This window comes from Limanda limanda, chromosome 6, assembly GCF_963576545.1.
Source record: "Limanda limanda chromosome 6, fLimLim1.1, whole genome shotgun sequence".
NCBI classification, from domain to species: Eukaryota; Metazoa; Chordata; class Actinopteri; order Pleuronectiformes; family Pleuronectidae; genus Limanda; species Limanda limanda.
In genome coordinates this window covers 14,924,455-15,068,633 of record NC_083641.1, presented here as the reverse complement: position 1 = coordinate 15,068,633, position 144,179 = coordinate 14,924,455, and the positions used below count along the sequence as shown (strand labels likewise).

At 42.8% G+C, this 144,179-nt stretch overlaps 2 protein-coding genes, 1 long non-coding RNA gene and 4 other non-coding genes across 7 annotated transcripts; 1 reads left to right on the top strand and 6 right to left on the bottom strand.

Annotated features, from left to right (window-relative positions):
- Nucleotides 1–17,323: 17,323 nt before the first annotated feature.
- On the top strand, nucleotides 17,324–21,014 carry LOC133003385 (uncharacterized). The gene is made up of 5 exons (XR_009678281.1): nucleotides 17,324–17,581; nucleotides 18,190–18,289; nucleotides 18,894–19,046; nucleotides 19,239–19,311; nucleotides 19,620–21,014. It is a non-coding gene; the product is annotated as an uncharacterized LOC133003385 (long non-coding RNA).
- Nucleotides 21,015–54,813: 33,799 nt separating this feature from the next.
- scn4ba (sodium channel, voltage-gated, type IV, beta a) lies at nucleotides 54,814–69,911 on the bottom strand. Its single transcript, XM_061073280.1, has 5 exons — nucleotides 69,737–69,911; nucleotides 63,689–63,852; nucleotides 61,702–61,924; nucleotides 61,418–61,547; nucleotides 54,814–60,835 (listed from the first exon to the last, which is right to left on the bottom strand). Exons 1-5 carry the CDS (start codon nucleotides 69,798–69,800, stop codon nucleotides 60,745–60,747), a joined length of 672 nt encoding a protein of 223 aa, XP_060929263.1. The 5' UTR covers nucleotides 69,801–69,911; the 3' UTR covers nucleotides 54,814–60,744.
- A 13,077-nt stretch (nucleotides 69,912–82,988) lies between these two features.
- Nucleotides 82,989–93,705, bottom strand: scn2b (sodium channel, voltage-gated, type II, beta). Its single transcript, XM_061073739.1, has 4 exons — nucleotides 93,630–93,705; nucleotides 85,862–86,022; nucleotides 85,545–85,761; nucleotides 82,989–83,185 (listed from the first exon to the last, which is right to left on the bottom strand). The coding sequence occupies exons 1-4, from the start codon at nucleotides 93,703–93,705 to the stop codon at nucleotides 82,989–82,991; spliced, it is 651 nt and encodes a 216-aa protein (XP_060929722.1).
- Nucleotides 85,080–85,152, bottom strand: trnat-agu (transfer RNA threonine (anticodon AGU)). Its single transcript has one exon. It is a non-coding gene; the product is annotated as a tRNA-Thr (tRNA).
- Nucleotides 86,860–86,932, bottom strand: trnat-agu (transfer RNA threonine (anticodon AGU)). The gene has a single exon. It is a non-coding gene; the product is annotated as a tRNA-Thr (tRNA).
- trnat-agu (transfer RNA threonine (anticodon AGU)) lies at nucleotides 89,846–89,918 on the bottom strand. Its single transcript has one exon. It is a non-coding gene; the product is annotated as a tRNA-Thr (tRNA).
- trnat-agu (transfer RNA threonine (anticodon AGU)) lies at nucleotides 91,188–91,260 on the bottom strand. Its single transcript has one exon. It is a non-coding gene; the product is annotated as a tRNA-Thr (tRNA).
- Nucleotides 93,706–144,179: the final 50,474 nt, after the last annotated feature.

The window sequence follows — 144,179 nt, the reverse complement described above, 5'->3', positions numbered from 1 at the left end:
CATTGTCAAGAACTGCTTATATTTTACATTTAATGATAAAACCTGGTGATTCAAGACTGTATTACAATTACAGTTCATGGTATGAAATGCGTATCATGAAATTGTAAAAAAAAGCAAAAGTATGCAGACTAATGACTTATTGCGTTTACAATCTTTTTCGGATGACAAACGCACTTTATCTAAAATCGTTCTTTGATTTTGCATTATTCACACTGATCTCTCGTATAGGATACAGTGAAAACCAGTAGGCCTTTTTTTTATTCCAGTGTGTGTGTGTGTCTGTGTGTCTGTGTGTCTGTGTGTGTAGGGACTGGACACAAATTGAGAGTGACAACTGCAAAATGACAGTGAGATTGAGGTGGGAATGCCGAAGGACAATGAGAGACAGAAAGGAACATGACAGTAACTGCGACTCAGATTAGATTAGAGATCGCACACACGTGCACACATGCACATATGTTCACGTGCACGGGCACACACACACCATACGAAGCGTATCACAGATCCTACTCTGCGCTCAGTGGGGTAGATGGGAAATGTGGTCCTGTAAGGAGTGCTCAGTGTCACTCAGACGGATGAGAGGGATCACAGGAACCCCCCCCTTGTTTCTTCTTCTTAATTCAAACAAACAGGGTCTTTAAGCAGAGCCACATGGCTTCCCCTAATGACTGACATCTTGTTTAAGAACCGTCCATAATGACCTGGTTTGAATTTAAATAGTTGGTGTTTATTTCACAATTTGCTGCCAATATTCACCGATGCAAAATTCCAAAGTGCTTGAGTGACTTGAGACTGTTGACTTCATGCATTTTCTCTCTCTTTGGTTTTCCTGTTTTGGACATATTTGGAGTGGCATGGCTGCTGAATTAATGACAGATTTCCTGAACATGAACACGTTGTGCTTAAAGTAAAACAGATCATCGGGAAACTGGTGCTGGCGCATTTGATCTGACATTATTTCTACAAGTGGATTACAATCATTGGTCGGTCTAATTATGGTTTGTTTATTTCTGAAACTGCATTTCTTTATGTTTGACAACTTCATTGATGGAAAGCTAGCGTTTGATTATCTCGGACATCTCATCAGATCTGTGTGACTTCATTTCAGAATGGTGATGTCTGACAATGTATAAAGTTTCAACACATTTTTTAAACGTTACATCAAATCCTAAAGAGGTAACAATAGGCACGTGGCTAAGTGTGATGCAAGTGCACCCTCCATTGTAGAAGAAGAAAAAACTTTTTTTCCATAAGAACTGTATTGACTAGGGAAATAAAGCAATTACAAATCACAACAGCACAAAGATTAAACTTCTTTGGAGCCACTTGATACATCGACAATCCAGTATAAGGAGCCAGAATGGAAAGCATCCCCCAAAGACATTAAAGCATTGCAGCCAATTAATAACTGGCTCATTTTAACCTGCTGCATGCACTCCTGCAGCCAAAAAATCAATCAAGGTCCACTTTTTTTCTTCATATTGATGGACTGCAAAGAGTGGAGGAACGCTAACTCTAAACTAACAATGCCACAGCCATGTACATAGATGGAAATCAATTGTAATTAAAACTGAACAAGTGTTCCGCTTTATACACTCAAAGAGTGTATTGGTCATTAAATACATTTTCATCAGTTATCAGTTAAAGTCCACAGCTTCTGCCTCCTCTGGGACGCCGCTCAATGCCTCCACACGCGCGTTGCAAATCCAGCCGCGCTCGCTTTGCAATCAAACGGCGGCGAAATCATGTATCAAACAATTTAATGTTATGCGTCACTCTCCGAAATGATCCGTATTAGAAGCACTTAATTAAACTTTCAAATTCAAATGTACTAATCAGTTTGCGGCAGAGCGGGCGCTTGTTTTTCCCACATGAAACGCCTCGGCTGGCCAGCCCCGGCCCGCTGCCTGCTCATTAACATGAAGGTGTGATTTGCATTTCCTGATGGACTGTTCCAGTTTTTAATATCCCTCTTTCTGCTCCGACATCAATCACGGAGGAGGGAGGCCACCATAGGCCACTATTAACCCTCCAAATCTGCCACAAAACAAATATTACAAGAGTTCACTAATTTGGAGATCAAACGGCCACTTGTCCATTATATAATTGAAATGAAGGTGGAGTGTTGCACTTCTGAAGAGCGCCATAATTACCAGCTGTTAATTGCACACTTGTGGTGTCTCACTTTTAATTAAAAAGAGCGGCTGGCTCGTCGCTGGACGATAAGCAACGGTGGCGCGGCTGCGGTTTAATCAACAAAGCGAGAGGAATTTGTTTCTGCTGCGGCCAGCAGCGGGCTGCAGAAATCTTCAAATAACCCAGGGAGATTAAAATGTGTCCATTAGGAGCAGTCAGGTTTTATTTGGGGTGGCAGGAGCGAGGTGCATTTGAAGTCGCCCCGCTGCAGAGTCCTCAGCGCAGCGCGGCTGGGGGTGCGGCTCTAATCAGCCCACTGCTGGCCCTGGGCGCTCAAGTGAAGGAATTGGACCCCGCTGGTGCTGAGCGGAGGAGAGGAGGGAAGGAGAGAGAGAAAAATGGAGGGAGGGAGGGAGGGTGCAGATGAGGGAGCAGGGGAGGAAAAGCAACCCCCCCATCACTCTGCCTTTCCTCTTCTCTCACTTTCTCTTTTCCTGAGCCTGTTACTCGACTTTTTTCTTCGTGACCGGTGCGACAACGAGCCAAAGAAACGTCCTTAAACTATACGTCTCTCTCGCCTCTCAAATCGGCCATTTTCTCTGCACATTAGTCAGAGAAAAACCGCCGCGCAATCTGCACAAGCGTGAGAGATCTCCCTCCAGGATGTGTCAGCGCCCTTAGACAATACACAAACAACCTCAGGTCCTTTCTGGACAGACCGGAGAAAGCCCTTCCACCTCTTTCACGACCTTTTGAACCGCGGCAGCACAGTATAAACTAAAGGAGAAAAGAACACATCTTATGTACTTGATAGTCCCAGCGTGTGGCTATAACTCACACACATGTTTATATGAAAGAGACAGTTACCTTGGTCAGCAGCTCTGGGCCGCTGCCAGGCCTCCAGCAGCTCTGCACCACTCACATATACAGTACACGGCTATGGCAGAGTGCGATAACCTCATCCACCCTTACTCTGACCCCTCCGCTCCCTCGCTGATAAAACTGTCTGCCAGGAAGTGTCCTTCACTCCACTTCCTCCCTCTCATGCTCAATCAACACCTGTCACCGCAGCAATGTGAACGCACCGCGTGAAGAGCCTCTCCTGCACATCCCGGAGAAACTCAGAGATCCCTCGTGATTGCCGCGGCTTCTTGGATAAACAGAAAAAAACGACAGAGGACAATGCCATTTTGTCCAGTTCCCAACGTGTAGAAATTTAGATCCGATATGTAATAACAGAATCGCCAGGGGGCTTCCCAGATCCCCCCCACCCCAAGCGTCGCAACTGTTATAGATAAAGGGCTCCGGGTTTATCTAAGGAAACAGTCGCTGGGGCGAGGATGGTCTGGCCTCACTGACAGATTAGTCCAGCCTAGGCCCACTTCCTGCCTGCTGAGGACACTAATTAGAAGGAAGGACTGACACCACAATAAGAGCTGACAGTTGAGTGCACTTAGCTCGGCTTCACACAATCTCACCACTGTATGAGTACATCACATCAGCCGCCGCTTATCTGATGTGACTAAAGTTAACCTGGATGTTGTTTGCACCGAAAGAGTGCGAGGGCAGTTCTGAGAAAACTGTGAGGGCGCTGATTTATCAGTGGAAGTATGTGAAGTGTTTTATTTGAAATTTTATCAACCTCTCCCCCCCCCCTCCTCTCCCTCCTCTCCTCACCCTCTTTCTCTCTTTGCCCGGCTCTAGAAACACACACACACACACACACACACACACACACACACACACACACACACACACACACACACACACACACACACATACACCGAGGGAGACAAAAGTCATTGTGAGCCCGGCCATTTCCCAGTGTTAATGACATCCTGTTTACAAACACGTCGAGCGGTGTCGCAGGGGTCACGGCCGCTCACACCCTCACGATCTGTCGGTCTGAGTCTTATATCTTATCCTTCTATTCAAATGACCTTTGACCTAATGGAGCATTGGACAGGACTAACCCTTGGGAAAGAGAATACGAACACTCGGAAAGGATGTAGCTCACTTGGCAACGCGGAGCTACAACAAACTGCAAACAGAGGCATGTACGTGCATAACACACAATGCAAGAATAAGGGGGAAAACACTTTGCACACTCACAGACACACACACCTGGACTAACCTGGAACACACACACACAAACGCACACATGCACACACTCACAAGCATGACGATTGCTCCAAACCCCTAAAATCGCCAAATGAAGGAAAAAATGTGCTTTTACCCAAAGGGCAAATTTACAGTGTAGTTACACATACTTGCATGTAATAGGCTGAGCCGTTTTTACAACACCAGCATGAGCTGAGCCATTGTTTTATTTTGAGAGGTGCGGGCTGTTATTGGATTGTTTTACACTAGCCTGGAGAGTTTTATTCCATAGGCGCTCTGTGTGGCGAGAAGTGTGTTGGGCTGAGTCACAGGGAGAGAGGGACGGAGAGGCAGAGAGAGAGAGAGAGACACATGTGTGGTACTGTAATCTTGTAAAACAACATCAGGAGAGTGTGTGTGTGTGTGTGTTTGTGTGTTTTTGTGTGTGTGTGTTGTGGCTACTGAGCTTCTGTTGGTGTTTACTCATCAGGAAGCTAATGTCTCCCCCCGCTGAGGTCCAGCAGGGGTCCTCAGGTACCTCACGCTGTAAAGTTACACAATGAAACCAGTGCTGCTAGATATTTAACATTGTCTTTGTAAATATCGCAAGAAGTTCAACTTTTCAAACGTGTATTATTTAAGTTAATCAAATGCAGCACAATTTCCAGCATTAATACCTAATTTAAGCTGTTTACAGATGTGAATTCAACACAGAACAGCGTCATGATTTTTTCTCCAGAGTTTGCCTCTCGCACACAAACAACGCAGGAGTAGATTCTCTGCTTAGATGAGTTCACAAAATCTCTCGACATCTGTCTCGGTGTCTTCTACGTTTATATGGCACCACAGAGATATTTGTCTTCTTTTTGTTTTGCATCTGTCACACGTTTCAAAGCGTCATCAGTCATCGCACTCTCGACTCCGCTGAATCCTCCGGAGGATCTCCTGCTGTTTTCTCACATGGTCTCACTCAGACAGTGAGCGGAGATTTTACTAGGGGTCTGGTGGGAGAAACTCCTGAGAATGTCTGGAGATTCACATTCAGTGCATGTCTGAAAGCAGCATTAGTGAAGCAATGTTATGAGGGTTGCAAAGGGGCGGACACTTTCCGGTAAATTTCCGGAAACTTTCCGGAAACTTTCCATGGGAAGTTAAGCTCGGGAATTTTGAAAAAAATAAATAAATACGCAAATTATACGCTGAGCAATAAAAACATCATTCAAAACTCTATTTTAAAGATGTATGGAATGCAGCACACACTGCACGTTGAATTTCAACCCTCCACTGTGCATTCTTCCATCACATGCACAGATAATTCCCAGCATCCTGCAAACTACAGCAGGGCTGATTGAGGCAAACTTTTTTCTCACCTTATTCTACAGAACAATGCCACATGTACTATCTCATGTGTGGAGACATTTCACCCCATCCAATGTAGAAGGAGAGGCTGTGTACATTTGCAAATACTGTGCAAAGACCTATGTTAAGAATGACACAATGATGCAGAAGCGTATAGTCAAGTGCCCAAAGCTTCCTCAGGGCTCAAATCAGCCTATAACAAAACAAAATGTTTATATTTATGTCTGTATATGACAAGGTAAATACAGTTAGTATAAATTACCCACAACATTTCCAGTTTATTCCCGTTAATTCCAGTAAATTCCCGTTAATTCCCATGGAAAGTTTCCAACTTTGAATATTCCCGGAATTTTGCAACCCTAAAAGTTATACATAAAATTGGATAATATGGATTCTCCTGCAACACACTTTACACTGTTGAGCAGAGAGCAATTAAATCCTTCCCAGTCACATTGTGTCTCATGCACTTGCACACTCCTCCGTGCACGGCTCCGTGTGAGGCGAGCGAAACACGGCGATGTGAAAGTGGAAAAGTGGGCATTTTCTAGAGTGGGGGGGGGCTCTCTGTGGCCGTGCCAGTGGGCGGAGCAATACGTCAGCACGGGTCATATGCCACAATGTGCCTGTCAGTCCACGGGACATCCCAGAGGAGAAGGGTAAGAGGCAACCCCCCCCCCACCCACCAACCTTGCCCCATCCATCATCGTGACACCGCAAGCTGTGGTCCTGGGAAACCCACCGCTGGCCAGTCGCTCCGGACCCGAGCTGGAAGGGGAGAAGGGGAGACGGGACTGGCCATCCATTAAAAACACATTGTTTTGTTTATTATAACTAGTTAATGAGGTTGAAGTAAAGACTGGCTTTGTTTTTCAAACACTTCCAGCGGAGGATTTGGAGGCAGGCGGCCCGGTTGCTGGGCTCGAGCAAAGCATCTCATAAGGGCTTGGGTGTTTTATAATGGATGTCTATAGATTTTATGAGAGTGGGGTTGGCCATGTTCGGAGTCAGATCCTTGGTTCTTGTAAAATGAATCATTATTAGGGCTTTTTTTTTTTCATATGCTGAGCTCAGACTTTTTTTTTCATTCTATTCTTCTGCTTGCCACCATGTCTTTCTTTTCTCCAAAAACACATTTTCTACCAGCCCCCAGTTCACGGATCCAACAGAAGTCCTGTTTTTGACTCTACAGCCAACATCAACAACAGACATGATTGTTCAACGGTGGTCGGGTAGAGAATGGGTACCCCTGTGTCAATCTTTTGAACCAATCAGAGAGCTAGGATAAATGTTTTAAAACTAAAAGAAAACAAAAGACATATTGCATCATTCGTCAGTGGGAACTTCTGATCCAGGGGGTGATGTGTTTTTAAAAAGGTTAAAAAAAACAGAAGAAAAGAAAGCAAAAAGTCTATTTCTCTGAAGGTCGGGAATGAAAAGTAGCGTGCGTGAGCAGCATCGGTGGTTTGTGGAGCCGGAGGCCCTCCTGTCTCCCTGTCTGCTGGAGATATGAGAGAGGGCCCACTCCCTGTCCGGCCGCAGCAGGGGCCCGGGCTGCCGCTGACATGCCTACTTTAATTGTTAGTATTAAATCATTTCCACTTAAAATCAAGATGCTATCTGCCGGGCGTTAAAATACGCAACAGTAGCAAGTGTGCGCTACTTCCAATGTGAAACACCCTCAAAGTTATTCCCCGTATGTCTCACCCACAGCGAGATGCAGTCCGATTAAACAAACACTCACACATGGGCACACACACAAAAACAATGGAGTCCTGTATTGCACTGATTGTCGGCGGAGTGGACAGACAGGCGATCGACCCCGCCCCCCCCCGACTCGGGCCACACGTCAGTTACCGAGCGCACCGCACCACCAGCTCCACCACGGGCTGTTTGCTTTAGGAAGGCAGCTCCAAGCCAATTAAAATACACTTAGAGTCGTGTCCGACTTGTGTTTGGAAAGATAATATATGTCCAGTCAACACGGTGTGAGCGAGCGAGCGAAGGGAGAGGGAGGCGCTCTCTCCGTCATTGTCTCAGAACTTATCTCGACTTGAAGCCGAAGCAGAAAAACGGGCCTTGCACCTGATTGCATTTTTTAATCCCCTCCAGACAATAATATTATCTTTGATTTCTCGTGGTTTACCAGATGTATACGCTGCCTTAAAAAACCCATCTGCGTGTCCATTAGTTAATATATGGAGATCAGTTCAGGATTTCAGAGGCGCTCCCTGGATGTTATATCCTCTGTAGTCTGCAATAACGAGGCTGAAAGGGTGACTGAAAACATTTATCATCAGAAATTAGTAGCCTAATACACAAATGTGAAACATATGGGCCCCGCCGTTAAATGTGGAAAAGCATAAAGAGGCGGCGGGAGAATATGCAGGCAGTGAGAGAGTAATGACACACAGACACACACACACACACACACACACACACACACACACACACACACACACACACACACACACACACACACACATGTGCAGGGACGCAGGGGGGCAGAGGGTGCTGATATGAGTGGTGGTGAGTGGTGAGCAGAGACGGGAGCTCCATGTCTGTTCAGTGTGTTTTAAGAGTGTTTAAATGAGTGAAAAGTCAGTTATGGCTTCCAGATGGGGGCCGGCTTGATCCGGATCATTTTGACAGGCCCCGGACTTTGATGTGCTCCTGCCTATTACTGACATTACAGGGAGACAGGCGTATTTCTCCCTAATCACTTCCAACTCCTCCACACCAGTCCCTGCGTATATGGCCTGCACCGGCATGGCCACACCAGCACTATACAGCATGGAGTCTGTGTCTGCTTGAGCATGTAGAAGTGGCCGTGGGTTGTTTCTTGTGAAATCTACCGACCAATTCCACAAACCTCTGTCTGTGTGTATGTGGAAGGCATATCTCGCAAACCTTTAATCTAATCGGCCTACGCTTGACATGTCCATTGTAGATTGCCCAAAGGAAGTGCAGTGCGGAGTTTGGTGGGATTGGGACACGCGATATATTCAGTATCAATAAAAGTGGAATAAACAGGCAGGTCTACGTCCTCAGATAAAACAGTGGTCCGACACAGCAGGTCAAAATCATCGTTTATATGAACATATTCACAGTTATTGTTTTGTTGCTGCAATGCTTTTTATCGAGCTGAATTACAGAAGTTTTTATTTTTACAAGTTGTGAACTTGAGTAAGTTTAGTAAACTGTTTAAACTCACACAAGTCACACAAGTGAACAGTTACAAAGCAAATTCAGTTTTACTTCATGAAAAACATTTGACTCTAAAATCTTCATTGCAGATAAACCAGGTAGGATGAACGCAAACTTCATAAAAGTAACAGTATACAATAGTTTGAGGAGGACTCACTTATGACAAGGAATCATTCCCCAGTAGCTCTGGAGCATTAACCCAGGCCAAATTATGTTTCCCATCCCAGTCCACTGCACTGGTATGAAAAAACTTTGTGGCCAACCTAACATCTCCTATATCAGTCTGGGTGTATGAGTGTGAGATATTCACTTGCCTCAGGTAAAATAAGCAGTCAAATTAGCAGCGCTAATGTAAACAGTCCTGCCAGAGCCCGCGGTGACCCAGCACGTCTGCGTTTGTGCTCAGGTTTTATTTCAGTCCCGTTTTTAACATTTAACATTAACATTTTTAAAATGAACTTTTGAAAAACTTCAGAGAGGACAAGAGAGGAGAGTATAATGGCTTCATTTATGCTGAGGGGAACCGTCCCTTGGAAACATCCATCTTGTCAAGGCAGCAGTTTAAATATAGTCCAGACAGACAGACGGACGGACGGACGGACGGACGGACGGACGGACGGACGGACGGACGGACGGACGGACGGACGGACGGACGGACGGACGGACGGACGGACGGACGGACGGACGGACGGACGGACGGACGGACGACGGACAGACAGACAGACAGACAGACAGACAGACAGACAGACAGACAGACAGACAGACAGACAGACAGACAGACAGACAGACAGACAGACAGACAGAATGGAATAAATCCTCCACTTCCCTCTCCACCCACACTCCCCAGTAAGCCCAGTGGAAGTCATTTATCAGGGACCGCAGAGAAGAGGACCAAAGGGGAAAGGCAGCACAACACTAGCGCCCACTAATAACTCAGGCACCCCCCCTCCACCTAAAAGACCACCCCACTGCTAGTCCTCCCGAGTCTCCCGTTCTCCTCTTCTTCCTCATCCCCTGGTTTTGTGGAGAGGGATGAAGAGCAGAGGAGTGAATCAGGCCGATGTTCCCCGGCTTTATCTCCCAGAGGCAGGGGAATGCCAAGGGGCCAGCGCTTTGGTATCCGCTGTTTTGTCTGTCTCTCGGGGAGAGCTGGGCCGAGTCCACTTGGGGAAGCACAGGGAGGTATTCAGAGTGAAGTCTGGAGGGCCCTTCAGCTGACAATGGTGCAGCCGGGGGACAAAGTTGGCCCTCGATGGGGGGCTCTGTGGAGAGGTGCAGGTGTCTGAGGTGAAGAACGCTCTCTCAGGCCTGACCCACTTATCTCCAGGAGTCTTCTCTTCTCTTCTGCATACATAAGTCTGTGTAACTTACATGTGGAATCGGGCGCAGAGACGTTGGTCGTCTGATTCCAGGGAGGGAGACAGGAAAAGGCCTTTGACCCCAAGGGCTTCGTTCTCCATTCCTGGTAATTGCACTCCATCATAGTTTGTGCCGGAAAAAGCAAACATCTAAATAAACCCTGTCAAAACCATGTTGTCCATCTGCCGGCAGATAAGATGAGGAAAAATAAGCCATGTTCCATAAACACAAACATAGGGGCTCACAAATCAGCGGTCGCAGTTGCCACAAACCATAAATTAGCCTCGGGAACCATTTTTAGCATTTGAGTCGGACAGGGAGAAGAAGACAGTGAAGGACGAGGACAAACCCGCTCTTTAAAATCCCATCATCGCTGTCACTGTGGGCTCCGCACCGTGAAACAACACTGGGATAACATGGACTGGACATGAGCTGGAGAGGGAGAACAACAAAGAAGCGACCACTGAAATGCTGGCAGGGCCCGGGATGGCAGGGCTGGGTTCAGACTTCAGTGGAGCGGGCAGAGAGAGAACAAACAAAGTCACAGCCCTCTAGTGGAAAAGTAGTTCTCTCATTCAGGGGAAATTGAATTCCACTATTTTAAGATCTGATCAAAGAGTTGTAGGCTAAATGTTTTAAATGCGTTTTCTTTCCAAATTGTGAAGAGCTGCACACTTTGCTCGGGAGTTTAACAGAAAAAAAAATGTAGAATATATGAATACATTTGTTTGCAGTGTTGTCTTTTTAAATTGCACTTAAACTGTCCTGACGTGTGGTGGAATATCTTATGCAGGACAGCAAATGAATCAGACATTCATTCCACTATGTTTTTCCTTTTTTTATTACATGGGTAAGAGCCTGTGGGAGGACATTACCTTTGTACAGGAGCTCCTGCAACATGAAATGACAAATAGCGTCACACTGGGCTCTCAGGAGCCGTGTGTATGTGCGTTATGTTCCTCTAACTCTCCTGGCTGGGACATGCACGGCCTCTGAAATTTCACATACCAGATTTATCTTGTTTTCCTCAACTTATTTTCATATCTATTTCCTTCTCTTTGTGAATTAGGCAGCAAATAAGAGGCATGGGGCCCCATGCGCAGCAGAAATCAGCTGGAATTGCAACATTAAAGAAGGCGGCCGAGGTGCAGCCGGAGCCATCCTCCTGGATTTGGGCAAATTCAGCTGATGCAAAACAAGGAATTAATTTGAGGGGAGCGGCTTGCGTGCTGAGCTTGGCGCTCTGACAAAGATGAATGGCATCATTCCAAGCGAATGGTAATTTCACTTTTTGTGACAGTGCTTTAGAGCAAAAGCGACTCGGGACGCACAAAGCATTTGCAATCCCATTGAGGGCCCTTGGTACCTGCCTATCAGACACTGCACATTGTTTACCAATCATCTGATATTGATTGGTTTCAGACTAAAGTTTGAAGATGAATTAGAGTGGGAGAAGGTTAAGTCCTAACCTTGAAAGATTTAGTGTCTATTCAGCCCGCGTGTAGGACTCTCCTCAGCTCACTCGGAGAATAGAGAACTTTTAAATTCAATGGGGGGTAGGAGACACAAAACGTGTCACATTCACCAAGTGAATCCACTGGAAGAAACGCAGAAGAACACCCAAAAAGCATAATCTTCCTGCCCAGTTGATAGAAATGGTAATTGCATGGGTGGGATAATACTTTGAAGCCAAGGCCTCGGTCGGACAGACCGCCTATTTAGGTTAAAAAAGGGGCAACAAAACAGCTCCTTCTTAAAGCTTTTGTTCACTTCTCCACTCTTTTAAATGTTTACTGAAAAAGAACCTTCAAATCCACTCTCCGTCTCCTGCACAATGTGGCACCTATCACTCTTGGGTACGTGGACACATTGTAATATGTGAATCATTGATATGTAGCGATCATTCCCATGAATCATTTTCTACTTAACATTCAGATTCTCAGGAATCCGATTTTCATCCTCTCGAGATGGACAAAAACATTTTGTGAGATAAAGGACGGTATTTGAATACTGTTACTGTTACACGGCAGATTGCATTTTGTTTTCCAAGGGGACATCTGCAGCATTGTGAGACTGAAACAGCTCTTTAAATTCAAACCTTGGTTTTCCTGCCTCTGCTTTAGCTCTTGAAGCCACAAATGAAAGACAGAGCTCCACAGGACGCCGGGAGCTTCCATCTGAACATGCTGCAGAAGTGATGTTCCTACAATTTGACATTCATATTTTGACATTTGGACAGAGTCAAGAGCCCGCTGGTACCACGGAGTCCCCCCTCGGCTCGTCGGGAAGTACCATCTCCCAGCATGGGGTGGACACTCTAAATGGACCGTTGGGCCACCCATCACAGCTGGGCCACACCACTTAACGTCCCCCTCCCGTCCTCGTCCGGGCCGACAACCCCTCTGGTCCATGATGAGGCTTTCCAGCCCACTTGACCTCCCGACACAGCGCAGAATAGGCGCAGGCAGAGCTAACCCCGCAAGATGCCCAGGTCAGAGGTCACATTAGGAGAGTGCATGCGCGGCTCGTGGTTTGATGAGGAGATGAGAGAGCGAGCATCATCCCTGTGCTCGTGAAGTGAATCATTGTGTCATCTTGTCTCTAACTCAGACAGCACTCAAGAAAAAGGAAAAATCTCATAGATGATTGGGCAAACTAGTTAGGAATGTAAATAGAGGTACAGAATATTATGTGAGGGCTTTATCTTTTTAATGGATTTCACTTATTAAATCATTTCATTCAAACATAAATCTATTCAGTGGTTACGCAAGGAGTCTCACTGTGATCCTGTATTGTACAGGTATATATTCAATTTGTATTGTATAGTTTTCATACTTATTGCTCTTAATCTTTCACCTCGAACTACAGCACTTGCTCCTTGATTTGTTCCTTCTCTCCTCCTATTTCTCTACTTAATAAGTTTGTGATGACCTAAATCCCAAAACAAATTCCTTAAAGGTGAAAATCTGCTCTGCAATAATTGTGATTCTGATATGAGTACGTGATGACACAAGCAGAGAAGAATCATAAATCGCCACATATGACTCAAACGATGCTGAAAAGGAAATGTAGAGGTTTTCTTAATACAGGTTAAGATAATGTAAGCACACACGCACACACACACGCACACACACACACACACACACACACACACACACACACACACACACACACACACACACACACACACACACACACACACACACACACACACACACACACACACACACACACACACACACACACACACACACACACACACACACACACACACAGAGGCCTTGGAGCTTAGCTAACCCTCCCTGTCTTGCCGGCCCTCAGCCCTGAATGCGAGCAGCACTTAAACTTTCCCCTTTTCAAACAGAGGAGCACAAAGAGGGGACCACATCAGCGGCCTGCTGATCATCCCCACAGACGGCTGAGCGCGGACAACGGGGCCGGTCCCTCGGCACGTCCCCACATAATGTCCCCACGTCCCCCCCCCCCCGATCCTGCCTGCCTGCACCGGGCATATAAACAGCGCTCCCTCTCATGTGAGACTAGATAAATGACAATTCTCTCGAGAGGGGCAGTTAGAAGCCTGGGCCTGGTGCTGCAGCTGTCCCACTGGCCACATCCACCCCCTGAATCCCCTAACACCCCCCCACCACCACCCCTACCCACACACCACCCAGCAGCAGGTTTCTCCCTACAGAGGGGAGGAAAAAAAAAAAAAACACGCTTCATTACGTCCTCTCTCCCCGGAGCAGCTAGGGGCCTTTCAGTGCAGATAAGCCTCTTAGACATGAAGTAGCGCTCAGAGCAGCGTTTGAGTGACAGCAGGAAGGTTTAGCCATTCAGTGGACAATGCTCACATTCTCTGGCTTTAATCTAGAAGGCGGACAATGATCTGTTTTTTAAGGCCTCATCTCCTCTGCTTTTCCCACAGCAGTAGGTGACTGGCACAGGGAGGAGAGAAAGAGACAGAGCCGGCCCGAGGTTCCGGCCGGGAGAGAGCGCCGCTATCTCCCGAGGCCGCGCGTTTCCCCGACAGTCCAGACTGAGGTGGGACAAGAGAGAGAGAGAGAGAGAGAGAGAGGCGGGATCACGGTGGTGGTAGGGGGGGTAAAGTTGACGGAAGGCAAAGCGCATCAATCACACACACACACACACACACACACACACACACACACACACACACACACACACACACACACACACACATGCATGGGCACAAACAATCAGTCGGTGATGGTTGAGTGCCTCTGTGTGACAGACAGGCAGGTGAGAGGCCTGCTGGTGACGTGGCTTAGTGTAGAGCTTTGTCATTCTTATCTGCTCTGACCACTGACATCCATCCCTCCTTGGCCATTGTGTGTGTGTTTCTATGATGTATTTATACAAACGCTAATACGCCGGCTTCTGGAGGGAAGAAAAAAAAATAAAAGAAGCGAGAGTGCGAAAAGACATCTACACAAAAATCATTTGTTTTGATTTCATGATACACTGTTGCCTCTGTGACCTCCGGGGCCGTGATGTGCTGCGAGGACACAAAGCGCTGAAAGAGCTTTTATGAAATTGAGAACAACTAATTGTCACTTAAAGGCGAATAGAAGTATTTATTTTATTATTATTATACTTTATTGTGGTGACATACAACAATAGATATTATCATAGACCTCAACAGCGGGGTTGTGGAATCATTACTGAATAGAACTTTTGATTCTCAGCCATTGTAACCATCCAAGGTAGACTTACCACAAGCTACGTGACTGTGAAACGATGGTATATGTTCAGGAAAAGCCACAAGTTTGTATGATATCAACTTTGTATTTGCAGTGTTAAGAAGTACGACAATACCAACAATTCTCAGGTGTAATAGCGACGTCTCTAATACCATGGTAGATGGGATCATTCAGCGTATTAGGTTCAATTATGTATAACCGTCATTTCTTTTTACAACATGCTTCAGTTTTTTCAGATGTTTGATGAAAGTCCAAAGGAGTGAAAATAAGTACAAAGTTAAATTCAAGAAGAAGCACTGGTAGTCGTTGCAGAGGTATCATTTGCAATGATTTATGGGATGTGTGGTTCCTTCACTCTTAAAATAGTTATGTACAGTCTTGAAACTTTACCTTTTTTCCATTTTCCAATTTATTTTGGTTGTATTTATTGCTCAAAATCAAATGTTTTATGGTCACGATTCAACTTGTAGCTGGTCGAACTGTTTCCAGACTTTTTAAAAAAAATTATCTGAACAGTTAATGGAGAAAACAAATGGGAAATTTACTTCCACAACCAGTGCCCATCTAAAAGTGGGAGGTCAATGCTCAATATGCATAAAAAATAAAAAAAAAGATATAAACCATACATCTATTTTACTGCATCTTTTATACTGGCTCTGAATTTACTATGCATATTTAAACAGGAGGAGAAAAAGGAGAAAACTAGTGAATATAGAGATCAAGGTCAAGATTCCTTCAAGATACTAACTTTATTATATTAGTCAGGTATCCAGATGTGTAAGCTATTTAGACTCTCTCTCTCTCTCTCTCTCTCTGCGGGAGTGAGTAAACTGACGGGGCCAAAATGAACAAATAACACAAGTAGGGACGACACGGTGCGGATGTGCCAGAGAACGAGGAGGATTATTTGAGAATCACCTCACACTTCGGACTGGTTTGCTTTGCTCCGCAGAGTGTATAAACATCCACACCTCATCTACAATAAACAGACACTGTGTGCGGACTATACGGACAGAGAGAGAGAGAGAGAGAAGCCACTGAAGTAGACATCTGTGTGAGTTTGTGTGTGTGTGTGTGTGTGTGTGTGTGTGTGTGTGTGTGTGTGTGTGTGTGTGTGTGTGTGTGTGTGTGTGTGTGTGTGTGTGTGTGTGTGTGTGTGTGTGTGTTCATGTGTGCAAACAGGAGGCCAGCATACGGAAGCATGTCCTTCAAGAGACATGGCCGTAAAAGCCCCTTCAGTGTTTGACTGAAGTGCCAATCACAGGGCTACTTATTATTCTAATTGGATTATTACTACAGTTCAGCCCTCTGTATGCGCCTCTGTTTCTAAACATGGCAGTGCCAGTAACTGGAGCTGGTGGCTGGGTGAAGAAAAGAAAACGAAAAAGAAGGAGAAAGAAAAATGAGCTCGGGCAAAAGTATGTGTGTGTGTGTGTGTGTGTTTTTCGCTGAAAAAGCACCTGGAAGCATTTGAAAGTGTACAGAACATAAACAGAGCTATATATATACTTTTCAAGGGATGTGGTCACTTTTAAACCTGTTAAAAATTGCTTAAAAATGTTAATTATCAACGCCCCTACACGCTTTAAATAAAGACTTTAAATATAGACTTTTAAATACATACTTTAATAAAGTGTGGTTAGCCGAATTTTCTATTAAAAAACCTATTTAACTGGGAGAAGACAGAAGGTGAAAGCTGTTCGGCGTGGAGATGCAGAGTGGCAGCAGACACATAAAACAGCCCCGAGACATGGATGAACTTTGGCCTCCTCTAAACACCTCCATACTTGCGAACCGCTGGATTCGAGAAGTTCTAATACTTTCTGTCTCTGCGTCCCTCTCCTTTGTCTGACACACGTTTCGGCTGCTGAGGGGAAACCTTACTGGGGAATGAATAAAACAGTCTGGCTTTGAGTTGATCTTGCAGGACGTCGGGGTTAAGGATCTGAAATCCAGGAGAGAACGCGACTGGGAAATTTGAGCGCAGCCAGTACAAATGTGGGTAGGTTCCTACACACACACACACGCTCACACACACTCACACACAGAGAAACACAGATGCGAATCCCTAACAACCGTTCGACATGTCCTCAGCACCTCACCCCTTATTCTTGCCCCCCCTCTCTCACTCCCATTAATCTCATACACCTCATCACAGTCCCTGCACCTCGACCCCAAACATCTCATATCCTCCACACACCTTTGCCTCCTTTCTGAGCTCTCAGCTGCGGCTCCGACATCCCACAGCTAATAACTCCCCGGCTCGCTCCGTACCACCGGACTCGCTAACAGTTCCACCTGCCGCTAACAAGGCCCATGATAAAAAAACACAAAAGTTTTGTCAATTTTGAGAAACAGAAAAACCCAACGTGCGATGCCTACACTCTTAACCCGGATTTTATTTGAACTAAACTTGTTTAGTGGTCATAACTTATAATGTCTAGTTTCGTGAAAACAGTATGTCATTACTTAATCAAATGAGTTGTTTGCACTATTCACCTGAAACACACAACGTTACTAATGATGTTAAGCAGAGCTGACTTAGAATGTTGCTTTTCTGTAAGAAAGGGGAGGGGCCTATTTGAATTTCTGCTCGGTGGCATGTTGGGACATGCCTGCAGGGCCCGGTGTGAGGAGTCTGGCTGCTGCTGCTTCACGAGTGATATTCGACGGTGTCAAAGCCTAAACCAAGTGGAACGGTAAATATAATTTTCAGTAGCTTTCCTGGATATGTTACTACAAAAGAAAAACGGTCCAGTGACCATACAAGCTAAAGTTAACTTGTGTCAATGTGATTTTCTGTCGGCTCATAGATAGCTGCCGACCACAAAGCTTCAGCATTCATTTGAAAACCTTTTTTTTTCTTCTTTTGTATTAAGCAGCGTTTATTAATCCTACACCAAGTGGAATGGCGAGTGTTTAATTGAACAATCTGTGGATATCTCTGGGAACAGTGACCTAAAGGCTTTGTGTTAGTGAGGGGCATTATGATTGCACGTGCTTGTGGCTAACGCTAGCTATTTTCTGTTCATAACCATATCTATTCAAAATGCGTTTATGTTACTGCAACTAAGATGTTAGGCTGACGTTTTTTAATTTTCTCTTTGTTGTGAAAATGCAGTGGAACTGTAAGTACTGTGATTTTATATCTGAGAAAAGGGGTCACCTTTTAAAACATTACAGGTTAAAACATGGGAGCTACACCAGAACTGTAGCATTCCCTTGCTTACACCAATAATGTTTGTGCTAATTGAATTCCATAAATGCTCTTAAGGTATACTTATCTAAGATTCACCCAAATGCACAGGAGGCACACATGTGTGAAACTGCCCAACTGACCTTTCGACTCTGAACCTGCCATAAGCACGATAATGGAACGCTGGCCTGCTCTATTCACAGAAGACCAGGTATGTTCACCCATTATCTTCTCACCACTACGTCGAATGGAGGGGTGGGTGAAGTGTTTGAGTCTACAAAATACTAAAAAGCAACCAAAACCAATACAAGTGAAGTAACTTGTGACCACTTCTTCAGAAGTAATAAAACGGCAGAAAAAACATAACATGCCTCCATTCTGCTTCCATCAGTGGTGTCATCTGAGTGTCACCAAGCCCTGACATTCATATTCGTCTCGAAATGGCATCATTTACACCAAGTTTTTAGCCTAAATGTCCTCTGATATCCTCCTCTGGAGTCTGTTCACCCTAGCACACTCCACACAAGCTCTCACCCTAGGCTGCGCAGTAACATAGCTTCTTCAGGTAGTGGACATTTAGGGCAAAAACTTGGTGTAAATTACGCCGTTTCGAGTTGAATTTGAATGTGACAGTGGGAGTGGGCTTGGCGACACTCAGATGACTCCACACAAGCAGTATGGAGGCATGTTATGTTTTTCTGTTTAATTACATCTGAAGAAGTGGTCACAAGTTACTTCACTTGCATTGTTTTTGTCTGAAAGCTTGTAAAAACTTTAAATGATACATTTTTTTAATGTAACTTTGTATTTTTCAGATCTACATGAAGTACAGTAGGATTGTGGGCAAGAACCTCAAAAAAGAATTCTTTGAGGGCATCGATCGGCACAGTCCTTGTCTCGTTGAAATATTTTGATGTAAGAGAGGGATCATTGGGCAGCAGTTGACTCAGCTATCACAAGAGACCAAGGTTGGTCCATACCCATCCTGTATTTGCATTGTTTTCACAGCTTATGTAATTTTCCAAAAAAGTTGTACTTTATTAATTGTGCAGTACAATCCAAATTGTGCTTGGTTATTTGGGCACTCCCATACAAACCATTAATTTCCTGTCATTGTATCCACAGTATCTAACTCTTGTTGTCCTATTACTCTCCAAAAGACTACAGATCCAACAGATATTCGTACAATGATGCTCAGAGGCCTTCTCCAATGACTTTTTCAAAGCTTGCTTTGTAAGTAACCTCTTTCTTTATCAAAGAGTATATAACATTGTGAATGTGTCATGTTGATCTTTTATCAATTATTTGTTAAAGGGACTCATTATCTACTCACCACTATACCGTAGGGGTGGGTGAAGTATTTGAGCCCAAAAAACTGCTTTTTTTTTGTGACGTGTTTGTTAATTTACTCCTTTAATCATGACCAATTCAGCCCTCCCTCATGTTTCGCAATATCCCATGACTAGGCTACATTGCTAAACGTTACTAATGCTTATTTAATGACAGAGATGTCTTTGTGCTCTTATGTTTGTCTCCTTAAGGACTCAGATGATGATGATTCCTACCAACACATCGACATTAGGATCCTTCTTGTTGAGCTGTCAACAAGAAGATGCTGCATCTCTATCCAGCATCTTTGAAGATAATCATTGAGGAAAAAGTGGTGATGGTTAACATTGAAGACCTGCTGAGGGCTGTTTGTCTTCTATTGGGACTTGCATACGCACTTAACCTCAACTACCCCAAGTCGATGAAGCACAGATTTCAGTTCATTCAACAGGTACTTCTATCGTTGGGCCAGAGTGCGCTAAAACCAAGGTTGCAAACACTGAAAAATGTAATGATCTTAAGTGAAGGTCAATGTGGTTTTAGGTCAGTTAATACAAGATGGTTTAAAAAAGGCCATGCACCCACAAAAACTCCAAATCCACAATTTGCTTTGCCCTTTCTACATGACTGTATCTGTAAAAATAATTCTGTGGGTATATTTCTGACTAGTTTTCTTACGAACACAAATGAATTTGTTAGCACTCGATGTATAACATGTATACATGAATATAAAGTTTTGGTCTCATATGGACAAATCCACAAGCTTGGTGTCTGGCTACACGGGAATAGCACATAACAAAACGTTTTTTGTTTATTTGTATTATGCAAGAATTTATCTAAGTTTAATGAAAGACAGGAATTTCCAGCCATGTGTGTTCCATGGTACAATATGTGTTGTGGTGTATGCTCAGGACTGAATATTGTGTTCACCAGATTTGAAAATTGACACGGTTTATCTGTCCTTCTCCAGTCAGTTTAAGTTTTAGAGGCTTGTAGCCAGTTTATATGTCCAGTTTTTTATACATACATCAGATATTGTTATATGCTGTGTGTTATAATCCCTTTCCAAACTAATTTTTATTTAGTTTATTCAAGCTATTTGAGTGATTGTCATGAGTGGTTTATTTGCCTTAGTTTCTAACAGTACTACTAGCAACAGTGGAAGAGGCCGATTACGTTTTATTTGTGGTTGTTCTAAAAGGTAGACAAAAGTCAAAAATGTCAACACTGAATCAGTGTTTATTACTTTGTATTATGTTAAAACTGATATAAGTAAAAAAAAAGAGAGGGGAAAGGAATTTTCAGCCACTTGTATTGTACGGTGCAAGATATAGAGGCATATGTTTGACTGCATTTTCTACTCAGTTGATTTTATACAATCTCTTAAACAGTGTTAAATTGTTGTTTCCAGTTTAAATTCACTGATGTATGGGTCATAATGTTTACAAGGATTTAGCAGATATTGTTATACAGTACGTCTGTGTTCCTTCACCAAACAAAGTGTTACAGGCAGTTTTTTTTGTGTCTGTTTATACTTGTCTTAAAAGTATTACTGTTATATAACATTTTAAATGTTTTTTCAAGAATAAAATACATTGGAGCATTTATATGTATTGTTTAATGTCTTACTTTTCATTTGATTTTGTTTAAACAATGCATTTTGCAAACTCAAAATATGATTACATTAAACTTAAAGACATCTCTTACATTAACAAATGATTTTAAGTAGAGTTAAATAATGTTGTAGTTGTTATTACTTAAACAAGTTAGTTTGTTTAACTTAAAATTATAATTTCAATTCACTTAGACTTTCTAGTAGAATTAATTTATGTTAACTAATGATTTTGAGTTCAGATTACTAATGTATACTCAAATATGTGGACTAAATCAACTAAGGTTTTTATGTTAATACAACTTAACTTGTTTAGTTTTTACCTTATGTAAAAACTTAAACGGTTTAAGGCAACGGGTTTCCTCACCTTTTTCAAGTAATGTCAACTTATTCGGGTTAAGAGTGTATTGTTGTGTTTCGTTTTTGGGCGTTTCAGAATTCTCTTTTAATTTAAGAAGTGCTGAGATATGCAGTTGGATTACTGACTGGACAAGGAGAAGCAGAAAAAAACACAGGTTGGCTTGCAGGAGAAAAAACAGAAACAGTGACCCGAGAGCCGGCAGATCATCCAGCGGCCATGCCTCACATGTGTGGGCAGAAAATGAAGCAGTGTGTAAAGGGGGGGACAAAAAAGGCCCAGTCAAACAGTGAGATAGACATATCAGAAGACAGACAGACAGGCGGTGGGACAGAGAGACAGATTGGGCAATTAGACAAACATACAGAGAGCGATCGTTCCATTACACAGAGAGCCTGGCATGGCGGCGATTGAGACAATGGGCCCCTTCAGCGTACGACTGAGTGTTTATGTCCCCCGTCAGTCTGCATCACCAGTGTCCCCCTGACTGGTCCCAGCTGACACTCTCCCACCCCCCATACTCCCTCTGGCACACACACACACACACACACACACACACACACACATTGAAGCACACACAGACACCTCTCTGACCTCTCTGAACTTGAACATGCACACATACTCCTGGTTTGCTTTCTGTCACATGTCAGCGTATCATATGCCACGCAGGCTCCAATTCTATGTACTGTGTGTGTGTGTGTGTGTGTGTGTGTGTGTGTGTGTGTGTGTGTCAATCAATCAATCCTACCCTCAACCCTAAACAAAGACTTTACCTTCTTGTGGCTGCACTGATCGGTACAACAGGTGATACCGAGACCGAAAAGGTTGTTTTTTTTCCACGTAAACGTCTCCTTCTCTCTTCTCTTAAAATCACATCAGTCCTCTTCATTATCTTGCTCTCTCTCTATTCCCCATGTCACCCCCCCCCCCTCTCTCTCTTCCTCCCCCTCATTTCCCTCCTCCTGCTTTCTGATACCAGTGCAAAAAACACACCAAGTTTTCACTGGAGCTGGGTAATGAGGCAGACCTCTGACCTTGCCTTGATGACTTCCATACCTGTGCATGTGCAAGAATGTGTGCGGTTGTGCGGTTTGGTCTGTGTGTGTGTGTGTGTGTGCGTGTGTGTACGTCTGCAGCTGGCGGTTGACAGGGACATGACTAATGAGGGCCCCGGACAGAAATAATAGGTGGGAATTATAACACAAAAAGGGTACAAGCCAAAGGAAAAGGAAGAACAAATGACAGAGCAAATGGGCAGAAGGAGAGAAAGATGCAGGGATGGAAACAAAGGGAGAAAGAAAGACCAAGATTTAGAGAAGGGCTTAAATACTTAGCAGAGTGTTGCCGTACAGCTGTATTTCACACAGAGTCAACAAATAGAGAGGGCTTCACCGTGTGAGCCCAAGTTAGCTTAAGACTTACTGTAGGGTTACTGTAATAAACCGATAGTAACACAACTAGAGACAAGTACAACCTCTCCTGCAGTGAAGCATTTCTCCGTGGTAAAGATACTTAGAAAATAGTTCTCAAGCCAAATCCTTTTTTATTCTTATAACTTTATAACAATCTTATAAAATGCTAAGAAATATATTCAGTTCTATATGACATTGTTTATACTCATTGGAGCACAAAACTCTGCCAAGGCCCAACTGGCCCCTTATCACTTCTTATCACAACTATCTTAGATCTGTGGCAAAACAAATGATGGACTAATTCTTGCCACATGTCCCACCCCCACACAAAGTTTCAATAAAGTTGGGTTTGACGTTTTTTGTTCTATAGTCCACCACCCAGGTGTGAATGGTCAAATATGAATAGACCAAAACTTTGTCAAGTTATAAAAATCTGGCAAAGGATCAGCCTAATGTAGGTCTGGATAAAATGTAATTTTGATATGAAAGATTCGTCTGAAATTCTGATACGACTGAGACATCACAGAGGAGCTTCTGGACGCCATGTTTGGGTGTCTGGCAACACCACTCAAGGTCAAAGGTCGTCACGTGTAGACAGAGCAGAACTTCCTAATTATATATGATAAATGTAATTACACGCAGGAAGCATTTCTCTCCACAATTTAATGGCTAAACCCTGTCACACGTGCCGAGCTGGCAGGGAAATTGGAGGGATAATGGTGATGAAAAGTCATAGATGAAAAAGAAGGTTTGGTAGACTTGGAAAAAATGGGTAAGAATTGATTATAGTTCAAACTGAAGCGAATACTTTTTTATGGAGGGAACTTTATTTGAACAATTAGAGGTCCAGAGAAACCAGAGAAAACTTTTCAATTATCTATGTGTTGTGAAAGTGATGCTATCTGGCCAATAAGAGATCCCCCTCCGTGAACCCTGTGCTCCTGCTGGATCAGATCAGTGCCCATAATGGCCGACTGCAGCCAGAGGGTCTCGACCCACTGACACAAAACATGGCGCCGGGGAGAGAAGCGAGACAGATGGACAAATAGACAGATAGACCTTCAGACCCACATCCTGTCTGCAAACTGCAAATAGATACAACAATTAAGTCAGGTCTGGTCATTTTCATTTTGCTGACCTTTGGCCTTCGCCTCCTACACATGTAAGGAGACAAATTACTGCTGCAGTTGGGTTTGACCACCAGCTCCAGTGCAGGAGAACATGCAGTGTGAAGGCTGAGACAGCGGACATAAATCATACCTGTATTTGATTTGTGGGGCCCTGGGCTGGCTGACGGTGTGACAGGTAGCATGGGGCCTGTGTCTCTGAACCCTGAGGGGCTGAAATGGGTCACTCGTTTTGCGAGTCAGTCGTATTTTCAGTGATATATAAATGTGGGGTCAGCTGTGGCGAGGTTTCCCTTTAATGTGCATTAGAACTATCAAACGGTAAAACCAAGTTTACGCAATTGTCTAATGTTAGGCTTGAAATAAATAGATGTTATACTGAGTGCACGACCTATTAATCCATTGGCTGATGAAAAGGACAGATATGAGCCTTTCACATATCAGCATTTTTCAAGATTATTGTAAATAATAAACCATGCAGAAAGATGTGCATTTCCATTTTTTGATAAAAATGTTGCTTGTTTATTTAATTCAAGTTCTGTGTATTTGGTCGTACTTGTGATTTATTTTTATTCATAGTTTTTACCTCCGCCAATGAGGTTATGTTTTCTTTATCTTGTTTGTCGGCAGCGTTACACAAAAACCACAGGATGGATTAACATGAAATTAATGGAAGGATGCAACATGGGTCAGGAAAGAACCCGTTAAATTTCCCTGCAGATCTGAATCAAGGGGCGAATCCAGGACTTCAATTTTTAATTCTCTAACAATTGGAGATAGGACCTTTTTGACATTTTCACAGATTTCTTAGTGAAAATATTCCTGGATATTATATTATATATAGAATAGAAATAAAGCATGTTTAGGGAACTGTGTGTGCAAATTGATTGATTTTTATTACATAGACCTTTTTTAAGTGTATTTCAGTTAATACACATTATGACCCAGATATTACACTGGTTATAACCTCAGCTTTGCAGTTTTGAAAAGCATTGGTTTGATATTGCTTATATTCTGTGTGCACAGTAACTCTGGTGTATGCTGTGGGATGAAGTCATGGTTTTGTAACTGGTGAGTTTTCTCAGCATCCACTGTAAAAGTTACAAGTAGTTGTGATTTTAAAGACAAAGACCTGCAAATGTAAAGTATCTTACCTCAGAATTACGTTTTCCTTTTTTTCCATCAGCTGTCACCAGAGCTAAAGCCTGCCTGCAGTAAATTCTCTGTCAAAGGCATACCATATATCACTGGCTGTGTACAGTACCACTTTAGTCGCATGCTCCGTGCATACATATAACAAAGCTTATTCCACAAAAACATCACCAAAATTATACAGCATCATTCTCTGGTGTCCCAAAGGAGATTACTATGCTGCATCAGGAAGTGCCCTTCAAAGTTTCCACCATTGTAATTACACAGTTCAGATCCAGACTTTGTTTTCTGCCTTTCAGAGCCAGTTTTAAAACCCCAGAGGTGGCTTGTCTCCAGACTAGGCGAAATCAGAATTGCATTAACACCCAAAGAGCATTTCATCAGAGACAGCAGGGCCCCGCGGTCCAGGACACCTGTAATAGAGTTTCCTCTCTCGTAGATGCACAAAAAAAAGTAGAAAAAAAAAAGACATGGTAACTCCTTTTGAATGGAGGGTTTACATGCTCCCGCCTGCACTGAAATATGTTGCTGTAGCTGATCAAATCAAGACAAGCAAATTGCATTTGTCGAGAGAAGGATCAAATGCTGGCGCCCACAACAAACATATTAGCGGCCTGATCCGCACAGAATACCCTTTGGCATAGTGGTAGTATTGGATTAACAAAGTAACGTCGAATAAGAGAAGAGGCCGTGCAGAAATCCAAACTGACTCCTTTCCTCCGCTTTCCCCTTTGCTGCGCTGCATGAATTACCATGATCGCATGCGAGAGAGGAAAATAGATTTGAAGAAAACACTTACATGCAAAGACGTGGATTGGATTACTGTGAATTCAACTGCAGTGATGGTGCATGCCAATCTCAACACGGCAGTACATGGTAAGTTAGGGTGAATACATGCAACTCATCTGAACTACACCGCAACGCTGGATAAATAACAGACAACTTTCGAAGCCTGTTCTCGAGTTCATCTAAAAATGATCTTGGAACAAATCAACACTTGCGCCCATTATTCTCACCACGGACTACAGGAAAACGATCACGTTCAAACATTTGGTAATGGGAAAAGGAGATATTTTTCCTGTTTGTTATTCAAATAAACAGAGACGGAGATGTCTGGGATGAACTGGTGTGTGAAACTCAGGGGAGAGAGAGTATGCGAGAAAGAGACGGAGAGAGACTTAGGGGCCTGACCGTCTGACAGACAGGCCGGCAGATGGACAGCAACTTGGCATTAGGGAAAATGATTCTGCCAGAGAGTGATCCATAAAGACTGCGGGAGGTCGAAGGGCACCCGCTCTATAATGACTCATCATCACTCAGTGGTGTCTACACGGGATGGCCTGTGTGTGTGTGCATGCGTGTGTGTGTCTGTGTGTCTGTGTGTGTGTGTGTGTGTGAGAATCTGTGTCCTGGAGAGAGGGCCAGTGGATCTGCTGAGAGATAGAGCAGGATAAACGACCAGTTGTGCTATTCTAGGCCTCTGGGGAGAAAACGAGAGATCTCCCTGTTGTTTTACCGGAGCCCTGGCCAAACACTGTCACCCACAACGTCAATTAATCCCATCGTCATGGTCTCTTTTCTTTGAGAAAGTCTGAGGAAAAACATGGGTGAGAAGGTGAAAATGACATTCGCTGGGTAATGAAATTTGATAAATGTCGTAAAGCGTTTGGAATTCCCTCCGTCGGAGGGAGGGCTGTGTTTGACTTCTTGGTAAACACCGCCGTACGGTCCTCGCCATGGCAGCTGTTCCCGTGGTAACGCGGTGGGCAGTAGAGGCGGAGCCACAGGGGAGTTGTGGCGTTTTCATGAACTGAATTTTTTTTTTTATTCGGTCAGTCATTACTTTTACCACAGCGCAGCCCAAACCGACCACTAAAAGGGCAACGCAGACTGCCAACACCTTGTATATGGAATTCATAAAACAATGGCCCACACTAAATTCCCCTGCTGCATTCTCAATCAAGCTGCTATGGCAATGACTGTGTCTGTGCACATTTAAGTGTGTGCACGTGCGAGAGGCCCATATTTTAAGTTGTGCAGCATCGGATGAATATCTCCATTTCTTGGCGGCTGACATCCTGTTTGTCATCCGCTCCACAACCAGGAACTGACCTTCAGCAGCACAACTGCCTTCATCCTGCCATACCTCTCCTCTCCCTTCATTCTTACATCTCCATCGCCTCGCTCACCTTTCTCCACTTCTCCCTCACTTTTTGCTCTCCTCTCCTCTGCTGCCTTTGTCATTGATCGCTGATGCGATTGGCTGCCTCCATGCTCAGTAATGACCTGCCCTGGTAACCAGCCGGCTGCTCCGCTCCGTCCCTCCGTAGATTGAACTGTCAGATGGCAGCGATTAATGGCCGGGCAGAGAGACACAGGCTCACACCTGCAATGTCCCAGCATGCACTGCCCGGCCAATCTTCGGTCCCGTCTCCGCTCGCCCTTTGTACAGGTACATGTCCGCATTTGTATCCGGGTATCAGAATCGATAAAGATTCAAGCCTAGGTGTGTTGCGGTAACAGAATTTGTGCATGTACAAACTGTCTTGCTGCAGTGGCTGATGGGAAGTGTATAGTGAAAGGGTTTGTAAGTACACAACTTACAATGCCTTTTTAGGCCCAAACTAGAAGAAGAAAAAACTGTCCTTAACCGCAGTTTGTTCCATTACTTAAATGGTAGCATGTGATCATTATTTGTCTGCAGCACTCAAACACTGTGGCCCCCTGCTCCTCTTTATTACTTTACTAGTTATGATTGCCCCCATAATCAGTCACTTATTCTACTGTTCGCACTTGAGTCGCTCCGACAAAGAGAATCAGAATAAATGCCTAAAATGCTAACATATGTTATTTCCTGGAGCAGAGATGAGTGGGGTGTTTGGTCTGGTCTTGCTCTGTCTGTCTGTGGAGCCGAGCGCTGCGGGCCCACGCGGCGGTCCCGTGTTGTACTTGGCCGGCCGTCTGCTAACTGTCAGCGCAGTATCTCCTTACACTGATGAATGGGAAGTTTCCAGACCTTTCCCAAAGCTTTCATTCCCTTGTTCCGACGCTTCATCCAGAGGAATGGCCGAGAAAACAAGGGCTCCTCCGCCCTCCCACCAGCCTCCCTCGAGGGGGGAGCGCCAACATGGAGACGGGCACGGAGGCTATATTTAAAATGCTCCCTCCAAAAGTAAAAAAAAATAAGGGGGTGGGGGGGTAGAGATAAAACACAAGAGAGGATGTAGACAAAACATAACGAATAAAAGACAAATTAGAAGCGGTACAAAATGTGGTGGGAGAAATAAGAAAAGAACTGAAAGAGAGAAAAAGAAAAAAAAAGATAGACAGAAGACGGAAGGAGCATAATCCTCTGAGCATTGAACATGTGAATATCAGGCCAGTAGGGGTTTGTCGTGGTGTGTGAAACGGAGATAAAATCGATTAGCTTGTCCACTGACCCATTGAGCAGCGGGGGGGCCCCATTGCCCCACTCCTGCCACAGGCCTGACAGAGACATCCAGGCCCAGAGGCCCCCAGGGGTCCCCTCTGGACACTGAGGTGAACAAAGTGGTGCCCTCCTGTAAAACTAAAGCCCTCAAGCAACAGCAGAACAACAAACCATGCTGCAATGCTTCACTGCTCTCTGATTCCACAGGAGACAGGAGAGATGTAGTGTGGGGCTGTGGAAAGAGGACACTGCTTCTCAAATACACTGCTACAGCACTTACTTTCAGGCTACCCTCAGTTAATCTAGCAACTAGGGTTGCAAAATTCCGGGAATATTCAAAGTTGGAAACTTTCCATGGGAATTAACGGGAATTAACGGGAATATACAGGAATTAACCGGAACGGGAATAAACTGGAAATTGTGTGGATAATTTATACAAACTGTATTTACCTTGTCATATACAGACATAAATAAAAACATTTTGTTTTGTTATAGGCTGATTTGAGCCCTGAGGAAACTTTGGGCACTTGACTATAAGCTTCTGCATCGTTGTGTCATTCTTAACATAGGTCTTTGCACAGTATTTGCAAATGTACACAGCCTTTCCTTCGACATTGGATGGAGTGAAATGTCTCCACACAAGAGATGAGTGCACGTGGCATTGTTCTGTAGAATAAGATGAGAAAAAAGTTTGTAAAAAAACACTAATGCAATGCCAGAGATATAAATAGTTAGCCAGACAATTGGAATCGTCTGTGAAAATATTTTACAATTGATGGATTATAAATATAAACTAGGGCTACGTTGTAGCACTAACGGGCCCGAGCACACGCGCGTTCCAAGTCTGTTGCGGTCGGGGAAGAGAGAACGTTGGAGGAGCAAGCGCTCGTCTCCGCGTTGCATGTGTTTACGCGCTGTGGCAAGGATAAACGCTTCACTTCCTGTAGCCAGCAGGTGGCGCTGTGATTTTAAGTCATGTTGTCTCTGCAGATGTCTTCAGGTCGCGACTCTTGTCTTACATGTCTAGTTTGGACTTGATTGAACCAAATATGCCTGAGATACAGTAGCTCGTGTTTCGATGGCGTGTAATCAAACTTTGACGCCAGGCCACGGTCACATGGTATGAAGAAACGTTAAAATTCCAATAACTTTAGATCTCCATCTTGTTGTGAAGACACTCGTCTTAATTTGAAGTTGATCCGATGAAAGCTCTACGACAAGTACATCAAAGTAAAAATGGATATGGATTATGGCCAAAATGGCCACTAAATCATAAATGGCGGACTTCCTGTTTGGTTTAGCATATGTATCCAAGAGACTTATTTCTTTGTCATGACAAGGCACAAGTCCCTGTTGAATTTTGTAGATGTAGGCCAATCGTAGTGCCGGGGCTGCCCTTTAGGGGGCGCTAGTCAGTTATTTTGCCACGCCCATCTCTAAAAAACTTTACATCTCCATCTTGTTGTGAAGACACTCATCGAAATTTTCAGTTGATCTGATGAAAGACCTATGACAAGTATATCAAAGTAAATATGCAGAATATGGCCAAAATGGCCACCAAATCCAAAATGGCGGGCTTCCTGTTTATTCTAGCATATCTATCCAAGAGACTTATTTCTTTGTCATGAAAAGACACATGTCCCCGTCGATTTTCATAGCTGTAGGCCAATCATTGTGCCGGGGCTGGCCTTTAGGGGGCGCTAGTCAGTTATTTTGCCACGCCCATTTCTTAAACCCATCTGACAGTCTTCGGGGGGGGGCTGTTGATACACACATGTAGTTTGAGGGAGATGGAACCTTGTACACCGAAGTTATAACAATTTCGTGTGTCATGGCGAGTTGATGAACTTTGATGCTAGGCCATTAATATGGCGTTTGACGAAAAGTCACAGTTATCTTATATCTTCATTATCAATCCCTTAAGACCCATTCGCCACAGTTTGACATGGTTCCGCAAAGTGGATGAGGAGAAATACTTCCAAGTGTATGACGTACCAAAAACAAGACATTTCCTGCTGCCACCAGGGGGCGCTGTAATTTTAAGTCAGGATTTCTGTGTTGTTGTCATCAGGTCGCGACTCTTGTCTTATGTGTGTAGTTTGGACTCAATTGGACCAAATATGTCCGAGATACAGACGCCCGTGTTTTGATGGCGTTTAATCAAACTTTGACGCAACGCCACGGTCACACGCTCTGACGAAAAGTTGATTTTTTTGATAACTTTAGATCTCCATATTGTTTTGATGACACTCGTCTAAATTTTAAGTTGATCCGATGAAAGCTCTACGACAAGTACATCAAAGTAAAAACGTGGAATATTGCCAAAATGGCGACTAAATTCAAAATGGCGGACTTCCTGTTACGTTTTTCATAATACTCCAAGAGGCTTTTTTGTGCGTCTGGTGACGATACACAACTGGGTATTTTTTTTGTGAGGATCGGTGAATGCTAAATGAGGGGCTTATCCGTAGGTGGCGCTATTGAGCTATTTTGCCACGCCTATTTCCAAATCCTACAGAATATGGCCATTTTCACACATTTCTAACTTCCTGCAAAGTTTAACAACTTTTTGAGCATGGGAAAGCCCTCAAAAAGCCAATTCATTTGTTCCTTTCAATTTCAATAGGGCCTCCCACCGGAGGTGCTCGGGCACTAATGAATGGAAATAGGATAGATAAACAGATGAACAATCCTCAATCAGCATGCTAATATATTTTCCCCAGTAATATCATCGAAACTTACCTGACTAGTCCTTCACACTACGGCAGGCCTCAATAGCCCTGCTGTAGTGTGCAGGATGCTGGGAGTTATCTGTGCATGTGATGGAAGAATGCACAGTGGAGGGTTGAAATTCTACGTGCAGTGTGTGCATTCCATACATCTTTAAAATAGAGTTTTGAATGATGTTTTTATTGCTTTTTTTTTTTTTCAAAATTCCCAAAATTCCCAAGCTTAACTTCCCATGGAAAGTTTCTGGAAAGTTTCCGAAAATTTACCGGAAACTTTCCGCCCCTTCGCAACCCTACTAGCAACTGATACCAGGCTGCTTTAGAATAAAAGTTATTTTAATGTCTAACATAACTTGAGAATAACAGCTCGGGTTTGGATAAGGGTTAAGCCTTACTATGTTAGCAGAGGTTAGTCGTTGTAATTAAGTTTAATGAAATATCTCACAGGCTAATAAGAACTAAATTAATTTAGAACTTATAATAATTTACATCAGTGTTTGAGCCACTTCAATATTTTAGTCTCCTAAAAGTCACACTTCTCATTCGATGAGGAATATCTGCTCATTCTTGGATAGACAGGCATTTCTATAAACCTTTTCCATCTCTACTAAAAAACACCCTTGCAATTTTTAAAGATGCCACCATTTTTTTCATATTTAAATAATCACTTTAGAAATTGTCAGGTGTTTCTTGAAAAGTGTCTAAAAGCATCGGCCTCAAAACATCCACCTGTTGACAGGCCTTGAAATCTCTCCCTATCGTTGCATCAGCGTGTTTCCCTCACATGATTTCCTCAGTCATATAACTTGGGTGAGGAGCACCTCTTTGATTCCTGGCTCATTGTAGTGGATCTGACCCTGGGGGTCAGAGAGTGGAAAGAAGTGGATGTGTCACCACTGAGCGCTTCTCCGTGTTAGAATAATATTTCTATGGTGCTTTTAGGATGATAACGCTAATCAAAACAGGACATCCTGAGGAGGGCCGTGCTCTCTCTCTCCCCTGGCCCCTGCTCGCGTACCGCTTCATGTTTTTGTGTTTGTGGAGGAGCGACAATCCCAGGAAGCTGCGAGAAGGGTTCATCAAAGCTCTGAGCGGGGGGCCCTGTCCGCAGGATCGCTGGAATGCGGCGTGGAAAGGAATCTCTACTGTCCTATTGTTCCCTCGTTTCCTCGGTCTCATCACACGCCGGCACGTCCAGTTCACTTACAGGTAAGCGGCGCTAATCAGCCCTGCATTCCTCTCCACGGCCACATTCTTTCCTCTGCTGCGACCCTGGCTGACCAACAACACACGTGCACACACACAAGGTGCACGGCTTACACGGGCCCACGCCACGCACGGAGGGGAATTCATCAAGAGCTGATCTCTGCAGGACAGGGACGGGATGTTTCCTTTTCTCAGACAGGGGATTGGGAGCGGGACAGCAAGGTGAACATTGATGATTCACGCCTCACTAAGGGTGGAAACCTAGATCTAGATCTCTATCCGGCCATAAAAAAGCTCAAGAACTGTGCGATGCTCATATCAGTGGAGTGTCAATGGGCAAATGATAATAAATAAAACACCACCTGCAATATATGTAGACCTTGCTAGTTTGGCTTTACTGTCCCTATGACTCTCTAATCTTCAATAATTCAGAATTCAGATCTTGTCATGGCTTTTCACTAGGGTTGCAAAGGGGCGGAAAGTTTCCGGTAAATTTCCATGGGAAGTTAAGCTCGGGAATTTTGTGAATTTTGAAAAAAAAAAAAAAAAACTACGCAAATTAAACGCTGAGCATTAAAAACATCATTCAAAACTCTATTTTAAAGATGTATGGAATGCAGCACACGGTACACGTTGAATTTCAACCCTCCACTGTGCATTCTTCCATCACATGCACAGATAATTCCCAGCATCCTTCACTCTACAGCAGGGCTACTGAGGCCTGCTGTAGTGTGCAGGACTAGTCAGGTAAGTTTCTATGATATTACTGGGGAAAATATATTAGCATGCTGATTGAGGATCGTTCATCCGCCCATCTAGCCTATTTCCATTCATTCATCCATCAATTGTAAAATATTTTCACAGACAATTCCAATTGTTTGGCTAACAATTTATATATCTTGCATTGCATTAGTGTTTTTTTACAATCTTTTTTTCTCATCTTATTCTACAGATCAATGCCACGTGCACTATCTTATCTGTGGAGACATTTCACCCCATCCAATGTAGAAGGAAAGGCTGTGTACATTAGCAAATACTGTGCAAAGACCTATGTTAAGAATGACACAACGATGCAGAAGCATATAGTCAAGTGCCAAAAGTTTCCTCAGGGCTCAAATCAGCCTATAACAAAACAAAATGTTTATATTTATGTCTGTATATGACAAGGTAAATACAGTTAGTATAAATGATCCACACAATTTCCAGTTTATTCCTGTTAATTCCCTTATATTCCCGTATATTCCCGTTAATTCCCAATAATTCCCATGGAAAGTTTCCAACTTTGAATATTCCCGGAATTTTGCAACCCTACTTTTCACCTCTGTTTTGTTTCCCCCTGTAATTCACAACCTGGGCAATACAGCTGCTATCAGATCCAATCAGGCGGGTGTGGTGGACCTCATCTGGAAAGCCCCACCTCGCATCTCCTCAAGAGGTCACCACTCGATGAGCTTCGGGGTGGGAGGTGGGATGTGGTTGTTTCAGCAGAGATAAAAAGGTGTCCAGGAATACTGGCAGTACATAAAAACATAAATGCTCGCAGACTATAAACGCCCTGTTCTGTCCGGCCCCTTCCGCTCTGGGCATTACCTGATGTTCTTGTTTTGCTCCCCACGTTTATGTCCATGCCTCCCTCACTCCCTCACTCACTCACTCCTTCTATCCCTATGGGCCAGCCTGCTCCGCCCAGGGAGATCCCCGAGCAGTGCTGGAACAGACTGTTATCACCACATTCACAAAGCGATTGTTGGGTAATTCCTGTTTATGGCTATGTGCTGCCTCCAGTGTGTAAGAGTAAAAGAAAAGAAAAAAAAACCCCACTGTTCTTGTTCTGAATCCTCCGGGAGAGAGATTAAAAAGTCAACGTGCACAAGCAAACACACGTGACTCTAGCGAAGCTGCCAGAACAAAGATATTCATCACTCATTCAAAAGGGCCGTTGAGATATGGACAACTGGGATGGAAGTGATAAATCCACTTAATGCCACTCTGTTGTTGGGGGGGTGAATTTGAAAAGTTAATGATCGTACTGCATGAAAAACGGACACTATATCTGCAGTCGAGTGTAAAGTGTCGGACACACACACACACACATTGGCAGTCAGCATGAAGTCATATCAAGCCTCTTATTTAGTCCTCCTTCCCATAAAAGCACTAAACAATGTAGTAAAGTGACTTAGTGTAGTTAGCCGATGTGAGACATGAGGGCCAGAGTGTCGGGGCTGTTTCTGCCGCCTGCTACCAGGTAATTGATTGGAGTATAAAATGATTGAGTTTCTTTAATTAGCTAACAGACGTCTCCTCTCGCAGCCCTCGCCGAGGAGTCGCCCAACTTCGCACGCCGCCCCGTTAATAGCGCCCGGGCGAACCGCACCATCAGCAATCTGTTGACGTTGTAACTTCCCAGACATCATAACGACACAAATCAGTTTGACGCCGAGGGTAAACTTTTCAACTCAGCAAAAAACGTCATTTGTCTCGGGCCCAATTTGCGATGAGAAAATGGCAGCGCGTCACGAAACTTGACAGCCACATGCCCGTGGATGTGAGCGCGCTCCGCAGAGACGCCTTTTGTTTCGTGAAATATACGCTATGAAAAACCGCACGTCCACCCTCGGCCCGGCCACATGAGCGCATACACACACCCTCGTGTCCCTTTCCAGCAAAACACTCACACACACACACACAAGCACAATCTATGAAAATATGCTTAAGCTTGGGACCCGCTCTGTTGATAATGACCTCAGCCTTGGCACCGCACCGGGCCCAGACCAGACTGCCGACAGACAGGAGGCTTTTGTGTGTGGACTCCCTATCTCTAACTCCATGACCTTTGAAGGGGGGGGGGGGGGGGGGAAGAGAAGAAAGCAGAAATGCCTGTTTTTTTATTTAGAAGGGGGTACGGCGCTCTCATTGTTCTGTGTTGGTACGGTTTCCCTGTGGTAAACACACAGCGGTTCCCAGGCTTGACATGTTGCTGCACAGCCGCCTCCCTCCCTCCCACCCTCCCTGCCTCCATCCATCCCCTTGGTGTTCCCACACTGCCCTGTGTCTGGATCGCTGCACCACACCCCCCTCCACCTCACATCACATGCAACACACAAACACACTATATCGCCCTCACCCATCAGCGCAACACTCAATGACACCACAATTACATGGAGACTCACTTTTTTTTTCTGTATACCTGCCACCGGAGCATGCGGCGTTCCAAAAAAAAAAATGCTTGTGTGTGTGCTTTTTTTCCGAGGGAATTGTGGAAATTCCTCGGATAAATGATGAGTTGAGATGGAGGAGTGCAGTTGGGTAAGAGAGGAGAGAAGACCCCCGGGGCAGGGCCGCTGCTGTGTCAGGGCCTGGGACGGGAGACCCTCGACGGGACCCTCATCGGGGGGGGCCTGGAAGCTCCCCCAGTTGCTCGGGACATGGGGCCATCCTTCAAGTGGGTGACAACAGAGCATAAACAAACCACTAACCTCATCAGCTCTGTGTTTACAGCCCTGAGACCAAGTCCTGGACGACTCATTAACATCAGAGACCTTCCGAAAAAAAGGGGGCAAGGAGACAAACCCTTCTCCCCACCAAAGAGAGGCGGAAAGTGGACGACATGTCAGACAGATGGGGGCGTTGATAGATGAGAGGGCCTGGGTCATAGTCAACCTGCCCCCCCGCCACCCAAAACCCACCAACACACACACACATACACACACACACAGACACACAGACACACACAGACATACGCTTGTACCCAGGAAACACAGTTAATACACCCACAAAGGCTGCATGTGCTTCTGTGTGCAGACGTGTCCGTGACATGCTTTACACCTGGTTTGACAAGCATTCAGCAGCCGTCCCATTCTAACAAGCAGAAAATGCAGCGCTGCATGTTTGGAAGTGTGCTCGCTCACTTTTCACACAACCTCTGCAGACAGATCCTATAATTGTTCCGCGGCCGTGACATTGAAGTGGAAAAATGTAACTCCTCTAAAAAAAAAAAGGTACTGACAGAAACCTTTTACACAACAAGCATTTGTGTCAGCGGTACAAGTGGCGTTCCTTCGAGTAAGTTTAAGTGAGCATTGCATGCACAATCTGTCATCTCAAGCAAACACACAAACTGAAAAAAGGGGGGAATGAAAGTTAGGGATTAAGTTATTGAATGTTGCATTGAAACGTTTCAAAGGAAATCTGTATTTACCCTGGTGGTGATGTGTAATAGCCCCTTTAGTTTCCATATCAAACCATTGTGGTGGCTATTTAAGACTTAACTCTTATGGTGCAAGAAAAAAATACATTAGGGGTCTTTTATTTAAATTGTATATGCATTCAAAATCTCACTCAAAGCCGCATTTACATAAGCCATCCGAACAGAGAGATGAGTCCCCACTGACTCTCGACCCATGCGCCCGGTCACTGAGGGAGATTTTGAGCATTTGCGCACGGAGCTCTGGGCACCGAGCTCAGCGGAGGCCAAGAGCAGCTCCGCTCCGGGACAACAAGGAGGCTGTTTAATGGGGGGGGGGGGGGGGGGGGGGGGTTGTCTCTATTTCACTTCCCTCTCGCCGGCCAGCTCCTTCTCACCTTTTTAAATGGGCCGATCTATTAACCAGTTTTTAATGAGCTCCGCCGGACAAACGCGGGACGCACGGGCCATTGCACAAAGTGAGGAGGAGGACGACGCGCTCCTCGGCTGCGGAGAGGAGGAGGAGGAGGAGGAGGAGGAGGAGGAGGAGAGAGAGAGAGAGAGAGAGAGAGAGAGAGAGAGAGAGAGAGAGAGAGAGATCCGAATGCCTCACACGCACACACACACGCACATGCACGGGTACACATGCACAAACAGCTTCCAATCAGGGGTGTCAATTTGAAAGATAAGGCACATTTCTGGAGACCAGATCAGTGAGTGATGGATCAAAATTATTGTGTTAAATGTTCAAAACGTGTATCAGATGAACGTGTGTATCCTGCAGGCCTGTGGACACACACTCCTGTGATTTCAATGCCACTGCCACTTGTTAAGCTTCCAAAATATGTGTCATGGAACTTCTCCTTTAATTATCCCACATTTTCAGATTCACATGTCACATACAGACGCGTAAATCCCAGTTATTAGTCTCAGTGGCTCGTGTGAGATTAATCGCTGTTGAGATGACTCCTGACAATTTATCAAAGCCCCCTGAACACACTGTAATCAAAGCGCCTTTATTGGGACACAAATATGCTAAGTGGCTCTTTTAATTGGGCCTGTTCACCGAGCTGGAGTTCGACTCGTCCCAGTTCTCCTCTTCCTCCTCTTCCTCCTCCTCCTCCTCCTCCTCCTCCTCCTCCTCCTCCTCCTCCTCCTCCTCCTCCTCCTCCTCCTCCTCCTCTCCCTCCATCTCCTTCACCGCGGGGTGCGGCCTCGGCTAAACTTAGTTGAGGAAGCAAACGCGAGTTCTGCGGCGGCACCACCACATCACATCTGGCCTAATCAGCTCAGCCTCCATCATTCACTCCCGTTCACCACCTCTCCATCACCTCGTCTGCATGCACCCTCTCTCCTTTTTTGGGGGGGGATCACACGACCGTTTTGCAAGGAGGCCCTCATTTTAAACACGACTTCTCCGGTCACACACTGAACACATTTACCAGCACAGAGCCCGTATGAGGGGTCTGGGAATTTAAATATTCACTGTTGACACTGTCCAGACCTGGCTGGGGGCCAGGGCGAGGGGGGGACGCACACAACCCCCCCTCTTCTGGACCAAGAGGTAGAGACCCTCCGTCCCGAGAATAATAATCTTTAAATACACACAGCGCATAATAGGCTGTAGCTGCTCTATTCACAGAAGGACTTTTAATGGTTGTCAAATATGCAGAAAATGGAGCAGTTGTTGCTCCTTCTCCTCTGGGTGCGTTTCTGTGCACGGTCATAAAAAGTCTTATTCCGAGGGAAAGTGTTGTGTTTCACGGTCACAGACAGAAAGAAAAACAAGTGGTTTCTTTTCCTCATGATGATGATGATGATGATGATGATGACGGTGCGTGCGTGTGTGTGTGTGTGTGCACGTTCATGTCTCTACCACATTCAATAGAATCACACTAAAGTACTCACTTTGTATGTTGATTAAACTGCATCGATACGTCTTTATTATAGCTCTGATAGCTCTGCGAGGCCAAACCAATTCAAACACATGTAACAACTTCTCCATAACCTGCTGCCTGCTGGCATCAGCTGTACAAATGAGTGCAGACCTGACATTGCAGCTATTGCACACATTGTTGTTTTTCTTAAATATTGTTTTATTGTCCTGTGTTTTAATGCATAAAATGCAGGACCACATGCACAATATGTAAATACTGAGCACTGATCTAACTGAAAGTCTTTGAAACTCGTGAAAATCCTGACCTGCTTTAAATAACATTTTATGGAAACAGTAAAATAGTGCAGGCCTGGGTCATTATATTGTATTGTTGCTATTCTGTTTTTACATATCTGACTAATTTCTTCCAAATTGCAAAAAAAAATCAGATTAATATAGTGAGCATTTTAGTGTTATAGACAGAATTGAAATGTAAGGCAACTGAACACATACATGTATATATGCAAAACATCTCAGGAAAAATATAACTACAACATGCAGACTGGAGCAGCTTTAGAAAACATAATATAATTATTGATAATTTATTGCAGCAAATCAATGCATGAACGTCTCTATCGATCATCTCGCATAACTTATTATAGTGGATCCAAATAATTAACTCGATTTAATGAGGAGAGTGTTTCGATATTACACTTCACTTGATAAAACTAATTGAGTAGTTGAAGTTACAGTTTTATCCTGAAGGATATTTTTTTTTTTACAAACAGAGCGAGGAGCTGCGTCCTGCAAAAACCAAACCACGTGTAGCAAAAATATAACACTGCAGCATACAAATAAATTTAAACATTACAGTATATGCATTTGTTGTTTAGTTTTTTCCAGAACGGTATAAAATATAACTACAAACACACATAGTGCATTCGTGGGAGCTCGGAGCGAACTGCACTCCTCACAAACCAGATCCCCATCCACTGCAACATTTACCAAGTCTGCCTAAATCCTGCTTTTCTTCTCGTTTCTCTCCATCAATCGGTTTTTAAAATGTCTTTCCTTCTGTATTTAAAAAAAATCCAACTTGCTCCGCCGGCAACAAAGCTGAAGAGAACCAGCAGCACCACGCTCTGCAGCACCGGGCAGCTACTGCCGACGCACAGGACACGGGGATTTTAAACCCAGTACATTAAGCCACAGCGCCCACTACATGCAACCAGCAAATCCCAATATACAGGAGCGGACGCCCTGCACACAAAAGTTCCTCCATCGCTTCTCTCAACTTTAAAGTTTTACACTCCTCCACTCACTTCTCCTTTCGCGACAACATCACCATTCTGTCCCTCTTTACGCGTGAACGTGTGGATCTGTCTGGAGGAGAATGAACCGGTCACAGAAAGTAGAGAAGCAGACGCGGTGATAACAGCGATAGGTAAGATGTTAAGACGGCATGTTTGAGAAGGAGAAGGAAAAAAAAGAAAGGGATGTTGCACCTACTCGTGGCCAGTTTCCGTGCCCTGCCTTTGGACCTCATGCTGCCCAGTCTCTCGGCGTGGGTTTGTTTGGATTTTTTCTCGGATCTTTTTTCCTCCTTTTTGTTTTTTTTTCTTTCTCTGTGGTTCCCCCTTTTTTCTCTGGGTTTTCTCAATCCAAAAAGCAAACGCGCTATCTCTCCAGCATTGTCAGTCCCGGGCACCTTTCGCACATGCGCACAGCCCCCCGGAAAAAAATGTGCCGGGCAGCAAGTGCCAGAAAAAGTTTGGGGACGATTTATCACCGGTGCTGTTTCGAACCTGGAGACGTTGCGTGCGTGGACCGAGGAGATGCGTCTGCCTTTAGCTACAACTTTTTCAAACTATCAGAGTGAGAAAGCGGAGCATGCACTGTAAAAAAAAAAAGAAAAGAAGAGAGATCAACGATGGTGCAGCCTCAGATTCGGTCGTGCGCTCTTGTGGATTTGACGCATGAGGGAACTTTGTCATGGAGATGCGTTCAGGGCAGGTTTTATAAAATAAATTTCTTAGCATCTGAAATCAAGTGAACCACAATGGTGCACGCGTATTATTTACTTGAAAAATAAAACAAAGTGTTAAACACCGATCCCTCATATGGGATATGTTTTATACACATCGTATGTTTTACACACATCGTCCAATTCATCACCGTTTACACAAATCACACCGATGCCAAAAATGTTACATATTTTATTTGTATTTTCACCATTTCGCAGAGCATTGCATAGAAAATGAAGGGGAAACGTCCCCCCTCCCTCTCTCCCTTCCTCCCTCCCTCCCTCTTTCTCTCTTGGGCACCCGACTGACAGCTATAGTATGAGAGTGCTGCCCCGGGTTTTTTTTTCTCCCTCTCTCTTTCTCTCTCTCTCTCTCTCGCCATCTTTCTCTTTCTGTGCTGACAATTATTAATAAGTTAAGTGCTCATAGTATTAATGCCTGTTTGAGACTTCTCGGTTGCAGTGCGTAAATTTCATCACTTGGTAATTGCTGAGGACTCGATAAGAATGTTTTAATTGACTTCACGTGGAAGGAGGAAAGATCTATCAAAAAAGAAAGAAAGAAAGAAAGAAAGAAAGAAAGAAAGAAAGAAAGAAAGAAAGAAAGAAAGGACTTGACCAAACCTTCATCTCGGTGGGTGAAATAATGTCTGCATCAACATTTCTTTTCGCTTCACGCTGGATTTTTCTGAAAAAGGGCCTCACTCATAAATGCCATCCGAGGCACAAAAAGTCAATAAAACCACTGCATGTCTGCTGTTATCACATCAACATTTTATACAGGCATATTCAGAGACTGAGTCATATCAGCAAAGTGGAGCAGCCGTCTGATACAGAAACGGAAAATCTGGATTATTTTTACATTTCATTCCATCACAAACATTTATGAAGAAGACGAAATCATAACGGTGCAGTCGGTTGATACGTCCTTAAATAGGGACGGGGTATAATTAAAGTAATTGGCAATTAATTAGATCCGCATGAAGTCACCCTGACCTTGCAGATGAACTCTCTAATGGCTTGTGAACTCCAGCCATCGATTCCAAAGTGTGTCGAAGCTGATTGAAGTCGTGACATCATGCAATGTCAAGAAAAACACAGACAGGTAGAACCGCTGACAAGAAGCGAAGCATGTCATTGTGTAATGTTTCAACAACGCAGATACGCCCTGTGCGTAGTGCGCAAAGAGGAAGCACACAGATGACAATTATTTCTGATGGAAATTATTTCAACCACGTCTCAAAATAAAAGACAGTTCCAGTGCAAAGTGGTTTATTAAAATATAAAATATGCTCTTGTCACGAATTCGTTTACGCACAATTGCGTAAAAGGGAATATTTGATTTTTCCCCCCTCAATTTTATAGCCTATATCAAATTTTCCAGTTTTATGGCCTATTTCAACTAGTTCCTAAACTAAACTTAACCAAACTTAACTAAACTACACTACACTTTGGGACGTCCCGGAGCTGATGTTCCCCATTTAACTGTCTCGAGTGAGGAGAGGTTAATACTGACGCTTTACTGTAGCTCGTACCTCACCCTACCTCCACTGTAATGACATAAATGCTGCTATTAAATGCGCTGCGCCGTGCCCGAGAGGGTGGCGCGCACGAACACACGGAGAGAGAGAGGGAGAGAGAGAGAGAGAGAGAGAGAGAGAGAGAGAGAGAGAGAGAGAGAGAGAGAGAGAGAGAGAGAGAGCTTGGGGCGGCGCGCTCAATTAGACTAAATGGAAACAGTTTTCATTCACCACAATAACTCACTCCTCTCTCTCTTCCATCCCCCTCACCCCCCCTCACCCCCACACTCTCTACATATTTTATTATGACACGCTGAACCCGGTGGCAGGGCGGAGCGGCGCGCACATCCCCGCAGCCCCGTGCCGCGTAATTATTAGAAATTAATTGGGTTCGAGACCCAGATGTGGGTATATACTAAAAAAACAACAGTGTCTCACTTTTGCACTCGAGGGTCAAATTCGCAAACAAACACCAGCTAGTAACGAACGAGTCCCATTCTGTGTTTTATAATCTTCATTGGAACTAAATGAATGTGTTGTAGATTTGAAGCAGTGAAGGGGTTAAAGGAATAACACGGTGCGTACTGGGGCTGCGCACGGACTCAGACTAAAAGTGAAAAGGCAGCCTCCGGCGTAAGGAAATTACCAGCGCCCGCGTGACCTTTAAGAAAGGTAATCAATCAAGTGATCAACAGGGATATTTATCACTGCTTTGTCCAAGCGAACCTGCAGCCTGGAAACAAAATAATGTGAAAAAAACGAATAAATAAATGGAATATTGACTTTGTAGTCTTCGAATTATTAAAAGCAAAAAATAAGGTATTTTATTAAAACTTTATACATCAAAATAATAATTTATCTCCTTATTATTAATAATAAAAAAATATGGCCCATAGTAGGCATAAAGAGACATATGTAAAATGACTAATAGAAAATATAAATTTCAACACTTGAGGCCCACATTGTTTCCTGGCCCTTGAATACCTCGGGCCTGTAGCTGCTACATTTCAGACTGTAACGTTAGGAGCACGTGTTTAGTGAGTGTTTCATTTTTTTTACTGTGGATTATTACACCGACCCGGCGAATATAATAGCGCAATGATTTCTTGCTTTTATTAAAATTGTTGTTACATGTGTGCAGCGTGAGAACGAGGTGTTTGGCTCAGTGCATGCTGCCCCTGTGTGGAGAATTATCGACCCAATCAAACGCAGCTTCCAGCAGCTAATGCAATAAAATATTAAATACTTAGGTGGAGAAAATAATTAATTCTCTCTGGTCCAATGTGTTGTTATTCCCATTATAAAAAGAAGAAGAAGAAGATAATGATATTGCTATAGAGATAAAGATGAGGTATAATATATGACAGCCAATTTGATTCAACTCACACCTTTAACTTTTATCATTTGATTTATTTGTATGTTTTATTTTTGTGAATTGAAATTGAGTGCGACATCATGGGGAAATTGGATAAAAGTCATGCTTTAAAAGCCTGGTCATTTTGAAGGTGAAGGGAAATCATTAAGAGCAAAGTGAAAAAGACACTGCGATGGCAAAAGATATCAAATAAATTAAAGACAGATGTATTTGATCCACCTAACTTCTCCATCATGTTTTAATAAAAGCTTGAGACACCCCCCCCCCAAAAAAAACGGTCTACATGCATTAATGTGGTTTAGTATATTTTCAAGTGGTGATATTTATTCTATACTAGCACAATGCAATGATGCCTTCATTTTTTAAACCATCACATAATAACGATTCGACATTTATGTTCAAACAATACAAGATATTTTGGTCAAACTAAACCATGCTAGTGCTAGTTCTTGAGCATAAATATGGTTGAATAATACTACGATAAAAAGGTAAGATAATAAAAAAAAAAAAAAATTGCATCTAAACAATTCGAGCTTTCTAAAAATATATATGTTTCTGTTATTTGTTGGCGATTGAACAGGAGGACGCACAATGTATATAATACATAACAGAATCCAAGAAAACATTTCAATTATTTGAACCTGCAAATTAATAAAGTAACAAAAATCAATAAAGATCCACGAACATGAGACACCGTGACCACAAAATGCGATATAGTTCTGACTTAGTGCTTGTTCCACACATTACCGCATGAGGAAGAGGCGGTGAGAAAACATGGTCGACGTCGTTGTTAAAACTTCTTATACTATAGCGCCCTCTAGTGGGTAATATCTAGTAGTGTTTAATATGTAGTGTGAGGAATCGGTTGCTTCCCTTTAAAAATAAATAATTATATGATGTCTAGCAGTAAATAAAAGCAATAAAGCAGATTGAATAAAAATTTACAATTGATAAATGCTCTTGGAAATGCTGCAGCCACATCGTATAGCCCCCCATTACAACTAACAGCAAAGATAAGACAAAAAATAGCTCTGAGTAATTGTGGGTTTTATCATTCAAAGGCTTGGTATTTATCAAATGAATGAATTCAAAAGCACAAGGTAACATGTGACAGGTTAATGAGCCGCTCTGGTTCCTACTGGAGTAAAGTGCATTTTAACAACAGCTTCTGGGCCCAGTACCCGGGCTGGGAGACAGATTACGATGCGCTCCTGAGACAATTTGTGGAAGTAGTATTGATAGGGCTGGTGTTGGCCACAGACATATTTATCTCCGAGGGGTGCTTGATGAGAGGGGCGTGTACCCCGAGACGTAGACTAAAGATACAAACGCATCCCGATCAATCCCCACTGATGCTCCCCTTGCACCAGTATCAGCGAGATGTGACAAGTAATCAATGGGACGGTCGATCAAGTTTATTTATCTCCGTTTCCAGTAACAGCAGACAGTGGGATCCTCGTCAGTTTCCCGGTTGCAGAGCAATTGAAAAAAAACCCAGATGGATGGGATGCTCCGGACATATTAAGAGAAAACGAGTCAACGGTGGCTGAGTGCTTAGGACACTGTTCGATTGAACTTGAAACAGACAAGATGAAAAGGAAATCAATAAATGGCTTGGTGTGAACAATATGGATTTTGACGTTATGAATTAAGAGGTTTGCCACAAGATCTATGATATTTAACATTGGCTGTCTCCTGAGATACTTACCTGACCTCAACAGGACAGAACGGAAAGTGTCCACAGGAGAGGGAATGCAGCAGAGGGCCTTGTTTTCTCCAGACGCCAGGGACACTGTATTTATTTTAAATGTTGACAAAGCAAAAATAGTCAATAGAAAACCCTAACACCAAAGTTTTCATTCCTGTTAGCATTATTAAGGAGCCTAACACTTTAACTAATAGATGATATTGTATAGTGACTGAACACCCATGACAAAATCAGTCATTGTCAGTATGCACACTGTCACATTATCATACAGCCTCCTGGGACACTTTGGACATGAGCTGCACCATTAGTGTTATTGGCAACATCTGTATTTTTATGTTGACAGTATTTTTATGGTCAGATGAAGTGTGGCCAAAGACGTGGCCATATGTTCACACTTCAGTAGCTATTAAAGAAAATTATTTTCTGTCAGAAAATAATGCACATGTATTTATTATTATTGTTTGTGTAAGAATTGTATCATACTAGTGCAGACCCATTGTACACCTGCCTGTTTGGAATATGCTGATGGGTCGGGCTGTGTTACTTTCGAATTATTCCTTGTCATTAGTGAGTCCTCCTAAAGCAGTTCTACAATATACTGTCACAGTGACACTGACAGTAAGCTGATGCATGAAATATAATTCATCTGCCGTTTTGCACTTTGCGTATAAAATATCCCTTTAGGGTGGTTTAATTTATTTTTTATTTTTTACTATACGTGAACAATTGTATATGAATTATACTTCTAATCAGGCCTATAGCTCACTTTCAAATACACCTCATGCCATTTGTATCATAAGTGTTTTTATAATATATCAATTAAGTTCCCTCTGCACTCTTTAATGGGCAGGATTGCCAAGCTATACGTTATAAAGTACTGCTGTAAAATCCACAATTAAAAAGTATTCATAAAGGAAAATCCAAGTCAATAATGGTCAGTGATGAATAAGTTTGATTGATCAGCACACTTTCCAACCTCTAGATTACTATACAGCTGTGGCAGGTCAGCTGCCACTGCCACTACTTGAGCTACAGCCCCTGTTGCCTCAAGTAGCATCTTCACCTTAATATAATTAATACTAACACACCTGATTTGAGAATCTCCACCTTTGTGTGTCTGTGGATGTTAAAGTTAAAGTTCTGCTGTTGTGGAGTGTATTTAATCTTTGAGTCCTCCATGCGTCAAGCGTTTTGAAGACAGGGTGTTGCGGTGGACATCTCTGCAGCGGTCTATCCGTTTGCAGTCACCAGATTGGTTAACTAATCATCACGGGAGGAAAAATCAGAGCACCTTCTTCTTTCTTGGTCTGGGAACACGAGACCGTTTATTAAGCGCATGCGCAACAGGTTACAAGTGCACGCAGGCACAACATGCTCCGTGACATCATTACCTGTGCTATATAACATGGCATTGCTCACTCAACACTCCCACTCAAAGACATGTGTATAGCTCTCTCTATAGTGGTAAATAAAAACCAAAAATACATAACTCCAAAATAAAACATTTGGTATACTGACAGTGTTCTAAAAACTTCAAAACTTTTTCATCTGCCAGTTCACATTTACATTCCAAACAAATACCCCTTGAAACTTTCAAACTTAGCCTTTGTCACTGGCTTGGTAAAGACATCAGCAACCATGTTTGCAGTAGGACAGTATTCTATAGATATCTTCCCTTCTGCGTGTGCAGACCGTACAAAGTGATACTTTATATCTATGTGTTTGCTTCTCTGTCTGCATACTGGGTTCTTAGATAAAGCTATCGCCCCCTGGTTGTCCTCATATATCTTTACTGGTACATGCTGGCTACTATCTATTCCTCTAAGTAGTTGTACAAGGTACATGCTCTCTTGAGTAGTAGCTGCTAGTGCCATATACTCAGCTTCACAGGTGGATAATGCCACTGTTGGCTGCTTCCTACTCTTCCACGATATAACTGGACCATTCTCAGTTAAGCTGAAACAGTATCCACTTGTGCTCCTTCTATCATCCCTGTCGGCTGACCAATCAGCATCACTATATCCCTCCAGCTGTAGTGGGCTTTCCTCACATTTCTGGTAGTGTAGTTCTTGATCTATAGTACCCTTTAAATACCTCAGTAGGTGTTTTGCTGTAGCCCAATGCTGTTGCTTTGGTTCTGCTAGGTATTGAGATAGTTTGCTAACAACCCAGCTCAGGTCAGGTCTGGTACATGTCATAATGTATATCAAGCTACCTATTATCTCTCTATATCCTGTTGAATCAATAACCTCACCCTCACTGTCAAAGTTTAACTTTTTCTCACATGGGGTGGATCTGGGTTTGCATTCAGACATTCCAAATTTGGTTAATATCTTCTCTATGTGTCTCTTTTGAGTCATTTTGATCTCTCCCTCACTCTGTCTGAAATCGATACCCAGGAAGTGTTTAAGTGGACCCATATCTTTCATCTTAAACCTTCTCTTCAACATTTCTTTTACATCACTGAGTAAGGTGTTGTTACTCGCTGCTATGATTAAGTCATCTACCCATACTAACAGAATCACTTTCTCATTCTCAGATTTTCTGCTGTAGACACAATGATCAGCATCATTTTGCACAAAACCATTCCCTGTAAGATGATCATGGAGTAACTTGTTCCAGTTACGTCCGGACTGTTTTAAACCATACAATGACTTGTTGAGTTTACACACTAAGTGTTCCCCTGTGTTTGACTTGATTTCAAAACCTTCCGGTTGCTCCATAAATACCTCACAGTCCATTGGAGCATGGAGGTAAGCAGTTTTCACATCCATTTGATGTAGGGTGAGATCCTCCTGTACAGCCACCTGCATCAATGCTCGTACAGAGGTCATGTTGGCTGTCGGTGAAAAAGTCTCTTTATAGTCGATCCCTTCCACTTGACCATACCCCTTTGCGACATATCTGGCTTTACAAGTCTCAGATCCATCTGGGCTCTCTTTCACTGCATATACCCAGCGACCTCCCACTGCTTGTTGGCCTCTTGGCAGTAGGGTCAGAGTGAAAGTGTCATTCTCTGTCAAAGAGTTCATCTCCTCTTTCATCGCGTCAGCCCACATTTTTGACTTCTTAGAGTCCATTGCCTCTTTAAGTGTTTTAGGTACATCATAAGCCACTCTGTAGAAATAATCTACATTTTCACAATCAGCTTTACACTGGTACCCCTTTAAGTAGTCTGGAGCCTTTCTCTGTCTCGTAGGATATCCCCTTTCTCCCTCTTCTTTCTGAGTACTATCTGTCTGGGTCGGACCTGCCTCATCAGTCTCCTCAACATTGGACTCTTTACTTTCCTTAGGCTGTCCCTGACCCTGGTTGACTATCTGCTGTGGTGTATCTTCATGACTCTCAGTGTCATTCCCCATGTCACAATCTGTCTGAGTCTGGCTCTCTGCGCTACCTTTGGTGATGAATTTCACCAGCCTATGTTTTAGGACTTTTCCTGTCTCAGGATAGTACACGTTATATGCTGGACTATATTTGTCATAGCCTACAAGGATCGCCTTTTCGCATCTAGAGTCCAGCTTTTTCTTATCCTGCTTATATACGTAGCATTCAGAGCCAAATATTTTCATGTTGGATAGGTTAGGTGTTTTTCCTGTGAAAACACAGTAAGGTGTCTGCTCTAGCCGCTTACTGAAGCACCTGTTGCGGATTTGAGCTGCTGTCTGTACAGCATATGTCCACAATTTCTTTGGGAGGTTACTCTCCAATAGCATGCATCGAGACATCTCAAATAATGTTCTCCAACCTCTTTCGGCAGTTCCATTCTGATGGGGTGAGTAGGGTGCACTCTTCTCATGCCTTATCCCTTTACTCCTAAGTAAACACTGGAACTCCTGCCCGGTAAACTCTGTGCCGTTATCAGATCTTATGCACTTTATTTTTCCATATGGAGCTACATCTGCTATGAATTTTTCTGTAGCTTTTGTCGTGTCACTCTTTGCTTTAATAAAATATGGAAAAATCATCCCACTGTAATCATCAGTAAATGCTATCGCATATCTGTATCCGTCTTTATCTGCTGGATCTATAGGACCGCATAGGTCTGTGTGTACTAGCTCTAATACGGTTGTAGCTTTAGCGTCTGCCTGTCGGTTTCTGCTTTGTGTAAACTTTCCCTGTGTGCATATTTCACAGTTTTGATTGGACTTGTCATGTTTCCCTTTAATAGACATCCCTTCAACCACCTTTTCTAATTTTGCAACATCCTCAAAATTGCAATGACCTAGTATCCTATGCCACGTTTGAATGTCATGACAACCATACACTTCATCAACATTTTCATTCTCCACTGTGCTAAGGTAATACAACCTACCATACACATCCATTTTAAACTTAGTACCTTCCTTGTGGACCAGCCAGTCATTACCGTCCTTGAAGCGGACCTCAGCTCCGTTGGCTGTTGCTGCTTTGACTGAAAAGATGTTTTGTGGAAACGAGGGGATGTAGAGTGCTTGCTTTAGCCTCGTTTTCACTTGTCGTCCCTCGCTGTCCAGCAAGTAAACTTCGGCGTCTCCCCTCATCCTCGCCATCCCGCTCACCTTGGATCCGTCAGCAAGCTCGATCATGTGGTCCTCGGGTCTGAAGCTCTTGTCAACTGTTATGAACTTCGTGGCGTCGTTGATCATGTGTGTTGTCGCTCCGCAGTCGACCATGAGACCCTTCTTGTTTCCTCTTTGTGTGGGACAGTCACTCATCCTGAAGAAACAGAAAGATGTGGGCTCTGCCTCCGTCTCTCCATCAGCTTTCTTCACATGGTCACGGCCTCGTCCCCGGCCGCGTCCCCTTCCTCGCTGTGGCGCGTCCCATCTTCGTTCCTCTCTTCTCACCTGGTATTCGTCAGGACATATCCTGGCCATGTGTCCCTTTTAGCCGCACGTGTAACACTCGACATCAGCCAGGTCCATTTTCTTTCCTCTTCCTCGTCCTCGTGACCTCGTTGCTCCGCTCATCCTCATCACGTTGTCATCTTCAACATTCACGTCACTCTTCCCATATTTTTCAGTACTCTCGTAACTCCGCAGTTTTGTTTTAAACTCGCCGAACGTTACAGTGTCATTTGTCTGGGTGATGTGCACGACGAATGGCTTGTATGATTCAGGTAGCCCCTTTACCACCATAGCTATCTGAAGCCCGTCACTTATTTGCTCGTCTGCTCTTCTCAATGACGTGAATATTGTCTCTGCTCGAATAATATAGTCCGTGACAGTTTCATTGCTGGCCTTCTGGAGCGAGGAAAGTTCACAATATAAACTCACCACACGGTGTTTATCCTTTCCCGCATAGTGCTCGCGGAGAATATTCAGTGCTTTTCTCCCGTCACGTCTCGCGTCCCTCATCACCAGCGATAAGCTCTTGTTGTCCAGACATTGCACCAGCTCTGCATATGCCTCACCGTTCTTCGTCTCATCTTCGGCGAAAGCATCGTCGTCATCCTCATCTATCCGCGGGTCCTCCAGGATAACTTCTCTGAGGTGACGCAGCTCCATGTGCGCGAGGAACCTCGTCTCCCAGAGTTCATAACTTTTCTCATCACCGTCGAATAAAAGTCTGAACCACCTCTGGCCTGTTTGACTGGGCCCATAACCTGTTGCGGTGGACATCTCTGCAGCGGTCTATCCGTTTGCAGTCACCAGATTGGTTAACTAATTATCACGGGAGGAAAAATCAGAGCACCTTCTTCTTTCTTGGTCTGGGAACACGAGACCGTTTATTAAGCGCATGCGCAACAGGTTACAAGTGCACGCAGGCACAACATGCTCCGTGACATCATTACCTGTGCTATATAACATGGCATTGCTCACTCAACACAGGGGCTTCATGTGAATATCCTCATGTCATTAGTCAATTCAGTGGCAGCCAATTGGTGAAACCAGCTCACGAGTAAAAACAGTGACGAGTGAAAACAATCCAAGACACAGATGATGATGAGGAGGTTTAGCATCGAACCAGGAACCTACCTGTTTATTCTTCATCCAGGAAGCAGGAGGAGAACCAGCAGAGCGACGAGTACAAAGGTAGGCCTGTGTTTTCTCCAGTGTACTTCTCAGTTTCCTCAGGGAGAACATTCTGTGGCAGATATTGGTGTTAGTTGTATGAATCAAATACGTTTTTGTTTAATGGGAAACTCCTCGTGGAGAAATAAAAAACACATCTTATATTGTCGTTTTGTATATTATTGATACTTTAGCCTTTAGCCTCGGTGATCCCCGCTCCTCTAAACATAGCCACACTTCAAGATGATAAACGTACACACATAAGCAGTGAAGACGTGTTCATATTTGTACATTACATTACATTACATTTCATTTAGCTGACGCTTTTATCCAAAGCGACTTACAATAAGTGCATTCAACCCCGAGGGAACAAACCCAGAACAACAAGAATCAAGACAGTACAATTTCTTCAAAATAAAGCAAAACTACAAAGTGCTATTGGTAAGTGCCATTTTAGTGCTACCAAAGTGTTAGTTTCAAAAGTGGTTAGTTTTTTTTTTTATTCATCATTCAGTCATTTTCTGCGGAAGATCAGTAAACTTTCAGATGTCCGGATGTCAATTGGGAGCTCATTCCACAATTTAGGAGCTAGGACAGAAAACAGTCGTGATTTTGATGAGTGTTTAGCTCGCAGTGAAGGAGCAACGAGCCGATTAGCCGAAGCAGAGCGGAGTGAACGTGCTGGTGTGTAATGTTTGACCATGTCCTGGATGTAAACTGGACCTGATCTGTTCACAGCATGGTACGCAAGTACTAGTGTTTTGAACCGGATGCGGGCAGCCACTGGTAGCCAGTGAAAGGAGCGGAGGAGCGGAGTAGTGTGAGTGAATTTAGGTTGGTTAAAAATCAGTCAAGCTGCTGCATTCTGGATGAGCTGCAAAGGTCGGATTGCAGTAGCAGGTAGACCTGCCAGGAGGGAGTTACAGTTGTCTAGGCGTGAGATGAACATGTTGTACATAATTGTAATGGGACTTTACAGGCTTGCGTAGGTCAGTCACCTGTGAAGACCAGCATCATTTACCCCTGAACCAGCGCGGAGAAATACGCTCCCTGGGCCGAAGGGATGAGCCAGCCCCACGCCACTACGCTGCCATGGAACCAGGACACCAGTGGACACAGGAGCTGGGTCCAAACTCATGGGTAAGTTTGGCAGGCTGTCGTGTTGGCAGGACTTCAACCACCTATTCATTGCACAATATCTAATAATATGTCAATTTAAAAACAAAAATTAACCATTTCCAATAAAATATTAAAAATTTTTTTTAAATTAAATTAGATAAAAAAAATTAAATTAAATTAAATTTAAAAAAAATGTTTTTAAAAACTGCGCACGCACATCCTGCGCAGAAGCCAAAAACCTACGACGCACATCAACAGAGCCGTACAGGTTCATCTCTGATCCATGCAGCTTCCTTCTACAAAGTTTTGTGGTTATTGGTCATGTAGTTTATTACAATTAGTGCACATTTCAGAAAGCACCACAAAGTAGAGGAGGAGAAGAAAGAGCAATATAGAGGTAAGAATCATCCCGATAGTGGACATCATTTACGTTTATTTTTGTCGACATGACATGATATGCTATCACTACAGCTGATTTCAGACTGGTAATATTTTTTGTTATATATTTTTATTGTTTTTTATAGCTTACAATTTTGTCTGCCTGTGTGTGCATCTGTATACAGTCCAAAAGTTATTGTGGATGCATGACAGTTTGCGTGTGTATGTTGGGGGGCGCCAATTTGAAATCTCGCCTAGGGTGCCAACATTGCCAGGGCCGGCCCTGCGGAAGCTAATTCTTCTTGATCCAAGGTGAAATTGAAAATGCTTTGACGTGGGGCAACCAGTTCACACATACACATACACGTTCACCAACGTGTATGTACAATGAAACTACGGATGTATCTCATTGTGTGTATCAGTCTCTTTTCATCGTGGAATCTTTTGTTGACAATATCATTATTAACCACCTCTGTTTCATTATGTATATAAAGAAGTGAATCCATAGAATATGCAACCAAAACCAAATTACCACGTAAAGTGTGTAAACCACCGGAACACAGGCTGTGTAGACCAGCACTTTGTTGTTTGCACTGCAGTAAGTAGACAATAAACAACACACAATGAGCAGACTCCATGTGCAGAAAGCAAAGGTGGCGCACTTCTGCAAAAGGTCCACAAGGTGGAAGTGTTGAGTAACAAGAATATTAAAATCACGTGATCCTCAGTGTAGGAATGAGAGATATCAGTGCAATCATGTAATCAGTGCGGTAATCTCACCAGTAATTTAGTGACAATCATGAATGTATTTTTGCACTATTCAGGTTTGGCACCTCTCTCATCCTATCCACCGTGTGCCTGAGGACTGTATTCCATGTTGTACTGAGAACTATGTTTTGAGTACTTACAATGTAGCATACTTATATGTTCTGTTTTTGCGTAAGTGTATGTTCTGTGTACTTATACGCTTAAATCGGGGATCAGAGAGAAACAGCTTTCAATCTTGTCTATGTCCTGTACATATGGCAGAATTGACAATAAAGTTGACTTTGAATACACAATAAATGTAAAACTTTCAAAGTCTTGTATTTAAATTAAATGATGATTTGACTCATCATTAAGTCCGGCAGTGGGCATCATTGATAAATAGATTTTTTAAACTTTTTTTCTTAATTTTTAAAAGTAGCATTAAAGCAAATTCAATAAAGGTCACCTATCTAACTCATTATCCACATGTATGCCACCTTCCATGGGGGACATAACATGATGTGACAGATAGTGACTAGCAAGTGGAGAGGATTAAGAATGAATAAGCAGACTTAATCAGTGTTAGAGAGAGTGGTTTCAGAAAACAGACGTGCCTTACTGCTGCAGGAGGTAAGAATCAATCGTTGTGCATGTTGGTCATTTCCTCTAAGCTTTACCTTATCAACATGTTTAATCATAGTAGCACGAGACGTCTTATTATGGAAATCAGCTTTCGACTGGACTCCTTAGTTGTACATATATAAGCTGTTGTGTTTCTCAACAAGAAAACGGTGAACGCCAACAGGAACAAAAGCTGTTCCTGTTTTGCACAGCTGTGACTTCTTTCTTCTCTGGCATTAAATGGAGATGTCTGGAGATAATGGAGAACACATTACTCTTCATCATTTTGCTGTTTTTCTATGTGATCTCATCCTCATAACAACATATGTGGTTTTCCAGCTGAATGTGGAAAGAGCGGTGCAGATCTTGCTTGATGTAAGTGATGCGTGAATAGGATTTGGGTTCTCACATGGCCAAAACAAACCACAGCAAAAAAGCCTTTATTTAAGATATTTGTACTGTTATACCGCAGTAAATTTTTGTTCTTGTTGCAGCAATCAAAGAACACTCAGTTATATCCCATTCAATTGATAAACCAGGATAACTTTAGAAGCTGTGTGTGATAAACAATCTTAATCAAGGTTTATTGCCCTATTAGGACTCATTATGGCATGAATCGGATCATCAATAAAAAACAATCTTCCTTTTCCTTTCTTTGTAGCGTATTTCCTGCAGTAACATTCTTTATTTGTTCACCAAGACATTAGGCATACACCATAACACTCACAGACAGTGACTAACAACTATCACAGATTAAGTTACTCATCTGTATATCAACTGTTAAAGTAAACGGAAGAAGGAACATCCTCAATAACGACATAACGAGAGACTGGGAATTTTTCAATCAGGGTTTTATTTCCAGGATGTATTTTTTCAACAAGAGTTTGTGGTGTATAGTCATGAAGGGAGCATGAGCAACATGGTCACAAACACAGACAAACAGCTGAACGTCACAGAAAAGTAGATTCAGGAAACCTGGGGTGGCAGAATTGTTGTCCGTGAGTGTGTTTGTGTGTGTGTGGAACTTGCTGCAAGATTATTGACAGACTGTAAAGTGTCATCATTTCTGTACGGTCAGTGGAGTTAGATTACTGTGTAGATATAAGTTTGTAATTAGGACATTGATAGAATTGACTGAACGTGTAAAAAAATATTGTTGAAATAGTTCAAAATGCAGGACTGCAGTGAGTGTCAGCCTGTGCTTGTAATTCAAATCTCTAGCTAAAGCCGTGGTCTATAAGAGTTACGGAAGGCAGTTTGCTAGACACGTGATCAAACATTGACACACACTAGGTCACAATATGCTAACAATAATTACTTTTTATGATTTTGATTGCTATCTCAAAATTCCTACAATGGAAACGATTGTGTTTGTGCCTAAATAAGAACCTATGGCGCCCACATTCATCTCGTTTATCTATCATCCCCTTGCACTGGGATTGTAGTAAAATTAATGTATTTTCTTTGCTGCATTAAACCAACATTAGATCCGTTGTTTGATCGTTTGATCCGAGTGGAATGTGGGAAGTGGAGAGCAGACGTCAGACTCATGGCTTGGCAGTGTGAGTTTCAGCCGCTAGAAACACATCGGTAGTGCTAGAGCGATATCACGTAGGATTCAGCACTGAGAGTACCGTCGATACGGGCAGGAGACCCTAATACTATCTGTGTTTGTGGTGTACAAATAGAGTCACTGTGTGTCATTGTAAATAGTGTCAGAACAACAGCAGACGTGAGACTCTTGGACTGGCAGTGTAAGTTTCAGCCTTCCTGGCAGTAAGAGCAATACCATAGCGGTCAGTCGGTAACACTGAGACTATCTGTAACTACTTTAATGCTCAATGTAGCCGTCAACTGGGAGCAATTTGATAAAGAATCCAAGTTGTACAAATTGTGTCATGTATCCTTCTCCTAAAAGTTTAAGTGTAAACTTGAACAGGATGAGTCCCCCCCCCATATTAAACGTAGATAGAACAGTACAATAATGTAAGTAATGTATATTTTTTAGCAATATAACTAGTAGCATTATGCGAAGCAATTAGCAACACTTCAATTCTATTTAATAATCATAAATTGTCTCTGCTGTAAGAATGATCTTAACACTCAAATCATAATTCTAGCTTCACTTGACACAGGTTTTTTTTCATGGTCTGAATTGAAATGCAAGAAGCGCCTGTTTGTTTGTCTCATCAGCTTCTGCCCAAGCTTGTCTGATGTGTTAGGCATTGACCACCAAGTGGCAGTCACGTTGTGTTGACTGTGGTGTGCTGCACCACTGCAGAGGAGCGTCCTACTCTAGTCAGGGCAGAGTCAGTACTGCAGCAAACACTGCGAGCAGTTGTTAAGCCGACATCAACCCACGAAAGGATGTTTCTTGGCGAAATACATACAGGTCAGAATGTGATAGAGGTTAAATGAGCCAGGATAAATTCATGTTGTGATGAAGGCAGCAGCAGATCCACAGCTATAGATCTACACTGTCTGCATTCATATATGAAATCATATTATCCTGTTTGCCGCTTACATGCTGTACCTGGCCTTCATTGAAGCAGACCATCAGCCTTACAGCCTTCCCACATGCCTGTGTCTGGTTTACTGGGCCAATATCGATGTGGAGGTTTTTCACTCTCGTCAGGAATATAAATAACTCCATAACAGCAGAGAATAAATCTCCTGAAATCGTGAGGCAGGGTTAATGGGCTACACTCCAGGGAACAAAATATCTGGTTAGTGATCACAGAAAAACCAAACAAGCTCTAGAACTGTGGCCACAAATACACAGGCAATACATCACAATCCCTACATGAATCCAACTATTTGTTTGGCAAGGATCGAGATATGGAGGAAGAAAAGTTAAATCAAGAGAAAACAACAACAGTGTTGTAGTTTTTTTCCCACAGGAACACTATGGAGGGATATGCACACAGATGGTGGGATGAGGAAGCAAGTTTGGGTCTGTGGACATAGATCAGTCTTGATTCCATTGATATTCAGCAGTAAAATTCCATTGGAGGTTTCAAACCAAAGTGCGACCCCTTTCTAAATGTGTTGTTTGTCATGGTATCTGTATTTTGAAACAGATCTAATTACATCTCATGTGAACTGAATTCTTACGACACAGAGCTGTATAAAGGCTGTCATGTGATGAGGTTTGGTTAAACCACACTATATCTGAGTTCTCTCTAGATACAACTTACATGAAGATTTTTCGTACCTCTGGATTAGGCTGAACACAACATTAATGACTTGGGTTTTCAGCAATCTGCTGTAGAGCTTTCGTCAATCGAAGAGAGAGGTCAGAAGTGGTTTCCTAATGTGGCCTGAAGCTCTGAGCTCGTCTTGGAAGATATTCCATCTACGCAGGGAATTTCAGGCCAAGTGTAAAAGGGATCTAATCTCAATTGATCCAATGCAGTTAAATCTGTCTAATGCAGATACATGAACCTAATGTCAATACATTAGTCTGACTGTGATACATTAGTAGAGTGAAGCTACGTATGAACAGTGCCTCGGACAGACGGAGTTGCGATCGCAAACCGGTCCAGACACATCTGTAAAGTGCCTTAAAACTGTTTATTGCATTATCGGTCTGTCTGTCGTCTTCTTGCGTCCATTGAAAGCAAGAAGGGAAATGCACTGCAGTGTCAGAGAGCAGCAGGCTAACAGAAGTGGCGGAGCGAATAGAAAAATAAGATCAAATCTTTGCCGAAGAGCTCTGTTCCAATGAGACAACTTGTCGACGGTCAGTGCTAAAACCATTTGACACAATGTGAATTTACAAAGAACGATGACTGAAGTCTTTCCCATAATATCCTGTTTTGTGTCGCCACTCTGATCAGTGGTAAAGTGCTGTATCGTCTATATGCAAGGCCAGTGTACTGCGCCCTGGTATCAAAGTGTCTTTTTAGTATGTGAGTACGTGAGCAGATGTCTGTGAGTAGCTCTCAGCTGTCATAGCTGTTTGAGCTATGCACGCGGCTGTGACGGCACATGTCCGCCAGCTCCACAGAAGCTACCTCTCGTACTGAGGGTCGCAAAGAGAGGTTCGAGTTTCCAATGGGCAGCTTCACACTACGTTTATGTTGACTTCCCATTGGATGAGAAGTTTCATCCTTAAGACTTTACACATGCTACCTTACCTCCGCCTAGTAGGTTATGTTTTCATCTGCATTTGTTATTTAGCAGGAAAATGCAAAAAACTGGATGTTATATGTGTCAGTGAGGAAGCCTTTAAAGTTTGGTGCCGGATCAGGATCAGAGGGCAGATCCAGGAATTAATTTTCACTGTCTTTAACATGGCAAGATAGGGTATTTTTCAATATTTTCCTTGGGGAAATTCAAGTACCTTCATTAAAAATGAGGGATATTTATTGAACTGGCAGGCATATTTAGTGGACAGATATCTATAAGTGTATTTAGCTTGGTGGGGTTTGATTGAGTTTAAGACGACTGTTGGGCCTTGCGGAGATTTGCACTCAACTTTCCACCTTAGATACCACCTATAGGAGGTAATTTTTCTCTCCTTTCTTTGATAGTTGACAGGATTATGCAAAAAAACTCCTGGATGGATAACGTAGTGGTAGGGTCTAGTATGAGTTAGAGAAATTATCCATTGAATTATGACTTGGATTAGGGTGCAGATTTTCCAACATTTTCATTGATTTCTCAGTGAATAATTCATGGATCTCTGACATGATTTGGGGACTGATACTTATGAGTGTGTATGATTTGGTAAAGAGACAAAAGACAAATGCGGATCTAGTGAATTTAGAGGAATGTTGGGCCTTGGCGGAGGTATGGAATCTATTGAGTACCATTCTTAAATTTGAGCATCTTCCACAATTTAAATGTGTATATACTACACTTACAGTCCTCAGTGTCGTATGTTTGTCGGTACAATCACAGCAAGTAGTTTTGGTCTAATCTGAACTCTCAGAACTCGAAACATTGAAAGCATCGGCAGGTTGTACAGGTGTACAGAACAAAAAATAAATACAATATTCTGGCCTTTGGAGAATATTCACAGATTAATTTTATAACAACACTAACACGTTGGATACTCTTTTTCTAATGAATTAAAATATATCTATACTTATTGGACCATATTTAACATCCCTGACTGAGTCGTTACATTCTTCTGTAGTGATCTGTACCAGTGCTGTGCTACCTGTAATATTGAGGCTGTGTCAGTGGACACGTTTGGATGCTTGAGCACAATCACAAGTGCATGGATGCGTACTGTATTTTAAGGGTGTTGATTTATGGTTATCCAAGCAAATCTGTGGTTCTTCTATAGAGAAAATGGTAAAGTAAAGGTGAATTGGTATCCAGAGAACTGCGTACGCATGTTGCTCTTCACACTCACTGTATATACTGCTGATCTGCCATTGAACAAAGTGCCAACGTATTAAACTTCTTAAATGAAGTGATTCTAAACAAGTTTGAACGTTTTAATAAGTTTAAATTGTCTTTTTCACCCTTCTTTTCCCACAAATACCTGCAGGTCCCGACCCTAAAAGATGGGTCATCACCCTGATCTGGTTAAAGGGGTGAGAATAGCTGTAGCAGTGTTTGGAGGGAGGGTGCTCGTCTGGCATTTACTCAGCTTCATTCAGTTGATGTGAAGGGTTAAATGAGAACATACAGCGATCCACAGAAATGTTCCTGTCTTGTGGTACGAGACAACATATACTTAAATGACGTTATATAAAATGCACACATGCTAAAAATGCATTGATTATTAGTCAGAAGCAGCATGATTAAGTTCATTCCTTTCTATAGGGAGCTGTGCAGGTCTGGGGATTGTCTCTGATGAGGGTTGTTTTTGTTTTTTTTATAGATTTTTTTTGTGTTTTTAACCTCCCGCCAGCAGAGGGAGCAGAGGCAGAACAGGCACCTGTGTTTCATCTAAAGCGAAACAATAAAAACCAGTGCAGGACTGGATCCTTTCAGTCATTTCCGAAAGCCCAGTTGTAGACTCAATTAATCAAAATCTGCAGATTCAGTATCACTGAACCCAGCACAACCTGGCAGTTTGTCGGACCTAGACCCGGCAGTAAAACTAGCTGTTCAAAAATGTGTCTATGAAAAAATAGATCCATAGACAGAACTGTTTGTTTGTTTGCTTGTTTGTTTGTTAGTTTTTTCTTTCCTTTGTAAGCTGTTGCTCAGTTGACTGCAGGGGTAAGTTTGGGTCCTGATTTCACTCGGAGTTGTGGATTACACTGACACCATGAATTCCAAATGGATAATCAAACATACAGTCAACTAAGACTACTAACTGTATTTTAGCGGGGTCACTGAAATCCAGAAACTTTATCAATAAAAGCAACAACAACATAAAAAAGGCAATTTAGAATCTGCTTTGTGCAAAATTCTTCCTCTAAAGTGATATCCCAGGTATTTACGTTTTGGTAACACAAATCATTAAATAATATATCATTTATAATTTATGTTAAGATATCCTTTGAATAAAAGGAAGCATATGTATATAAAGTTGGCAGCAGAAATAATTCAGTCTGAGCAGCATTTGATAACCGATACTCTGTGTAACAACTGGGCTGCGGTATAAGTGAAAGAGAGATCCAGGCCTGTGCACGTCTCACACCCCCCAAATCTCAAGCATGATTTAAAAGAAACATTAACATATTGTTATTAGCTATAGCCACTAGTAAGATAAAACAGTCCATCGATAACAGCCTGTTCTCTGAGCGTGTACATTTGTCTAACATATATACAAACATACAGACATACATCGCTTTATGCTCATGCTTTTGGTGTCCCTTTGGTGTCGGCTTTGGCTCCTGAAAGTCCATTTTCTGTGTTGTCGTTCCCTGAGTTCACCAGGCACTCTTTACTGCAGGGGACAGAGTTAACAAAGGTTAAGAGCTACTCCCATAGTGGCCCTTAACAGCTTTAAACCTTATTTAGTCCTTTATAAGTTAACGATAAAGCCTGACCGATTTATTGGTTGGCCGATTAAATTGGCGGGCATAGAAAAATCTGCATTTATATTTTGCAGATATGAAAACTTCAATTTTGCGGAATGAGCAATGCAGAAAAGACGTGCAGTCATGTTTGCATTGTGTCCATTAAAATTCTATATGTTAAGTTGCACTTGGGTTTTGCTTTTTATTCATAATTATTTATAATGATGGTTTCATAGGTTATAACATAGTTGTTGTCCATATTTCCTCTGCCTGCATTTCTACTGTCATCAGTCAAAGTAGTGTGACAAAACGATTAACATGGAAACCCAGCCAACTTCAAATGATCACATTTCTTAAAATAAAAAGTATTAGAAAAAATGACGATGCTTATATAATAAGTACTGGCAGAGGTATATTTGGTAAAAAGTCTCAATTAACATATCAATTAATACATCAAATATATGATATATTCCGATTTTTATTTAGCCCTTTATTTGTGATTTACTCACTTTTTGTCACCGCCATCCAGCAGGAAGTTAACAACCAAGCCTTTTACCACCATGAGGAAGATAACTAGGCCAAAGACTCCACCCAGCACAGAGACGATGACGACCGTCAAACTGCTGTCAATCTCCCTCACTGAAAAGAGGGAGAGAAGTTGAGAGGCAGACAGACGAGGAGAGGGAGACGATGTAAACGATGCAGAGGAAGTTCACTTGCGCATGAAACAACATTTTTCTAGGCGCCTAAACACTGTTATAGTGTTGTTGAGTTAGACAAAGTTGTCACATACGTTCGTCCACCACTATCAGAGTGAAGGTAGCGCTGTGGTTGCGGTTCTTCTCTTTCGGGTTCCGGGCGAAACAGATGTACTCTCCCTGATCTTCAAAGGTGATGTTCCACAGCAGGATGGAGATGTTGTTGCCCTTTGAGGAGCCGACAAACTCCACACGTTCATGGTACACACTGAGCCCTCTGGGCTCCACGCCCTCCATTGGGATCTCTCCTTCACACAACTACACACACACACACACACAGAGGTAGATTGGTTGTCTGCTAAAATACATCCATAGTATATCCATGTTTTCAACCGTGTTTGTGTGTATGCTTGCACCATAGAGTGTACATAAAGATGGACTAAATAAGTGTAGCCAAAGCTATGGGGTGCCGTTTGTAAAGCAGCTCAAGCTGAAATAACAGCAAAATTTTGTCACATTTAGCTTCAAACCATGTTTAAAAAACTGGTGTGAATTTTTGAGAGTCTTTTTTTTGCACATTTACAACAATATTTGTCTACTTAGAGATATTTTATATATTTAAATCCAAATGTTAAATGTTACACTTAAATGTTAAATCTAAATGCTAAATCTAAATGTTAAATCTAAATGTTAAATTTAATTCTAAATGTTAAATCTAAATGTTAAATTTAAATCTAAATGTTAAATCTAAATGTTAAATCTAAATGCTTTTCATAGAAACTAAATATTTAACTAATATGCAAATTCAAATGCCGGTAACAGGAAGTAGTAACAAAATAAAAGCTCGAGGAGGTTTGAGTGTGTTTATAGTGGCAAATAACAAATAAATCTTATCTGGGGAAATGGACTATTCTTGGACATGGATTATCGTGATATTAACTACATAAAATAACAAACACGTTTGGAGAAACTTTATTTGAAGAGTACTTTGAGTTTTTAGTGTCACTTTTATGAAGGATGCAGGACTTATGACCTGTAGCCACTATAGCCAGCCACAAGGGGGAGCTTTTAGTTTGTTACTTCCTGTTACCGGCATTTGAATTTGCATATTAGTTAAATATTTAGTTTCACCCGAAACATTAAGATTTAACATTTAGATTTAGATTTAACATTTAGATTCAGATTTAACATTTAGATTTAAATTTAGATTCAGATTTAACATTTAGATTTAAATTTAGATTCAGATTTAACATTTAGATTTAAATTTAACATTTAGATTTAACACTTATATTTAAATTTAACATTTAGATTTAACATTTAGATTTAACATTTAGATTTAACATTTAAATTTAGATTTAAATTTAACATTTAGATTTAAATTTAACATTTAGATTTAGCATTTAGATTTAACATTTAAGATTTAAGTGTAACATTTACATTTGGATTTAAATATTTAAAATATCTCTAAGTTGACAAATATTGTTGTAAATGTGCCAAAAAGTGACTTTCAAAAATTCACACCAGTTTTTTAAACATGGTTTGAAGCTAAATGTGACAAAATGTTGCTGTTATTTTCAGCGTGAGCTGCTTTACAAACGGCACCCCATACGCCCCCTGGTGTGGAGTTGGTCATATATCCTACCTCCTCCCTGAAGGCAGATAGGACATGAACCAAAATTATAAGTCAAAGGTGGTTTGTAAAATGTTTGGTAGTTCCTATCACAGTTATGTTTGTTCAAGTATTTTCTGGGTTGCAATTGGTCGTGCCTGGTCATCGCCAGGATCGCGCTATAGTAGCTCCATCCTCGAATCGCTGCTTCACAGACTCTGGCTCATAAGGCACGTGGCCGCGTTCGTGTCCCAGGGTATACAGGCTTGATTTCTGGATAGTCAGAGTAAGTGGAGACACGGCAATCTTTATATTCAGTCTATGGTTGGGACCTAAACCAAGACAGCAGTGTGTTGGAGCAGAACTTGAGCACTCTAAGCTGTTATATACTATTTGTGCATTGGAGACGCGTCATCAATCTTTACATGGAGACGATGGTGCAACACGTACATGTGCATGTTTGCGGGTGTTACCTTGAGCATGGTTCCATTGTCATTATAATGCCAGTTGAAGAAGAGGTCTTTGATGCCGATGCAGGAGGAGTATGTGCAGGGAATCAGAACCGTGGAGCCGTTCATTGCTTCGATTGAAGACACTTTACCTGTCGATACCTCCAGTCCACCAACACTCCATACCCCTGAAACAAGAGGGAGCAGACATGGTGAAGAAAATAAAAGGAAAGGAACAGGATATATTTCCAATGCGTTGAGGAAAAAATCAAAGAGAATCTAAAACCAAGTGTATTTTCAAAAAAGTAACACCATCAGCCACAGAAACAGCGTAAATCCAATTTACTAATACTTTATAACAGAGATTTACACATTTGCTCCGGATTTGGGGAAAGTATCAAGTCATTCTGCTGCTGCAGTTATATGATCAAAATACAAATACTGTGCAAAATATAATATATAATGTATACTCGATTTAGTTATTCAACGAATGTGGAAAACATGTTGCAGAAAGTAAAACATCGCTGGATTTGGATTAGATCATATTATTAAAAACAACTATTTTCATCAATTACAAATGTAATGTGATCAATATGAATACCTGCCCCCTGCTGGTCTTAACGTGATTCGAGGTTTTGACTATGGACTCATAGTTTCTCCTTAATAATATAATTTTCCTGCAATATGGTGTATTTTACTTGATTTCACACATCTGATAAATTCTCTACGCAGACCAATAAACCAGACACGAAGACTCAGGTAACTGGCTGCCTGAGGATGTCGGCACAAGGCAAGCACTGACTGATCTATTTATATGTAAGCTACCCATAGACACCAACAGAAATGAATCCAGGATTTTACAGTGTATCACTGGTGTCCTGTGATGCTATGTTAAGCAGGAAACACTGAGTAGTATTTCCAAACAAGCAGCGTTATCTTGTATTGGTATCTGGGTCTTTGCCGTGCAGATGATGTTGGAGCTGCACTGACAGCTGGTGTAATTCCCAGATTGTTGCTCTGGTGTCCCTCACACTCTTGGGGCCTATTTATAAACGCTCTGGTCCACAGTGAACTGCTCAGGATCACATTGCACTTGGACATGGTGCAAACAGCGCTGGCGTACGGGGTGTGCCAATGCGTCTGTGAAGGACTTACATCTATAGAAGAATTTGGCACCTTCCGCTCTCCAGTTTTGTGAAGAAACAATGGAAACCCTTATGGATGAGGTCACTGTTTACTGTTTAACACTTGTGATATTGACCTTTGACCTGTGACCACTAAATTCTGAGAGATTAATCTCGGAGTCCAAGTGAACATTTGTACCAGATTTTAGGAGATTCCCCCGAGAGATATATCATGTTCACACGAATGGCACGGACAGATGTCAGTGGCTGTGGCTCAAGAGGTGGGGGGGGTCTTCCACTAACCAGGGGGGTTGGCGGTTTGATCCCAGTCTCCCCCATTCCCTTTCCTTTGGCAAGATACTGATATATAGCTGTGCCAGCAGTGTTTGATTGATGTGCAATGGAAAAATACTGCAGATGCACATAGATGCACTCTATGAATGTGTGTGTGAATGGGTGAATGGTAAAACTATACTGTAAAAGGCTTTGAGTGCTCATCAAGACTAGAAAAAACTCTATATAACTACATTACCATTTAGCAACATACTCAGTTAGCTCCGGAAAATATTGTCTCCAGCTGCCGCCGGTGTTGAGACATAAAAACATTTCCAGTGTCAAGATGGTCCAGTGTGTTGGAGCAGAGATCAAGCACACAGCTGTTTCTAAAAAAAAAGTTTGCAGAACAACACAAGTCTGTTACACAATTTACTGCATTGTGTAACAGACTTGTGTTGTTCTGCCAACACAACAGTCTTTATTAAGCCCAGGTTAGGATAATAAACATACTTTGACCACTTACAGGCAAGCAACTGATGGAGAAATTGCGTCCATCAGTAGTGTATTTTCCTTGGTCTCTCTTTGTCTAAATATGTCCTGGGCCGTGAAGAGCTGAACTGAATGATGTACAGCAGTGAGTTGCTTCTGCCCAGTCTCAGTTTACAACAGTAATATGTGTGTTTTGAATGCAGACACACAAAAACACAGTAGGCTCTGCAAATTTGTAATCTCAAATATGTGAGTGCAGCTGTCACTGACTTGGTCGCCAAATTCCGAATCCAACACGGGTCACTCGGGGCTCTGCTTGTTCTTCCCTGTTTCCTGTTTTGCTCTCCTTTAATGGACCGTCTCTCTCTCTCTCTCTCTCTCTCTCTCTCTCTCTCTCTCTCTCTCTCTCTCTCTCTCTCTCTCTCTCTCTCTCCCTCTCCCTCTCTCTCTCTCTCTCTCTCTCTCTCTCTCTCTCTCTCTCCTTTCTTTACTCAATCTTCTCCTCGCTCGCTCTCAGAACTTGGTCCACCGGGACGCTAGAAATAAATAGGCCCAGCAGAGATGTGAGGAGCCACTGTGTGTTTTTTGTGACAGTGGTGGAGTCTGGAAGCCAAGAGAGATGTCATGTTTCTGTATAGCTGGCTGCTGGTTAGACTCCTTTAACTGTTTTTTGAACTCTGACTACAATGATGAATTATCTTTTGCCCTCCGTCCCTAATAAGTGGCACCATGTCAAAGAGCGAGGTTTGTAACCAGGTGCTCACGAGGGAGCATTTAGCATCAAACGTCAAACGGGGGAGAATCTCCCCTCTGAAAGGTTTACGTGCGCTGGGAGCAGGATGATCGTTTACATATCTGAGAGGAGCGCCAAGCTCCCGTGTCTAGAAATAGATTTCACACCTCCGTCGTTTTACACCTCTTGTCTCTACAATCGCTTTTGCTCTGCGCCCGTCCTGTTCTCCACTCCTCTCCCTATTTGTCCTGACTAAGCCTGCGGATTCACCAACTCAAGTAATGTTTCATGCTAGTTGAGTGAGTGTGGTTGTCTTGGTATGTGTGTGCTTGTATGCATGTGCTTGTGTGCATGTGCTTGTGTGCATGTGAACATGAGTAATAGGCTGGAATATCTCATATTTTTAGCTCCACTATCAAATATCTCTTTGTCCCATTTGGGAAACATCAATATCTGAATCATTGATGGGAGGAAAGGCAACTGACTGTGTGTGTGCGTGTGTGTGTCCTTGGCTGGCTCTCAAGGTGAGTTTTTTTCCTTTCCTTTATTTATTTTCCTGTAAGTAGGCCAGCGATAGAAGGGTTAATGTATTTCTGAGTTGAACCCATAGAGAACTGACCGAGGACACCATTACCCCTTTGAGCAAAAGAAGAATTGGAGAGAGATGGATGGAGAGAGAAGTGATGGAACGGGTAGGGGAGAAGGGATTTGAATGGGGGGGCAGGGGTAATGGAGGATGTACAGTGTGTAGGAAGTGATGGAAGGGGTCACTATAGGGACAAACAGAAGGATGGAGAGGGGGAGGTAAGGGAAGAGTAATGTCCGCTCCGAGGTGAGTGAGTGACAGAAGGGCAGAAAATCACAGCAGCAGCTAAGTAGCCCAATCAAAGAGGGTGGAGGATGGAGGGTGGGGTCCAGTTTACACTGCATGTACTCACATGGGTTGGCCACCCAAACATGTAACTATACACGGTGTAATAACCATGTGTACGTAGTAACCACTGATGAACATGTCACTGGACTGCTCTGCACTCATTTGCCTGGTTTCCTGTTGAACCACAACTTCTACTTTGTCTGCTGTCGATTGTTTTTATTCTCTTTTTAAAAGGTGCTGCATAATATATGTTCACAAGTGGCGCCAGATATTGATACTTATGGAAGTGGACAGTGTCAGGGTGGAAGTTACTGTGTGTGCTATGTGGGGATGTCTCTAACCTCTTTGGATTACAGATCTTTGTTTTCTGAGGTTTTACAATGAGGGTTTGTAACACAAGAGGCATCTCTACGTGTGTAATAGAATTCAGGAGAGATACTTTGAAGATTAGTAATAAAGTACCAAGTAGGGCAATAATCAATATCAATAATTAACAGAGTTGTTGTTTGACTGATTGCTGCCTTAACAGGCAAACATTTTCAGATTAACTTCAGTAAGTCTTTTGAAATCAAAATATATATAAATATAAATCATTATGATTGATTGACAGTAAGGAATCCCACCTCGATTGTTTTGAATCCAAACTTATGGAACTATAGAGCTCTGAATTCGATTTTTAATTTTTTTAATTTTTACGTTTATCTTCAAGACCCCATTTGACCAGCAAGATAAATCTAAATGAACCTATATTACTTTGCAGGAACCTGGCATAGTTTAACCTTTATCTTGTGTTTTTCATATTTTATTTTGACAAAAAATATGGGAACTTGCCTCAGTTGAAACCAACGCATCAGAAACCTTGCAGCAGAAGAAGAAAATAAAAGATGACCCACTGAACTAACTAAAAGCCACTACCTCAAGGAGGCAACGACACGACTAAAAATACAGATTGAAAACCCCACAGTTTACGAACTCATATAACCAAAGGCAAACAATATTCAAAAAACATCATGTGTGGAAAAGTCTGATCAGTAAACCACAGTAAATATTAAAATATGGAATATGGACCAATATACTCTATCAACTTGTTCTGCTTTTAAATCTGCATGGTAATCCAGGGTAACTGCATGTAAAGATGGATGTACATATATTGCATTATCGGAAGAAAAAAGGTCTGACAGGATCATACGTGGTGTTTAACATTATACATTAGGCTACAGAAGTGCTGAGTTGACCATATCCGCAGGAGTTTCCTGTAAATGCAGCTCATACGGCTGAGAATACGAAATCAAATAAAAAGCTTTCGTCACCTACAACGCGTCATAGACTTCTGTTAGGGACATTTTATGAACTGGCATTTCAAATCTGGATTTTCAGCACAGTGGATTTGTCCGTCCTTGATAAAACATTATGTCAAAATGTTACAAGTAACAGGCCCAAATAATGACAAGATGGTGATGGTCTTTACTTGTTCTCAACTATTTTATTTATGAACTCAAGCCTAAGTCCTGTATTTACATGCTTAGAATAAACTATATTTTTAATCAACTGATAGTTATAGAAGTTTTAAGTTTGTGATAAACAGCAGTCAAATTCATTTTAGAGAAGCTATTTTCACAAATTATGCTGTGATTGGTGATTTTCTTGAAAAGGCTAAATACCTTGTTATTTATATTAACCAAACTAATTTGATTTTTTGTGGGAAATGCATATCTTTTATATATCGGTTTGACATGACATAAAATGTAAATTTGACAGACCACAGCTCAATTTGTGTTGGGGGGAAAAGAAAAGAAAGTAAATGAAAGAAAGAGCAGGAACCAGTTATATTTCTAGTTTAATTCTATATCAGTAACATATCCTAAAATGACGGAGTTCCTCACATGGACACACTGATGTTAGCGTCAGTGCCTTTTAAAGCTCAGCTGTTGAGAACTGCGTGTCGACTCAACTGAGCTCAAGGAAGAAATGTGGATGTGGGGACACTACTGGGGGCCACAACAAAATCAGGGAGCGTATGAGTGAAAGCACAGACCACCGATGCACCACTACGTCACATCCAGTAATACTACAACATGTATCTATGTGGACTGCAGACTTCTGTGTACACTCTTGTACCTCAACTTTGACTGTATTTCATTATTTTGGCTCTCAATCGTCTTTCCTTTGACCATAAAGAGTAATTTAACAAATCATTCCTCCAGCCCAACACCCAGGTATGGAACATGTCCACGTTCAGATGAGAAGGGTTGGAATGTAATTGACCTTCATGCCCTCAGCAACAAGTAAACACCAGCTGTGACATCACCATTCCTGTTGTTTATTTTTTAGCCTTCAGGTGTGGACTTCATGAGGCATGGATTTATTGTGATGGCGGTGAACAAGACAGACAGGCAGGCACAGAACAGCACAAGCAAAAGAGGAGGGGGTGAAGGGAAACAAGTTTAACTGTATGAACAATCACAGGGATTATCTCGAGCACAAATCAAAGCTTTTTTATAGAGGATCAGAAATGTGCTGGTAGCGGAGTGAGGAATGGCCGGGCAGCTGAAGGCATAGAGAGAAGTAGAACTCACCGAGCAGCAGTACAACTGCCAGGCCAGCGTGAAGTACATCCCCTGATCGGTCCATTGACGCCATGACACCCCCTGCCTGTCAGTCCTTCTGTCTTTATATAATGTGTGTCTTTGTCAGTCTGTCCTCACCCCCTTCCTGTCTGCCAAAGCCTGAGCTGTGACTAATCTACGCAAATATGCCTGTGTGTTCCTCTCATGTGTCTCTGGAGCCACGCAGCTGAAGGGAGGAGTCTGAAGTCCTGCTCCCAGTCCCTCCCTCTTCTCTCCTCCTCTGCAACCTGCCCCCGGAATGAACAGAGGGACGAACCCTACAGAGAGGAGGATGAAGACATTCAGGGAGCTCTCAGCCCGTCCGGTTGACCCCCAGCACTGCACTGGCAGCAGCGCAGGGAAGCAGCGGGAGAGGCAGGCTGGAGAATGCAGCAGCTGAATGAAGAGTGCAGGCTCTCTCTGTCCCTCTCTGCCTCCCTCCCTTCCCTGTCCTCCGTTGCAGTCTCTTGCAGACTCAGTGATGATCCAGCAAAGCGAGGCAGAGCATGCAGCGTGGTGTCAGACAGCTCCACTGCTCAATCAGCAGCAGCAATGGCAGCAGCAGCGGCAACGGCCAAGGAAGCAGGCTGGCCGAGCGACTCCAAAAAGGGGGGACAGGGGCTGGAGGGGGGAGGAGGAAGAGGAGAGCACACGAGAGGCACGGGGCGGCAGGTTGGGGTGGATGCTGGAGAAGATCCAGCGGCCGGGCAGAAAAGCAGCGAGCGCGTGTCTCCCCAGTCAGCTGCAGTGAGGAATGAGCGAGAGAGGTACTGCAGAGGTAGAGGGTAACATAGATAGAGAGAGAGAGAGAGAGAAAGAGGAGGGGGGGGGGTGTGCATATGTGTGCGTGTGTCCACTGTTGCCACATACACACACACACCAACACATATGCACCCATTGCAGTGGGGCTGAGTCAGCATTTACTCATGAGTGTCTCCGAGTCGGACGCGGGCTGGTTGTTTACTGCAGCCGTTACTCCTGTCTCCACCTTCCTCCATCTAGTGTTTCATGCTTGTCGTACACATCGGTGTTGGGAGGCTAATGCACCTTGCCCACTGTCAAGCTCTCTATCGAATGACTCATATGTTCTCTCTTCTCTTTCTGGACTGTGTATTTGGACGGGTTGGTTTTAATGAAAGGATACGTTGCTGAATTTCGTGCAGAAAATGGTTTTGTAATACAAAATCGTATGTCAGCCTATTACAGGGTGTGTTGCCTCTGCCAAGGAGACTATATTTTTATGTGTTGTTGTTTGTTTGTTGACCATCCTTTCAGCTCGGTTTGTCCACTGAGAGTCGCATACTTGTTCAGTGCAAACACACATGCGCACGGTTCCATTCATACTAGGGTAGGAGGCTCTGCGTCAGCCTCTCTTCAAGACAAGCATCCTTGTTCTACGTTTTCTTCTTCATCTGACAAAACCAAGAGTGCGCCCCCAACTGGACTTGAGAGTGTTCAGCAACACGATGTATTGTACCTGGAGAATGCACAGTACAGTCAATGCAGACGATGGTGGTCTTGCGAATGCGAAAAACCTTGAATATGTCTTTAGTTAGCCGGATTACGCAAAACCTACTCAACCGATTTTCACGAACTTTGGTGGATGGCTAAGGCTATGGCAAAGGAAGAATCCATTCAATTTTGGAACAGATCTGGATCGGAAGATGGATCCAGGGATGTCATTTTTATTCAGTTATTATGGTGGAATGAGCTCCCACTCGACATCCGGACATCTGAAAGTTTACACATCTTTCGCCGAAAACTAAAAACACACCTCTTCCGACTGTACCTTGAATAAAAAAAAAAAAGACTAACCACTTTTGAAAACTAACACTTTGGTAGCACTAAAATGGCACTTACTTATAGCACTTTGTAGTTTTGCTTTATTTCGAAGAAATTTTACTGTCTTGATTCTTGTTGTTCTTGGTTTGTACCCTCAGGGTTGAATGCACTTATTGTAAGTCGCTTTGGATAAAAGCGTCAGCTAAATGAAATGTAATGTAATTGCGAGGTAGGGTAATTTGTAGACTTTTGTCAATTTCTTGAAAACTAGGCTAATCTAGGCCCACTAATCGCCCAAACAATCAGTGATAGGATGCTAACCAAGAACCCGTTGAATGTTGGACTGGATAAGAATTTCTTGTATAACAATTGTCAGCATGATTGACATGGTACAATTGACTTAAATCCAACAACTGAATCTGCTTCCTAGCTCTTTTTCATAAAGTTTCTCACAACTTGGTTAATTCATGTGACACTACATGACAGTCCCTGAACAATGGCTTTTGTCTCAGGCTTAAGGCCGATACATGCTACTCTGTTTTGACAGAGACGGACACATGGGAACGCCTTCTCCGACGTGGAACACCCTCGGAGAGCTCTACGTATACCTCAGATTTTTCTAACTATATGTTGGAATGTCAGAGAGCCTAGGGATACCCCTTGGTTGTGATTGGTCCGCTAACGACATCATTTCCTAACAACATAATTTCCGGAAACTCACATTTCCGGACCTCACACTTCCTGTTTCATTCCCTATGTCACAATACCGCACAATATCACAATACCGCCATTTTAAAACTGTTCCCGCGTAACCGTTCACTGTGTGTGAGGAAAGCCGGTAGGAGGTAAATAAACAATCGACGACTTCTTCATACAAAGACGTAATGAGGTAGGCTTCTCTAAGCCACCTACTGTTCTGGCGGTGAATTGTTTTCATCACCCACAGCCTTCGGAGAACCATTAATGAAAAAGAGTCCATCCTATCCGTCCGTCCGTCCGTAACGGAGTTGGAGTAGCATATTTCCGTCTTTAGTAGGTGCAAGCCAAACAGAGCACAATGTAGGACAAGCTGAGCTCCAGTTGCACTGTGTTAGATAGGACCTACATCATCCGTTTTCTACAAACTATACAATGAGCAAAGGTCTACACTACAGAATACAAAGAAGACACATGGTGTTGAACTGTGAGTTTGATTCCAACTGTCACAAACTTCCCTCAAGAAACTGATCCGAGCCTACAAGCCTTACATTTAGTTTGCTAGACACATAGGAGCATTGATGATGTGTCCTTCAGACTGTGTTACGAAACATGGCCCCGCCACAACATTACACATTTACCGCACACCTCTCATCAATCTCAGCTCAGCCTTCAACACAGGCCCCATGTGGCAGTGAATGATCACCAAAGTCCACCACCCGAATGTGCAGCCTGACCTCATCCACAGGATTCATGGCTTCCTAAGCAATCAGCCGACACGTTAACGGCGTCATCGGCAATATCAGAGCCACGCAAGGTCACGTCCAAAGTCCCTCTCGGTCTATTCAACACAACTTCTCATTTCACTCAATGGTGAGAGGACAAGTCCGGTAAATTTCAGAATCTTCCATCCTTTACTCCCCCTGCTCACCTTTAGTGAGGTTACTGCTAAATATAGATGTAGGAGTCACTGGGTGCTGTTGAGTAACCTGACATTTGATCAACACACAGTGGACATGCTTAATTCTGTTCTATTCTCTGCAGAAACCATTCAGCATGTATTTGTTCATGCATTCTCTTTCTGCACTTAATTCCCTCTCTGAACAGGCAGTACTCATTTCTGTGAGGACGTGACATCACAAGGAGACCTGTGATCTTTTGGCATCACTTCACCCTCCCTGGGGTTTTGGCATATTGTAGGTTGTAGCGTATTCGAGTTATCTTTTTTCTTACAGATATTGTGATTATTTATGTTTGATGGTGCATCTTGTAATCAAAATCAAAATGTTAATAAATTTGATGCATTCAATATTTATCAAATATGTTATGTAGTATAAAATAATATAAAGAAAATAATATTGTAATGACAAGTGTATTTTTTTGTAATCTATGTCCATTTCTCCCATAAAAGGTTGTGCGTGTGTGTGTGTCTGTGTGTGTGCGTGTGTGAGGTCCATCATCCATCATGTCACACACACACACACCCATATGTCAGTACGTGGTGGGGGGCAGTGACAGATAGTGAGATACATGTAGTACCTTAATGCAGCAAGTTATGTTTAAATAAATATCAAAACATAAAAGCAAACACACACATTAATATGAAGATATGGAGATGCAAACAAACAGGGATTGCACACACGCATATCCACACCACATGAGTGCACACACACACACCTGCCTCTGGACAGGGTGACCTTGGATGCTGCGTGTGAAAGGAAGGCGGAGCCAAAGGGGACATTACAGTGATGAGAGGAGAATGTGGGGGAGCAGCAGAGTTGATGGAGGCAGTGGAGGTTAGAGTGGACAGGGGAGGAGGAGAGGAGGTGAAGGGGAGAGGAGGAGAGGGACAGCAGGAGCAAGGAGACGAGAGACGAAACGAGGCAAAGGAGGGAGGTGAGTGGAGAGGCAGAGGGAGGGGGGGAGGGAGTGGAGGATCTGTTTCTGGGACGGCCACGGCAGTGAGAATGCTGCAGTGAAGCCACACAGCTGAACCAGTCCCGAACACAGCCACACTCTGGGACTCTGCAGCGCCTCTCCTCCACCTCACTCCTCATCTCTCATACCTCCATCTTCCTCCCATCCACCACTCTCATCTCCCACTCTGATTAACCTTCCTCTCAACCTCCACTTCCACCTGCTCTACCACCCCCACCCCACCTCTCCACTTCCACCCTCCCCCTTTCCTTCCCCTCCCCTCCCTTCCCGCCTTCTCCCTCTTTTTGCACCAGCCGATGAGTGAGCAGATTTTAGAAAGCATCCTGAGTGGAGGAGGACATGCCTGGTGGGCCTCTCTCGCTCTCTACCTATGCTTTTCATCTGTTCTTCCTTTTTTCCCTCTTTCCTAATGTGTGCTATTTTCTCTGATCTTGTTTTTTTTTTTTTTTTGCTGCCTTTTTTTAAATGTTGCATGCTTGCAACTGTCAGTCCTTGTGTTTGCATGGCTGTCCTCTCTTTTTGCCTTTTTTCCATCCCCGCGATTTGTGCTATGAGTGTGCATCCATCCATCTCTCAGTGGGGAACAGGGACCATCAAAAAGGTGAGTCCTGTCTAAAGTTAAGAGCTGGTTTGCAGCACCAACATTTACACACCAGCACGGATGTGTGAGTTGTAAGTACCAGACATCAGAGCTGATGTGTAAGGGAACTCACTCAGTTTTGCAGCCTCATAATGTGCTGTTGTACAGCCCTGTAATTTGAAATTATGCGTTTGAAGGGAGTTTTTAACCTGGTGATGATTTGTTGAAGACGGTCCCTTGGCATGGAAAATGTCAAAACATTGCATTGCAAGCTCTGTGGGCTACGTGTGTGTGTGCATGCATGTGTTTGGGCATGCAATGGAACTGCAACTACCGGGTCTCTTTTGTGTCTTCCTGTTCCTCCAAGTGTATGATTACTATGTGGCTTAACAGGCAAACAAATCCACATTTCATTTTCTAATCTTAGTCAATATTCTACATAAATTTAAGTGAATGAAATATTTGTTATACTACTTTTCCCGGCATCATTTTCTGCAAACTGCAATTAAATGTTCCTATTTGTTGTAGTTTTTTTAAACAAAGCATTTTACTTCCATGATTATTTTAAGCATATAGAATGAAAACTTTTCTAAATGCTTAATTCCAACCCTTCATATATTACAAATAACATCAGGATTCCTACGCATCCTGGAAATCCTGGAAATTTTGACAATCTTTTAAAGTCATTGAAACAACCTGGAAATGTATCAAATTGACCAAATACCCTGAAAATAATCTCTATTGTAATTTTCAGTGCGTACTTAGTTTTAAATGTAAAACATTTTATGTAAGAAGCTGTGCTGGTGTGATTTACAACATGTTGAAATTGTTATTAGAAGAAGATCACAGTAGTTTTTTGTCCAAGTTTAAAATTCACATGATGGACCTACTTCTAACATATTGTTTGGATGACTGCCACAATTCAAGTGTTCAAATAATAACAAACACATGTTAAACAGTTAGCAGTGATGTAGCCATCACCTGTAATGGAGACAATTCATCTCACTGCACATCATGTACCATTAAAAAAAAATGCAGGAATAAAAACATTGCGGTAAATGTGTCAATACTGTGGGATTAATTAAGGATTAATTGAGACTAATGGCCGACTTGAATTGTCAGGAAAAACAAAAAAATGCCCTGAAAAATGATTTCTTACATAGAGAGGGACATTTGAATTTTCACGCTCCGTGTCCTTAAATTAACATTATGCACAATGGCCTATTTAACACATATCTCCCAAAACAATTCAAGCCCTGTAACAGCAGGTTGCCCTGGCTGTTTTTGTTGTGACTGAGCGGTAGCACAGAACCTAAGGGAATCCTCTTTGGCTGTAAATTCCGAAAATACACACTCCACATGCTACATCGACAAAGTCCCCTCTGACTAATTCTCAGAGGAGCAGCTCCAGGTCGTCCTCCCTGTGTGAGAGCAAAGTACAGCTAGGTTTAATGGGTTTGGGACTAGTTACTGTACATATGAGTCGTCAAAGATACAGCTTGGTAAATTCAGAACTGATACAGTGTGCAGAAAAGAGAAAATATTATATCAGTGGCAATATCAAGAAACATTGTTTGGGTTAGAATTTAAGATTTACCCTTTTTTAAATTACCACTGGTCAACTTTTACTTAATTAACGTTTTTACTCCTGTTCCTATGCTGTATTGTGTATTTTCTATAGAATATTATTCAGTTTAATGCGTTGTGTCTTCTTATGTAGCATATTGTGTTGTTTTGTGTGCCGTACACCAGCAAAAGACACATTCCATAAACGCACACGATGGGTTTGACGAACCCTGGGGCCTTCTTTGGATTTTCCTTCAGCAGTATAAAGACAACAGTTGCCAGCTGTACGGTGGTTGTCGGCCCTGTGACAGACAGATTGTACAGTAGTGTTGTCTGTTGTCTGGATTGACTTGAACAGGAAATAAGCAGGAATAGAAAAAGGATGTTAGGAGAAGAAGCAGAAACGACACGAAAAAAGTGATATTTCCTAAATCATCTTTATTTAAAATACCTGATGTAACGACAGGTGCTTTTTAGAGGCAACACAGTGCAAGCATACGTTTGGTGTCCACTAACATTTAAAGTGATACAAGAGCAACTATTCAGGGCAAACTCACAATCAGAGGTGGTTTATATACATGATACATCTGTCTACTACATGATATATATTTTTTCAGTTTGAGAAACAGTGTAGATACTCTTCACAGTTATGTATGCGACAAAATATATTGCCAGCAAAACCTTCGTGGTAAACACTGCTTCAAAGTTGACCGGAATGTTACCGTGTGCTCACCTTGTGGGTGTAGTCGCACAAAACCCTGCAACTTAAACATGCATGAACACACACACACGGCAGCGTCCCAGGAAACGTGGAAGAATTCGGGACCTTCCAAACCATACAGGTCTGCACTTCCGAGGATTTCCTGGACTGTTTTAAAATGTCGATAAACAATATTTTGATACTTTTTGATACATCAGGTAATCACACAGTATATCACTAGTATTTTTTTGGAAGAAAGAAACATAGATATCGAAATCATACATGATTTAAAAACCCACTCTCGAATAGTGACACGTTGGGCCAGCATGAGACGTTTCATACAGCATTTCACAGTTTGTGACAGAGCTGGCTTGTTACACTTCAAACATCATAAGACATTCAGAGATTAACATGCTCCAACATGTAATATTGACATTTAACAGAGGTTCGGTATTTTTTTAAGGGAATATGTTTATTTTTTCACATTCAAAGTGCTCCAACCAAATAAAAGGAAGGTAAAAAGTATTTACACAAGCGAAACAGTTTAACGAAACATCTGTTACCACAGCCACACATTCCAGTTTACCCTCTCTTATCTTTTCCATAATATTCACATGCTCTCCATTATGATTATATTAGAATAGGTGTCAATGTGTTAATGTGCAAAACAAGGTGACAATAGCAAAATACAGTTTTATACTACTTTTGAGGTAAATGCATTACTTTGGATGCAGAGCTACAATATACGTTTTAAAACTTTGATACCTTTTTTTAAATATGTTAATCTGCTTTAAAACAGACACTATATAGTGCTTTGGATTGAAGTGCAATAGCTGAGTTTAAAAGGTGTTAAATCTCCATTAAAAGGTTCCAGGAGGACTTCGGTTGGAATTAAAGCAAAAAGATTTAGGTTTGATTCTCTATAAACTTTTTCTTTTGTGATTTGGACTATTTTATTTTGAGATATTTTAGGATTTAGTTGTTTATTGGACATTTAACAGGAGGTTGTTGAATCTTAACAAAGTGCAAGCAAATACCTTAGTCAATCAAATTACAACTGCAAGTGCAAACTATATGCAAGCAAAATATGTGTTTATATCTTTATTTATATATATATATATATATATATATATATATATATATATATATATATATATATGTCAAAATGAGATTAAAAATACAAATCAGGTCAGCTGTAACATGCTGTAATGGCCTTAACTGTGGTTTATCTGGGAAAACTAACAGAACAGAAGGAAGTCCCCTCAGTTGGTCATGCCACAATGTTTTTCTTTTTGGTATGCACTGTTTGACATGCACTCATAGCAATGTACTGTACATGCTTCATGTGTCAAAATAAGTATTTCTACCACTATAGTATGACATAAAATTTATATTGTTCTCTGTCAGTCCTCACCATACACATCTTATATTTTAGAATTGGTATTGATTCCTAAATGACTGCCTTTAGTGGGACTCAGCTCCTATCTGTGTGTGATATGGGTCATGTATGTTAATATAGGTTTATTATTATGCAACGTTTATGCAATTCTACCATAAATGTGAACAATGGTTGACACTCACATGATTTATGTGATTGTGGGTGCATGCAACTTAGTGGGAGTTTTTCACTTTAAATTGTCTTTCTTATGTTTTTTTACTAAATGTCTCTTTATCTCCAACTAGTCCTCCAGTGCTTGCTTCATTTGGGGGAAATAAGGGGATAATTCAGAAGAAGAACGGCGCTGTCACTGTTTTTAAATAGTTGTACAATGTATCGAGAAATCTTACAGTCACAAACATTGCAATTATTGTATCCTTAAACACCGTAATAATAACAATACAAGGCCATCATAGGGATGGATGGTTCAGATAATTAAAATAGGTTTAGGGCAAGCTGTTTGTCACATGTTCACCAGTGCGGTTGTTCATTTGTGTCACTGACAGAAAGCATATCACTCTTACACAATAAAAAAACAACAACAAAAACTTAATAAGAATATATAAGACCAAGGCAGAACCATGAGGTAATTGGGAAACTATGTTGCTCCACCTCCCTTTTGTCCACGTCCGCGTTTCAGGAATGTTTAAGAATGCTCTCTGGCTCAGACACAAGCTGACACCATCGAGACATGTAGACATCATTTAGCAAGGTTCATCTGTGGAATGACACAGCACATGCACACATGCACTATTTCTGTTGTCTATGTTAAGACATGGTATCCAGACGCACAGTGGAGAGACATGGCTTTAAGGCAATGAATTCACAATATGTTAACCTAAAACAATTCACCTAAAACCAAATCCCAAAGTTGCTGTGAGACAGAAGAGCCAACGGCACAATTTCCCATCACACAACTGATACACGCACAAACACACATCTGCTCTGCTGTGTGAGAGGCTTTTAACGTCCATCACAAAAAACATCCAACCAATTTTGGGTTTATTAATTAATTCATGATAGACTTCAGGGAATCAATTGTTTTTGTCTAAAAGCCCAGGCTGAATTGGAAATATCATCCCATAAAATCATGCAAGTAAAGTATGTTGTGATATTAACACCACTCCATATTCAAAATATAAAATTTTGATACCATGCTATAAAGCTTAGGTGATACCGCCCGGCCCCATCCTGTCGTATAGTGTGCCATTAAAATGTATGTCACTTGTAAAGCTATTGATATTGACCTGTAGCTATGAATAAAGTAATATGTTAAATGGTTATGTTGAAAAAAGTGTTCCGTGGCTTTTTCAAGGAAACACATCCCACAGACATACAGATATACTCTGTCTCTCTCTCTCAAGGTCACTCACTCGCTCGCTCACGCAGTGCAGGGCTCCAGAGTGCGACTAACAAATGTCCTTGGCCACACCGCTGACATTTAACTTGTGTGTCTCTGTGTTTGTTCGAGTCGTGTCGCCTCCTCATCTCATCGCCTCTGCAGAATTTACATTCACAGACACAGGCCCCGGGCGGGCCCTGCCCCCCCCCCCCGCACTCACTCACACACACAGACACAGACAGTGAAGCAGAGATGAGGGCGAATAGGAGGTGAACGAAGCAGTAAATGTGTTTCCGCTACGGACCACTAATACAAATTGTTCAGCGCTGCTGATTCCGGATTAGAGCAGAAGCAGCTGCTGGTTTGCAGCGTGACTGAGTCTCGACCTGAATGTGATCCTTCAACACTCCTGCTGACCTGCGATCACTAAACACTTTTACAATAAACAACGACACTAATCACAAGTTATTTAGATCTGAACAGCACTGACTTTTACTTTGTGTTTGTCTGATTCACTTGAGAGTTTATGAGACACGCATTTAAACAATCCCCCAAATATCCAACCCACAAATAAACAAACTCCTAGGTATAACGCCGGAATACTAACCCAATACAATAGAAACTTTAAAGCTCATATAGATTATAACCATCCCTTCATGTTTGCTAAGCCAGTAACATATATCCTGAGCCAAATGTTTAATACTTAATTGAGAGCAATTATTTTTAACAAAGCCAGAAAGTCCATTTTATTTATTGTTTTGGTTGTCTGCGGATTATTCTTTATTTATTTCGGATATTTTAATATTTTTAAATTTAATTCAAATGTCAGACTCAATATCATTATACCAGTGGTTTAAAACTGCTTTACGCTGATAATAATATCATATATTCCAATAATTTTCGGGACAAAGTATCATCCATAAAATGTGTTTTATGGATTGTGACAGGCCTACCTTTATATTTTTAATAATGCAGCAAGTTAGGGGTTTCCTTGTTCAGTTTACAGCTTTAGATCTATGAGAATTGATTTCATATCTAGGCAAACTTGGTATTGTACAGTGAATTATCCTGAACTGAATCGATATTTGAACAAATCAAAGAAATGGTATAATAGGTGTATTATTGCGTTGCCAAGGGGCACAGTGATACATTTTGGGTGCACCTAAATGATGTGCTGGTGCACTTAAATGAAAAAGTTAGGCGGAGAAAGGTTAGTCTGGAGCCCTGCAGGGGGCAGGGGAGCATCAGTAGACAGTGATTCAAGCAGTGGTTACTATAGATCTTCAGGATGATGGTCTGAAAGAAAAGAGAGAATGGTGATTAAAGAGTTTGTTAGGAAATGTCTTGGTAGATGCAGCAATAAATAAACCTCTGTCTAGATAAAGCCAGCAGGTGGAAAGATCTGGGGCACAAGATAGAACAAACATGAGCCTATGTGCTCACACTTAAGGCTCCATTATGCTACTACGAATCCGTTACGGTCGGACGAACGGACAGATCGACGGACACTTTTTAATTTTTACTTCTCCGTGTTGAAAACAATTCACCGCCAGAACAGTAGGTGGCGCAACGGAAGACAAGTTTGGAGAAACCTTCCTCACGAGTAATCAGAAGAAGTCTACGCTGTTTATTTACTTACTCCCCACTTACACACAGTGCAGGCTTGAAGCTCCGTGTAGCTTGAAGCTAGACGGAGCTAGCTAGCTTCAACCCCAGCTTCCACACAGTCAGCAGGGACTCCCGACACTAACTACTATCCAGTGTTTGCTTCTAACCTGATGGTATTGTAGAAACGGTGTCATGATAGAAGTGGAATTAAAGTCGTGACGGCGGGTTTTTGCACTGTTACCACCGTAGTTAGCATGGTGGCTAGCCCGCTAGCCTAGCCCGCTAGCGCCGTTTTGAAAGCTCGTTATAACCGTATGTGACCGTGCACACATGCCGTCGGTGCTCTAACGAGCCACCGTCATCCGTGGGGTCCACGGACAGCCCTTGGCTGTATCCACGTGGGGTAAAGACGGACAGTTAGAAAAATCAGAGGTGCACGAAAAGCTGTCAGAGGCGCTCGGGGAGGGCGTTCCACGGCGGATAGGGCGGTCTTATCTGTCCGTATCCGAAAAAACGGACAAGTATAAAGGAGCATTTAGAGTAACACTTGTTTTACCACATTTGAGGACACTGCACATACATAGGATTTCCATTTCAGTCTAGTGATTAATTCATCCAGGTTCTGGTTCCATGTGCAAATATAGCAATGCCCTGTCTGTCCAGTATAAATTAGGCTGAAACCTTGATATTGATCATAGTTGTATTTTGGTTAGTTTTAGATTAGTTGACATGGATATGTATTTACCGTAGGAAGTGTTGGGGATAAGAGCTCCACAGTCTGCGGGTTCAAGCAGGTGACCCGGCTATGGTTGTCTGTAAATATTCAAGAAGAGTGACTTAAAGGGGAAACAAATAAGATAGAGTGGAATGGTTCTAATTACTGCTTTGACAGTTTTGACCAAACTTGGCTCTAGTAAGGGAAAACACATTTACCAGTTGTAACTTTATATGGACAAAAACACATAGAAAGGCAAACTCACAATTGGCTCGACGATAACAAAGACCCTCACATACACACTAGTGAGAAGTTACTGGAAGTGCGGCCTGCATGTGCACAAGTCAGCACAGGCAGCAATATTGTTATCAAGGATTAAAAGAGCTTGTTAGAATAAACAGACCTTTCCACTACAATTCTGCCTCTGTGTCTTCTTCATGATAAATCTGCTTCAACACTTATTTCCAAAAAATGTTTGTTTTTTCCTTTACTTTTGCAAGATTGCAACTTTTTTTCTTGTATTTTTACGACTTTATTCTTGTATTACTGTCAGTTAATGCTGAAAATCTCAGATTTTTCTTTCTTCATTATTGCCTCCCTACTAGTAAGTCATAAGGACTTAAGTTAAGGTACGTAAGATGTGTTGCCTTAGCAACAGTGCAGGCAAATCATAACCACCAGGGGAAAATGGCAGTAATAATCAGTGTATACTGGCGTTTACTGCAAGAACTAAAATTATGGATGCCGGTCAGCAGCTGCATCCTTATGGGTTTAATGTTTGATGCGTTCCACTTTAATAAAGGTGGCACACCATTCACTACATTAGATCAGTCTTGTTGATGTCGAGGTGAAATCTCTTACTTGGTTCCCTCCTCTGCAACACCCTCAGGGTCCAGTTTACCCTCCTCCTCCATCTTTTCCTCCGGAATCAGTTCCTGTTTCTGGTGTCGACGGAGGCATTTCAACACGACCATGGAGAGGATCAGCAGAGCCAATGCTCCGCCCACCGATGCCCCGATAGCTACTGCAATGGTGGAGTCCCTTGGCGGGGGAACTGAGAGGAGAGGAGAGGGATGTAGACAACGGATCAAGACGAGTGCAGTGCTGGATAAAAGCTCTGCTGAGCTGTTTAAACCCGAGTGGAAAGAAAGTAAGTGCTGAGTTAGGCTGTATCCTGTGTGTGTGTGTGCGTGTGTTTGTGTGAGTTTGCGTGCGTGTGAGTTCGAGCGAGATACTGAGGGACTTCAACCTCTTGATGTCCATCAATAAGTAAAAAGCTGACTCAGCACCAGTAGGTCCTTACACTTCAGGAAACACACTTACACTTACCCATGCACTCCAGGGCACAGGTAGAGGATACATGTTACACGACTTTGCTTAATTTATGTCACATTTGAAACAAAAGTTGTGAAAACGTATACTTGCACAAAATGTAGCCATATTTGTAAGATCATTTGTAGCATCCATTTGTGAGAATCATCAACAGTATAAATACCTATAGTAATGGTGAAAACCTTAAATTTAGGGTTTTGGACATATTTTCACACAACTATGAGAATTATTCATGACCCACAAAGGCTACTGCATAACAGAGAGAAGCACAATAGCCTGATTTAGACCCAGAATGGAAAGAATAGGGGACTTCATGTCACAGCATTCAGTGGCCTACTTTCCTTGGATCTTCCCTCTGCAACGTCTGGAATGACTCTGTTTTGGACATGTTATTAGTTGTGTGGACGTTGGACATATTATTTCCTTATAGTTGTTACCTTACGTGTCTTTCGCTTGTTTTATTTTCTCCTTTAGTGATTGTTTGCTCTTTTTAAATATGTGCTTAATTTTCCCTGCCTCCCATATTGACTTTAGTGCTCCCCAGTCTTCTGCGTCACTTTCTCTTTTCCTGTTCTGCTCCTGTTGTGTTCCCTTGTGTTTTCTGTCCATGATCCAGAGTTTTGCTTACATTTGTACTGGCGAAACCAAAGTTTCTTTGTTTTTGCAAAACCTTTAAACAGACACTCTAAGCCTTCTTATTTGATTCCCTGCGTTACAAACCCTGTCTCCATTTTGGGTACAGCTAAAATGGAAACCTAATACAAAGTTTTTCTCAGTGGCACTCTCCCTCAAATATGCACATCCAGATTTTGGTTTAGTGCTGAGCAGCGTGTGATGGCCCTGAGAGTGCATTTCCAAGGCAGCGTTTAGTATTTATAGAAAATAACAGAAGATTGGGTTGAGTTGTTTTGGATGGAGTTTGCTTGTTCTCCTCAAGTCTTCTTTGGCTTCCTCCCACAGTCCAAAGACATGCAGATTGGGGTTTAGTTGATTAGACAACTCCAACTTGCCCGTAGTGTAAATGTTTGTTCTGTATCGCTGCTTCAGACATGAACAGAACTCCAAACCTTTTCCTAAAATTATCCGGACTAGCTGTATGTGCGAGTCACTTGCTTCTAACACGGTGGACATTAAACTTGAAGACTACAAATATCTCAGGACGGAAAAGGGGAAAGTTGCAAGTAGACAACACAGATAAAGACGTCACTTTGGAAAGACAACAAGTTCTTATGGTGATAAGGGCTGGCAGTGTCAATGTGATGTAAACAAAAACGCAGTACGTCATGTCCTGCCTCCTGCATGTTCATCGCAGGTGCCACCTTTTTAACTTTCCTGTTGTTGTCAATGCGTCTAATGTGGAACATTTCCTGATCAGTTCTTCATATGTGAAAAACAAACTCTTGAAAATCTCCGGCAAATTGGGTCTAAACATTTTCCATAGTTCATGTCTGAAAATAGCTTCTGTCAGCCCTGTGATGAACTGGTGACCAGTCCAGGGTGGACTCCACCTATCGCACAATGTCAGCTGGGATTGGTTATAACCACACCTTTGAACCCTTATAGGATAAATAGAAGAGATAATTAATGGATGCTAGTTTTGTCTCCTGTCAATGAAAAGGCACCGCTGGGAATTGAACCCAGGATCTTCTGTTTACTAGACAGACGCTTTACCAACTAAGCCACGGCGCCGATGTAAGTCCCACATATCATGTCGGAAAGATTCTGAATTTTGTTTTCATGTAGGATGTTAAAAGATAAAATCTCACATGTACAATAGTATCAGGAAACTTTGTGAGAATGGTGCATGGTCCGCTACATGAAGCCCCTTTAGGAAAGCTTCCAAAAGTAAAATGCATAAACATGTGTATAATGTAACTTGAAATTAGATTAATGTATTGTTCAGTTTTTTCAAGTTTGCTCCTCTTCTCTGAGCATTTTATGTTTCAGCATGGACTCACACTCCCCAGACAGAATCTCTGCCTCTCTCGTCCTCTCTCTCGTGTGTGTGTGTGTGTGAGTGTGTGTGTGTGTGTGTGTGTGTGTATGTGTGTGTGAGAGAAGGTATAGGGTCAGTATCTTACGTTCAGTGACAACATTAAGTTGTATGGAACCATATCCCTCGGTGCGGTCTGGGAAATTCATCACGTAGCAGTTGTAAATCCCCATATCCTCCACCTGGATATCCGACAGTGTGATGGACAGATCGTTCTTAACCAGGTTCCCAGCGAACATGACCCTGTCTCCGAACCGGTCTGTCCTCAGAGTCGCCATTTCTTTCCTCTTAGAGAAAATCATGAACTAAGGACGGAAAAAGAGGCAGAGATTTTAATTGGTTAAAAGATTTAGGACATGCCCGAAGTATTCTGCTTATTAAACATGTAAATATAAGTCACTTTACCATTTCCTTTGTGTCGTTGTATGTTTCTTGGTAGGTCCAGTTCATGATAAACGTGTTCACATCCATCTTGTAGCAGGATGTGAACGTGCAGGGAATTTTGACGCTTGATCCGTTCAGTGCATTTATGAAACTGGGCACGATCACATCCATGCTTGCACAACCTACAACGAAAAGCAAAACCAACAATGGTAATAACAACATTACTAACAACAGTGACATCAAGAGCTGTAAAACAAGGGGATTGAAACAAATTGCATGTTAAATGCTTGCAGGCGGTGGTACCGTGGTTAGCACTGTCACAGCAAGAAGGTTTTTGGTTGGAATCCCAGTTGGGCCGGAGCCTTCCTGTGTGGAGTTTGCACATTATGCCTGTATCTCCCTATTCCTTCCACAGTCCATAGCCATGAAGATTGGGGTTAGGGTTAACTGGTGAATTTAGGCTTGAATGTGAGTCTGGATGGTTGTTTGTCTCAATAAGCAGATCCTGGATCATAGAATATCCATAGATATATCCATAGATCATGGATATCCATATAGATCATGGATCGATGTTTGCCAGAATATAGAATTACTGTGAAATATTGGAAGCTGACTGAAATTATGCATATCAACAGATAAATAGGATGTATTAACATAATAGTTTAAGACATCTCATAAGGAACGTAAATCTAAACAATGAAAGTTTCGGCACATAGAAATATTTCCTGTGAAAATGCAAAGAGGCTCAGTCGAACAATTAATAACTGCTGTTAAAGTCGCTGTAAATTACAAATTCTTCTTTGAGATTGTTGAGATTAGTTGAAAGACGTCCGATTTGGGACTCATTTACAGTGAATTTAATAGCAATTATTAATTGTTCGAGTGAGCCTATCTGCATTTTCACATGAAATATGTCTATGTGCCGAAACTTGTGCAATGAATTTCTTTTTTCATTGTTTAGATTTACATTCCTTATGAGATGTCTTAAACTATTTAAAGTGTGTCTCCTGTCAATGAAAAGGCACCGCTGGGAATTGAACCCAGGATCTTCTGTTTACTAGACAGACGCTTTACCAACTAAGCCACGGCGCCGGTGAAGATTCTGCATATCCTGTCGGAAATTTATTCTGCAGTTGCAGGTATCATGTAGGATGTTAAATATGATTGTGACACAACTGAGATAAAATCTCACATGTACAATAGTATCTGGAAACTTTGTGAGAATGGTGTATGGTCTGCTCCATGAAGCCCCTTTAGGATATACATATGCATCAACACGTGTATAATGTAACTTGAAATTAGATTAATGTATGTTCCGTTTTTTCAAGTTTGCTCCTCGTCTCTGAGCATTTTATGTTTCAGCATGGACTCGCACTCCCCAGACAGAATCTCTGCCTCTCTCGTCCTCTCTCTCTCGCGTGTGTGTGTGTGCCTGTGTGCGTGTGTCTGTGTGTGTGTGTGTGTGCGTGCGTGCGTGCATGTTGGGACTCTGCACCATTCTCTCCTCTGCAGTCGGGTGTTTCTGGCTCCCTTCCCACTGCCGCTGCACCACTCCACAGACCTGACTGACTCTCCACACAACACACACACACACACAAGCACATATGCACATCCTCCCACAAGGGTTGTATTCCATGCTAGCGGTGCTGTGTCAATATCACCCACACAAACTGATCTACCTGCACACACAGCTAACACTGTCACATTCAAGCCCCGTTCTCTGCCACACACACAAACAGACAGACAGACAGACAGACACACACACACACACACACACACACACACAAGCACAGCATATGTTACTATAAGTCATAGCCAGATACACGGTGTGATACAGGCTGGTGTTTCTGATGACTCAGCAGTCCTAGGGATGTTGAGAAAGAGCCAGATGCAGATACAGAGGGAGACAACAACGACTAACAGATGAAATGCTGCAGTGAGGCAGACCCATAGCCACTCCTCCCTCTCTCTGCCCCTCCCTCTTTCCTCTCCCGTCTCCGGCCACCTCTCACGCCTCCTTCGTAGCACCTCTTCGATCTGACCCTTCCACTACCCTCAAAATTACAGTTTTTCCGTTCCTCCCCAACGACACTCTCCAGTGTTTCTCTCTTCTACCCCCTCTCATTACCCTCCATTGTTCCCTCCTCTCACAAGGTCAATGCAGGAATTAAGTAGGTCTGTTACATCATTTGTCTCTTCTCCCTCCAACTCTGCATGTTCCCCGTTTCATTACGTTTCAAGTCCGATTCACAGCAGAAGTGTATACTGCAGTAAGAAAATATCTGTTTTAATTTTTGTGGAAATGTTCTAAAGAGGATTGAAGCCTTTCTGCCTGGAATCAGTGCTTGGTAAAATAAGCAATTTGTTAAATCTTTGGGGTGTAAGAACGTAGATAGAAAGAATGTGCAGCTTATATTTTAAGAATAGACTAAACAAAAAAAACATACAATGTTGTAGCTTGTATTTAAACTTGAATTGCCCTGCATGGTTATAAGCCTTTTCTTATTTTACATCCACCTGTTATATATATATGTATACATATAGTGAAGACTTTTGTAGGAATTTTGTAAAAGGCCTATAGTGTATTTTATCATCTCCTCCGCCATGTACATTGTGTTTTCCTCTGCATTTGATTGATATTCAGCAGGATTGCACAAAATCTACAGAACAGATTAAAGCAAAACTTAGTGGAAGGATACGGTATGGGTGAGGAAAGACTTCCATTCAATTTTGGAATTTTTGTTTTTCATTTGTCAGGGACTAAAGCATGGATGTTGATGAAGAAAATCAGGCATGTTTAGGGTTCTGATATTAATGAGTGTAATTTGGTGTAGATCCAAATCAAAATCCAGATGTGGTGAATGAAAGTGTGAATTTCAGGAGGGCACTGTTTGATCATGGTGGAGGTATGCGCTCTTTGAATGCCCTTCTACTCAGCATATGAATTCAGTCACCCTGACCTTTGACCACTTAAAGCTGATCACCTTTAACTGGTCTTTTCATCTTTGAGTGAATGTCGGAGCCAAATCCAAAGAAATCCCTTCATGCACCTGAAATGCTTCATTGCGCAAGTATGACACGTACAAATGGTCGGAGAGGCAGCACGACAAATTATTTATAGGGTGTCCTTTCTACCAAGGATATTTCCAAATTCTTATATATGTCCAGGGAATCTTCTCTTCATACCCCAGTAACATTTTCCCAGTGCAAGCCACCCAACTGACTTGTCCGAATCCAATTAGACATCTGTGGGTTTGCTTGGACGAAGCTTCTGAGAGTGAGAATTCCCCTGAAGGCTGACTCGACAAAAGCACGGACGCCATCTTGTGACGGTCTCTTCTAAAAGTGATTTAAAGCTGCATTAAGGGCACAAAGGGATACAGCTCAGTATTAGGAGGATGTTTCAAAACAGACCCCACAGTAAAATCCCTGATAGTAAGAGCACTTGCTTGTTCTGGTGCTGAAGATGTTTTTCTCTGACGAAACTGTACAGCGTCCTTCTATGTCTGTGATCAGCTTAAGTCATTGGCTGCTTCTCTCCCCTGACCTGTAACCCCCTTTAGTGCATGCCTCTACACTATAACCCACATTAACAAGGAGCACTTGTAAATTATATATATGTCCCCAGGGCGATCTTAGCTTAATGATAACTGCACCAGGAGGAGTTAAGACTGTTACAGCAGATATGATCTCAGATTGCTTGTTGAATTTTTCTATTTCAGTACTCAAATCACTCGGTCGCCAATATCTGGATAGATACTCTATTTCTTTTTTTATATAGTATATCTTGCGGATGCAGTTGGTCTGCAGGTTTCTTAGGAATGTTGCTTATAGAGGTCAGGGTGTGCAGAGGAAGAGTTGATTACGTTTGAGCTCTAGATCCCCCTGTCATCTTTGCTATTTTTAAACACATTCTTTGGTTGGGATTTAAACTTTAGTTAAAATATCTTGTCCTTTAACTGGAATATAATATTGTGTTACACAATTCAAAGTGTGTCAATGAAAAGGCACCACTGGGAATTGAACCCAGGATCTTCTGTTTACTAGACAGACGCTTTACCAACTAAGCCATGGCGCCGGTGGTGAGACCAGATATCCTGTCATTTAGATTCTGCTTCTTCAATCAGCCCCCTGCTGGAGAGACATCCACACTGCATGATGTCTGTCAGAGATGCATTCTGCAGCTGCAGGTATCATGTAGGATGTTAAAAATGAGATAAGGGACAAAGTTATAGAAAAAGATAATGAGCCTGCAGCATCGCATTTTGTTGGTATAAAGTAAGTGTAAAGTGAACACAGCTACTCCACAGTAGCACAGACAGAGAGGCATCATCCAGTATCATGACCTTATATCACTGCAGCCATAACTGGCTTTAACTGCACAGGCTGAAACTACTTTTAAAATCTCACTGATGATCAATATTGAAAATACCAAACCAAAAGGGGAATATTGACCAGACTGAGTAAGAGTTGAAAGGTTCTTACCGCTCCTTGTCCTTATCACCCCTACGGCCTTCCACTCTCATGCATTATTGACAGATGTATCTACTTATAATAGAGTCACAAAGTCTGACTGCTTTAAGATACAGTGCAATGTAAACATTCAAAAAGCACTTATAGGCTTTGACTGGTGACAATAACAGACGCACAAATAAATTATCTAAAGAGAAACTCTAGTTCTATTAACGTCTAAAAATAAAGAAACATCACTTGCTCTCCTACATTTCTGTTATTTACCAGATATCTGTACTGATTAAGTTTTCAACACATCAGAAAAATTACTTTAGATTACTTGTGGGCTGGAAAAGTTTATTGTCAGGTAGTATTAATAGTTTTGTGATATTTGAAAATGAATAAGACATTAATTCAACTAATTCTACCTTTTCAGGTCTCACAACAGAAAATCACAATTGTTTTTGTTTGTGTATTGAGAATATAGCATTTATTATTTTATTTTTTTATTATTATTTGATCTACAGTCGGAAGGGCTGCCTTAAGAATGTTACTCTACTCATACAAACATCAAATTTTAGGCTCGGATCAATATTTTCAAGATAAAATTTCACTTGTGACTGACATGTTGTAATTCAATGATAATGAGAAAAAATATTTTGAGATCATAGACTGTAAAAAGATAGACAACAAATATTCTGGATACAAACGCTGTCATTTTGTACATTTGGAAGCCAAAACGCATGGTAATAGGGAGAAAACTGTCACGGTGCCGATAAACTAATTTATACCAAATTAAACCAAAAATTATGTAATTTTCGGGCGATGTTCCCTCTTCTAACCTGGAGCACGCATGGTTTATGACATTTACTCGAATCAGCTCAAAGTGAGAAAAAGGCACCGCTGGGAATTGAACCCAGGATCTTCTGTTTACTAGACAGACGCTTTACCAACTAAGCCACGGCGCCGATGGTGTCCATGAATTCACAGAACTATATGTAGGCTCGCCAGTTGTAAATCGGCCACATTTACGGTGACATTTTGACTGACCTGTGGTATTTTGGTGCTGCTGTACAATACAAGGTATAAAACAACGGACTTTGACCTGTTTGAAGCATATCTATTGTTTGAAGTCCATGCCGCTGAATATAGAGTAGATTCCTCCTCCTCTCTGTGCGCTGCTGCCCTCTAGTGCCTATCTGTGGTAACTGCAACTGTGCGGTTAAATAGACACCAATTGGCAGAAGGAATATTGCTGAGAACCTGTATGAGAAATTAAAATCTATATATTTACTACACTGCTGCCCCCCACCCTTAACCTAGAAAAGAACTGGTGTTCTTCTGAATGACCGTATGAAAAGATGACCGGTATTGCTATAAAACTTGCTTTCTAAGCTTGATTAAATACCCAGTAGATAGATTCAGTGCATAAGTATTTACGATTTTTTTTCATATTTGGACACTTAAGAAGCTAAATAATTACTATAGGATTAGCTTTTTTTAAACAAAAGCTCACATGCTGTTCAAAAAGTGGCAAAACAAGTGTAACTGAAGCTTAGTGGCATCTCCAAGCAACAGGCTCCGCAGCAACAGTATCTGTTTTCAGCTGGCATAATGCAACGGGTGGCGACGCCCCCTAAAAATACTGGGTGAACATTGTTGCACTGAATTTAAAGACAAACTTCAACGCCATTTCCTCCAATTCCATTAGGCTGGATGGTGTCAAGCCGGGCAAAGTATGTCTTCACAGTCTCACTCACTCTACGTTTAGTCTCACTTCAGAGAACAGGTTTAAAGTGACAATGAAGTTGGATGAAAATTTGATTTAAAAAACAGGCCTCAGCAGTTTCCTTTTTGTGTAAACTGCATGAAAAACATCAATGACATTTCTTATTTTGTATTTCTGATGAACCCTCTGTCTCTACTCTTCCCTCCCAGACTTATGGATTACTGGTCCTGCATGATGACTCTGCATGACGCCGCGAGTCCTGCTCAGGTGAATAACCTAGCCACAGCTGGGGCATGAGGCGCAGTGAAGAGGCACAAGACCAGTAAGTTGACATGAAGAGGGGTTGTCGGCCTCTACAAAAGACACAAGGACGTAATAACTTCCCTTAATAAAATGTTCATAATAGCTGAGTGTTAACGTAAGATAACATAATATAAGGTAAGATAAGATAAGATAATGGTAGATAAGGGGTAATATACCGTGTTATAGCAGTAAAAAGAAAATCATGAAGTAGACTCTCAATAAAGGTAATAATAGAAGTACAAGAGCACAATATAAACAGAAAGAACTATACGAAATATAAATATATATACAATGTAACGGTGTTGTACTATATGATAATGAAAGAATGAATAAAGCACAGTTAAATTAGTTGAAAAGCGGAGTGAGATACAGTACAGAAGTTGCATGTAGTCCCCTGGGCGCAGAGCAGAGTGCACACATTACAGTGCACTTTTGAAACCATTTGTAGGCGACTTTACAGAAGAATTGAAGTTTCCCAGCTACAGCAGGAAATGGTGTTTCACAAGCTAGTGATGGAGAGCTCCAGCTTTGTATAGGGATCCTGTGGGTTTGATCACATGTGGGTCACACAGTGTGGGAGCTTGTTTTTGTATATGCTAAAATATCATGAACCCATCTGGGCTCGGCATCTCACTTAGATCATGCATTGATGTGCTAATATTGCACATTAACACGTATGTGGGTTTGTGACAAGGCCTGTGAATGAGGGTGGCTCCCTGTTAGCACCTCATCGCAGGGCCTGTTTCTACACATCACTCCCACTGACTCACAGATCCTCACTGGAACCTGCTGTTCACGGAATAATAAGCCAATATTATTTTTTGAATGCATAGAGCATCATCATCAGAATCCTGTTTGAAGGCTGTGATACAACAGGCCACAGGTGGAGAGGTTAAACACAGGTGGCTGTTGGCATGGGAGGAAAAAGGAATAAGGCCAGTTACACAACGGATTAAATGACTTTGAATCAGGGATGCTAAAACAATTAACCGACATCATCTCACACCCATTATCACCCCCCCTCTCTCTGACACACACTCACATCCTCTCTCTCTCTCTGTCTCTCTCAGAGAAGGGCCCAGAGGATGTGTGGTGTCAGATGTGGTCAGTGATGTGTTGTGTGATGTGTGTGTGTGTGTGGGTGTGTGTGTGTGTGTGTGTGTGTGTGTGTGTGTGTGTGTGTGTGTGTGTGTGTGTGTGTGGGTGTGTGTGTGACGGATCTCATCCTATCCAACTGTTGATCCGTTGTATCAATGTGTGTGTGACCGGGGCATCGATCGGTGGGACCGGTGTCGTGTTTCTTACCGGAGAGCGAGCCGAGCAGCAGCAGTGCGCTGAGCAGCGGAGCGGCGGAGCTCCTCTCCTGCGCCGGGGCAGACATCTCTCACCTCCGCCTGGGATCAGTCCAAACACGGCCTTTTAATGATCTGTGGAGAAGCGACAGGACGGAGGCAGAGAGCAGAGACTGGGATCCAGATGTGCGCGTTGGAAAGGCTTTGACACCAGGCAGTGTTTTGGTTTTTAGAGGCAGAACATGGCTGGCAGTGTCTTCAGCTGGATGCAGGTTGATCTCATGGTTGTCAGTGTGTTGATGGATGAGGAGGGAGGGCAGGACAGGCAGCACTAAAAGAAAAGGAGGCTATTGTTTTTTTATTTGTGCCTGTGTGTAATTTCCTTAATGGCAGTTTATATGCAGTATATATACATATATAATATTAATATTGTATTTAATATATATATATATAAGTTATTTCATTCATCGACCAACCATTTTTTTTACACCAACTCTCAAATCTTGAATGAAAAGAAGCAGAGAGAAGAATTTTATTATATAATCTGCCAATCTCTAATAAAACAGTAATTAACAAAGCAAAATATATATACATACCAGTTGTGATTAAACATTTGTGAAGATTTAAAAAAAATATGAACACTCTTGAATAAAAATAAGGAGGCTAGTCATAACGCTGATGCTTATAATAATAATACAGATCTAATATTAATCGTGAATTAATTTGAATTGTTGACATGATAAAGTCGAAATATTTGAGCAAGGCCTCTTCAAAGATCTAATACTGAGTACCACACTGTGTTTATGTACTACAGAGAAGTAATTCCTTTCTCCGAGTAATTTATATCAGCACCATCTTTTTTTTAATTTCAAGGTTATTCTTGACATTTCAACTTTATTCTAAATACGTACAATATAAAGAAAAACATCTCTGGGGTTGTTTGACTTTTTTGACCTGCAAAATGAAAAAAAATCTTCTTCTCATTTTTTAAATATTTGCACTAAACTAAAATCTGCCAATATATTCCCATGATTAAATTAGGCGTCATCCAAGTCCCCAAATCTTAACCAAAGTGAACAACAACTATGAGAGATTTTGGAAATAGGTCTTACACAACAGGCAAATATCAACCAGTCACTAAATGTTAGTAAAAGAGAATACCAGTACAGGAGAGGAGACCCTTACAGAGCTAAATCAGGCTGCCGTGCAGGCAAACAAAAAATTAAACAGAGACCATCCCTCCTTCTACATATACATTCTTCCATCACCCTTCCTGGGTGGGAGTGAGGAGGAGAGGATACTGGGAAATGAAAGAGGCTGCTTCCAGAAAAAAAAAGGGGATGACGTCAGGAAATTAAAGAACATGCCAATACAGGAAGAGAGGGAAAGTCCCAATGAGGCAAAAGGGAGTTAGGAGAGTGGTTTGAAGAAATTAAGCTTATCGGAGAGAAGAGGAGGAAGAGGAGGAGGATGGGCTGGTTTGTGTGCATGTGGTTAGCATAGTGATGCTGCTAACCACATAGAAAGAGGGTTTTCAGATTTACTAAAACAGCAGTGGCCGGCCAGTAGCAGGGTTATGGGTCAGTCAGAGACCTACACCTTAAACATGCCTTCAGTACATTCATATGGATGGATAGATAGAAGGATGGATGGATGGATGGATGGATGGATGGATGGATGGATGGATAGATAGATAGATAGATAGATAGATAGATAGATAGATAGATAGATAGATAGATAGATAGATAGATAGATAGATAGATAGATAGATAGATAGATAGATAGATAGATAGATAGATAGATAGATAGATAGATAGATAGATACATGGAGAGATAGATATAGAGATATAGAGATACACACTATATATATATACTGTATATATTTGGTGTTCTCTTTCCAAGTCCTTTTTGTTTTACCATTGTTCTTACACAAAGGCCTTGTGTCATCAAGCAGTTCCAAAAACTTCTACAGGAACGTTATAATGCGATCAAGACCTATTCATGCCTACATAACGTGACTTATGTTAGAATACTACACAAGTCTAAATTACGTGTCTTATTCAGACTTTCTTCTTAATCAAGCTAATAACGAAATATTTGTGTCCATGTAAACAAAGTCATATAGTCACAGTGAAAGTTCAACATCCAGTGTCTGTATTTACTTATTCAACGTTGTAGATTCCTGCTAATTATAATGTTCTGTTTTTTCACCCTCAGTATCCTTAACTTCCCCCTGAGAGACATCATGCCTTGGAGCATTTCTATTTTGACATTATATTCACGGTGAAGTTGTTATGTGCTGAGATTCTTACAGTAATAATGGAAAGATCGTCTCTATCCTCTCACATTACCTCAATGACCCTGCAGCTCGGGGGTAATGATCCATCAAGATGGGGAATCAGTCGCTAACAAGCTGTCACCAACACACAGCAGTATAATAGTGTGTGTAGGTGTGTGTGTGTCTGTGTTTCGCTGGGTACTTTGATCATTATCAGCAGCTGCCCAACTGATTCCCACCCTGTGTGTCAAATGTGAATCAACTGTGTGTGTGTGTGTGTGTGTATTTTCTGTGCTTATCATCCAACCTTGACGTAATTGGTCAACACACGGTGGCGGTCGACACTTCAACACGTTAGCCCCAGTTATGTCTGTGATATTGTCTTGTTTCAGATTGGTGAGTGTTCCAGAGATCCAGTTTAGAGATCATGTCAAGCAGCTAGTGGAGCAGGCAGGTGTCTAAACAAAGAGATCGAGCTGAGCGTGGCAGGTAGAGGGGCAGGTGATCCCACACATGAAGGGAGCAGGTGTTAATAAATGAGGCCTATAGAGTAACAAACTTCTAATTAGGGAGAAAGAGAAGCATCCAGAGCGTCTCCCACTGAGGGTATCTTAAGTTCTGGTAGGAAACACAAATTCATGGCAGTAGGGGGTGTAATCCAAAAAGTGTGGAGGAGTTAGTGGCATCTAGTGGTGAGGGTGCATACTGCAACCCAAAGCCTTCACTTCCAATAATATAAAGAGAACCTATGAGTTGTGAAGGCCACCGAGAGCTATAGGTTACCAAGAGCTAAAACCTAAAAGCCCTCATCTTCTCTTGCCAATTTTGGTTTGACTGCTCTGGGCTTCTGTAGAAACATGGCAGACTCCATGGAAGAGAATTTGCTCCTGATCTAGATTTCAGGCCTCATTCTATTGTAATAAAAACACAACTATTCTTCAGGTGATATACATATACACAAATGAAAACATGTTAATGAATACTATTCTGTTTCTGCTGATGGATGACCCTAAATCCTGCACATTGGACCTTTAGTCAAGATTAATATAATGTACAGAATAGAGTTGTTAGAGTAGAAACATCTAATAATCCTTTTTCTATGGGGGAAGCAGCGACCAATCCCAGCTGACATTGGATGAGAGGCGGGGTGCACCCTGGACAGGTCGTATCACAGGGCCAACATATAGTTACAAACAACCATTTACACCGTCTCCAATTAATTTAATCCTTATCTCCTGAATGTCTTTGGACTGTGGGAGGAAACTGGAGTTCCCAGAGGAAACTAACTCAAAAACAAGGAGAACATTGTGGATCGTGATGGTGGTGGCAGCTGATCATGGATTATGACTACAACAAGATTGCTAAGATATACAATATGCCTACTCACGTATACCACCATTACTGGCAACAACTCTTCTAGTACTTTTAACTTTCCACTATGTTAAAAACTGTTTCTTCTAATCGATGTTGTAAATATTATTATTAATGTTATACATCTATTGCACCTCTGGAATCCCTGAGTTTTTTTGGTAGAATTTTATTGGTTGAAGTTTTCACTAAATATTATGAGAGTGAAATAATTGTTTGTTTTTACTCCTGGTGGGTCTGTCTTGCATTTTAGAGTGTCATTACCTTATTAATACCAATTTAACCTTATCCAAAAAAAGTGTAAAAATGCAACAAAGGTAAGAGTCCCTTTAAGGACAGAGGATGTCGCACCTTGTTGAACTATGAGACAAATTGATATTTGGGAAAATGGGATATACAAATAAAATGTATCAAATGATTGACGCAAATAGACCCCTGATCTAAGTCAGGGACTTTCTTGCTGTGAGGTGACAGTGCAAACCAGTGCACCCCAGAGCAGAAACAATAAAAACTTCTTACATATGATACCGTGTCTACATTATCAGACCAATCTAGTTATTTTAGGTCTGTATTAAACTTTTCTGTGAGTATAGAGTGTACATGTTGTAGGATATGGTGGAATGCTGGACTGCACTCTTTAGTAGAACAGTTTGGCAGGACGCTCCCTCTCACAGTCCATGGTGCTGGATGTCTCTCAGGACTGTGTCGGTCCCCGTGGTGCTGAACGTCCCCTCTCAGTGTGGAGAGCCTTTCCCAGCCCAGTCCTTGTTCTCTACAACACCAACCTAACTGCTGAAAATGAAAATTGAGCCACTGACATTTGAAATCAAAACTTAACTGACAATCATGGAGCAAAGCAGATCGATATAATAACACGGGACTTGGTTCTGTTTTCTCTCCGTCTCTCTCCCTTGTCTTTCAGCAGAGAGAAGAGGGCTCCTCTGTTGCTAGGCAGCAGGGATATTGTACGAGAGTGCCTCTCAGTGACTGTCACTGACTTTTATACAGACAATCTGAGGTAAGAGGTTTATTAAGGTAACAGATTCACCGTGGCTCAGAAAGAGTGGTGAGTATAAACGGTGCAAAAGTAAGTACATTTCAAGTTTCACATTTAAAAGCATTGCGAAAAAGCTTATTGCGGTTATTTGTCTTTACAGTGTTTTGAGTGTTTCTTTCAAGGCTTACATAGAACAAAATAAGATTTGGGTGAACTATCTCTTTAAGGTAATTATCAGTAAGCCATGAGACCCTCCATACCATCCTAAACCTCACAGAATTACATTTAAGGGCAGGTTAATGAAGAGCACAAGGTTAAAGGGGCATCTCCAGACCCTGAATGCTGTGTCAGGTGAGTCAGTAATCAGATCAGCAGTTTATCCGAGCTAATCAACCACCGCCAATCAGGTAAGTCCACAGATCAGCAGTTATATTCAACTGTTGAACGACACAACCCTGTGTATTCTCTACTACTGCTACCGAAATCTAATATTTCATGACAGTCAACTTTTTAATTGACCTTTCAGTCGATCTTTGTCAATTCTTAAAATGTTGAAAAAAAGGGACCATTGAATGTTTGGGTGTTCACTTGTCAATAATGAAAAACACTACTAGGTATCATTAATGGAAGCCAGCTGCAACCTTCACTTTTCTGCTCCTGGCGGTCTGCCTGGACATACAGGGCAGCACAGATAACATTTATATGGAATTATTGAACATTAACAATCAACATTTATTGCCAGTACCCGATTGTGTCTTTTTGAAATGTCCCAACCTGTACTGTAAAAGTGTCACAAACCATGCCCACATTTATCACTGGTATTATCGACAGTTTGTTGGTTGTTTGAATGAAAATTAAAAGTTGGAAATGACTTGTGTGGCCACCATCGCAATGAGCCAACCACAGACGGAGTGAAGAGCCCTAAGTCATGATACACTGTATCTCTGAATGTGAAACTCATCTCTGCACAGTCAATCATCTATAATCCATTACTAGTTTAAACTCGAATGGAAGTATGTAGCAAATGTTTTGTTTCACAGATTTAATTGTACTGAATTAAAACAATTGTTTGCTTAAACTGTGTATTGTTGTAAATTATTCCCACTACATTTGCCCTTCATTCATGTCCATTTCGACTTTGGACATTATTTTCTGTCTATGCAGTAAGGTCAAGTTTAACAATTAAATGATTTCATTAAAATGTAAAGGTAACATGAACTCTGGTGTAGTAATTATCATTTGAAATATGTCAGTTTAAATTATTTAAAAGTCTGACATGGCGATTCAAATACACTGCATCTAAAGTTAAAATGAATCAGGTGAATACTTACAAATGAAGAAAATACACACACACACACACACACACACACACACACACACACACACACACACACACAGCGAGAGAAGGAGAGAGAGAGAGACAGAGAGACAGAGAGAGAGAGAGAGAGAGAGAGAGAGAGAGAGAGAGAGAGAGAGAGAGAGAGAGAGAGAGAGAGAGAGAGAGAAGAACATAAAACAGCGTCAAGGGAACAATAACTTGACTTCTCAATGGATCCAGAAGAGGGTGCTGTGACTCCACGGTGGATGCAGCAACACCATCATTTATTTAATCGTAGCTCCATCCTGAACAAACTCCAAAATTTCCTCAGCGTAGGAGGCATCCACATTATATTTCAAAGCAAGAATAAATTGCTTTTGCAGGGTGACATATTTAAATGTGAAATAAAATTGATGTAGGTTCGTATTTTCTTTCAATGAATGTACTTTAATTTGTTATAACAGACACAACTTGATACAACATATCAACCGTTGGTTATTTGAGCTGTCACAGATGTATTACTAGTGTACCTGTGTATCCTATTCACAATAAGACAGGAGAAAATGTAACAATTTCTCTGAAAACTATTAGTGATTATTGTCATCACAATTATTGACTAATTCCCACTTGGGCCCACATTTTTGCAAATAGTTAAACAAACAAATGCCTAAAATGACTTCAGACACAATTAGAGGGCTATTCAAATAAATGTGCTGAAAACAAACCTGTGACTGAGACTGGTAAAATACTGCTGCAAGTGTATTTTTTGTGAATTCTCCTCACGTTAACCAGCCCAACCTTCAGCCCTCTGACTGACAGCCTCACCTGCAGAAGCTGAGCTTAACACCCCTGATAAACATGCACCTCCTCTGCGGCTCCTCTCGCCTGCATATCTCTCTAACCAGCTCTCCACAGGAGAGGCACTGATATTGTGTGGCTAAGATACTATGATCATGTTCCAACAAATTAGTTTATTGTAATTATACAGAGGCATGGCAGACATCATGTATTTATTAAGCCTTCATTCTAAAAAGGAACAGCTTTAGATAAGGTGTGAAACACTGGTGGATTTATATACTAATGTTGTTTCTTCATAACTGTCATCATGACAGAAAACATTTGGAAAAAAACCGTTTCACGTGTACTTTCCCTTTTCAGTTTGGTCCATGTCCCATCCACTAACATGGAGGAAGTGGGTTTCATGATTACACTGCAGCCATCAGGAGAATGTTTTAGCTTCACTCCTGGGATGCTTTCATGTCGTCCATCTTTATGTACAATCCTTGGATTTGTTTTGTTAGAGGTGTCTGTGGTTTCAGAGAACCGTACAATAGCGTATCAGTGCAATTAAACTTAAATTTCATATCATTTAGCTGATGCTTTTATCCTATAGCAACTTCTAATAACTTTTAGGGCCGATTAAGGGTTCAGTATCTTGCCCAAGGACACCTCAACATACAAATGGGAAAGACTGGGATTAATCTGCCGACCTTCTGGTTGGAGGACGACCGCTCTACCCCTCAGCCACAGCCACCCCAAACAAAGATTTCTTCCATTACAAAGACTGTGAGCTTGTTCATTTTCATTAATTTACGATGTATTTTTCTCCCTCGCTCCCCGTCCACCTAGCTTGCTGCCATCCGGCTGACTGACTGACAAGTGACTGGCCGAGTTTGGCAGATGTGCCAGTCTTAAAGGAAACCCCTCGACAAAAAAAGGAAAGTCTGTGACAGTTCTGAAGCTCCCAGGTTCTTACATCACCAGGGCTTTCCACAATTGAGCAGCGAGCTCCAATGCAGAACCCCTGTGCGCTTTCTGTTAAATAGCCCAACTGTAGGTCTGACCGCAAAATACCGACACTAACACAAAAAAGACATGTTTTTGATTTTGTAATATATTTATTTATAGACAGCCACTGCAGGCCGTGCACAAACAGGATGTTATTTATTTATTATAAAAATTGAACAAAACCATGAATAAATCAACCAATCAAGTGGATTGGAAGCTCGCTGATGAGCCTCCAGGTAAACTCAACCGTCCACTGACGTGCCACTGGGACACAGGCTCCGCTAAGTTTGATAGAATATGTGACTGACAGCCCTGTTCTCCTGCCCCCCCCCCCCCCCCCCCGCTGTCATCATGTCTTCCACACTCGCCTTGTCCCTCGCTTCTGACACCACAGACTCTTTGATCACTCGTGTTTGTACTGCACTGTGTGAGAGAAGAGGAAGAAAAGGAAGACGGAGGATGGAGAGAAAAACATTCGGACTCTTTGTTTTTGTCTCTGAGGCTTCACGCCTTGTGGGAGTGCCGCTATTTGAGGGGGATTTGGGAACTTAACACTGGTGTGTGTGTGTGTGTGTGTGTCTGTGTGCAACAGTCCCTCTCTTGTTGACTTCTAAAAGTCCTCCAGTGGCCTGAGACATGATGCTGTGCCATGTCCTCAAATAACCAAGAGGATGTGAGGACAAAAACTCAAAGAAAAAGAAGAGCAACAGAGATAGAGAAAAATAGAGGAATAGAGTAATTAAATAATGAAAATTCAGTTGGGAGGGGGAAAAAGTTGCAAAAAGTACAAGAAGAAAGACTTCATTAGAGCCAGACAAAATGTACAGAGAGCCGGTGCAAGAGACAGATATAAAGACAAATGAGAACAGAGGTAAAGGGGATAAGACAGAGGTATAGAAATCATAAAAGTATAGATGTTCATTGGGAGAACTAGGAGATGTGTTATTCATCTCTCAAGGTGACAAGAGGTACAGCTGCCACTCTCTACGTTATAGAGGATACCACTAATTTATTGACTTTGTCGGTCCCTGAGTTCATGTCGGGGGTAACTGAAGAGCTGTGGCCCCTCCTTACATGGGCAAGGCTTTAGAGGTCTTGAAACATGAAATGAAACATCACCACAAATTCTTAATTTATTCATAGACAAGGTGGGACCTGTTTCTATTGGTGATTATTACATATATCCAATGGTCTGCAGTGACACAGCAAATACAGAGTGGTGGCGGGTGAGGAGCAAGGACAGTATATTAAAATAGACGACCTGACGACTCCCCAAAAGAGAAGCCACAGTGTCTCTGTCACCACCTGGTGGCTGGCTGCAGTATAGTTTGAAAATCATGCTCCTCAATGCTCATGGATAGGACATCGGCCAAAGTGAACAAAAATATATGTTGGACTGAGCTTGTTTCCTGATTTTTTGCGGCGCACGTGCATGTTGTTGGGGAAAACATTAGACTCGGATTGGTTTCGGAAACAAAGAACCGAATGCCTGTTGAGTTCGGGTCAGGCTCTCTGGCTTTTTCAGGTTTGGACAAAAACTGCCATGTCGACCGCACTCTAGAGCTCGTGTGTCACTACAACCACACAAGATGGCAGCATTTGTATGCAATATTTCGGCTTCATTTCTTGATAGTCGGGACTATATATACAGTGTCCAGTGTGGGCCGAAAATAGCTTTAGCTTTAGCGGTAGCTCAGAATCTAACATTATTTCTTTACTTGCCAATGGCTGTCTCGAGCTAGGCCATTGTTAACCATTTGCTTCTATTTCTATAACTTCTTAGCTGCTGCTTATGTTTGCATGTCAACATCTTGCTTAACTTCCATGCTAACTTCTTGACATAACTTTCTGTCTGCCCTGAATAACACTGATCAGAGGGCGTATTACAACCTCCTGGCAAGAAAACACATTTGTCAGCAGAGGAAACTCACACATAGCAACTTTAAATCAAAGTCAAATCAATCTTATTCCCATGATTTTGATTTCAATGTTGTTTTGTTTATTTGCACACAGTCGCTGTGACCTCCCTGTGTCTCGTCGGCTTTATTTTAAGTGCTTTTCATCCTTGTGATCAGACCTGGGCCTGTCACACTACTTATAATTTATGTCGTCTATGTCTTTACAGTGAGCCCAGATCATCCTGGTTGTTTATTCATGTCAGGTCTTGTTATGTGCCGAGGCTTAAATGCATGTGACTTTCCGTCTGTGACAGATTAATAGAACTAAACCTTGTTAAACAAGCAGTTTGGTCACATTTGACTTTAAGGGTTTTAACTGGCTTAATGAAAGAAAAAGGTGATACCTAAGAAGTGGGTGGAGTGCAGCTTCTGACATCTCTGCCTGAGCTAAGCTAAGATAGCCTGCATTAAATTTAGATATTGATTTAGGGTCTTTTCACACCTGAAAGTCAAGAGCAAGATTCATGACTTTGTTTAGTTGTTTATATTTGATTCAGTGAGTTTTTGATTCAAATTGCAATTTTGGGAGCAGACTAGGGACTTTTGTATAATAAATGTATGTCCTGACATTGGCCCATTTGTTGGCTAAATCTACCTATACTGGACACTGATTGGTTTGTAGACAGGCATGTGTCTGATGTCAGCATATTATCAATTCGACTGCTGTCATGTGCATGTCAGGGAAAAACATCAGTAAAACAAATGCTAACGAATTAATGTTACCTCACAGTGCAAAGTGAAAATAAAAGTCTTACCATTTGAATTGAGAAAATTAATGAACTTCATTAATTTGGTTGCCACAGTGATATCAGTATTTTATCACTACCAGTAAAACGTCCTCATCAATCAAACATTACATTGGCAGAGGTGAAGACGACAAACAATGATGTGAGGCGCTTCTGCTCTTTTTCTTCTTCCATTTCTTCTCACAGTTATGCTGTCAACTTCATGCAATTGGTCCAAAGGTCTGAATTCTCCAAATATTTGTTTCGTTCTGCAAACAAACCCGACCATGGTTCACTTGATCTGGGTTTGGGGATGGAAAATATTCACCACACCATCTTCAACATAAAACCATCCTTACATCTGAGACTGAAAGAGGCAGAATAAGTATAATCTCATGTGAAAACCCAGTAGCGTCTTTCATTTCTCCTGCTTTAACTTATTTTATGCAGCTACTTCTTTATTAAAAGTGTTGGTTCTCTTCTCTTCTCTTCTCTTCTGTTGGGTAGAACAGGGTATAGCTGCAGTTCTAATAAAATATGGAGGTCACCCTTTTTGCTCAATTTGTTTAAATCCTGCAACAAAGTAGAGGGATGTAATCACTGCTCTCTCGTGCAGAGTTGGTAGAAAGGACTCCCCCAGCTTTGTCAGTTTAACAATCGATCATTTTCTGCACTACTTTTCCCCCCCTAACAATGGAAGGGATGCTTAATCTTTTTAATGCTGGAATTGCAGTAAATCTAATTTGCAGTATTGTAAAAACATCAAGGTAATCTAATGGCTCTTTAAAGCATACAAAACAGATGAGGACTCCAGCATTCAGATAATGAGGACAACCCCAAAATAAGCAAATGAAAGAGGAAAAACAAAACTCTTATCTCGCACAAAAATAAAGGCAGAATTCAAAGAAAGCCATTCACAGGCCTGGTGTGCATCTGTTCTGTACACATAGGGTGATGAAAAAAAAGATTCAAACACGTACAGTTACACACAAAGAGACACACAAACAATGCCCACAGCCCCTGCAGAGAATCTGCAAATGAACCAAACTCCCCTTTTGAAAAACTGTACATCTATCAGAGACTTCTCAGCAGGAGTTGGCCAGCGCTTGTTCCTTCATCTCTTTCTTTGCCGACGTCTTTTTTTAAATTGTATTCTTCTCAAGAGATTTTTTTCCCAACAAAATTCAAAGTGAGAGGAGTTTAGAGGCTAACATTCCCAGCTTTGTTTGGAGATTAGTCGAGGAGACGAAAGATGAGCGTGTGTGTGTATGTGGACAAATATGTGTATATACCGTGGCCCTTTGTTGACAGCTGATGCAGAGTTAATATGATAATACCGAGCAGAGATGCATTTTGTTTACCTTGGGAGCTGCATCAGTCTGCTGTTGTGGGGGGGGGGGTTACAAGGTCCTCAGCAAATCAACATTCACAAACTGATCAAGCAGCTCACACCAATCACTCTGACACCCCTATGGATTATAAACTCAAGCAATATCACTTATGAATGCTTTGAATCCATTCTGACCCGTCCACATTACATACTGCAATTGACTGTCAAAGAAGGCATATTTTGCGTTTCACGTTTTTAGAGTTTTGAACGTGTGATTTTAAAAACACTTTGTTTTTTTTCAAATTTGGCACAAGTGTTTACTTAGACTCACAGATTAACCAATTAGGTTAAATCAAGAATATCGCACAGTTCAACATTTAATTTGTGTTAACTTTGGTCCATTTTCTATCTACTAACATGGAGGAGGCTGGTAGTCATGGGTCAGGGTCATGATGGCCTTGTAAAACATGTTTTGGCCTTTTGACATGATATCTCAAGTCTGCCTTAAGAGAATTTCTTCAAATGTTGACCTGATGTCACATGGACTCAAAGATTAACTGATTAGATTTGAGTGGTCAAAGTTTAAAGGTCATGTGACCTCATATGAGTCTGATAAAAAAGCAAGTGTAAACCTACACTGCGGTTTTTCTAGTTTGTCTATATTAAAGATCTGCAAAGACACAGAAATCTGGGCTCCTGAAGCTCCTGAACACCTCGTCACTCGTCGGGCCGATCACTTCTGGGGAATCATGATGTCATGTGACATCAATTAGCGAGACAAGGCCGACATTTCTCACACAAGTTGGAAGTGTTAAACCTATCACAACAGAGTGGGCTAGGTGGCCAATCAGAGCAGACCAGTTAAAAGGTGCAATCATCTGTGTGGTGATGTCTTTTGATTTGAGTTTGGCTGAAAACTTTGTTAATTGCAGCCTTAAGTCATGTCTGATACTGAAACATTAACACAGATTTTAGATGTACAAATGCACTGACAGATGTGCGCACAACGATGAAAGCAATCATTCTGAGAGGTGTGGTCAAAACCTCACAAATGTTCAGAAAGAAATGTAGACAGAAACACACCGACACCGACACACACACCGACACCGACACACACACAACCTGCCATCAGCCCGCAGCTCCCTTCAAACCCTGGGAAATGCGTAATAAGAAGCAAAGATGTAGTCAAAGAGCAGCAATCTTACCTTCACATGTCTTGAGTATTTCAAAATTCTGTGAACACCTCATCATCCCTCATCAGTCTTCCAAATTACACAGAAAGATTCTCTCACCAACGCTCAATGTTCCGCATCCTCTTCATCATTCTCTGCCATTTTCTAACCAGCTCCAAACAAGCTTTTTTAATACTTGCTTGTTTTCTCCCTGTTGTTCAAAGATCACTTACAGACACTTCTATGATGATAAAGATCATGTCAGCAGTGCAGCAACAGTGATGAGGATAATGACAACAATGATAAGAGACCATACGAGCAAACCAAAACATAAGTAATAGTTTATGTCGAAACCTCAACATAGATCACATTCCTCAGTGAATCCCTCTGGAGTCATAGCAAGCGGATCGAAAATCCATTTAGCTTTTGATTTAAACAGAGAGGTTGACTTCCCCACATCTGAGGGCAGAGGATACACAGAGAATCGCAGGGTTATTTAATCTCCTCCAACACACGGTTGAACCTGTTGGGCCCTTTTTCTGGGTTATTTATATTGACTTGGGCTGTGTTTGTGTAACCCAGCTGCTGGTTTAGCGGTCAGGTCAGACCCAGTGACATATATTATATATCAGAGAGGTCCAACCCTCCTCTTAAGTCACGTATACCCAGCTGTGTCAACTGTACAGTCTGGAGTAAAGAGAGGACCATTAACTGCATCGTTTGAAGACTTTCTCAAAACTATTTACTCACCAACAAGGGTGCATCACTTATTGCATGTGTGATCCACATGAGTAAATCTTAATTGTTTTTTACAAATACATCAGTAAATCAAAAGCTGTTTTCAGACCTGCAATGGAACTCTTTAGAATTGGCGAAGATAAGATTCAGTGTGTAGAATTTAGTGACATCTAGTGGTGACGTTGTATATTGCAGCTGAATACCCCTCACCTCACCCTCCCAATCCGAACATGAAAGAGAACCTGTGGTAGCCTTCAGTTATCATAAAAACTGAAAGGTGTTTAGTTTGTCCAGTGTGGACTACTGTTGAAAACATGTTGGCCTCCGTAGAGAAGACCTGCTTGTGATGTAAATATTAAGTATTCAAATATGAAAGGCTCATTCTATGGTAAAGAAAACAACAATTCAGATGTACAAATGCACAATTTAGATGATTACATCATATGGATTATTTTAAATACAAATTCTCCCAATAGATCCCTTTCACCTAAATCTGACACATTTAACCTTTAAGGATGTGATGTAATTTATTATTCTATAACCACCTGTAGAAAATGCTTAGCTCCTTTTGATTCTGCTTAACACTTTTTCCCATTTTCTTTGCACAATATTAAATAGTTTTTCTATAGGCTTATTCCTATTTATTTTTTCCTGTATATATTGAGTCTTTTAATATAATGTGATTTGTCCTACATACGCTTATATCACAGGTCCCACTTTCCCTCTCTGAAAACTCCCAGTGCCCATTTCATTCCTCTTCCTCAGCAAGTTAACAGGAGCAGTGTTTATGACTGGATCTTTGGCTGGAGATCTGATAAACCCAGCTCCTCCAGCATGTGTGTGTGTGTGTTCTCGCCTCTCCATAACGCCGCTGATAACATGGTCCAGGATGGATGGCAAGTGGGAAGGGACATACTGCAATGATCTCGGGGACAGTGCTGGGCAAGTGTGCACCACTTTTTGCTCTGCCAGAACAACTCTGACAGCATGTTAATGCTAGCGAGGCAACGGGTGCCAGTGCTCTCCCCGTATTAAGGTTTTCCACCAGAGCAGATGCCATATGTTCCTCTCTGCCGCAGCCACATGTCCCCTTCCCTTTCAGCTTCGCCTTAAAGCCACCCAGTGAAAATCAAGAGATTTTTCCTCAGCTTTCTGTTGCTAATGTGCCCCTGTGTTCAAACGCCAGCACGGTTAGGAAAAGAACAGTTTTGAAAGAAAATAAATAAATAAGAAACACAGTTTTCATCCCCTCACTCAGTTTTTTAAAAACATTTTTTTTCATATTATTCTCAAGGAACCGATTTCCATATGGCAGATGATCTTTGGCAAGAGTAATGATCCTCACTCACAGTGGATGGATGGATGAGACTTTTTCAGCTAGAGTGTTTGTATACTTCAAATACAAGTGTGTGTGCCTGCTTAATTGTGTGTGTGTGTGTGTGTGTGTGTGTGTGTGTGTGTGTGTGTGTGTGTGTGTGTGTGAAAGAGCAAGAGAGAGGGGTGAAATTAGACAGAGAAAATGAACATGGGCCCTATTTAGAGGACCACCCCCTCAGCTGACGTCTCTTAGCTGCTACAGTTTCACAATATCACGTATTTTAATGCTATTCAGTGCCCATATATTGATTTGTTTGTGGCCACGATATCAAAGCTGAGCACCACTGATACATCTCTATACTGATAAAAAATCTTCCTGCATAGTATAACAGCACATTCATTCATTCTGCCCCTCCTCACACACCCCTGTACCGTCACATCTGTAAACTCTGTCTGGGTAAAAAACAAACTCATCTGTTCTTCACAAACATTACTGGACGCTTTCTAGTGCCACTTGTGATCAGAGTTCCAAGACGGATGTTAATACCAGGTCTGCATGATGTCAGAGTTGACCCACCAGAGTCCTGTTTTTCTACAGGTAAAGACCTATGATCCCACCTTCCTCTGACAATAACCACTGTCTTGTGATTGGCATCCCTCTTTTTGCCCTCCGCTGCCAGTTTATTTTGTTCTTTTATTCTTAACATTTCCCCCAAGTACTTACAAGTAAAAAAGAAACACTTAAAGTTGTTGTTTGTTGTCAACGTGTCTAAAAGTCTGTCAAATTGAGTTTGGATCATTGTTTCTTGGGTTGATTTCTTGTCTCTCTGGGATTTTTCCTCTCTCTCTCTCTGCTGCACATATTTACCCAACGTTATCCCGATTTGAACCAAACTGACTTGTTTTGGATTCCATTTTGTACGACAACAGTTCCCAGCACCTCATTATGGAGAGGGGGATGAGTTTGTATACTCAATTTACCAACTTATCCATCAGACTGAGTTTGGATTAGTCTTTATTTCTGGGATGGATTTACTTTTCCTATCAATCTCTGACTCGCCCCTTCTCACGCTCATGAACGTCTCTCTCTCTCTCTCTCCTTCTGTCTGAGCTTGCCTCCCTCTCCCAGTCTCATATTATAGGAAGAGTATTTCCAAACAAATGAGATGAAAGCTAGCTTTATATTAAATCCCCTGACCGCTCTGTGTGTTTGTGTAACAGTAAAACATGTGTAGCATTGTGTGTGTGTGTGTTGTTTGGGCTCTCCATCACTACCTCAGGATTGTTTGATGAATTGATGTCCAGGTTTTGTTGTCATCATTTCTTTACCCTGCATCTAGCTGGTTCGCGTCAACTTGTATTACTTGACCATTTCGCTTATATATTCCCCCTCAACAAATTTGTTTAAAACATTATCCATTAAAGTATTTATACAATCTTCATAACTTAAAATGATCTTTTCTCACAGTTTAAAAAATCCAGCTCACCCTGCAATTGGAGCAGCGAAGGCCTTCAGAAGCACGATTCAATTGTCTCAGTCACTTGAAAATTCAGTGTCTCTCCCTTCAGCTGTATCATTACATTTACTGTGCATCCTACATCATCCAGTGGGTGTTATTTATGACTGTTTATTTTTGTTGTCTCCCTCTCTGCCGGGGCAAGCCGACTGTAAACCTTATCAAACATTCTGTCTGATCAAAACCTATGAATTATGAATAGAGGAAGAAACGCATGTCTGTGTGTGCGTGTGTGTGTGTGTGTGTGTGTGCTTGTGTGAAGGAGCGAGAAAAGAGGGGAGAAAATAGATAGAGAAAAAGATAGTGGGATTGAGTCTGATCAGGATTAATGAGTTATGATAATGAGAACAAACAATTGTTTGATAGTGGAAGAGGAAGCCTCGCAGATATTTTGAGCGAATGAGAGAGAGAGAGAGAGGGGGAGATGCTGAGGGAAAAAGTGTTTTGTGTACTTTCACTGCTCCGAGCGAAGTGTATGATCCCTCTGTGCTGTATGTGTGTGTGTGTTTTCATTTGTCATAGAAACACATGTGCTGTAAGTCTGTGTGTATTTACATTCACCTTTGTTTGTTATTGTTGAAGTCAGTCACCAAGTCTTGTTTTTTAACTTTTCAAATTATATATATTTTCTAAATCATCAGATGATAATATCTGTGTGTGTGTTCATTGAACAAAAAAATTGATTCTGACAGATATTTATTTAGAAGAAGACTGACAATATTCACCTCCACCAAGGAGGTTATGTTTTCAGAACCATTTGTTTGTTTGTTTGTCTGTCTGTCTGTCAGCAGGATTACTAAAAATAAATACTGAGCTGATTTCCATGATATTTTGCAGAGGGGTGGGGCACGAGCCAAAGAAGAACCCTTTGAAATTTGGAGCAGATCCAGATAAACAGACCAAACCAGGAATTTCTATTTCATCTTATTTAACAAGGAGAGATATTTTTGGTTTTGTGTCAATCCAGTTCATTTCAAACTAATGTTTCTTCAAGTGTTGATTTCATGTGTAAATATGATTTAAATTCAGTAAAAAAAACACAGTGAGATGTCATGATTGACAACTGAGACTAAGACTTTGAGTGTATCAGATCGCTCGAACGGTGACTCTGACTCCGGATGACATAAAAATGGAGGAAATGCAGACGTCGGGTGCCACATACCACGGAAATGATTGCTTCCCCTTCAGCAATTGTGACCTTTGTGTCCCTGCGATACTGTTGAGATGGGTGCAGCAATCTTTGCTCTACTGTCGCTCTCTTTCTTTTTCCCACCACGTTTGAGGCTCCTTTGTTAAGTTTTTTTCATCCTCCAGGTTCAGCATAAACTTGATAAACTCAGTACAAGTTTCACTGTCTGCTTTGTCCCAACAAGCATACAGCTCTCAGCGGGCCGAGAGACCGACCTACCCTTGCTGTGCATCCAGTTCACATGATATGACACATGTGCATCACATGGGGAGTTCCACACGCAGCTCGGACAGCTCTACTCAGACACATGTTATTAAAATGAATTATTCCATGTCTGGGAGATGCGTCCAATCTTTATTTACAGTCTATTGTGCACAACCAATGGTGAAGAAATGTGTTGGGTGCTTTGAATCCGACAGCTGCAAGGTCCACTGAGATCTGGTTCTTAAAGGTCCACCAAGTCACACAAGTAAGACAGTGTGACAGGTCTGTGGTTCCGATGACCCTTTAAAGGTCCTGCTGATAAACAGTGGTGGGAGAAGTTGCACTCCTCATTAATAACCTCTATATTCTGTGCATGTCATGTAAGTATGTTTGTGTATCTGTGTGTCCCCTTTGAAAACTGTGCCCATCGTATCTGTCTGCCAAGTCTTGCTTCCGCCCACACACCTGGATGGCCACCTGGTCCATCGACCAGGTGCACCACAGAGCTTACACACACAGACACACACACACACACACACACACACACACACACACTCAGCTCAAAACTCCCCTTGACAGTTTGATATGTGTGTAACATCATGAGCTGTGCTGTTCACTTAGAAGAAGAACAGACTGGCCTTCTGTTCAGCCCCTGGGTTAAGTATTGATTCCTCTCTCTCTTTCCCTCTCTCTCTGCATCTCTCTCTTTTTAGAGAGCTATTTGTACGTTTTCTAATTGCTACGTAGCTAATGACAGCGTTAACAGCTGTTTACTTACTAATCTAGTAACGCTGCAAGTAAAACATTTGTCAAAAGGACTAAATAAAAAAAGAGTTTGGGCAAATCCACTTATGAATATACCTCACTTTGTTTGAGAGCCTGAGGACGGTTAACATAAATGTCAGAAGTATGACATTTGTCAGAAATTCTTCCAAAGTTAGCTTCTGATCGCTCCTTGCTATCCCTCACAATACACGACAAAAGACGCACATCAAAGCTCAAAATTTGGAACAACTTTAAAATGAGGTCATCTCCGTAATCAGGTCAGACACGATCTAAACATTTTGACTGATACTGTAGATGGTTGACAGACAACAGTGTAATTGTTAACAACTAGTGAATGGCTTTAACAACATGTGAGCTTAGTTTTAACCTTCCGTGTAAAGATAAAGGAGAAAAAAGTGTATCCAGTGTTAAAATGGGGCTTTGTTGTTGGTTTAACACTACATGCACCTTTCAGGCATTTGGCAGATCAGAGCTCAGCCATGCAATGACTAAGACAACCACTAAAGCCCAAAAATAAGGGACTGGTCTGAACAAATGAAGCCCTCAGGGAGGAGATTGGCAGCCGGCTAGGAAACTCAGCTTGGAGAATGAACAAAAGGAAGCGGTTAAAGTATAAATAAAGACTTCAGTGAACTTTGGCCAAACAAAGTGTCAAAAAATGAGAAAAATCTAGACAAATAAAAGAAAATCTCCCGATGGGAAACATCTTGCTTAAGGGAGATAAACGAAAGGTCGCCGTGCTGGAAAGAGGAAAGTGACAAGATCAGACCTACGTCTGAAAGCAAGCTGATAGATATCAAACAAGACTGCAGGAGCTGGTGGTCAGGTGAGAGGAGGCCAAAGCCACAGATCTGATTTGGATGGAAGAGAAATGTCAGGCAGGCGGGGATTAAGGTTGGAGAAGTGTTACAAGTGGAGGATAACCTCTGCAGCAGGGTCATGACAAATGGATGGCTCATGTGGAAGTGCATCTCCAGAAGAGGGTAGTGGAAAGACAAACACGATGTCAAAGCAAGACAAGCGCACTCTGGTGTCCTCACACACTCACAAAGAACAGCACACACTCACCCAAAATCTCCAATACAGGAAAAAGTCACTACACATTCTGATCATTCTGATCGTTTCTCGACCAAGAAACAGAAGCGAAATAAAGGTTTCTCATCAACAGTAAATCGTGCTGTATTCTTTTTTGAAAACAACTATGCAGTAATGTGAGTTTTTACTATTGGAACCTGTTGGTTACAGTCTCAACAGGCAGCCGCTCTGCAGACAGATAACAACCATTACAGCACAGCACTTCCTTACTGGGCTGTGGGCGATGCTGTATTGCATATTGATCTATAATGCATGCTGCTGGCAGGCTTAGAGCAGCACTGGATTCCCCAGAAAGAGAGCTGACGATAGATTTGGCAACCCTGCACCTCCTGTTTTGCATATGCAACCTGGGTCGCAGACTAAGAACATACCTGATCGTTCTCCACTGAGTCAAAACACTTAGACCAGAATGCATAATGGAGAAAGAGCTGCTTAAATTAGTTCCGTAAAATATTGATAAGTAATAAAAGCACTTGCCGTGGAGGGACCACTGGAGAAGGGGAGCTGAGCTTACAGCCTCATGGCGAGAACAGCCTCACACTCTTTTTTGCATGCACAGTCAAAGACAGACACACACACATTTACATGTACAATGAATATGTTCACGGCAAATGCACAGTCTAGTGTTTGAACTTCAAGTTCAGGTTTTTCTTTCACAGCAACTTCCCCCTTTCAATATTGTACTGTCTCAGTGCAGTTCACGTTTGAATCCGAGCTGGTGAACTGAAGAAGTCATGGTTTTGTCATTGTGTCAGTATGACAAGGTTAACGTAGGAAAGACAAGATATTGGTCCTTGTATCACACATGAGGATGCAGTTAATAGCAGTTGTGTTACAGTGTGTGTTTGCTCCTGTTATCTAAAGCAACACCTATGACCATCAGTCAAGCCAAGGTTTTTTTATCCTATGTCTTTTGTGTCAAGGTATATGAATATGTTCGCTGTTGGCATCAGAAAATGTTACTTAAGTAAAAGTAGAACTCAGCTTTGGAATATACTAAAAGTATTCAAAGTAATGCACTTGCCGAGTGTACCCTATTCCCTAATGCAACGGTTGTATGGCTTTACTCTCACTGACGGAGGCGGGGTTTATAGCAACCTGCCTTCTCTGATTGGACCAGAGATCCCGAGCTTGTTATTGATTATTTCTAAATATATAAAGAACAATGTGAACATGTAACACAGTGCATTTAAAAAATGTAGTGGAGTAAATAAATCTGTTTATGTAAAGATACATTCAAATATAATCAAGTACAGAAAACAAAGTAAAAGTACTTCATCACATCCCTCCACTGCTTGACATATCCGGCTGCTTCATGACTACAGTCAAATGACAAGGCAGATTTTGAGTCTACTTTGAAAAAGATAAAGAGGTTGTTGAAGCACGACTTTCTTCAGAGGATTTTTTTTTTCTCTGGTTGGCTCTTTTTTCACCCTCCTCATGCAATATTTGGAGCCGCTAAAAAACAGATTCAGCTGTGGAGGTTTCCTTCCCTTGATCTCAGGCTCTCCCATCTGATCCTGTGTAGCTGCAGAGGAGGTGTTCCCGCTTTGCTCCTGCAGAGCAGAAAGACGGACGATAATTTGTTATGGCTTATTCAATTTTATTTTTAACAAGACTTGCATGATTGAATTGCAAATGGGTTATATAATATATAGTTCACTTATTTGAATTCCGTCTGCCTCTGTCTGTTTTTTGCCTAATTATTGAAGGGGAATTCCTTTTCAAGGCATCTTTTGCGCTTTTGCAACTATTCTTTATTATCAGGGAATCATCATGTCACAGACTAGATATGGAGAGAAAGTGCTTTAGACGGAGAGCAGTGGGGGCAACACAAGCTGAAAGAACGATATTTTTAAGGCAGGAAAGATACGGGAGTGAGAGTTGAATCCAAGCGTTGTGTTTTGTAGTACTGTGTTGGGGCCTAACAGGAACAAAGGCCCCAGAACTGAGGCCTTGTGTGACATTCCGATCCATGTAACAGTATTCTGGAGGGAAAAGTTTGAGCTTCCCCAAACTACAGTGACCCCTGCTGTGTCTCTAGCCGCGCCTCAGATTTGATCTCTGACCCCCCTATTGGCCTGAGACCTTTAGCCCCGCCGGAGGGGGGGAGCCAGTTCACAGATACTATTTAACTTCCCACTCATCTCAAATCTTTCTTTCCGGTTCCAAATACAGTAGAGCTAGCATCTCAGTTTAGTTCTTAGTGTAGAGGACACAAAGGAAACACATCTTGCAGCTGTTTGACCTTTCTTAAGTTTTACTTCTAAAACTTTATCTTTTTGTAGCTCACTTTTAGTCTAAAGCTACCTTTTTCTAATCCAGTTTAAGCTTAATTTATTCTTTTTTAGTACATCGTAAGCTTATTTTTCCTTATTTTTCCTTAAAGCTTTTAATTTGAACAAGCTTCTTTTTAAGTTGCTTTTATTTTGAAGAGAGCGCGGCAGAGAATCCCCTCACTCGCTGGCCGAGCTCAGAGACATTTCCCCCGCCATCTACGGACCATCCGGACACGGGTGTCCCTTCCTGCAGACGGGCACAGACTTTGCCAAGGAGAACGAAAAGCATCCTCTCCGTTTCGGCCCAGCGTCATCCCGCCGCCGCCGCCGCGGCTCCGTGATCATCTTCCTGAGGCCAGGAAATCATCCACTTCCTCCTTCCGGGATTCGCGCTTCCACGGTCGTGCACGAAACCCCGCGAAGCAACACGAAGTAAGAGACATATGTCTGGGCATAGTTTAGTTTTATACTTAGTGTGTCTTATTTGAGTGTAACTTGATAGAAAGACCGCCGTGTCGATCTTATTGTGAAAAGCGCGCGGTGACGACCCGGCGCTTCCGGTTTGACTCGGCTCCCTTCAGGTCGGCCTCACTGAGTCGTGAATCTGTTAAAAAGACACCTCTCACGTAACTGGTTTGCCGGTTTCACTGTGAGATCGCCTCTGACGGCGTTTTTAAGATCATCTCCGATCTGTGTTACTACTTGCTCTCTCTCTCTCTCTCTCTCTCTGTTGTTCGCTCACATCCGCCGACATACACATCCACACACACACACACACACAGTCACCTTATACATAGTCATTCTGATATCCAGGGCCCCTGAACGCACCTCGACGCCGTTCGGCTCTAGGGCTAAACAAAGACAAAGAACCCCATTTTTCCTCTCTCAGCCTTGTCTCACGAGTGTTTAAGTCAGCCATCTTTGACCATCTTGGCTCTAAGCCCTCGACGCCATTCGGCTAAAGCTAAGCTAAGATAAAGAATCCCTTTGTTCTCACTCGGCCTTTGTCTCCCGTGGGTTCAAGTCGGCCATCTTTGATCAGTCTGATTCTAAGCCACATGGTCCGGCGGCCATCGACTGTAATACACATCGAGGCCTGCCTCCATTCAGGACTCTAAACCTCTTAGGCGACTCCGCCATCTTGAGTTGTAGTTCTGGCTTATTACATCACCAATTCTGTAGTCAACCACCAGGGTTAAGCCGGCCCTCTTAAGACTCGTGAGTCATCGACCCCCCCTTCTTCCTCTCTCTCTCCCTTACACAGACACACACACACACACACACACTCACACACACACATACACATACAAACGCAGCTTTATCAGAAGTATTGCAGTGTGATATATTGTGATGAATGTGATGTGGCTGTATTGTGTATAGCGGATTGTGTTAAGTGAAGAATCATTTTGAACAACATTGACTTTTATAGCTTCTTTTTAATAAATCCTCTTTTATACTTAAAGTATTTGGATCTTGTGATTATTTGTGCATGACTTTGTGAACACAGTTGGATAACTATAGCCAGTGCTCGAACTCAAGCCTTCACTGTTAATTATATAATCCTTAATATCCAATATTGAGATTATCAATTTAACTTTATCAGATGAGACTGATATTTATAGACTAAGTTGCTGGTCCCTGTTTACCAGGGTGGTGCCCTCTTCGAGTATTAATATAGATAGTATTATTCTTAAATTGATAATTTTATTGTTTTGACTAATTATTTCATTATTCTTGGTTGATAACCTTAACATTGTTAATTGACAGCTTGTACTTTCTAATTGATAATTACTTGTTTTTCATTAATAGTTTGTTATTCATTGATTGATTATTCTTAAGTTTTTCATTGAGTATTTAATTATTCTTAATTGATAAACTTTATTATTCTCAAATTAGTGATTTAATAATTCTTAATTGTTAAACTTCCTTATTTACTCATTAATAGTTTTATTGTTATTTGATTACTGATCATCTTCAATTAATAATCTAATTATTTTTAGATAAATAATCTTTATTGTTTCAATAATCATATTCCATGATTATTGATAATTAGCCAACAATGAGTCACCCTTCTATTGCACAACATAATTGACGCCCCCTGTGAAGCTATCTTATTCCAACTGTGTCATAATATCTATGTACAATAATCCAACTTGATTTTTCAGTAAATTGATTTTTCAATAAATTAACTTTTCAATAAGTTTAATTTTTCAGAAATTAAATTTTTCAATAAATTTAATTTTTCGATAATTTAATTTTTCAAAAATTTAATTTTTCAATAAATTTAAATTTTCAATAATTTGATTTTTCGATAAATTTAATTTTTCAATAAGTTTGGTTTTTTCGATAAATTTAATTTTTCGATAAATTTGATTTTTCAATAAATTTAATTTTTCAATAAATTTATTTTTCGATAGATTTATTTTTTAAAATTTAATTTTTATTTTTCCTTTTCCGAAATTTTAAATTGATTATAATAGATTGTTAAGAAAAAGATATTTTTAGAAATTTATTTTTCTTTTCAAAAGTTTATTTTTGATTCCCTTACACCTTTGCCAAGCAGGTATAGTAGGGCTGTGCGTAACTGTGGTTGGTTGCTGACTGCAGTTTCAGTTGTTAGTAATTTTGATTGGAGATTTTCTGCATGTTATTTTGATTTTGAGATTAGTTGTTACTTTCTAGGTCTAGAGGTTTGAGCCGCCGAGCTATCCTGCCTAAAGTTACGCGATAGACACAGGTTAGAGCTCACCTGTGTTTCTGATCGTATAGTGCAACTTAAGTGTGTTACCCGCTGACATCCCAGCGTGTTTAAGTAATCCACTGATTGTCTTATAATACTTAGACAATGAGTAACCCCAGGCCAAACGACCTGCTGCAATTGGTCGGAGACCTGGCAAATCTGTCAATTGATGACGTAAGTGAGTTCAGTGGGTACGATGTCAGTGCCTGCGATGACAAGATACAGGAAATAATCATGTACATTGAAGACCCCCAAGGTGCCCAATGCTCAATATCCCAACTTCTGGCCCAACTGACCATCCTGCATCCTGATCCCAGCTGAAAGCCAAAGAACACTCTGACGCAATCAGCGCCATGGAAGCAGTATGTCAGGCAGAGCAAGATGAAAAGTCCCAGTTGCAAGAGATACGATCCTGTTTACAAAAGGAAGTTGATAGGGCTCATGAAAAATGGGACGAGACACGGCAGGAGTGCGAGAGTCTGCGCGAGCAGATGAAATGTCAGAGTGAACGAGAGGCAAGAGACACAGGAAACGGTGTGTGGCCCCCTGGACTGGAAACAAGGTCAAGAATTCACAGCTCTTCCGGAGAAGCCAGTGAAATGGAAGCACCAGAAGAGCAACTGCAAGTACGTCCACGCCAACGTCAGGTGGCCGTAACTGATTCGCCCTGGCTTGTCAACGATCGGAGATCCACCCCGGCCAACGCGAGGACGGAGCCAGCAGAAACCTCTAGGAGTACAGTGACGTTTGATCTTCAGGAAACACCGAACACCCGTCCAGCGGACGGTGGGAATCCACTCACCTTAGGAAGAGACCCCCCTGCACGAAACTTGCCTGCTCCATATCAGGACGACGGAAGAACGCCGCCCTGGATGGCTGAAAGAAGTTCACAATCAGGGAGGAACCAGGCTAACAACCGTTCTCCGCCCACCACGCAGGCGGCTGCACGATCTGGTTCATGGTTACGTCCGGAGTACTATGACCAGCACCAGGGGGGACATGACTCAGACGACTCTGAGCACCAAGAAGCACCAGTGGTACAGGGAATTCGCACCCGACAGATCGAGTCCCTGTCCAAAGACATCGATCGGTTCGATCCCGACGTCCGAGGGTCCAACGTGGACGATTACCTTCGTGAGGTAGAACGCTGCCTCTTGGACATAACCAAACCCTCAACAAGAGAAAAACTGAAGCTAGTCTGGAAGACGACAGCCAGAAACGTCCATGCCTTCATGGAAACTCTGTCACATAGGGTCAGAGACAATTATTACGACCTATGTCAGGCCCTGCGTGAAGAGTACTCACTCTTCACCGACCAGGCCTCTGCAACCCTTGGCGCCTTTGCGGTCCTGCAGAGGAAGAACGAACCTCCGAGGGAGTATTACAGACGTCTGAGAACGGCGTACTTCCAAGGGCGTAACGCCCCCGGGCTGGAAGATGACATGGCCTTCAAATCCCTGTTCCTGCACAATCTCCACGATAGTGTACGATATGATGTTACCATGTACTGCAGAGCTGGTAATCACTCAATGCAAGAGATGAGGAGGTACTCTCAACTAGCCTGGGTGGTTCCCCCTCAATGTGACTAGAACAGGTGTCCGCCATCCCCACCTCCAGAGTGTACTTTGTCGGCTGGGGAAACTCAAGCACCACTAGACCATATCCCGAAATCTTCACCACAGACACTGCTCCCTTCTTAACTTTCCTGGGCGACCTTGTCCGGAAAGGCAACGCACAACGCATCTACACCTCAGTAGTAATAGGAGGCTGCTTCAGCTCCCTGGCTCTACTTGATTCAGGCTCGGAGATCAGCCTGATGTGTGCCAACACTTTCTCCCAAGTTGAAACAACCATGTTATCTCTTGGAAAACCCCTGCAGATTGAAACCTGCAACATCAATATCACCAGCTACACTCAGGACCAGTCACCCATCACAAAGCGTGCCTGGATCGATATCACCTTCCAAGAGATGAGTCTTGCACATCCCATCTACATCTGCTCCATCGACACAGAACCACTGCTCATCGGTCAGGACCTGCTGGATCGATTGGCCCCGCTCATCGACTGTCACCAGGGACGCATTTGGGCTCAAGTCGATAACCCAAAACCTCTCGAGCCTAATGTCAGTCCTCCCATTCAAGTCGCTGCTATCCAGACACCCAGCAGAACCTCCCCGATGCACATGCCTCTTCCAGAGATGGACTCCAGCTCGGATCCCATCAGGACCACGGCAAGTGGGCCTGTGCCACGACATGAGTCAGAGAACACTTTCCAAAAACACAATTCATTCCTATGTTCCCTAGACAATGAGAACCAGTCATTGTACGTTCCCCGCATCAAAGAAGATGTTTTCCTGAATGGCATCCTGTCTTCCAAAACCCTAGTCGCCCTCTGGTCCGAAAAATCCGCAATCAGTATGAAAACGTACACTGATTTGTGCAACCTGGAACTTCCACCTCTCTTTGTGCGACGCTGCCACCGACTTCTCTCAGCAGAGATACCACAGACCCCTATCAAAGCGACTGGAGTGTGCGCTATCTCCGTGCGAATCGGAAAACGGCAGATCTGGCATTTTGTGAGCGTTGTTCCTCAACTTCCCTCCTCATTCCTGGTAGGAGCAGATCTCCTCATCAGACTCGGAACACAAGTAGACACCATAAACCAGGTGTTGTGGTCACAAGTCAACACCGAGAGACACTGCCTGTCCACCGACCCAGCCCAGATGCTCTCTGGACAAACGATTCCCCAAGCCTGCCAGGTCGCCAGTGAGGTTGACATGGTCATTCCTCCACGAACCGCCGGGGCCCCCATCAGACTTGAAATCCTCAAGGGACAAAGGTTACCGGGTCCGCAGGCCTTCTTCCAACCGCTGCCCTCCTTCCAGGAACTCAACCTGGCAGTCTGTGGCACGCCGCTGCTGGAAGTGAACCATCGAACGACGTATGTGCTCGTGAAAAACCCCACGCACTTCCCCGTTCAATTGAAGGCACATCAAGTAATAGGAATGTTGATTGACAGCTCATTCCACGATTTCGAACTAACTATACCGGTCATTGGGGAACTTCCCCCCTCTCTAGCCAAAGACGACGCTGTGGATCAAGTCCTTCACACATTCCCAACCAACATGATCACGGTCATGCGTCATGAGTCACTGCAAGACGAAGCCATTTGTGGAGCCTCTCTGACGACAGAAGGGGACATGATGGTTTATGCTCTAACAACTCAACCAGGGCAGGACTCTTCAGGGAATGCACAGACGGAAGAACTATATCCCGGATTCGAGGCTGAGATCGAACAACAACTGGAGAAAGCAGATGCCCTGACAACAGACGCACAGAGAAAAGTGCTTCGGGATCTGTTCCTTGACTTCCAGCCAATCTTCTCCAAAGACTCTACGGATTGTGGGGTCACTGACCTCCACACTGTGCGCATCCCCACGGATCCAAACGCACTACCAACCTTCGTACGTCAGTACAAAATCCCATTGGCAGCTTACGAGTCCATTCAAGACATCCTCGACACCTTGTTAGAGAAACGGATAATCAGGGAATGTAATTCAACTTACAATTCACCCATTTGGCCGGTGCTAAAACCAACCGGAAAATGGCGTCTCACCATCGATTACCGTCCCCTGAACAAGCAAGTCCCCCTGTCCCGCTGGCCCATGATTCACCTGGATCAAGAGCTAGCCAAGGTAAAAGGAGCCACGTTCTTCTCCACCGTAGACGTGGCAAATGGATTCTGGACTATGAAGGTAGACCAAGCTGACCAATACAAACTGGCTTTCTCTTTTGGGGGTAGCCAGTATACCTGGAACCGCTGTCCATTCGGATATTCAAACTCTCCATCCGAATTCAACACCTTTCTCCACAAAGCAATGAGCGACGCCGCAACACGTGGAAATCTCATTTATGTGGATGACATCCTCATGAGGAGCCAAACCTTTGAGGACCATGTAATTGAGATCCGACATGTGCTCAAGCAACTGTCCAACGCAGGAGCTAAGCTGGCTCTCACCAAAGGCCAGTGGTGTCGCACCAAGGTGAAATATGTTGGTCTGACAGTCGGCGCTGATGGCATTGAACCCCAAGCAGGGCGGATACAAGCCATCAAGGACATCAAGGCCCCCAGTCGCCTAACCGAACTCAGAAGTTTCCTCGGGGTCTGTAACTACTCACGCCAGTTCATTGAAGACTACGCAGAGATAGCCAGACCTCTCACCGAACTCCTGCGTAAAGACAAGCCCTTCGAATGGGGAGAACCCCAAGAACAATCTTTCCGTCAGATGAAAGAAAAACTCTGCTCGGCATCCTGTCTGGCCTACCCAGACAAAGACAAAGAGTTCCATCTCGAAGCGAGCTTCTCCTCCCACTGTCTCAGTGCGGCCCTGGCACAGAAGTACGACACCGACAAACGGGTCGTTGCCTACGCCAGTCGACCCCTTAGCGGTGTGGAAATCAAATTCTCCGACTGTGAGAAAGCCCTCCTGTCCACAGTCTGGGCTGTAGAACACTTCCGCAGCTACATCGGAGGACAGAAGGTCATCATTGAGACGTGCCACCAACCCGTAGCCTTCCTGAACAGCCAGAGGCTGAGAGAAGGACGGGTCACAAACAGCCATATAGCCACATGGATGATGGCACTCCAAGGCTACGACATCGAAGTGAAGTACGCTCAGAACAACAAGATGGCCCTGGGAAAAGGATTGGCGGAGTGCCACCATTGTGATGAAGATGAACGATCAGACCCCATCTCTCTCCCAACAACCACTCCATCACTGCCTTCCAACCACCGCTATTATGAAGAAAACGTCTGCGAAGATCTTCCCAAGGTCTATGTTGATGGCTGCTCGTTCCACCACGAGAGCCAGCTCCGGGCAGGAGTTGGCATTGCCTGGGTCAACTACAGCAGCAGCGAACCAACTCACTACAACCTAGGACCCAAGACCAGCCAGTACGCAGAGATCGCTGCTATACTCATCGTCCTTCAACAAGCAGTCAAGCTGGCCATAACGCAGTTGGTGATCTGTTCAGATTCAAACTATGCCCGTCACAGTTTCATCTCCCATTTTCCTTTATGGAAGGAAAAAGGAATGAAAAATGCCAGGAACAAGGAAGTCAAGCACTCAGAACTCTTCCTGACCTGTGATCAATTGGTAACCGACCAAGGGCTGATAGTTTACTGGAAGAAGGTCAAAGGTCACTCCCAACTTGCTGGACCAGACAAGGACGGCAACGACGAAGCAGACAGACTAGCCAAGCTAATAGCAGACGAAGGCGTGCACTGGGAACTACAGGGTGAGGGACTTCAAAGTCCCCAAAACTGCGTAGTGAACGCGATCACCCGACGACAGGCAAGGGAGCGACAAGAGAACCCCCAAGCCTGCGACCAGATCCTGCATCTGGGTCGTAAACCCGAAGACACAGACTTGGTTGCCATGCAGGAACAGGATCCCGTCATCAGTGCCATCCGCCAGATAGTCGCGACACCTCCCCTGCAAAACTCGCAACCATTTACTGACCAACCCAAGGAGATACGAGCATATCAAACAGCTCTACCCCACCTAAAGATGGAAAAGGATCTGCTCGTCTACACCCGTAATGGCCAAGGACCAAACCGGTGGGTCGTTCCGACCGACCATAGGGGGGTAATGCTGTCCCACGCTCACGATTCCCTCGTCGGTGGCCATAGAGGTTACAAGGCTACTCTAAATACCCTCCAGCAAGTCGGGTACTGGCCATCAATGGCAAGTGACACCCAATCATACGTCCGAGGGTGCCTTACCTGTTGCCAGTTCCAACCGTCATCACCACTGAATCGCGCCCCACTTCAAGGAAGGGGGGTGTCATTTCCATGGTCTCACCTTCAGATCGACTGGATTGGACCGGTCCCAAAGTCATCACGAGGTAACAAGTACCTGCTCACCGTTACTTGTGCCTTCACCAAATGGGTGGAATGTCTCCCAGCATCCAACGACACAGCCGTCACCACAGCAGTCCTACTGCTAAATCACGTGTTCAGCCGCTGGGGCCTACCACTCTCCATTGATTCGGACCGGGGAACCCATTTCACATCTCACGTCATGACCTCCCTCTGCGACATACTTGGAGTTGAAGTCAGATTCCACATCTCCCATCATCCCCAATCGTCAGGCCAAGTGGAACGTGCCAACCGGACCATTATCCACATGCTGAAGAAGTACGTAGGAAGCAATGGAAAGGACTGGGACGTAAAACTTCCCCTGGTGCTGATGGCGATCAGGTCCACCCCGCATCGCTCCACAGGTGTCACCCCCTTTGAGATGATGACAGGTAGACAAATGACTCTCCCCCTGCATCTGCTGTACCATGCTGAAGACCTCAGCGTCATGACCGCATACACTGCACATCAATACGTGGCAGAGCTACGTGACCATCTGAAGACGACCTTTGCACTGGCACAAGAAACTCTGGAGGCCAGTGTGAAAGCTTCAAAAGCATACTATGACCGGAAAACCTCCCACCGTGAATACGAAGTGGGTGACAAGGTTTTCTACTTCAAGTTCATAAAACCAGTGGGGGTCTCCAAGAAATTCCTCCCCAGCTGGATAGGTCCCTTTGAGGTTGTGGGGAAACTCTCACCGGTAGCATACCGAATCAGGATCCCGAAGCAGAGAAGACCCCCCACATACAAATGGGTCCACTCAAACCAAATCAAGCCATATCAACCTTCCCCAATCTCAGGAGCAGAGGCCACCCCCACATCAGAAAGGGGGGAGGCAGCCCAACTCCTAGATGAAACCCACTGAACCACTCACAGCATCAATAGTTGCATGCGTTAAATTCAACCCGCCAGCATGCACTAGTAACAATTTTCATTTCATTCGCAATATTAACTAGGGTTTATTTGTTTCAGGATGATGCTCCTTTGGATCCTCGGCATATTCCTCAGTCCCAAAATGGTTCAACCGGTTCAGGTGGTTGAGCAAGGCCCGCCAACCGGGATTGTTCTCCAAAACACACCTGGACTCCTCATCACGCGTTGCGGACTTTACACTCAAAGAGTCTACGTCCGACTGGACCCCTGGGATGTGTATAGACATCACATCCGTAACCCCCCACAGCCGACTGAGGGGAGGTTGAGTGCGATCCAAACGCATGATACAGTGGGACATGCCAAGCAGACCACTAGGCATATGCTCGAGCAACTGCAAAAGTTGTTGGTCACTGAGAAAGACCTCAGTAACCAAAAGAGACCAAAAAGGTTCCTCGGGGCCCTAGTCCTTGCCGCGTCCGCTATCGGGTCACTGTTTTCTATTGGCCTATCAGCAGCCAACTCAATCAGCATCGGTGCGCTCCAAAGACATTTGAGTGAACTAGACGACGAAATGCCAGAAATCCAACAGAGACTTAACCTCCAACAAAACCAGTTACAGGACCTGGGAAAAACACTCCAGGGCACTGTACTGGCTGTCAACCTCCATTCTGCTCTCCTAAACAATACCCTGCATGCCTTAGACACTCTGTCAATTATCGTGAGGGACGATATAACGTATGTTCAAGTAGTTAAAGACTTAATGCAGGACCTCTTAAGAGAAGTTAGTTCCACTGTCAACAGCTTAAGTGCCGGTAGGATCCCCACCTATCTAGTGTCTTTAGATCTTGTTGAAAGAATCTTGCAGTCAGCTACCACTACGATCGTGCAGCCCTCTCAGGTACACCTGGCATTTAGTCTTGGCAGCACAATCCCTATATCAGTTGATCCACAGAACCTCGAAATAGGATTCATTGTCAACCTACCTATCATTGAACAACAGAACGTGTACCACCTAAAGACCGTTCTCAATGTAGGATTCTGGCAGGGAAACACACATGTTAACCTTAAAACACCACCATTACTCGCCTACCATGACGAAAACCCCTCGCTCTATCTCATCCCAAATTTAAGTTTGTGCACAAAAACGAAGGACATACATTGGATTTGTCCTAGCACCCCCTTTATCAGGGATGTTACTAATTACCTCTGTGGTCTGCGAGCCAATGCTCCAGAACAAAAGTGCCAAGGCAGCATGTCCACCAGATCTGAGGAAACCCCTACAAGAGTAGAGCGAGCTGGTGACAAATGGTTGGTTAACACACCCGCCACTGAAGCCATAATGGCCTATGACCGTCATGATTCATCCACTAAACTAAGGCTGTTAAACCAGACGATGTTCTTGGTGGTTCCTCAAGGAGCCACTGTACATATTGGTGACATTGTCCTCCATCACCTCAACTCCGACAGACACGACGCGGAGATTGAGATCATGGACGCCTTTCAGGGTCACAACCTTACGATTGACACAACTATCCGACAACAGCTTATAGCTGAAGGAACCAAAGAGGTAAAGTTCAACGTTAGGTCAACTGGACTTACCACCGAATTTGGTAAAAACTTTCATCGGATGTCAACAATTACAGAACATCCCATTAGCATGATCGCGCTGGGACTGCTCCTTAGTGGATGGGTTATTACGATAGGTGTGGCTTTCCTTCTGCACCGATACATTCAGAAACTCCAAGCGAAATTGGACTCACTCCTTTTCGTTCCACAAAGAAAGGCTAAGAAAGCTCCCCGGTCTACCCAAGACATCCCACTTGTCTAAGAAAGTTTCTTTCTATCTCTTTGGCGCCGCTTTTCCTTTCCTTTCTTTTCATTTCACCTTTCGTATCAATTCATAGGTATGTTACAATTACTGCCGATAACATTGTGTGAAACTGAAATTGTGTGCTGTGTTTTAGAAATACTAGATACTCTCTCTGCCTAGATTATGCCTCTGTCTGCCCAGACATTACTGTCTCACTCTGTCAAGGTTATGCTTTCGTCTGCCCAGACATATATGCTCTCTCTCTGCCAAAGACACATCTCATGTAAAATGAACTGATTTTCACTGTTCCCACTTCACTCAAGGATTATCACATGGATTATAATTGGACTGTAGACCCTTGTTTGCTCTGAAAACTGCGATCAACGTCCCACTCTCCAGACCAAAGGGGGGATGTTGGGGCCTAACAGGAACAAAGGCCCCAGAACTGAGGCCTTGTGTGACATTCCGATCCATGTAACAGTATTCTGGAGGGAAAAGTTTGAGCTTCCCCAAACTACAGTGACCCCTGCTGTGTCTCTAGCCGCGCCTCAGATTTGATCTCTGACCCCCCTATTGGCCTGAGACCTTTAGCCCCGCCGGAGGGGGGGAGCCAGTTCACAGATACTATTTAACTTCCCACTCATCTCAAATCTTTCTTTCCGGTTCCAAATACAGTAGAGCTAGCATCTCAGTTTAGTTCTTAGTGTAGAGGACACAAAGGAAACACATCTTGCAGCTGTTTGACCTTTCTTAAGTTTTACTTCTAAAACTTTATCTTTTTGTAGCTCACTTTTAGTCTAAAGCTACCTTTTTCTAATCCAGTTTAAGCTTAACTTATTCTTTTTTAGTACATCGTAAGCTTATTTTTCCTTATTTTTCCTTAAAGCTTTTAATTTGAACAAGCTTCTTTTTAAGTTGCTTTTATTTTGAAGAGAGCGCGGCAGAGAATCCCCTCACTCGCTGGCCAAGCTCAGAGACATTTCCCCCGCCATCTACGGACCATCCGGACACGGGTGTCCCTTCCTGCAGACGGGCACAGACTTTGCCAAGGAGAACGAAAAGCATCCTCTCCGTTTCGGCCCAGCGTCATCCCGCCGCCGCCGCCGCGGCTCCGTGATCATCTTCCTGAGGCCAGGAAATCATCCACTTCCTCCTTCCGGGATTCGCGCTTCCACGGTCGTGCACGAAACCCCGCGAAGCAACACGAAGTAAGAGACATATGTCTGGGCATAGTTTAGTTTTATACTTAGTGTGTCTTATTTGAGTGTAACTTGATAGAAAGACCGCCGTGTCGATCTTATTGTGAAAAGCGCGCGGTGACGACCCGGCGCTTCCGGTTTGACTCGGCTCCCTTCAGGTCGGCCTCACTGAGTCGTGAATCTGTTAAAAAGACACCTCTCACGTAACTGGTTTGCCGGTTTCACTGTGAGATCGCCTCTGACGGCGTTTTTAAGATCATCTCCGATCTGTGTTACTACTTGCTCTCTCTCTCTCTCTCTCTCTGTTGTTCGCTCACATCCGCCGACATACACATCCACACACACACAGTCACCTTATACATAGTCATTCTGATATCCAGGGCCCCTGAACGCACCTCGACGCCGTTCGGCTCTAGGGCTAAACAAAGACAAAGAACCCCATTTTTCCTCTCTCAGCCTTGTCTCACGAGTGTTTAAGTCAGCCATCTTTGACCATCTTGGCTCTAAGCCCTCGACGCCATTCGGCTAAAGCTAAGCTAAGATAAAGAATCCCTTTGTTCTCACTCGGCCTTTGTCTCCCGTGGGTTCAAGTCGGCCATCTTTGATCAGTCTGATTCTAAGCCACATGGTCCGGCGGCCATCGACTGTAATACACATCGAGGCCTGCCTCCATTCAGGACTCTAAACCTCTTAGGCGACTCCGCCATCTTGAGTTGTAGTTCTGGCTTATTACATCACCAATTCTGTAGTCAACCACCAGGGTTAAGCCGGCCCTCTTAAGACTCGTGAGTCATCGACCCCCCCTTCTTCCTCTCTCTCTCCCACACACAGACACACACACACACACACACACTCACACACACACTCACACACACACTCACACACACACTCACACACACACACACACATACAAACGCAGCTTTATCAGAAGTATTGCAGTGTGATATATTGTGATGAATGTGATGTGGCTGTATTGTGTATAGCGGATTGTGTTAAGTGAAGAATCATTTTGAACAACATTGACTTTTATAGCTTCTTTTTAATAAATCCTCTTTTATACTTAAAGTATTTGGATCTTGTGATTATTTGTGCATGACATTGTGAACACAGTTGGATAACTATAGCCAGTGCTCGAACTCAAGCCTTCACTGTTAATTATATAATCCTTAATATCCAATATTGAGATTATCAATTTAACTTTATCAGATGAGACTGATATTTATAGACTAAGTTGCTGGTCCCTGTTTACCAGGGTGGTGCCCTCTTCGAGTATTAATATAGATAGTATTATTCTTAAATTGATAATTTTATTGTTTTGACTAATTATTTCATTATTCTTGGTTGATAACCTTAACATTGTTAATTGACAGCTTGTACTTTCTAATTGATAATTACTTGTTTTTCATTAATAGTTTGTTATTCATTGATTGATTATTCTTAAGTTTTTCATTGAGTATTTAATTATTCTTAATTGATAAACTTTATTATTCTCAAATTAGTGATTTAATAATTCTTAATTGTTAAACTTCCTTATTTACTCATTAATAGTTTTATTGTTATTTGATTACTGATCATCTTCAATTAATAATCTAATTATTTTTAGATAAATAATCTTTATTGTTTCAATAATCATATTCCATGATTATTGATAATTAGCCAACAACGAGTCACCCTTCTATTGCACAACAACTGCAAACGCGTGAAACTGATGCAAGGCCTTGTAACGTGGTCGAACAACAAACACACATAGACATGCATACAAACCCCCTCACACACACACACAAACACACACACTTTTGTAAGTGCATAACTTCAGCAAAACATCAAGCTTAAAGATCACAGAGAGGAAGTGTCTACAAAAGTCAGCAGCTTTTACTGCTTTTGTAGGCTCTACACAGATGCCTATAATAATTGATGACAAACTATGTGTTGCCACGTGTCTCAGTTTGCAACAGCAGACCTGTTATTTTGTGGGTAAATCAGTTTGTGTTACTGGGTCTGAATGTCTGGTTAGAAACCAACACTCTGTCCTTTTTCCTTAATTTAGCCTATTAAGTTAATTTGTTTTTTACCCATTTCACATTTTGTATATTCAAATTGACCTAATAAAAATAAGGATGTAGATGTAACTGAATCCCCAAATCCCTCCCAAAAAACCTTTGTGCCTCGTCTTTGCTTTTGTACTTCAAGGATTCTAATCTCTTTAAACAGATTTTGCATGTAAATCTGCAGAATCTGTTGGCGAGAGACAAGATATTTGGGCCGGAAGCCTTCTGCTCTTTGTTTCTAATTTGACCAAACACATTTAGGTTTTGTTTGCGCAAAGGTAAAAAGTCTGTGTAAGAGCAAAAGAGGACAAACGCATTGACAAACTTCATAGACTATCTGCGCTTTAATATATATATTTGCGTTAATATGCAGATAGTCTTTAATAGAGCCAAAATGTCGTGTGGACCTAAAACACATACAAAGAGTATCGCTGTTTTTGTTTTGTGTGGAGAAACGTTTAACTCTGGTGATAAATTAAAGTATTCAGTCTGTAAACTGTGTACGGCAAACAGGTGACAGAGTCTTGGCCCTGGATATCCACTGTAGACACAAGAAGTCCCAAATATTGTCCCTTGCCCCCAGGGGCTAATTTTTCATGTGATGATAGCCGATGGGCTCAAAGATTGTAAAAGATCTGAGCATTCAATTAGACTGAAAACATCCTTTAAACCATGAACATTATCATCCAATGGCTTTACATCTGGAAAAAGACGAATAAACAACCACAATGTACACAGAAGAAGAAGTTTGTGCATGGCATGCATGGTTTGTTCAAAATAGCTTAATTTCCATCATCGTGAAGCAAACAACCAAACCAGGCAGAGAGACTCAGACTGTTTTTATGTTTACTAAAAGCTCAAATTAAGAAACCTGTAAATAGGGTGTTGAGATCAAAACGGAGGAGAAGGACCCACAAAGGCAAATGTCATTCACTGTCTAGGAAAATCTTCTCAGACTAAAGATGTGGTGTAATAAATTCCACAAACATATTCAAATAGCGTGCGCTAATTATGTTATCAACATATGCCTCCAAGTTCAAAGTGAGCGTTTCATTAAAACAATGGGGAGAAAAACACAATCATGCCCTTTTGTCTGTCTCCTATTTGAGTGCAGACTAATCAAACACCTCTCAAGAATACTCTGAAAAGTTGGGGTAATCCTGGAAAACTTTACTTGCATTGTTCTTGAACATTTGCACATAAAACAAGCGTAAACGCTCTTTGCTTGTGGACCAGGGGCCAAGACGTTCATTACACCCCCACAGTAGAGAGAGAGAGAGAGCTGAATAAAACAAAATGCTAGAAACTAGTGATATTTTTATACCTTTGTAGAATCCTCTCTTTTCTAACGCTGCACTTTTGAATTGACGGCACAGAAAAATGAATATTATTACAGTTTTCAGTTTAAAGTCTGGAGACATTGCAGCATCTTTAAAGCTTATTCTCTGGTGCAGAGTTATAAATATAGGCTCTTTATCTTCCCCATTATTTGTCAAAGGCAGCAGTTTAAGTAAATGCTAACTGCTTTCCATGATGGCAGGACGTTTCAACCCTTTTCTGGTTGGTGACGCCTTGTCACACGCTGCTTGTCAGAGGCTCAACCGGAGACTAAATTCCGCTCTAAGATTGAGCCATTTGAGTAAGACCCAGAAAAAGACAAATTACTGAATAATTCTTTTTTGTTTTTTCCTATTACATTCATAATTTTACTACCCTTCAAAGTTTAGCTTGCAACCTCTTGGATCCCGAAGACTGGGAACAACAGCTTTACAGAATTAAATAAAACAACATCTTGAGAAAGGAAAAAAGCTTGTTTTTCTCTTCTGTTCTTCCATTGGTGAAAACAACTTTCCTAATATTGACATAAGTGCTATTGATCAACATGGGGCCCACGTACTTTGACTTTGGTGTGAAAGTGTGTCTGTTTCAAATTAATACGTCATTGATTTACATTTGGTGCAGCAAACAAACCTCACCAAACTTGTCAAAGCACAAAAATCCTCAGCTGATTTGCAAAGTCAGACCTTTGGTATTTATTGTCTGACCCTGGGCCCTGACCCACTCACGGATCCATAGGAGGAGATATATATTTATATTTGTATACATCTTTCCTGTATTTATGAATGAGACTGTGTACGGGTGTGGGTGTTTTGGGGCTGGGTGTCTGCGGGAGGCTCTTTGAGACAGCGAGCTGCTGCCTGACAGACACAGAGAGTGACAGTTACTGAGTGCAATGCCTTTAAGAGTTATTCAGCCTTCAGTCCGACGTCAGTGTTGGCTGAGGAGAGCTGTTCCGCACGTGGCCTGTAGAGGTCCCCGTTGTACCGCGGCAGGGGTCGGATGTACGAGGCGGTAGGTGGGTGCAGTGTTTCAGGGCCGCCACCACAGTGTGTGTTTATGTGTGTGTTTGTGTGTGTGTGTGTGTATGTTTGTGTGTGTGTGTGTGTGTGTTTGTGTGTGTGTGTGTGTGTGTGTCTGTGTGTGTGTGTGTGTGTGTGTGTGTGTGTGTGTGTGTGTGTGTGTGTGTGTGTGTCTGTGACTTCGAGCGTCTCCGGCTAAATGTCATGGTCCACAAATGTTGAAATGTTGAGATGGTAAATCTTGTGCAGGCAGTGAGGTACTTTTTACTAAAGCACCACCTTCTTCTTTTTTCCAACTGAGTCACTGGATAGAGAGAGAGAGAGAATGAAGAGACGCATAAAACAGGATGAAGAGACACAGGAAGTGCGAGATTGTCTGTGAATGGGTATTTTTTGCTTTTGTGTGTGGGGAAAATAACTTTTAGTGTTGAAGTATGCTTGTGTGCATGTGTGTGTGTGTGTGTGTGTGTGTGTGTGTGTGTGTGTGTGTGTGTGTGTGTGTGTGGGTGAGAATGATCATCTTCTATCATTGCACATTATGCTGATATTGGGGCAATTTTGCCCAACACCATTTCCAAACATCAGCTAAAAATAACAACATTTATTTAGCCAGCCCCACTCAGGTAGAAAGCACTTTTTTAGTGAATGCAGAATATATCATATGTATAACTTTAAGAATGAACATGGACCTCATCACTTCCCACAAGGAAGCACCAGCACTGGGGGTGAATGGATTCAGATTACGATCATCTCCTAAGAGAAAGTAGAAGGTAAGGAGGAGAACACAGACAGGTATATGTACACACTGCTCATATCAAGCTGCATTGGATAAACAGTACTTTAGAGTGAAAAGATTTGCGTGATGATGACTTCAGTTCAATGCCATAGCTATGGAATCTGATTCAATTATAGTGTCTGTCCGTTATCTAGTCTGCAGCAGGACATCTCCATCTAGTTTCGCTCATTTTATGTACTTCTCATCACACTAGGTTGAGTTATACACTAAATTTGATTTCAATAAGTTAATTAATGCTATAAAAATGGGGTAAAACGTCAAGACTGACAGCAGAGACTGCGTTGGCTCCACATTAGTAAGAAGATCACGTTCATATCCAGATATGGAGACGCGTCGTCCATCTTTATATACAGTCTATACGGGGTGTGAGTGTGGTGTTATACATGGCAACAGTGTGACTGTGTGAATACACCCGTCAGACTGAGTCCACAAGGTCTTATAGATATAAACACATCGAGTAACAGCCCGTCTGCCACCAAGGACCACTGTTAGTCAACTAGTGACCACAAACTCTACGTGTTGCTGTGTGAGAGATGAGAGAAAGAGAGAGAGAGAGAGAGAGAGAGAGAGAGAGAGAGAGAGAGAGAGAGAGAGAGAGGGAGAGAGAGGGAGAGAGAGAGAGAGAGAGATTTTTTTGATTTTTGATTTTTCACAAACACTTTATTTACATGTTCTTCATTTAACAAAACACTTGCTCACAGTATTATTCAATAAATAAACCAAAAATTGCTGATGTAAAAAAGCTCAGTCTGTTAAAAAGTGTGGAAAGGACAGCTCATTGTTGGTGACGGTGCAGAGGATGTCATTAAAACACCAAATTCTTTTAAAAGACCCGAGATCAGACACCATGGAATAAAAGCTGAACTCGAGTCGGAGTCTGGATCGGAGGTTTACCTGCCACACCGCCGCCGCTTCCTGCCCGTCTCTGTTCTCTACTTTGTTCTTTCTACTGATGTAAATTGCCATCTTTGCTTCACCTGAGAGGTGGTTCAGGAGCTGCCACTTATCTTTATTATTTTTGTTGTAGGCAGCTCCCATGATAAAAACCTTCTCAGTAAAAGTGACATTAAAATCACTAAAAACCGCAGTTAAAAGAGCGAAGAAACTTTTCAGTCTCTTGCACTCAGTAAAAACGTGATAAATGGTCTCACGCAGGTCGCAGAACGGACACTTGTTAAGAACGGTGGGGTTAAGAATAGAAATAAAAGCGTTGGAAGCAAAGGCACCGTGTAAAATTCTCCACTGGAGGTCGCCTGTTCTTTTCTTGAGGGGAGGTTTGTATAAAATCCTCCACTGTGGGCTGGGTCCATGTTCTCCCCACCTCCGTGACCACACAGTGGGGGGTCTGTTGCTCAGTCCGGCCTGGTGGATGCTTTTGACACAGTTTCTGTATATTGTCTCTTTGTCCGCTCTGTGTATTGTTAGTTTGTGTTTGTTTATTTCTGTTACTAGGGGGCCGGTCTTTTCCCCCAGGCCTGGGCTCAGGATAGTTTCCGGGTAGGGGTCTGCAGCCTCTGGTGTGATCTCCCCCCTCTGGTAGGCCCTCAGGATATCCTTCTCACGTTTGGAGAGCCTTAGATTCCAGAGCTCCAGGATCCTCTGGGCCATGCGGGTGGACTGCAGCCCCAGCAGGGTGCCCAGGGCCTGGGAGTTGGTGAGTGCCGGCCCCACTGCATCCACCAGCTGCTGCAAGGTCACCGTCCCAGACCGGGTCAGCGCCGCCGTTAGGCCGGGTGTTGAAGTGTCGCTGACATCCAGTCTGGCTCCATTTACGAGCGGTTCTTTCAACAACCAGTACAGAGAGTCTACTTTTTGGGAATTTTTTGTATTAAAAAGGCCCCAAGATTAAAAATACCTTGATAAAAAGGAGGCAACCCACTTAGTTTTAAGAATTTAAAATCTGTTAAAAACAGAGCATCATCCAACCCCAGGTTATTGGCACGCCTAAAGATGCTGCTGGCCACATCTCTCCACACCAGATCCGCTGGACCTGTGAGGTACTTTTGGATGAATTGGAGTCTAAAAGTGGCGGTCCGGCTGGCCAAGTGGACGAGGCCCTGTCCCCCCTGCTCCCTAGCTAAAAACAGCACCCCCTGTGGCACCCAGTGTAGCCCTCCCCAGAAAAAATCCACCATTTTTTTTTGCACTGTGGCAAGCAAGCCGGGGGGGGGTTCCACACACATTAGACGGTGCCACAGTTGGGATGCTACAAGGTTATTTAAAACCAGTACTCTCCCTCTAAGAGACATTTTTGGGAGCAGCCATTTCCATTTTAAAAGCCTGTTTTCAATTTTTTCTGTGGCGTTCTCCCAGTTCTTCTTGCATATATCACTGTTTCCTAAAAACACCCCGAGGTATTTTATCCCCTCCTCTTCCATTTCAAGTTTTGAGGGAGAACTGGGAGACCACCAGGCCACTCCCCGACAGCGAGGGCTTCGCTTTTTCCCCAGTTGACCCTCGCCGCCGATGTCACGCTAAAATCATTTAGTATTTTGGCTAAAATATCCACGTCTGTCTGGTCTTTAATAAAAACAATAAGATCATCGGCGTAAGCCGATAAAATCATGTTGCCACTAAAACCAGGATAAAACACACCTTGAATGCTAGACCTTATTCTTTGGAGGAGAGGTTCCAGGGAGAGTGCGTAGAGCATGCCCGACAGAGCACAGCCCTGCCGGACACCTCGACCCACCCTGAAAGGAGCACTCAGACTGCCGTTGAACTTTAGCACACTCTCAACGTCACTGTACAGCACCTTGATCTTAGCTATGAAGCCAGCGCTGAACCCAAACTTCTCCATTACTTTCCAGAGGAAGCTGTGTTCAACGCGGTCAAAAGCTTTTTCTTGGTCTAGGGAAATCAAGCCTATATCTATATCTAATGAACTGGAGACATCCAAAAGGTCTCGAATGACCTGCCGGGCACGCAGTAGGTCTGGTCCCTGTGAATGACCTGCTCCATAACCTTCCCCAGCCTGGAGGCCAGTACTTTGGACAGAAGTTTATAATCCACACAGAGCAATGACACAGGGCGCCAGTTCTTGATGTCCTGCAGGTTCCCCTTCTTCGGGAGCAGTGTGAGGACTGCTCTCCTGCAGGACACTGGCATGGAACCAGACGCCAGACATTCATTAAAAACCTGTAAAATGTCGTGCGATAAAAGGCCCCAGTAAGCTTTGTAAAACTCAGGGGTTAGGCCGTCGATGCCAGGAGCCCGCCGTCCCTGCATTCCCTGCAGGGCGGTCAGCAGCTCCTGCATCCGGAGGGGGGCGGCGAGCTGTGAGTTGGACTCTTCTGAGACCTGAGGTAGCTCTTTACAGAGCTCCTCTGTGCTTGTTCCTTCGTCCTCAGAAGAGTACAGTGTTTGATAAAAACTCACAGCCCGCTCTCTTATCTGGCGTGGTTCCATTAGCTCTTGCCCTGTGTCCGAGAGCAGTGTGTGGATTACTCTCCTCTGCCCGTTCTTTTTCTCCAGACTGAAGAAGTAGCTGGTGGGAGCATCCATTTCACTGATGTTTTGGAAGCGGGACCTGACCAACGCGCCCTGTACTTTACTTTCTAGCAGGTCGGCTAAAGCCATTTTTTTTTCTTTGAGGCTTTCAACATAACCTCGATTTCCGGTGGACTCACTTAAATGTTCTAGTTCCACTATGTCGGTCTCTAGATCTTTCATAGATCGGGTGGCGTCTCGTTTGACATTGAGGGTGTGCTGTTGACACAATAGGCGGATTTGTGTCTTACCATGGTCCCACCACTGCCTAAGACTGCTAAAATCGCCCTTCCTCTGTCTAAAAACACCCCAAAAATACGTTAAGACATCTTTAAAATTCTTATCGAAAGTTAAAACAGAATTAAAATGCCAATACGCACTCTTCGGTAAAACATTCCTGACAAAAACATGACATAAAAGCAGAGAATGATCACTAAAACCAGCTGGCATGATTGCACAGCTTTTAAAAATGTTAAAGTGATGTTTAAAACAATACATCCTATCTAGCCTGGCTGAGGAGACCCTACTCTCTCTGATGTGGGACCAGGTGTACTGTCTGCAGTCTGGGTGCATCCTCCTCCACACGTCCACCAGGCCGTGAGAGCGGACCAGCTGCTTTAAGGCGTGCTGAGAGGCCGGATGAGGCTCTGCGTGGTTGCGGTCTAAAACCGCATCTTCAGTGCAGTTAAAATCCCCACCCAAGAATAAAAAATCCTCCATCGCACAATCATTAAGAACATCACTTATTTTCAGTAAAAAGGGCTTCCTCTCTGCACCGGTTGTTGGAGCATAGACGTTAATAAAAACAGCAGTAAAATGATCGAACTGAGCCTTGGCTAAAAGAAACCTCCCCGGGATCACATGCTTGACCTCCAGTGAGTTTGGTTTAAAAGCCGTGGAGAAGAGGAAGCCCACTCCTCCACTCAGAGAAGTGTTGTGACTTAAAAGGGCCCCCCCCACTCCCTCCTCCAGTCAGACTCATTATTAAAATCACTGTGCGTTTCTTGTAAAAACATGACATCAATCTTTTTCATTTTCATTGTTTCATAAATACAAATTCTTTTCTTTTGTTCTCTTGCACCGTTCACGTTTAAAACCCCAACTTTAAAAACATCCATGTTGTTTAAAATGTTAGAAACAAAAACAGAAAACAATAAATTAATTAAAACACACATTGCTGTCCTTTCCATCACTGCTCAATTGTCGCTTTGCTCTGAGCACCAGTTTTTTTATTCTAAAAACTTCCTGGTCTGTGAGGCCAGACTCCTCCTTCTGGCTCATGTGGAGTCTGGCCGAGGAAATAAAAAGACCTAGATCTGGGAAGTGTTCTTCTATTTTCAGCTGCTGGTTCTTTGTTTGATGTAAAAACGTTTTTAATTTGTCTACTGTGAGCATTCTCTTTTTTTGGCTGCTGTTAAAAGGCGGAAAGTCGCTGCTGTCAGACACACACTCACTCGTATCACTATCCGTTTGCACTTTACTATTCTTTGCGTCATTTAAAACACTCCTGCTTGATTTCTTTTGTTTTACTGTTTTCTTTGACTTTGCTGCTTCTTCCTCCATCTCCTCCTCCTCCTCCTCCACCTGTTCACTCCACGTCATCCTGCCCACCCCTGCTTCTCCTCCTTTACTTATACAATCCTCTCCATCCTGTTCAGAAACCCTCTCCTCCACCTGCTTACCACCTCCACCACCCTTTTTTTCCCCTTTACCTCCCACCTCCCTTTCCTCTACCACAACACCCTCACCCACCACATCCCCCCCAACACCCTGTGTATTAACTGTACTCACCCCCTGTGTTGGCTCGGTCACAGCCTTGCTCCTCCGCGCTGGTGTTGGCGGAGAAGCCCGTGGAGCTGCCATCGGCCGCTCGGACACGGGGGACGACCGGCTCCCCGGGGGGACCGGCCGCTCCGGCGGGCTGGGCCCGAGGAGCAGCGGGGGCCCGCCGCTCCGGTACCGGAGGAGGAGCAGCGGGGGCTCCCGCCCCAGCGCCCGCAGCCGCCTCAGGACCGGGCGAAGCCGGGTCACTCCGCCTCGGACAGGATCTCACCGTGTGTCCCTCCTCTCCGCACCCGAAGCACTTCATCACCGACGTTGTTGCAAAAATCACGTAATCATAATCATCTACTTTGACGTGGAAGCAGAGGTTGAGCTCCTCGTTCCGGTTGTTCAGTATCATATAGACCTGTCTGCGGTGAGACACTACGTGTTTCAGTAACGGAGACTTACATCCAGATAACAACTTCCGTATGGGGGACGCTACCTTCCCGTACCTGGACAACTCTTTACTGAGGAACTCATCGGTGATGAACGGAGGGACATTTGACAGGACCACCTTGGTAGCGGGCTGGGACAAAGGCAGCACCTGTACAAAACAACCGTTCACGGTGATCCCTGTCTCGACCACGGAGTTCACCTTCTCCACCCGGTCCAGGAACACGACCACGGCGCTGTTCATCCGAGCGGCCGACACCACGCCGCTGTGACCCACCTTCTCCCCCACAGCGAGGCCGATGCTCTCCACGCTGCAGGGGAAACTTACACATATTTTAACTCCGTGCTTTCGTGTCAGTGATTTAAAATTCCCGCTGGCCATGGCGGCAGCCACGCCACCAGCCAGACGCTGGTGAGGGGAAAACACCCACAGAAAGCCCAAACCACCAGAAAACAAACTACTGTGACTCTAATGTGATATGTGATTAAACAAATATAACATTTACAACAAAAAAAGAAAAAATAAGGAACGAAATCGCACTCGCTCACAGACTCACTCACACACCACGCTCCCAGCATGCACCGAGAGAGAGAGAGAGAGAGAGAGAGAGAGAGAGAGAGAGAGAGAGAGAGAGAGAGAGAGAGAGGGAGAGAGAGGGAGAGAGAGGGAGAGAGAGAGAGAGAGAGAGAGAGAGAGAGAGAGAGAGAGAGAGAGAGAGAGAGAGAGAGAGAGAGGCCAGTGGGCAGAGAGTGACAGAGGGACGGAGTTAGATTAGAGAGAGGGACAGATAAGTGTGTTGGGAAGCAGCTGAAGAGCGGTGGAGAGCGATCGGGGACGTGTTGACAGAGATATGGAAATGACAGAGAGCGAGAGAGGAGAGAGAGAGGAGCGCCGAGAGCGGACGCTGAGGACGGCCGAGGTGGAAATGTCTCCGTGGTGACACGTGCATTAGCATCTCGTCAGACGGAGAGGGGCGAGACATTGAGTGGAGGTGACGCAGTGAGATGCGTAGTAGCCAAGTGAACCACTGTCGGCTCCTCTGCAGCCTCTTTCCTCCTCCATCCGCCCCATAAGTCCTCTTCTCTGTGACCCCTCAATTCATCCCTATCCCTCTCTTTTCTGTCTCTGCAACCGTCATCCATATATTTAATTTATCTCTCCCCCCCCCCCCGCCCTCCTTCTCAGAGGAATAAGCACCAGTCCATTAGCCCAGAGCGTCCTCCTGTAAATATTATTCTCGATGCAGTCTTCAAAAGCAAATCCCAAGTTTCTGTTTCTTTTGGTTAACCTCAAACTCTTTTGGTGTCGTATCCACATTGAATGGAGGCAATGTGTTGTTATATAACCGCTAATGTCCACTGGACCCATATTAACCACACTGACGTCAATACAGAGTTATTTTACCCAGCGCAGCTTTGCTTCAATACTCCTGGTGATTTGTTGCTGCACCTGATTGCATTAGTGAGACATTAAATATCTTTGCTGTAGGACGGGAAACTCTATATCATCTTCATATATCCTCTTCATGTTTTGTCTTTCTGTGGAATTTAACAACAGAAAAAAGTAAAGTAAACAGGCTGTGTATTGTGACTCTCATGTGGTTCAATTATTTTTAAATACAGTTTCATTTCCTGAAAATAGACACACAAGAATGTTTCTGTAAATGCCTCTTCCTCTTGTTGAAAGCTAATATCCTGGATACTGGTGCAGCTACCTTGCGATCTGAAGTCCTTAGGAGCCTGAGTTTGCACAGTGACGATAATGGTGTGGAGCCAGGGCATCGAGGTCCAGCCAAGACAGTCTCAGCTGTCAATCATGATGCCCCCCCCCCCCCCTCATATCATAAAGCAAATCAAATAACTAATTAAAACCAAACTCACAGGAAACTCTTAAACAGACATTTGTTTTACCTTCAATGACAAAAACATTTGTTCGAAAAATGTTTTAAACGTTTACTTTGGCTTCTTAGCTTGGTCCATATCCCATCTACTAACATGAGGAAAGCGGGATTTATGACATGTACTGCAGTCGGCCACCAGGGGACAATCACGATGATTTAGCATCACTTTTGGGGAGCTCTCTATGCACAGTCTATAAGTAATGACATAACGTGACCATTTAAACTTTTCTCCTTGGAGATAATGCAGAATTACACAGAAATTCACTCTTTACTGCATAACATTGAGATTTCCCATTGAGACCACTTCCCTGATTTAAGCGAGTGGGAAAGTGGTCTCAGTGTTTTAGACCCCACTGAATGTCCTCACATAAAATGCTTACACAAAGTGCTTTTAAAAAGCGATTTGGTCCCTCGAGCCTGGTTTGAGGTGTTCTATCATAGTTGTGCATCTTTTAACAGTACAGCAGCAAGTCTCTTTGTCCATTTGATGCAGATTGAATCTGGTGATGCGCACATTTTGTTAGGTTACAGGAGGAATCGTTTTCAGAGCAAAGTCTCTTCTAATGAGGGAATCGCTGAACTTATTTTCAACTCAAACAACAATAATCTACATTGATTTCTCCTCCTACAACAACAGCAAAGAGGGGAAACGGTGAAAAGAAGAGAGAAAACCAGGCTGACGAACGAGTAAGACAAGTGAACACCACGGCAGAACGAGAGCTGTCACTTCACTGAGCCGGCTTCAGTGAACTTCATGGGAAAATGTGTGTTTATGGCGGAATGGGTATCTCAAATGTTATTTACTGAACAGAGACAGAGCAGCAGATGCCTGGGCAGCCGGGCTCGGCCTCTCTGCTCACCCGCTAACAGGCGCCATATTGACAGTTCAGCGCTACATTTCATAAGGATTGATTTATCATCTCTACTTTTACAGAACAACACACAGCTTTATTCCTTCAGACTGCTGCGAGAGGGGGGGAAAAGTACGATGTTATTTCCCACTTTGAAACAGTGAACTTCAAATCACCCCTGCTAAGCACGGTCTTTTTGTAACACACAGATGAAACATGAAATGTCATTAAGAGCTCAGAGGGAAATTAGGACATGAAAACACACACATACACACACACACACACACACACACACACACACACACACACACACACACACAGAGAAGTTCTTCGGTGTGGGGATCACGGATGGATTGCATTCATTCCCCTTATTCCCTCCATCACAGCTTGAAAGAAAATGTAAGTGAAGTATTAATTGCAGCAGCCTCATCTCTCAAGGCCTGATGCACTAAAAGCACAGGAGCACGTCAATATGCACTGTGGTCTGGGTATCACCCATGTTGTGGGGACATGAGACTGTTTGCAGTACACGGCCACATTATTATGAATGGTAAGGTTTTTATAGTGGAGACTTGCTTTAAGGTTCGGAAGAGGATTTGGGATACAAGGAGTAATTAAGGTTAAGGTTTGTGTGTGAGCTTGTGTGTGTGTGTGTGTGGTCCAGGTATTACTGAAGTTGTGGGAACCTAAATTACTTACTTATGGAAACAAAAAGCAATTATAAAATAAACGTGTGTTTGTGTTGCTCATGGTTAAGGTTTTAGGAATAATGTTTGGTTTAGCCTGCCCACAATGAACGGAAGTCAATGCAAAGTCTGAACAAGGGTAGCTACGCGAACCTATGTGTGTGAGTGTGTGTGAGTGTGTGTGTGTGTGTACGATGCAGAGATGAGTAACTGACCCTTTTGTAAATTCCGCAAATTCAAAATTCATTGATATGACAAAGCAGATACATGAGTGATGCATGTGAGCTTGTGAAAAAACATATTATCATCATCATCTTCTCTCCTCTCCTTTCTCCAGTTTCCATCCATCCCTCTCATATTTTGTGTTCTCCTCATTCTCCGTCTCTTTCACTGAGACAAACACGTCTCTTTCCATCTGACCCGATGCAACATCAGCATAACACTGTTAGGTGATTACTCGCCGAGGGAGCGGAGAGGTAACCGGCCACAGAATTCCATGCAGCACCGCCTGATTAACAGTCTGTCTGAGACGTGTTGTGTAGCTGCTCTCCTCCAGTGATTTTGGCTGCTGCCTCAGAGGACAGAGGAGGGACAATGACTGGGGTCCAAGAGCACTAATGGAATCAGGCAGCAGGCAGAGGCATGTGTGTGTGTGTGTGTGTGTGTGTGTGTGTGTGTGTGTGTGTGTGTGTGTGTGTGTGTGTGTGTGTGTGTGTAGTGAGTGAGTAGTGGTAAGGGCACATCACTCATTGTTGAGCCGTGGGACTGACACTGAATGAGGAAGAGGCTGGAAGATTCAAGTTAATAAACAAGACACTCAGGCACATATAACGTATTATCCCTTTCTTTCATCTCTCCCCTCCGTGTTTGACATCCCACTGTCTCAGCCACTCTCTCTCTCTGTGGCCCGACGTTGACCTCGTGCACTGTTGACCTTTGTGTGCGGACGTGACGTGAGTGATGGGGAGTTAAAGGCAGACGCTGACAAGATCCAGTGCACAATGAAATCTACATATAATATAAACACCGTCAGAAAAACATCCCCCTCCGAAAAAGAAAGACCTTCTCCACGGTTCATGAATCTGTGAGAGGAGAGCTGAGGAAGAAGGACACATGTAAAAAAAAAGAGAGAGCATGTCTGTTAAGAGATATGTTTGGTGCAGAGGTGATTTTGATACAAAAAAGAAGAAATTACGAAGTCGTTATTAGTGTGGGTAATGTATGAGATAAAAATATGTTGCTGCACACTGACCTTCATCGGGATGACTAACCTGAAATATGAAAAAAACAGACATATCCGCCTTTGAGATATCAGGAAGTGACTCAAATCCGAGGACATAAGTATAATACAAAAAAACAACAACAACCCAATGAGTGATCCAGCACTAAAAGTGCAGACACACCAGATTGAAATATAAAAAGACGTACTCACAAACAGTGTTATGAAGCAAACCAAGTTATAAGAAGCGACACTAATCAATTCTTCAATACCATATCATGGTCTGATGCCTGGGCCACACTGGGTGCGTGTGCAGCGCACGACGACTGCCTCACACACGTCTGTTGTTCAGTATGAGATCTCAAGTATGACTACTGTATTGCTTAGAATTAA

Excerpts from the sequence above, each read along its gene's own strand:
- scn4ba (XM_061073280.1), bottom strand. The coding sequence starts at position 69,800 with ATGGCGTCAATGGACCGATCAGGGGATGTACTTCACGCTGGCCTGGCA. Across the intron at positions 63,853-69,736 it reads GGCAGTTGTACTGCTGCTCG|GGGTATGGAGTGTTGGTGGA; the intron begins GTGAGTTCTACT and ends CTCTTGTTTCAG. Across the intron at positions 61,925-63,688 it reads ACAATGGAACCATGCTCAAG|TTGTGTGAAGGAGAGATCCC; the intron begins GTAACACCCGCA and ends GTGTGTGTGTAG.
- scn2b (XM_061073739.1), bottom strand. The coding sequence starts at position 93,705 with ATGTCTGCCCCGGCGCAGGAGAGGAGCTCCGCCGCTCCGCTGCTCAGC. Across the intron at positions 85,762-85,861 it reads ACAACGACACAAAGGAAATG|TTCATGATTTTCTCTAAGAG; the intron begins GTAAAGTGACTT and ends TTCCGTCCTTAG. Across the intron at positions 83,186-85,544 it reads ACTTAATGTTGTCACTGAAC|TTCCCCCGCCAAGGGACTCC; the intron begins GTAAGATACTGA and ends CTCTCCTCTCAG.